The sequence below is a fragment of the Adiantum capillus-veneris genome, chromosome 28, assembly GCF_014529385.1.
Source record: "Adiantum capillus-veneris isolate H3 chromosome 28, ASM1452938v2, whole genome shotgun sequence".
Lineage (NCBI taxonomy): Eukaryota > Viridiplantae > Streptophyta > Polypodiopsida > Polypodiales > Pteridaceae > Adiantum > Adiantum capillus-veneris.
Genome location: NC_140958.1, coordinates 104,770,826 through 104,915,004, shown reverse-complemented (window position 1 = coordinate 104,915,004; position 144,179 = coordinate 104,770,826). Strand labels below are relative to the sequence as shown.

General features: G+C 45.3%; 1 protein-coding gene and 1 pseudogene across 6 annotated transcripts; one reads left to right on the top strand and one right to left on the bottom strand.

The window, feature by feature from the left end:
• Nucleotides 1–45,598: 45,598 nt before the first annotated feature.
• Nucleotides 45,599–138,232, top strand: LOC147421013 (uncharacterized). 6 transcript variants are annotated; one of them, XM_086503984.1, is made up of 17 exons: nt 45,601–45,942; nt 46,322–47,046; nt 47,130–47,225; nt 47,331–47,435; nt 107,191–107,849; nt 107,931–107,993; nt 108,082–108,349; nt 131,745–131,824; nt 131,901–132,010; nt 134,922–135,071; nt 135,150–135,375; nt 135,453–135,610; nt 135,687–135,776; nt 135,854–135,955; nt 136,059–136,207; nt 137,877–137,929; nt 138,004–138,232. In XM_086503984.1, the coding sequence occupies exons 2-17, from the start codon at nt 46,362–46,364 to the stop codon at nt 138,061–138,063; spliced, it is 3,054 nt and encodes a 1,017-aa protein (XP_086360110.1). In that variant the 5' UTR covers nt 45,601–45,942; nt 46,322–46,361; the 3' UTR covers nt 138,064–138,232. The 6 variants fall into 6 exon arrangements, with proteins under 6 accessions (XP_086360105.1, XP_086360109.1, XP_086360110.1 ...); XM_086503979.1 differs by having other exon boundaries at nt 45,599–45,942; nt 135,857–135,955; nt 137,877–138,070; XM_086503980.1 differs by having other exon boundaries at nt 45,604–45,942; nt 131,745–131,868; nt 131,966–132,010; nt 137,877–138,070.
• Nucleotides 73,024–75,115, bottom strand: LOC147421014 (uncharacterized; annotated as a pseudogene).
• Nucleotides 138,233–144,179: the final 5,947 nt, after the last annotated feature.

The following is a 144,179-nucleotide window of genomic DNA, read 5'->3' as shown; positions in this document are numbered from 1 at the left end:
GGGAATAAGCTTTCGCATCAACTAACCCAACAAGAACATCAAAAACGGAGCCAGTACCAGTAATGCGGCTGGAATAGGATGATATAAAAAATGTTATGGTAGGGGTAGAGGTAGAGCTTAATTTACTAGACGTAATTTAAGATGCTACACTCCTGGAAAGTATGAACACTTTGTAGCTCAATGTCTAGAATTGAAAGTGAAATGGTTGACAAAAAGGTGGCAAAGCTAGTTCCGTTGCGTTGATCACTAAGAGCATTGGTGTTGTCATTAAAGAATTATTAGATGAGCCAACCAGTCAAATGAAGCAAAGCCAAGAGACTCGCAAGTGGGAGAAACAAAGGGTTGTCCGAAAGGCTAAGGGAAAGGCCATGGAAGTGGATGAGTGGTATCCAAAACCAGTTAAAGGCTTTTGTGGATAGCTTCAAAAGTTTTGAATATGGAAATCTTAGCTTTTCAATCTGGTAAAAAGAGTGGTGAGGAGGCAACAATTGAGAAACCAGCAAAAGGATTTGAGCATCCTCAGAAAGAGGGATGGCAAGTCAAGGTGGACTTTGCCAAAGCTGATTTAAAGGATCTAGGCCCGATAAAAAATTCTTAGTAGCAACAATCTAAATATCCACAAAAGTATCCATTAGCTAGAAGACTCAGGAGGCTAGCAAAAGCCTGGCATTGTGAAAACAGTGTTCCAAGTATATGTCAAAGTATGTGAAAGATCCAAAAGCTAACTATTTACTCGATGATATCAAAAGGACGTTACCTAAAGCTTCCAATTTCATAAAATGCAAAGGAAGGCAGAGTCAAAATCAATGGAAATCAATCTATATGAAGTTAAGGATGACAAAGTATCGGTCATTCAGATTGACTACAAGGGAAAAATGTATTGGGAACCACTCTCATGTGTTATTCTAGATGGGGATGCTAGATTGAACATTTTGGGGAAGCACGTCAGACAAAAACTAGGGATTTAAGGGATGAAGTTTGCCCCTTTAGAATTAGGATGGAAGACCAAAGGATTGCCAAAGAAAATGGTATGATTGAGAACCTCCATATTACAGTCGGATATGAAAAGTTTAAAAGCAGTTTTTTGGTTCTAGATGTCCAACATGCATACATTATGCTCTTAGGATGGCCATGGCTAAGAAGTGTAGAATCCATACATGATTATGTAGACCCAGGGTTGACGATGCAAGGACCGAATAAAAGAATCCATATTAAAAGCAATAATACGAGAAGGTGGAGAAGAGCGATGCGCCCAAAGGAGTTATGGAAAAAGTATGGGACCAGGAAGATAGCACAAATTTTGACATTAATGAATATCTTTCCCTTAGAAAAAATAGACTTGAATGAAGTCCTTTTAGATCGACAGAGAGCAAAGGAACAAAAACAACAATATCTAAATAACTTTATCGACTCAAATTAGGGTTAAAGACATGTTAGTCTAGACCAAAGGTCTTCAGAAGAGGGAGGAAGCCAAACACTTGGGGAAATCGGACCAGATAGGACAAACATAAAAAATAGGCAGCAGATTGCACGAGCACTTGAATACAACAGGGTATCAGTTGGAGGAGATGAGGATTTAGCCAATACAGATACTCTTTACAATGCGTACTCAGCGGGTATTTGTACAAAAAAGGAAGTTGAATCCCTGGCCAAACAAAAAGGGGGTGGAATACCAAACCGGTTGTTACTAGATGATCAAGAAATAGAAGAATCAAAATTGAGTTAGATTCTAAGGTAATAAAGGCCAATAAGCATCTGAAATTGGAGATCAAAGAAAAATCCAAGAGACTATCTCAAAAATATCGAAATGTTTTTGCTTGGGAACAAATGGATGTGAAAGGTGTAAACCTAGAAGTTTTCCATCATTCAATACCAATGAAACTATATGCACAAACAATATGATTGCAGAGGTCCATGATGAACCCAACTTATGCGAAGAAGGTCAATGAAGAGATTGGCAATCTGCTAAAGGAAGATTTCACCCCACTGAAGTAGCAAAAAGCAATGACTGGTTATTCCCCATTATAAGAGAATGGAAAACTCAAGGTATGTGTCCACAAGCTAAATCTCAAATCCTTTTGGATTTGAACTTGGTTTGATAGGTCACATATCCTACAGTTGGACTACACTGCGGGTATCAGTTTGTCACCTGTTTTGCTCCCTTTTGACCCAAATTTGTTGGTTTTTTTCCAAAATTGGACTTGGGGATATGTTGCCTTGTGTATGCACTACAAATCTGGAAATTTTCAAGTCAAGCTGTCACTATGGGGTCATGGATCGTGATCCATATTTGGAGCCCAAATTGACTTTTCTTGGTACCATCAGAATCACATGTTTAGTAGGTCCTATGGTATCAAAAAATTTTGAAAATGGATCTCTGGATTGAAAATTTGGTCAGTTCTTGTACTTTGTTAGAGTACTTGGCAGTTTTGGCTTTTGGCTTGGTAGACTCCTTGTGATGTCCTCTAGCTATGGTACAAGTTTGGTCTCAAGCTGTGATAAGGGAACATGGATTGAGATCCATGTACCCTTGTGTCGGAAGGTATCGAAACTTGGCACACAACTTCCCCTTGCATTAGGAAAAATATGAACCCTCTACGGGCCCTTCGGGATTAAGGTTAATTAAAGGCCAGCCAATGAGAAGAGAGTGGTGGACACACTCTATGTCTTCAAAAATGTAGGGGGACAAAGTAGTCTTACACTTCTTAAATGGGCTCTTACCTAGTGAGAAGGTGGGGTGGGGTGTGGGGGGGGGGGGGGGGGGGGGGGGGGGGGGGGGGGGGGGGGGGGTTTGAAGGAGTACGAGCGAAAGTGCGACGCGAGAGAGAGTGCAAGAAGAAGAGCACGATGATATGTTGAACTCGCTCTGTTGTAATGTACAGAGCATAGTGAGTTCTTATTAGGTTTTTACAAAAGAATATGTGTACATACCTGGCGGCCCGCCCACTTACCTGGGCGACCACATTGGGCTTTATACCCCAAGAACCTCCCACTTAAAGTCCAATGTGGTACTTTAAGTATGAGAGAAGCTACTATACAAGCTAATATAGAAGAGATGTAGAGAAGTGATGTACTACCCTACACCTAACTGCTTGCGAAAATGTGCAAAGCTCTCTGAGGGAAGTCCTTTTGTAAGTAGATCAGCAGGATTTTCTGTGGTGTGAACTTTGACAAGCTGAATTTGCTTATCCTCTAGCATTGCCCTGATGAAATGATACTTCACATCCACATGCTTTGTCTTTGAGTGATAAACTGGATTGCGAGCCAATTGTATAGCACTCTGACTATCACAATATAACTTAGGCATCTCTTCTTTGATTCCCAAATCTGTTACTAGTCGATTAAGCCAAATTGATTCTTTGCATGCCTCTGATGCTGCAACATATTCAGCCTCTATAGTAGACTGAGTAACACAATCTTGTAATCTAGAACGCCATGATACTGCTCCACCAGCCAATGTAAAGACATACCCTGACGTAGACCTTCGGTTGTCTAAGTCACCTGCATAATCTGAGTCTGTAAAACCCTTTACACTTAGCTCCTGACTCCCATAGCATATACGCATACTCTTTGTAGCTTTCAGGTATCTCAATATTCCTTTCACTGCCTCCCAATGTTTCTTGCTTGGGTTTGACATGTATCGACTTACTACTACCACTGCAAATGCAATGTCTGGGCGAGTAGCAATCATTGCATACATCAAACTACCCATTGCAGACGCATATGGAATCTTATCCATTTCAACCTGTTCTTCCTCAGACACAGGACAATCTTGTTTGCTAAGTTTCACATATGGTGGCAATGGAACACTCAATGCCTTTCCCTTCTCCATATTGAAACGTTGAAAAACCTTGTCAATATACTTTGTTTGAGATAACCAAATCAACTTCTTTGATTTGTCTCTCTCAATGCGCATACCAAGTATATGACTTGCCTCACCCGTGTCTTTCATGTCAAACGATTTTGCCATCTTTGACTTCAAAGCTGAAATTTCTTCCAAGTGCTTGCTAGCAATCAACATGTCATCCACATACAAAATAAGGATCAGCCAACTGCCATCCTTAGCCTTCTTTGTATATAGATAGTGATCGAACTCACTACGTTTGTAGCCTTGAGAAAGCATAAACTTGTGGAACTTATGGTACCATGCCCTCGGTGATTGTTTTAAGCCATAAAGACTCTTTAACAACTGGCATACCAAATCTTCCTTGCCTTTCTCAACAAACCCTTCTGGATGCTGCATGTAAATTTCCACATCTAAATCACCATGCAAGAACGCTGTCTTGATATCCATTTGGTGCAACACCAAATCTAATATGGCAACCAATGCAAGAAAGCATCTCAATGTAGTCATCTTGACCACCGGAGAGAAGACTTCAGCAAAGTCAATGCCTTGTTCTTGCTTAAAGCCCTTGGCAACAAGCCTTGCTTTGTACTTTGGCTGACTATCATGAGCGGTGATCTTATACCTGTAAACCCATTTACAAGGTAGAGCCTTTTTGCCCTGTGGTAATTTAACTAGCTTCCATGTCTGGTTTTTATGCAGAGCTGTCATCTCTGACTGTCATCGAACCCTTGGATAGCTTCCACATGTTCTGTCCAAAAGTGGTGACGTAGCTAGCATCATCAAGCTCTTTGTAATTGCGAGAATATGTCTCACATTCTTCAGCGTGAAAGAAGAGCCATTCTGAAACTTCAATTGAACATCTCCAACACCTAAGATCTCACATGTCTGCCCATTGCCTAGCCGAACATGATCTTTAGTGGTCACATAAGAGGTAAACCACTCCTTGGTTGGAGACACATGAAGTGATGCCCCTGAGTCTATAATCCAATCACTCAGTGCATGTCCATCAGATGCTGTAAGAAGAGCTGAGTGCATTGTATTCTTCAAGAAGTAGATGTCTCCTAACACTAGACTGTCATCCTCTGCAACAATGTTTGTCACATTTATTTCTTGAATTTTCACTGAGGACTTGTTCTTATCACCATGGTCTTCAGCTTTCTCTTTGCCTTTTTCTGATTTCCATTCTCTGCAGTCTCTTTTCATGTGACCCTTCTTGCCACAATGGTAGCATTCTATGTCACTCTTGCCTTTAGCACTGCGAGACTTGCTACGAGACTGATTCCTCTTTCCACCTTTGTACTTTTCTTTGGTCCTTCCCTTGACAACTAAGGCTGTTTTTTTGCCTTTGTCCATTGTCTTTCTGTTGGTTTCTTCAGTATGCAGACTGCCTTCTACACCTGCTATGGTCAAACCATCTGGAGGTGCAGAATTACTCAAAGCTGTGCGAAAAGTGTCCCAACTTTCTGGCAATGTGATCAACAGGAACATAGCTCTAACAGGTTCATCAAACTTGACACCTTGAGCTGACAACTGACTGTAGATGGTGTTGAATTCATTCAGATGATTAGACATAGGTGTCCCTTCTTTCATCTTCAAGTCAACAAGCTTCTTAAGCCAGTATACCTGTGAAGCTGCACTCTGCTTCTCATAAAGATCACTCAGCTTTGTCCATGCTTCATATGCCGACATCTCGTCTAGTACATTGAAGTAAACGCTTTCTGCCAAAGTCAGCATAATGGTAGAAAGTGCCGATTCATCCATTTCGCTCCATTCATCTTCGTCCATATCTTGTGGTTTTATCCCCTTGAGCTTTATAGGTTTTATCTGCTTCTTTTGTACCAACACGTGCCAAATCTGCTTCTTCCACAATGGGAAATTGGTTCCATCCAGTTCTTGATATTGTAAAGAGCAGTGTCCTGTGATCCACCATAGCTACGCTTCACAGTAGTTTACTTTCTTGGGAAAAATTCGGCAAAGTTTCCCCTATAAACTGACCTCTGAACCAATATCAACCTGTCAAATGAACCAAGAAAGCTTCAGATTCTGCAAAAATTTTGGCAGAGTCTCCTTTGTAAAATGGCTCTGGTGTACTCAAAAAACACACCAAAAACAGCTCAAAAAACTACTATCTCTCTAACACTGTAAGCTGTGGGTAAACCTGTTTTGCACCTGTACTGTCTCTCACTGTCCTATCACTGTCATGCAAGCATAGACTGCGACAATGCCTCAATGGTAGTAAAGCAAAGATGCAATCCCAACTGTCTAACTCACATTCAATACATCCTAGCTGCCTATCTAAGGGTGCTCGAGGGATCGCTCCAAGACCTGTATCACCGAAAGGATCTCAACATTCGAGAATCCCCCAGCTCAATAAAACCTCACTCAACCCTCAACAAAAGCTGCAGTAAATCTGACAATACATAGACTTCCCACAAAGTCATATATCCACAAATTTTCCACTGTATGTTGTAACCGCTACGGCGGTTGTTTGTTGCGTGACTCACAGCCAACAAACCCTCAACAGACATACATCATCTCTGACAATACATCCCATGTGGAAGTACCTGCAATGTCAGGATGAAATCTGGAATATCAAGCAGCAAACACAAGCTACCTGATGAACTAGTGGATGTCGCCTACAGTCTGTGTGTAGATGCGCCCCTGTCGTATGTGACACGCCTCTAAGAACTGTGAGACGTCCTTCGATGTATAGACAACCACAAATCAGCACTCTGGAAGTGCCAATATCCTCAGCACCTGCAGTCGTAGGCCAAAACCCCAAATTTGCAGAGTCGGATATGCACCCGCCGAGACCACGTAGTCGAAAATGGCCTGCGCAGAACTTTGTCGAAGCCGAACGGTGGCCGAGATGACCTCAGAATGAAATTTTGAGAACTTGGGGCCGTGTTTTCGCCAATCGAATCTCACTCCAATTTGAACGGGTGACTCTGGCTACGTGTAAATGCTGCCCCGAGCCTCGATCTGAGATCTGATACCAGTTGAAGGAGTACGAGCGAAAGTGCGACGCGAGAGAGAGTGCGAGAAGAAGAGCACGATGATATGGTGAACTCGCTCTGTTGTAATGTACAGAGCATAGTGAGTTTTTATTAGGTTTTTACAAAAGAATATGTGTACATTCCTAGCGGCCCGCCCACTTACCTGGGTGACCACATTGGGCTTTATACCCCAACAGGGGGTGGGTGGGACATATGGAACCTCCAACTTCCCTCCTTTTTGATCCAGTTTTGAAAAAATACCAAAATTTTGAAATTTTTCAAAATTTTTAAAACTCAAATTTTATCTTCTTAAAACCCCCCTAAATATCTTTTATGGTCAAAAAAGCATTTTTTGACCTCAAAAAGTCAAAACGTGCACCCAAAAACCCTAAAATTTATTTTTAAAAAAAAACTTTTGAAAAATCTTTTTTTACTATCCAAAGCTCCCCCAAAAGTAGTCCTTAGGAAATAAGTTATTTCTCTAGAACCCCTTTTCCAACCCCTCCTTGGTTGCAACCATCACACTCATCCTCTACTCCAACACTGTCTCTCTCTACACCATCTCCATTGTTGCAGCAAGGAAGCTCCTCTCTCCTCCCCTACCACCTTACATTGCCACACCAAGAAAGGGTTATCCACCTTATCCTTCCATTTCCACACCAAGCAAGGGTTATCCACCTTCTCCTTCCATTGCCACAAGGGTTAACCACCTTCTCATATCACTTTATTCCACCTACATTGTAGCAACAAGCAAGGTCCTGCTCCTCCTCCTAATTTTCTTTGCTCAACCATGGCCAACTCTACTTCGCAAAGGCAGCCAAAGAATGAGATCACAGCACTTGCATGCCACAACACTAGAGGTGTAGATGATGAGTGGGTTCCACAAGAGTTCACCAAAGGTGCTTGGGTATACATGCAACCATCTTCTATTGGCCCTCATCGTGTGCGGAATCGTGCAAACTTGGATATTCATTGGAAAGGAAAGCTCCTTGGCTTCAAGAACCGCAAAGACAAGGGGACCATAGCCATTGTGCAACATGTTTTCTCAATGTCAACCATGCATTTGCAACAACCACCTCGATTTCCAACACATTGTAAGTACATGTTTTGAGAATACAAAGCTAGGTGTGAAATCACAGTGTAATGTTATTATGGATTCATACTTAAGATTTGTCATGCATTTATAGTCATATTTTCATCCACGTTGGTGGAGGAGCAGCCACTACATAGTCTCTCCGGCACATTCAATGCTATACATGCGGATATTGGAGCAACAATGTTCCCAGATCTTTGCCCAACCAAACTGGTTCAAAGAAGTATTTTCTTCTATTCTCACTCCTATATTGTCCCTACTTCTACACAAACGTTTGGAATGCTTGAACCCATCAAAGTAACTTCCTTATTAAGTATGGAGTGGTCGGTGCCAGATTTGTGGTCGGTAGCATCTTTCAAGCAAAAGATGATAATAGATGTCCAAAACTCTTTGAAATACTCTAAAGCTTCTAAGTCTGTGGGCTTGAGTTGGTGTTTGCCTATTCATTGTTTTGTGCACATTTTTAAAGAGTTTGGATTTGTGGAGACTCCCACAATGCTTGTATGTAAAGATGTGCATTATGAGGAATTAGGAAGGCTTTTAGAAGAGGACTGGGGTTTTGTGGAGGGCATGCACAACGGGGACCGGTACTTTTTGTAAGGTTGGAGCTTCAGGTATTGGAATGCGCTATTTGGAATCCCGCACCTCCTTGTACATACGATTTCACTATGATCGTTGGATGTGCAAGCTTGGAGTGTGGACTCCCTTACAGAGTGTAGACGGCACTATTGCAAGCTTTGACATTGCAGTGAAGATGCCCAACAATGCTTTGGAGGCAGTCCAAGTGAACAAGCATTGGACTCTAAGTAATGTGCGAGAACATTTGGTTATTATGGGTTTTGAGGCCCTTCAACAAGCACAATTTCGTTTACAAGGTCACAAGGTGAGAATCCTTCCACCACATTTTCAATACATCATGGTTTGTCGATCATTGGATGCTTATTGTAATGAAAATCCGCAGATTGGGAAGAGAATGGAAGACAAATTGAAGGCCGAGGAGGACTGGGGGATGGATGGAACTGTGCTATCAATCTTAGAACTTTGTAACTCTTGCAATTTTCAAAACGATCCCCGATGTAATCAACATGATTTGCTTCGGCAAATCATGCCTTTGAATATAATTTTTCGCATTGAGATGAGAAATAATTTTTTGGTGAAAGTGCCTTTTTTTTTAATGTCTTTAAAAAAGGGTCCATGATACAAAGGGGGCCACCTAACTAATTCACTATTTTCACTTTTGCAACTCTTGAGCTCCTCCACTCTCTATCTACACCCCAGGCTAGACATGGATGCTTCCACAGCCTCTGCATCTGCAGCCACATCCACCCCTTTGTCGCACTTCATCCTCTTCCTCGAGGACACTAAATACAAAGGGAAGTTGGACCTCCACACCTTTTTTACTCCTCTCCTTGACCTTGACTCCACAATTGCCCTTCACATGGATGCATTTGTCAATATTTTTGCGTTCATGGAGGAGTACATCATAAAATATTTTGTATCTATCCCCCCACATGCAGGGATCTGGGTGCCTTGCGATCTTTTGCGCTATATACACAAAGGTGATCGCCCATTCTCCAAGCGGTTGCAACGATTCCAAGAAATTGCAACCGATGCAGGCCATTACTTGGACGAGCAAGCCCCAGGGGTGTCAGCGCTCAAGAAGCGCAAGTTGGGGGTGGAGTATCTTTCTCGGCTCGCAACATTTATCTTCTTGGTGAGCGAGGAACCTGATTTGGAGGAGCTCCGCTTACCACACCTTCAGGTTGGATCCTTTATCAAGGACACCAAGGAGCAGTAGGTTATCCCCATGAAACTTGCAGTAGAAAGAAAGACACTCCGGCTCGAGTACCCCAGGGGTCTCGAGGAAGTGGTTGAAAAATCCATAGTTGTGGTTGGCCCTAGTGACACTCTAGTGCCACTACCACTGACGGATGTGGCTATCCCAGAGGTAGAAATCAGCCGCTTCTCCTCAGTGGTAGTGGATGGGGAGGAGTATGTGTTTCTGCATGATATGGAGAAAGCATTTGGCCCTCGCATGGATGAATGCTTGAGCGTGCTATGCAACAGCACCAAATGTCCCTTAGACAATACGCCAGATGCCCTAGAAAGCAAGCTCTTGCCAGTTGGGGACTCTGTTGCTGACACTATTGTAGTTGTATGTGCAGAGGTCCTGGCAGCAGAGCAGTTGCACGTGACTGAGGAAGAATTCCATGCCACGCAAGCCAAGGTTGAGGTTGCTAGGATGCCTATGCCATTATGCAACCTTCCATCTGATGATCCAAAGCTCGTATCTGGGGTGCATGGGAGCATTGACTTGGATGCAAAGGGCAACAGGGAGGAGGACGACAAGGAGCAGGAGGTAATCTGTATCCTAATTTTCATGTTACTATTTTATCCTTCATTGTAATTTTTCTCAACCTTCATCGGTTTATGATAGGATGTCGTGGAGCTTGATGATTTTGCTGGGGGGCGGGTGGCAAGCGAACAGGCTTTGGACCTCAAGCTTCCCTTGCGCATTACCTAGGACAACTCCCCCCTGGCGATGTGGCCATTATCCATAATGAATTTACTCCCCAAGCCCATTTTATGACTTGGTCGTTGAAAGCTTTGAGCAAGTTTTTGTGTTTGAGCACCATTGCTCAAATTGCACATCAAGTGTTCCTAGTGCGTAGATCCCTTGTATGCACAGCGTTTGGCACTGGCTTTCGTGGTAAAGTGCTTGCCCAGATAGGGATACATGCTTCCATTGGATCAACTGACCCAAAGGCCATAGCGCAGTCCCTCTATTGCCTTACGCGTAAAATAGGCGCTAGGAAATAGTCAAGAAAATTATGAACTCTTCAGATACATGATGTAAAATCACCGTTTTGGAAGTAATAAAAAATATTTGGAATTGTCTCTCTATCTTACAAATTCTTTTGAATGTGATTTGTCAATCTTGAAAATTGTTTCAATTGGTGATATGAAAATTGTTTTAACTGGTGACTTTGTAATTTCAAGTTCTGTATGTAATTTCAGTCAATTTCAGTAAATTTAGGTATTTTAAGTACCCTGGGGGGGTAGATAAGCCTACCAAGGAAAAAAAAAAGCCTGGCCACCACAAGGGCGCGCAAATGGCCCATCCATCAGTTTTGGATGGGCCATTTGCGCCCCCTTGTGGCCAGGCTTTTTTTTGCCCCTGGTAGGCTTATCTACCCCCTAGGATACTTACAAAGCACAAATTTATTGAAATCAATTGGTTTTGCATCATTAATTTAGATGCACCATTTTTATGGAAATTTTAGCATATGTTCACACTCAAGGACACTAGAAAAGGTGAAATCAATTATGAATTTAAGTTTCCAACACACTATCACGTGCTTTAGCTCTACCTAGTACACCCCTGCACCAAAAAGCCCAATTACATTGGACATTTAAAAAATCCAAATTAATGTTGCATAGACACTTGGTTTCACAATATGTTAACTTTTTTGATATCCTATGGGGAATTCAAAGGTTGAAATGGCCAAAAAAGGGTGGCCACAAGACTCCATCTAAAATAATGTTGCAAAACCAATTGCTTTTAGTAAATTTGTGCTTTTTAAGTACCCTGGGGGGTGGTTAAGCCTACCAGGGGCATAAAAAAGCCTGGCCACAAGGGCGTGCAAATGGCCCATCCAAAACTGATGGATGGGCCATTTGCGCGTCCTTGTGGCCATGCTTTTTTTTTTTTGCCCCTGGTAGGCTTATCTATCCCCCAGCGTACTTAAAATACCTAAATTTACTGAAATTAACTCAAATTACATACAGAACTTGAAATTACAAAATCATTTCATTACAAAGATAATAGACACAGTAGACACAACTTTTGATCATATTTTCATTGGAAAGTCAAATCATTACAAAGATAAGGGTGTGCAATACAAAAAGAGAGGTAACTTCGGCTAATGGTCGAAGTCTCGTAGCAACGTGCAAGCTGCATATCTTTTGGCTGTATTGTCACTTGCTTTGCATGAATGGCGCATAGGTTGGTATCTTCCAACACCGAAATAATGTGGGTCTCTGCAGCTTCTTGAATAGCCTCTAGCGCTATTGCTTGCATTCTATACTGATTTCCATAGCTTTGAAGCACCTCCTTCACTGTGCGAGCAAAGGGGGTGCGTCGAATCAAAAGCTCCGTAGTCTTCTGGTACTGGCGGATTTCTACAAATACACTTGCTATTTTTTGGCGCCGCTGCGGTTGTCTTGGGGGCACTTGCACATTTGTTGGCGGGCGGCGTTTAGGCTTCTTGAAAAAGTTAGACTTGCACCTGTTTACATGCTTAGGGGTTGGTTCTGCAGCCTCTTCTGATTCTTCCTCTTCCCTTGGCTGCTAATCTTGTTGTGTGGGGAGAGCTCCCTGGCCTCGAGGCAATGTCTTCCCCCCAACATCCACCCGGTGTGTGCGCGGTATTTCATCTCGCAGCCATGGTGGCTTACTCTCTGATTCAGTGTCTGTATGGACCACCCGAGTCCTGGATAGTCCTGATTGTGATTGGTGGCGCGACGGCTGCTCCCTATCAGACTCTGTTGTTTGCTGGCCCTGTTCTTCTCTCTAGCACTGGGCACGTTGCTTCATTCTTTTTCTAGGTGTTATATCTTGAGGAGGTGGAGATTCAACAGTCCTCGATGACTCTCGTGCGCTACCACCATGCCCACTGCCAGAAGAGTTCCTGGAACGGCCAGGTATTCGTGGCCGTTTTCTTGTGCCTTTAAGCCATGGCGGCTTCTCACATCCTTGCAGGGTGTTTTTGTTGGTAGGCGGATGCTCTTTCGCGGTTTGTTTGGTGCGCGCCATTTCGTTGGTAAGAGCTCACCTGTTCTTAAGAAATGAGTGGTTTATGAGAGCATGCAATATTTATAAGGGCCCATTTAAAAAGGGCCTTGTTCACACTAATTTTGAAAAAGAAAACTATTATTTTTTAAATAAACATGTCGCTAAGAGTTGGACCCTGCGTTCACGTTTAGTGACTCGCGCAATATCCACTTTGTCCTTGTCACACTCTGCATCGCTGCCATGCAGCATGCTTGGTGGGACCTTGCGACATTTGCCACTTGTTGCTATGCTCTTGGCGACTCCATTTCCGCACTTCAATAGCAATCTTGGATTGTCGCGCACGCTCCATTGTGAGCTTACGAGCAAATGTTGTTCGAAAAAACCAATTGAGCATCTCCTCCAAATAATTGGATTGCACCATTCCACCACCATGTCGAGTATTTTTGAAGTACACTCCCCTTGCTCGATAATGGGACTTCTCCATGCCTTGAGTGCTAAAAATTTCAAGCGATCCATACTTGTGCATAAAAAATGCACCATGCGCAAACAAGATATGCTACTCACATGAGTAAACAATCCAAATTATTTAATAAAAACAATCCCTTGTAATAAATACACCATGTAAAATGACTTACCATGTAATGTGTGATGTTATTTTCACCCCAAGAAAGGGTGAAGACCTTGGTAAAATCCGCAAGGCTTCTTGAAATGATTGGCGTTGTTCTTCTGTTGTGCTGTTAAGGCCCATAAGCTTGGCCATTTTATCAAAATGTGCCCAAACTTGCTTGCGCTTGTTTGCAAGCTCGCCATTTGAATCATTGTCAGTAGTAGCTTTGCATAACTCCTTCCAAAGCTCCCAAAGGTTACCTACCTGCTCGTTGGAGCTGTTTTGAGCATCATATTGACTTGGCTTTCCTTAGGAAACTTTCTTTAAAAAGTTTCTAGCTTTTTGTCCACTCATTGACACTTGTTGAGCAATTTCATGGGCCTCCCTTGTGTTCTTTGCAGCAACGATAGACCCATTTCCACCGTGACAGCCAATGGAATTCAAGAGTACCTCCACTCTTTTGATCACTTCCTAGGACTTTTCCAACGGTTTCATTGTGAAAGCATAGTCAATGTGGAGCTTCAGTAGCCTATAAAAAATGCACATGAACGCTTGTAATGTAAAAAAATGTACATTCGATAGAGGAAATGGAAAGATTGGATTCCAAGCGTGGTCCTTTTGATCACGGTCTAGGGCATTGAGCATGGGACATCTCAGAGTAGACGCTTCCCATTCTCTACCTTCATCTCCGACATCACGACAATCTAACCCTTGTTCTCCATGCCCTTGCCATGGAAGCATGGAACCGACCTTTGCAGTGCTCTTATGTGATTTTTGTCCATTAGGTTTGTACCCCTCAAGTGCAAAATGGATAAGGCATGAGAGAAGAAGCCCCTTGTTTGCAGCCAAGCAAACACTTTATGGTCTTCAAATCCCCACCTAAGTGCCACTCCACATCATAACTACCAAAACCCTCAATCTCCAACTTCTGACCTGCAATTTGGGAGTGTATTACTTCTGTGATGCATGGAGTTCTCTCAAAAATCCATGAAAGTACTCCATTGGTCTCTTTGGGCACCCAACCACCAAATGTCTTCCTCTGATTGCACGCTAAAAGATGGGGTGGGAGATGGCTCGGCTGAATCCCTTCGCTTGGTTTGCAGAAGGGCCTCATTCATTAGAGTGACACTTAGCCTCTCTAACCTTTGTCCTTTCACTATTTGACACTCATCCAGTTTCAGCACAAAAATGACTTTTGTGCCAAGTACTACAAAATAAATAGTGCCAAGACCTTAAACTTCAGAGTCTATGATAAGAACAATACCAAAGAAAAAAGTAAAGTGTGTCACCTTCTTCAGGTAACTCGTAAAATCTAAGCATGGCTTCTTGAAGCTTTCTAAGATCCACGAAAGTATTGTTCCACATTGTGTAAGGAAAGCCCTTCTCCGAAGGTCTTATGGATTGTTTCTTACCTTTTCCCCTTGTCTTTGTTGCACACGAAGCATAAAGGGAAGTTGGTATTGTGTCCTCAATGTGTAGGTATGTCCCAATGCGGGAGAACACATCTTCGTTTGTGGCCTTCTTTGCGAGCTTGACCTTGTGAGGAACGGGAAATAGGTTTTCCACAATGCCATGTTCTTTGAGGGCATCCTTTAGGAGTTGGAAAATAGCCTGATAGGCTTTGGTGCTGATTCCATACTCATCACAAGCTTGTTGCATGTCATCATCACTAACCACATTTCTTAATTTACGCATAAGGTCCTTGGTGACTGCATCCTTAATGTGCTTACCTCCAGGTGATTGTAAGATAGAAATCACATCCTGGGTATTGAGACAACTAGTGAGAAGGTTGACTCGATCATCTTGGATTGTTCCACCGAATGCCTCTTGGATGAAGTTTCTAGCAACAAATAAACATAAATGTTAGAAAATAGTGTGAAGTAAGAATGCATCATGCAAGTAAAGACCAAATCACCTTGTGGTTGTAACTCGTCGTTTGCGTGCTCCTCCCGAATGTGCAAGAGTTTCAATGGATGAATACGTGCGTTTGCGTTTGCTTGCACCAAGGGGTGTTTCTTTCAAGTATGTGATGGTGTTGGTAAGCTTCTGGATGTGGGACTCTTTTTCTTGCATTTGATGTTCAAGAGTTTTAACCACCCTCTCCGAAGAGACAACACTATCTTGTAATACCGTCGTCTTGAGGTGAAGAGCTTGATATTCGTGCATCCACATATGCAAAGAAGCACCTGCACCCATACACAACCGCTTGCAATAGCCTAACAAGTCTGCTTCTCCTCTCCCAAGAAATTGAAGAAATGTGAAAAGGCTATTAAACGATGGATGGAAGCGGCTTATAGGATCGTAAGGGTATAAATGGCCATCCACCCAAATTTCAACATTGGTCTCACAAGCGGTGCGACGTTCTTGTCATGACCTTTGATCACCCTCACTAGTGGTCTTTGGTGCAAATGTCGTGGGTAAGCAAATATGTATGCTTTTGGTGTGCAGAGTACGTGGTGGTGGAAGCAAACCATTTGTGATGTCCGTGAGCACCATGGAAGCTGTTGCGTGAGGAAGCAAAGGATGAAAAGTTAAAGGGGGAAGATAAGGAGGTTGAGGAAGATGGGAGGAGAGAAGGAGGGAGGGGGGGGGGGAGAGGAGGAGGAAGGTAGGGGCAGGGAGGGAGAGGAGAGGGAGAGAGGAGGGAGGAGGGAGGAGAGAACAAAATGTTTTTTACTTTTTGGGGGAAAAGATTTTTGAAAAAATGGATTTTCTAGGCTTCTGGGTTAAAAAATGGGTCAAAAAATGATTTTTGGATATGTATATATGTTGGGAGAGAGTTTTAAGTAAAAAACAAGTAAAAATGATTTTTTTTTAAAAAGTCAAATTTTGACTCTTAGTGACCCACGTTTTTGCTGATGCAGGCACACCCATATGCTTCCTTCACTTTAAAAAAAGCTAGAGAGAGAAAGTAACCCCTTAGGTCCACATCCTACATTTGTCTTTAAAAAAAGGCTAGAAAAGCCTACTCAAAACTACCTTCTTCAATGCCCTTGCCCCCTAAACCCCACACAACATTAGCCTTAATTCTTAAAAATTAGGATTCCTTACAAGGCCCATGCAAGGTTCATATTTCTCCTAATGGGTCCACTGATCCTTGCTATATGGTTTTTATATGATTTGGACATGTTTAGGTCAAGCAAAAGTCAACCCCTATGTCTGTTTTAGGGTTTTCACCTTAAACTGTTTTTTGCCCTTTGGACCCACTTTTTGAACTTTTTTGACAATGCTTATTTGGGGACTTTTGTTCACAATGGTCTCTGCTACAGACTGTAAAAGATTCTGTCTGAAAATTCCTCGGGGGGTCATGGATCGTGATCCATAATCTACCTCATTTAGACTTGGATCTTTGGTGTGCTGATAAATTATGATCTTTGTAGCCTGCTCATCCACAAATTTTTGAATTTGGATCTATTTTGCCCAACCAAAAGTGAATCCTTCAGTCTGTGTAGTGGTTTCGAGAATGTACTTTTTGTAACTTTTTTGCAAATGGTTCTTCTAGGAAAGTTGTTCCAAATGGTATCAACTATCCACTTGTCAATTTCCAGCCAAAGATCATGATGAGGGACATGGATCGTGATCCATGTTTGACCTTATTTTGACATGAAACTTGGTCAACTTATGGTCCATGTTATGGTGACACTCTTCCCCAAATCTTTTTGAATTTGAATCACTTTTGCCTAACCAAAAGCAAAAATTTATGTCTGCTTTGCGGCTTTTGGCTATCTGATAGAAGTTTGGTGTTTTGATCAACTTTTCTCAATTTTCTGCTATGGTCCATTTTGGCAAAGTTGTTCCACTAGTTATTAGGAATGCATTGGTCAAATATCAAGCCCAAATGTCAAAAGGTACATGGATTTGCGATCCATGTTTGGAAGCATTTTGTCATGAATTTTGTTCTACTGGTTCTCTAGTCCCTATAGAAGCCAAATCTCACCCCTTTTTTAACTTGGATCCCAAAAAGTTGAAAAACCCAAAATTTTGTGTCTACAATGCCTGTTTTGCTGTTTTTACCCTACCATCCAATTTTGATGTGATTTTTGAGTTTTTCTTTCAAGGAAACTTGATCATAGCAATATCCCACTAATGCACAATCTCATTGGTCACTTTTCTGCAAAATTGGTCTCTGGGGGTCGTGGATCACAATCCATGTTCCTCCATAGAATCTGGCCAAACTTTCCAAATTGTTGTTGGAGAGTATGTTGATGTCCTTGATCCACAACTTTTTGAATTGGATCACTTTTGAGGTCTCTACCATCAAAATTTCAGAGTTATGGTCATTTCGGCCAAAATATGGGTTTCACCCTTTTCTCCCTCAATCTTTTAGCCCAAATATAATGGTGTAGTTTCTACTTACCCTACTCCTAAGTACTAAAATGAAACATGAAACAAAAACAAACAAAACAATAAAAAATAAAGTTGTAATAGAAAACGATACAACACTCTGAAAGAATAGAAAAAATCAAAGAATAAAATGTTTTTGGTTATCTCACTCACAACCCTCTTTAACATCGAGAATAGATCTAGCAAGTCCTTGACTTCTAGACTCTATCAAGCACTTAACCCCGTGTCTAGCTGCTTCACTACTAAGATGTAAATGCAATTGAGAGATACATTTCTATGAAATAACACTCTAAATATGCACTAGGTCACTCACCATCAAAGGATCATTATCCCTGACAACAATGTTAGCGGGGCGTCGTGAGACGGACGTTTGTAGCATAGCTATTTGACACTAAAATAATTTCAATACTCAGGGAAGTGACTCGGATGGGGCATGGAGACCCTTTGAGGTTGTCAATCCCAAGAAGTGAACCTAACAAGCAAACACACCAACTCAACAAGCAAATCACCACTCAATGGTCAGGGAAATCTGGCTATGTCCTTTCTCATCGCTCTAGGTCATCACGCCATTTTGGCACTCAAATGGACTCAATATGCAACGAAACTTTAGGAGGAGGTCTAGAACACCTAGGGGCACTATCCTACCAAGAATGGTCGCAATCGAATAAGGTACCAAATCACAATCCACCATGAAAAAGGTCTTGAAAACTACAACAAAACATACCAAAAATGTTGCCCTATGGTCTAAGAACACTCTCCTATGGTCAAAACGTCAAAAAATAGTGATTGAAGCACTCAAATCTGCAATTAAGTCTCATTAATGTTTAGTCACAAGCCACAACAAAACTGACAATGCTTGCGCTTGAATGAAAGAGCAAAGTGAGAGAAACACAATGCAAGTTTCAAAATCGAAAACGGATTACCTAATCATTAAAAAAAGTTGATTACAAGTTGGAGCTCCGTAGTTGCTTGAGCGCACGTACAGTAGAGCACGTACAATAGAGCTCTTTCTTCTTCAAAAGATAAGTGTAGCAGGGCTACAGTGTCACTCTGTCACTGGCATGGGACAAGTAGTTAGTTGTAGTTGGGCTTGAGTTCACATAGTCGCTTGAGCGCACATACAATAGAGCTCTTTCTTCTTCAAAAGATAAGTGTAGCAGGGCTACATTGTCACTGTGTCACTCGCATGAGACAAGTAGTTAGTTGCAGTTTGGGCTTGATTTCACACTGGGTGGTCGCAGTGACACGTGGCAAGTGTTAGGGATGGTGGTCCAGTGGACACCGTGGCTAGATCACCACCACCACATTTAGGAGATAGGCTTAGCTGGATTGGGATATCTGCTAGCTATTGGTAGCTCTTAGGAGATACATATGAGTGGTTGGCTCTACTCGACGGGTGCAACATCATCTACTATTGTGTGGTCAGTCATCTAGAGTCTCTTATCACAGTTGTACACAACACGTCTGCACCATCCCTGCACAGGTGAGCCTCGACACCCCCACTGTACCTATGAGATGAGTGTGCTGCCGTGCCAGAGTCTGTATCGATTTCTTTGAGTTTATCGATGTTCATGTTGTTCATGATCTGCTGAGTCATACTGTAGTTGCTCTGTTGTTCTTTGTTTTTTGTGTTTCCATTTTGTGGAGTGAGATATCATGCACATTGCACTGAGCAGCACCCACTAAAGAGGGCACAACACATTATCTCCGCTGCAGGTGCTCTCATTTTTGGCATGCCCAGTGGGACCTCAACAGAAGTCTCACTCCATCAAAAGTCGAGTCGAGGAGCTACCTAGTTTCAACGTGGTTTGTTCCCACAATTCTAAGCTTGGTTTTGTTTGGTTTTCCCTCAACTTGCTTAGTTTTCAACTTGCTCGTCTAGACCTGCTTGTCTTGTCTCTCGTCCTGGTCTAGCAGTCTCTAGGCTGGGTCTAGCCCTCTCTCGTTCAAGTCTAGCAGTCTCGCTGGGTCTAGTCTCTCTGGTCCAAGTACACCCAAGTGGTCCAGCCACTCGCCTTGGTCTAGTCTCTCTCGTCTAGGTCCAGCGAAGTGGTATAATCTCTCTCTCACCTTGGTCTAGTGGCGATTGGACCAGTTTTCAGCAAGTTAAAGGTCTTCGTGCCCAAAGCTTAAGTGGGCTTTTGGTTACTGCATGACACATACAAGGCAATCAAAAGAGCGAAAAATCCCACTATTAAGTCCTCTGAAGTATTACCATAGGAAGCATCAACCTTTCGTGCCAAGTAGAAGTCCACTAGCTCCATTACCCATACCTTCCTGACCTTCCCCTGCAACTACCTCCAGTCCCTCAACCAGTTCTACACCTCCCCAGTCACCCCCATGAATAAACTTCTCATTCCTTGTGTTACAACAAGATCCAATGCAACAAGCTCTTGCACAGACAGCCATGGAGGAGTTCACAAGCGTTCTAGCTAAGGTGAATATTAATTTTTTGACTTTCAAGGGTCCCTCCACAGAGGATGCTGATGACCATGCCTGGAGGTTTGTTTCTCTCTGCAGAGGTCGTGGCCTCAACCGGGAAGATTCCTACTTAGTACTCTTCCCATCTACCGATGGCTTAGTAGAGAGCTGGTACATCCAGCTTGTAAAGAACCACTTTGCGACTTGGGCCACTTTACGACAAGAATTTTGTGAAGCTTTCAAACCTGGGGATTTTCAGGAGAAGGTCCTGGATGAGTTGGCAAACTTGATGCTCCAACCAAATGATACTTTTGCAAATCCCATGACCAGAACAAAGTGTTGGTGTCCAAGCCCAAGAAGTGGGTGGAGAAGGATCTTCCCAAAACTTCCCAGCAAAATCTCCGAGAGAGTCTCCGACCTGAAGCCACTCTAGAGGAGTTTGTCGTGGCTGCTACTAGGATAGAAGGAGCTAGGAAGTTGTTCACCAACTCCCCTCAGGTAGAGACCCCCTCATTTTTTTTGGAAAGTCCTTCTGATCCGTTAACTTCTTTACGCAAGGAACTGGAAGCCCTAAAGTTACAGCGAGCTCTTCAAGAGGAGAGGTCCTTCTCTCTTAGACAGGAGAAGCCTCCACATCACGAGGCATTGGAACAGATCAAGCATGAGCTAGAAGAGCTCAAGTCTCAGCAGGAGACTAAGGCTATGGTTTGGTGTAGCTCGTGTCGCTCTCCAGGGCACCCTCCACATGAATGCCCCCTTCAAGTTTAGTGCCACTTCTGTGAAAAGTCTAGACACGATGACAAGGATTGCTACTACCTCAAGGGATTGCGACAAATACAACAAAGTCTTGGTCCTACTCTTCAACAAGGGCCACCACTTGCATCCAACATGGTTTTCCCCTATGGCCATCCTAACCACATGCCACCTTTGTTGACAGCCCCTCCTATGCAAGGTATTGAGAGCACTTTTCCATCTCAAAGATTTTATCATACCCATGCTCCCTCATCACCTCAAAGATTCTATGCCTCCACCTCCAACTCCATGCATCAAGAGCAAGGACCACCTCGCCCTTCGACTCACCCATTGAACCAGCCCATTATGTGCTATAGATGCGGGGAATATGGTCATTACCAAAGCAAACGCCCCCTAATCGAAGGGTCCCCTCCCTACCATCATTGCCATGAAATGAAGGATCACTATAGTAAGGATTGGCCTAAACTTCATGCATCCACGGATTCAAACACAAGTCAAAGTCAGAATGAGTTTACCTTTCCCAAGCTCAATCTGATAACAAATAGCATCGTTCCTCAACCGCCCCCTTCTACCCATGTGGTTACCCCTTAAAATAAGTTGCAGTTGGTAGAGGAGCCAGCGGGTGCCCTCACTCAGGCCCAGAGAGCAGCTATCGATCTTAGCATTCCAAAACGTTCAACTCCCCCACACATTCTCCCAACAGTGGATACCCTGCCTTCAGCTGTTGACAAGCCATCACCCAGTGACAAGCAAGAATCCAAATCTTTGCTCTCCAATATTGATGAAGCCTTCTTGGAAGCAGTTTTTGATCTACAGAAGATCAAGGTACCAGAGAAACCACTGGTAGAAAAAGAAAAGCTTACAGCAGAGACAATCTTGACGAACACCTTCCAGGAAGTGTCTCTCTATGAGATGTTGCAGTTAGATGCGAGTTTTAGAAGTGACACCCTTGCTGTTATTCAGCCACTTTACCCCGGAGCAAGTCCTAGTGGCGGGCACCTCCCAGTGCGACCATCAGAGTCCTATATGATATCCCATCCCGCTGCTCCCCGCATCGATTATAGAAGCCCTCGTCTCACCGTGTCTGTCTTGGGGTGGAAATTCTTAGGAGTGATAGTGGATGGTGGATCTGGCATCAACCTGATGCCCGAGTTCACGATGTTAGCTCTAGGTCTACAGCCTACTCGCCTTGCTCCCTTCACATTTACATTGGCCGACCAGCGGACAGTCTACCCAGTGGGCATAGTGGACAATGTGCCTTTGCAGGTAGGAGACTTTACTTTTAACTTGGATTTTGTTGTGGTTTGTCTTCCCCAAGTTGAGGGCGGATTTCCCTTACTCATCGATAGACCATGGCTGCGACACACTAAAGCACTTCATGATTGGGGAAACGATGCCATGTGGATACATACTCCTAGCTCCCCGATGCAACCCATTCGCCTAGAAGGAGGCATGGATCTTGTTCTGCAACATAGTTCTTTGTCCCTAGAAACCAGCCTTGAATTGGAACAACCTACTCCACCTGACGGGTTAGATGAGGATCTGTTGAAGTGGTTGGATGCTACCAAATCTATGCCTTTTTATGGAGTCTCTATTCGCTCTTTGCCTGAAGGTACACCCCCTTCCAATGTTGCCACATTAACTAAATCTAGTGAGCCACCTAAGCTAGCTCAAAGGTTGAAGGTCACAGAAGCTACTCGCCGTGCGCCCTTGGTGGAAGCCTTTGGATTTGGTGAGCCTATGAAGAATCATAGAGGCGGGAAGAAATCTCCTCTACAGGAGTTCAAACCCCCTCAACATCAGCCCCATTAGTGTCTGCTTATCCGACTAGAACAAAGATCTCCTCTGTGTTTAGCGAACTCCCCTTCACAGAGCTTCCTCCAGATGGGATACAACAAAAAAAATGTTGAATTCCCCGCTCATGAATTCCCCGCTCATGAATTCCCCGCTCATGATATCTCTCTACTCCTTGATACTACTTTGGAGTGCCATCTCTAGCCACACCCCTCTACCCTACCCCCCTCACCCATCACTGCCCCTCTCTCCCTCCTCATCCCTACCACCCCCCTCCCTCTCCTCGCCCCCCATTACCCCCTCCCTCCTACTTGCCCCTACCCACCCGTCACTACCCCTACTCGCCCCTACCCACCCCATTCCCCCCACTCGTCCCTACCCTCTCTCCCCTCGCCCCTCTCCACCTATCACTTACCCTCGCCCCTACCCAGGCCCCTCGCCCCTACCCACCCCATCCCCCTCCACTCGCCCTTACTCTCTCTCCCCTAGCCCCTCTCCCTTACCCTCGTCCCTACCCACCCCCTCTCTCCTCCTTGCCCCTACCCACCCCCTCACACCCTCACTCGCCCCTACCCACCCTAGCTCCCCCTCTCACCCCTATCTAGCCCCCCCTCACCCCTACCCACCCTCCCTTCCCTCCCTGGCCCCTATTTAGTCCCCCCCTCGCCGTACCCACCCCTTCCCCTAGCCCCTCTCTAGACACCTCTTGGCCCTATCCCCTCACCCCTACCCACCCCTCCTCTACCTACCCCTTCCCCTCTAGAGTGAAGTAATAAGGCCCATGAATACAGAAGAAGGCCAGAATGAATTGCTGCGACGAGAATCATTCATGACCAAAAATTGCACAAAGGCGAAACCACAGCCACCACTTTGCTAAATAGAAGGCATAAAATTGTTGCAGAACTGGACCTGTCTGGTCAGCTTCCCATTGGTTTTAGGACTTCGTGTATTTCAAGATTGGCTACATTTACACTAGCTTTGTGGAGTTTGTTAATCTGGCAGTCTTCTATTTCTACTTTTTGGTCAGCTTACGTCATTGAGCCAGGGTCATTACTTCTTCAACATATCTTGCAAGTATCAACATTGCTTCATTGGTACTTCTTCCTGGGAACTCAAAGTCTTCTCTAAACATCACCTTCTTCAGTCAAAGTGTGCTGCTTTTTTTCTAGTGTTTCACTGTTCTCTCTAGTTTCACTATTCTATCTCACCAGGATGGTGAGTGGTCTTGTGGCGGGCAACCTGTAGCAAGGCTACAGTGTCACTATGTCACTGGCATGGGACAAGCAGTTAGTTGCAGTTGTGCTTGAGTTCACACTGGGAGGACTCTCGCTTGGGCAGTGACACTTGGCAAGTGTTACGGATGGTGGTCCAGTGGACACCGTTGCCAGATCACCACCACCTCAGTTGGGAGATAGGCTTAGTTGGATTGGGATATCTGCTAGCTATTGGTGGCCTTTAGGAGATACATATGAGTGGTTGGCTCCAGTGGACGGGTGCAACATCATCTACTTTTGTGTGGTCAGTCATCTAGAGTCTCTTATCAGAGTTGTGTACAACACGTATGCACCATCCTTGCCCACTGTACCTCTGAGATCTGCGCTGGAGTTGAGTGTGCTGCCATGCCATAGTCTGTATCTGTATCGGTTTCTTTGAGTTTGTAGATGATCGTGTTGTTCATGATCTGTTGAGTCATACTATTGTTGCTCTCTTGTTCTTGCTCTGTTGTTGTTTGTCTTCTGTGTTTCCATTTTGCGGAGTGAGATATCACGCACATTGCACTGAGCAGCACCCACTATAGAGGGCACGACACATTATCTCCGCTACAATAAGCCTACTTTCAAATTAAAGTTATTGACCTTTATACCTAGGGTAGTGGCCGATTCACATGGACCTTTACAAATATCATGATAGCATTACAACTTAGAGAATCAATCAGCTACTTTGGAATCAAGATTTACACAGAGTATCACTACACTAACTTGGAAAAATAATAGATACAAATGTGGTGTCCGACTACATGACTGATCAGGTGGACGTCCGTTATGTCAAACCTCTAACATTCTCCCCTTCCTAGCTCATGTCGTCACTTGACACGACCATGTGTAGCCTTGTCTAGAGTTTTCTTCAACTTTGTCTTGCAGGCTAGTCTTTTCCCCCTTCCTTAAGTGCTTCATATCTCATGTGGCATGGTTGATGCATGTGTTGGACTTCATTGTCGAGGCAATTTTGCATCTTGTTGCTCGTCCTTCTTTTTGTTGCCATTTTTTGCCGTAAAGATTTCTTTGTATGTGTCTGCCTTTGTCGTTGACTTGTAATATTTCACTAGCTTCAACACTGCGGAGCTCCTTATGTTTCGTTATTGAGAGCTCACTTGCTGAAGTTGTCATTGTTTGTCCATTTTCTGTGTATACCATTCTATGTTTTGCCCGTGTTTGTTGATGCTTTGTTGTTGTCCCATATTTTGATCGAGCTTTGTTCTTGCCCTTGAAGATAAGAGATGCTCTTGATAAGTATGTTGAGATCTGCAGCTCTTGCTCCAAGTCATTGTTGATTGATTTGAATAGCCATTTCCTTATTTTTTATGTAATAGGAATATATACAAGAAGATGATGTGTTTCTAGATTAGGGTCTAAACCCTCGACGACCAAAAGGAAAAGACTCGGTGGGAAAAAAGTGCCTTTGGTATGCACTCTTATTGGAGTTGAGCAGTTCCACTTCAAGTACCTGTCATGCAAGGTGAGTGCTTAGGAGAAACAAAGGAAGAGTGCCTATTGCAAGTGCTAATTATGGGCTTTGGAATGGACTATCGGAGACGCTATGCATTGGTATGTGCCCCCGAAGTAGGACAAAGGGAGTATCATCGAAGCCGAAACGTTGTGTAGACTATGTTGAGCCAAGCCGCTCCGGATGGGGGCTAGAGGAGAGCCAATGCCGCCCTCTTTCACTGTCTTTTGCTGTGTTGAGGTCAAAAAGCCGCTCTCTTTCACTGTCTTTTGCTGTGTTGAGGTCAAAAATCCGGGGGTGCCAGGGGATTTCCATCAAATCATATCCGCTTTGGAATGATCGACGAAAGAAAAGGCCGCTGGCGAGGCTACATCGACGGAGAGCCAAAAACACTCTACGTCAGAGTTGAGAAAAACTGGTCAATACCACTTTTGGTTGTTGTGGGCAGAAGTGATCGCCGGAATTGTAGCCGCCAATGCTCAAAGCCGAGGCCGAGCCGCTCAAAGAACACCAAAAATTGGAAAGAAAATGCCAAGAAAATGAGAAAATCTGGTCAATGCTTGAAGCCGATGCCTTATGCACGCCGGAGGAGATCCGCCTCTCTCTCCCTCCCTTGCTCTATGCCAAAGTCTTCGAAGGGTGACGGCTGATGTCAAGTGATGCTTATGCTTATTTGCCCATAGACACTGCCTGTGTGTGCACATGTGCACGCCGAGCGCTCTCTCTCTATCTCTTTCCCGCTTTCGCTCTCTCTCTGCCAACTTGCCTATTAATATGAGAATCGAATACGTGAATGTGTCCTTACACACACCCCCTTAAAGGAGAGAGAAGAAAAAAATTTATTTGTCGTTGTCTGTCGACTCTGGTGTGTGTGTGTGTGCATCACACACACACTTTCTCTCTCTTCTCAGTCTCTATCTCGACGCTCAATGTTGAATGCCTAGATTTCATATGCTCTTGAGCTATCGACTCTCCTAAGTGTAAACCAACGTGCTACAAGTTGTCTGATTTCCAGCTTTGAAGCTACAAGACATAGTATGTGTGTTGTAGCTCAACTACAAAGTCTCTGCTTGTGCTCAAGTTTGCCTTGTAGACTTTGTTCGTTCATTTGTTGCACTCCCCCTTGCTGCTCGATTCTGTAGAGCATTAATTTCCCCCAATTGGCTCAAATTTGGATGCCCAAATTTACTAGCACTGCTAGTCAATTTCTCTTCTCTACAAGCTTGCAGTTGAGCCAAACATCTCCAGCAGACTTGATTGCTACTTGCTGAAATCTTTCTCTTGTTGCCCCTTGTCTTTGGATTTCTTTGCTTTCTATGATGTTCTGCAATTTCCTTCTCACTCTTGCTCTTTCTACTTCACCCAAGCTCCTATTACTCCATACTTGTATGCTCCCAAGCTATGCAATTTCTATAGATCTGCCTAAAGCTCCATTCTCTCAAAGATTCCCTCTCCACAAGAGGGGTTACACACGTGATGGGGATGCCGAGGTCCAAGATCCATCGGATCTCTTGTGATCCGGTTTCGCCTTGCTAGATCTACCACTAGCGAGCTCAAGTTCAAGCTCCAAGCTTTTGTGTCTCATTGGTTAGCCTTCACATGACTAGACCGTCGAGCCGTAGCTTTGATAGAGTGCATGTGTACGGATACGTGCGTGCATGGTGCAAATGCGGTGTGGTGTGTGCGTGTGAAAAGTGGAGAGGGAGAGAGTAGACATTGTGTGGTTGGAGTATACTTCAGAATGAGCTACTCCTTATTGTTGTATATATGTACACACAATAATGTGAGTAGTGGGCGGGCACCCATAGCCTGTGCGGCTTGGCAAGGCACATGTATGCCTTTACCCCAATAAAACTCTCTTTCCCTCTTTGACCCTTCTCTTTCTTAGCTTGTTGCTCCATTTTCAAAGCCCTTTGCACCAAATCATTAAAGTTTTGGGTTGGTGATGGTACCTCTTGTTCTCTGTATTTCTTGATTTTAAACCCACTCAAGAACCATGCACACATTTGTTTCTATGATGGTGGCTCCTTCAATTTCCATATGAGCTCTTTTATCTTCTTAAGATAGTTCATAACAGATAGCTTTCCTTGCTCAATCTTATCCATATCACATAATATATCCTCATCCCCTCGGTTCTCATTATATTCCAACAAGAGAGATTTCTTCAGTTTGATGTATGTCCTCCGCTTACAAACTAAATAACGACATCACCATTGTCATGCAACATCTTTCACAGTTTGAGGAAAATACTCCACCAAGTCATCTTCACCTATATCCTTCATGCTATCTAGTATTGGACAATTACACTTCACAACTCTGCCATTCCACGGTGGACCTAGTTCAATATGAAACATGTTTTATCAATTGCTATAAGACTCTAGTGAGAGTTGTGGCAAGACCACTGGACATTGTCAAAGGCCTCCAAGATGAAAATCTAAAAATGCCCTAATGTTGCTAACAAACATACCTCTCATGGTAGGGGCAGAGAAGGAGTTCACAAGTCTCAAAACCAATATTGGCTAGCTAGTCCCTTATGTCAGAATCAGTCCTCAAATAGTGAGAGATGGTCGGGTCAACCATGTCCATGGGCATCTTACTTATAGTCATGCATCAATAATCTACAAAGAAATTCAAAGAACACTTATTAACTATGAACAATTTACAAAAACAAATATAGAATGTTGATGGTTAGACAAACCATTGATCTCTTTTTGCCAGTTTTTGAGAATATCAACACACTCAGCATCTAGAAAAATATAATCTTTTTTTCAAAGAAGGTCACCTCTAAGAAAGTAGCCACGATGAAGCATGTGGGATTGACACCTCTCAAAAATGAAGGGAGTTGAGATTCAATCTCCTTGAGTTCCTTTGTGTCCAGCTCCTCCTTGTCAACTTTGTTCTCACGTTTGTCTCTTGGTTTGAAATCTTCTAGTGTTCCCTTTACATCTCCTGCTTTGACATCTTCTCTAGGAACCTTCCTTGCAATTTTTTTGGTCCTTGCCATATCTAAAGATTGTACCTTAAAAAAAGAAATAATATAGCCATAGAGTCACGTTAGTTTCTCTTTCAAAATTAACACACTATTCTAAACCTCCTCTTCATTCACTTGAAAAGGACACAATTTCAAAAAAAATCATCAAAAATCAAGGTTGAAATAGTGTAGTTGCACGCATGTCCGACTACTCTATTTTTGCTTAAGGAGGATACCATTAAAGAGCTTATATATGCAATTTTTTATCGATCTTTGTTATTTTGTCAAGATTTTTGTGTAGCACATAAAGCTCAAAATATTGTTGAGAAAGCGTAAAGGTACGCATTTTTAGTAGATTTTTAGAAAAAAAACTTTTTTTTCAATGCAAATTTCAAGTGTACCGTTCCTACGCGAATATAATATCCACGGATGCCTTGTCGATGACTCAAAAATTGCATAGCAATGACACATCGTCATCATTAGATGCAATTTTTTTTTAAATATATCTTTGCTTTGCAATAATAGAACACTCGGACATGCCTCCGATCGTTCTATTTTCTCATAGCAATGACACAAGGTCTTTACATACCTTCAACGTATAGTTCTTGATATATTTCATCCCTATGCAAAAATAGAGCACCCGAACGTATATCTAGATGCTCTATTTTTGCATAGCAAGGATAAAATTTAGTGATTTTTTATTTTTTTTGCATATGTTATCCTTATGCAAAAGTAGAGCATCCAGACGCATGTCCAGGAGCTTTATTTTCACATAGCAATGACACAATCGTCACTGACATGCGTCCCAATGCTCTATTTTTGTGTAGGGAGACAACATAAGGCAATTTTTTTTAGAGAATCAACACGAACAAACTTTTTTACAAGTATAAGACCAATCTTTTTGTAGCGTGGATAGTGTGTCGTGCTCTCTACAGTGCGTGCTCCTCAGTGCAATGTGTGTGACATCTCACTCAAAACAAAATGGAAACAAGAGATAACAACAAATCAACACAGAACATATGAACTCGACTATCTCAAAGAAATCGACACAGACTCTAGTGTGGCAGCACACTCAGCTCCAGCCCAGGACTCACAGGTACAATGGGGGTGTCGAGGCTCATATATGCAGGGATGGTGCAGACGTGCCGTGTGTATAGACTCGCTACTCTAGACGACAATGCTGGACCATATATGAAGAAGATGATAATCCTGACCCAACAGCTACTACTCACATGTACAACCATAAAGACCCACCAACGGCTCATAAATGTCACTCATCCAAGTCTATCTCCAAACTGAGTGGTGGTGATGACCTAGCCACGATGTCCACTAGACCAATATCGTATCCCTGCCACGTGTGACTACCCAGCCTAGAGAGTCTGTCCAGTGTAAACAATACCAGACCAATTGTAATAACTGTGTGTCCTGTGAAAGTGACACTGTAGCTCTATACAGGTTGCCCGTTACAAGACCTCTCACCTCTCGGTGAGAGAAACAGCTGAAACTGCTAAAAGATCATAAGACTGCAAAATAAACCACTACTGCACTGCACTGCCACGGTGAAAAAAACTGCTATGCAGTCATCCAAGAGAAAGATTAGTCGCCACACCACCCAAAGCATCACTCTTTAAAGGTAGAGCCATCAATCAATGGTGGGACCCTGCTATATGTGGGCTCTCCTGTTCGTAACTGGGCCGCCTGGGAAGGGCCCAGCCACCTGTTGCTGTGGGCAGAGGGTAGCACCTGTCCTATAGTGTACTGAGGATGTCAAGTAACACAACCATGGCAGTGTGCACCAGCAATACCATCGTAGCAAGGAACATTTTACGTCTGAGGATACTGTTGATTGTAGTACTGAACTGGAGGTTGTGTGTAGAGTCCCATAAATTGCTGAGAAGGACTCGTTGCTGTATGCATTGGTGTACCTGTCCATATGGTGTCTTTTTCCCAATCATGAAGTGCCTTAGTATGCCGCAACCATGGTCTACCAATAAGCAAAGAAAATCCTCCCTCCACCCGGGGAAGACTGACGACCACAAAATTCAAGTTAAAGGTGAAGTCTTGTACCTTCAGAGGCACCTTGTCTACTATGCCCACCGGATAGACTGTCCTCTGGTCAGTCAATGTAACAGTGAACGGAGCGGGGCGGGTAGGCTGCAGACCTAAATCCAACATAGTAAACTCTAGCATTAGATCGATCCCAGATCCACCATCCACTATGATGCCTGAGAATTGATGCCCAAGAATACAGTGAGACAAGGACTTTTGTAGTTGGTGAGGGGAGCAACTGGATAAGAAATCATGTAAGGTTCTGAGGGATGTATAGGGAGGTGCCCACCACTAGGCCCTACATTCGGGTATAGAGACTGAATGACTAAGAGGGTGTCACTTTTGAGGGTTGCATCTAAGCAGAGCATCTCATAAAGGGACACTTGTTGAAAGGTGTTCTTCAAGATTGCTCCAGCTATGGGCTTAGCTCCTTTAATCTGGGCTTCCTCTGGAACTCTGACCTGTTCCAAGTTAGCAACTGCTTCTAAGAAGGCTCCATCAATGTTTGAAAGCATAAAGACTATCCTACTCTTAGCACCAATGACGGGCTCGTTAGTTTGGTCAGGTTGTGGAAGTGGAGATGGACGAGATGGACCTGTGGGCAAGCTGAGACCAAGAGCTGCTCTTTGCGCCCGAGTGAGTACACAAGGGGGCTCCCCCACTTGTTGTGGCCGAACTGTATGAGTAGCAGGTGATGGCTCAGGGGTGGTGTTCATTGCAATCAGATTGATCTTTGGGAATGCTAATTCTTGTTAGTTTTGATTTGGGCCTGAAGATGAGGATGCCCTTTGCTTGGGATAATCCTTACTGTAGTGGTCAGACTCCGAAAAATGTCAGCAAGGAGGAGACCTTTCAGGTAAAGGACACTTACTTTGGGAATGCCCATATTCTCCACATCTATAGCATAGGATGGGCCGATTAGACACACAAAATGGGAGAGGAGGTGGTCTCTGCTCTTGTTGCTGCATGGAGTTGGAGTCTGAGGTGTAGAAGCTTTGAAGTGTTGATGGAGCATAAGTATAAATTTTTGAGACGGAAACGTAGCAATCCTTGTCTTCATGCCCATACTTTTTGCATAAGTGGCAATAAGCCCAAAGGGGATAGTCCTGTGGAGGGTGTCCTAGAGAGTGACACAAGCTAAACCATACCATAGCTTTAGTCTCCTGCTAAGACCAAAGCTCTTCTAGATCTCTCTTGATTTGATCCAAAGCCTCATGATGTGGGGGCTTCTCTTGTCTAAGAGAGATTGATTTCTCCTCTTGAAGAGCGCGTTGTAGTTTTAGGGCTTCAAGTTCCCTACGTAAAGAAGTCAACGAATCAGAAGTATTTTCCAAAAACACTGAGGGGGTCTCTACCAACAGGGAGTTGGTGAACGGCTTCCTCGCTCCCTCTATCCTAGTAGCAGTAGCGACAAACTCCTCTAGAGTGGCGTCAGGTCGGAGACTTTATCGGAGTTTTTGCTGAGAAGTTTTGGGAAGAGCCTTCTCCACCCACTTCTTAACCATAAATTCACCTTGTTGCTGAGGAAGCTTTGCAACGAGAGACTTGGTTTTAGTCATGAGTTCTACAAAAGTCTCCTCTAGCTGGAGCACCATGTTGGCCAACTCATCCAGGACCATTTCCTGGTAGTGACCTAGCCTGAATGCTGCACAAAATTGTTGTCTTAAAGCTGCCCAAGTTGCAAAATGGTTCTCTGCAAACTGACTATACCACTTGTCTGCTAAGCCATCCAAGGTAGATGGAAAGATTACTAAATAAGCATCTTCTATATTAAGACCATGACCTCTACAGAGAGATACACACCTCCTTGCATGGTCGCCTGCATCTTCTGAGGAGAGTCCCTTGAAGGTAGGGAACTTGATGTTTACCTTGGCCAAAACACTGGTCAACGCATCCATGGACTCTTGCTCAGGAGCCCGTTGCTCAATAGCTTGTTGTAACAAAATGGGAGAGAGATTTACTGGGGAAGGTGACCTGGAAGATGTAGAACCGGATGCAGGAAGTGGAGGTATGGGTGATGAGGTTGGTGGACTTCTACTAGGTACCAAGGGTTGCCGTCTTCTGTTGTAGTACTTCAAAGGACCCAGTAGTGCGTTTTGACGCTCTAATGACCGCCTTGTGTCATGCGGTGACCACAGACCCAACCAAGCTTTGGGCAAGAAGACCTTTAATTGGTTGAACACAGGTCTAGACTCTACTAGACCAAGGCGAGTGACTAGACCACCTGGCTGGACCAGGGACGATAAAGGACTAGACCAGGACGAGAGCTGGTTGGACCAGGGCGAGAGAGGACCGGACGAGCAGGCTCACTGGGCAAGGCAAAGTAGGTGAGGCTAGGTAAAACCCATCTAGCTCCTTGATTTGCACCTCAACAGAGAGTGAGACTTTAGTTGAGGTCCCACCGGGCGTGCCAAAAAATGAGAGCACCTCTAGCGCGGATAGTGTATAGTGCTCTCTATAGTGGGTGCTCCTTAGTGCAATGTGTGTGACATCTCTCTCAAAACAGAATGGAAACACGGGAAACAATAGATAGTAGCAAATCAACACAGAACATATGAACTCGACTATCTCAAAGGAACCAATACAGACTCTGGCGTGGCAGCACACTCAACTCCAACCCAGGACTCACGAGTACAATGGGGGTGTCGAGGCTCAGATGTGCAGGGATGGTGCAGACTTGTTGTGTGTATAGACTCGCTACTCTTAACGACAATGATGGACCATATATGAAGAAGATGATAATCCTGACCCAACAACTACTACTCACATGTACAATCATGAAGAGCCACCAACGTCTCATAAATGTCAGCCATCCAGGTCTATCTCCAAACTGAGTGGTGGTGGTGACCTGGCCACGATGTCCACTAGACCACCATCGTATCCCTGCCATGTGTCATTGCCCAACCCAGAGAGTCCGTCTAGTGTGAACCAGACCGCACCATCTGTACTAACTGTGTGTCTTGTGAAAGTTACATTGTAGCCTGCTACACTTTTAAACAAGTATAAGATATTTTAAGGTGTTTTTTATTCTTCCTATTGCAGAAAAGGTGTCTGAGTTTGGAGGGTGTGGACATTGAAGAGGTTGAGGAGACAAGTGATGACAGGTTGATGGATCATGTTACCATATACATGTGGTAGTGATGTGTGTGAACACACTAGGACCGTCGGGGCATTTTTTCCCTCTTTAGGAGGTTTTTTCCCCCGTGCATTGTATATACGCCCATTACTCTAGGGCTATCTATTTTTCCATTGCACACTAAGTTATACAGTCTCTATTGTGTGCCTTGAGCTTCCTTCGTCCTTCTCCAAGCTGTGTGTGTTTCTCTGCAACCCTAATTCCAACAATTGGTATCACAGCAGGTCACGTCCTCCCGGGCTTAGTCGCCAGCTTCTCAGCACACGCCTGCTCACTTTCTCCGACTTCAGTGAGCTTTGGCAAGCATTCGTAGGTCAACAAATGTTTTAGGAGAGATCGAAGAGCTTGGTCTGCTCAGAATTTTGATTTGGGCTCATTTCGGACTCCTTTTCCACTACAGGCAGTACTGCACAGGCTATTTCGTCATTTTGTGCAAAATTTCTGTCAGTGCCGTTTTCTGCATAAGAGGTGCCTTATAGTCTTCTACTCTTTGTGCTATATAGCACAGGTTGTTCCCGCTCCGTTTCTCCTATTTTCGGGTAGTTTTCACATCAGGTGCAACATTTACCATGGCTGACAACAACAACACAGATGTGTTCAAGATGTTTGCTGCTGAGGACAGGTTGGATGCAGACAACTACCCTATGTGGGTTTATATGATGCAACATGTTCTTGTGTCAAAGGATGTCTGGAACATTGTGCAGGGCATTGATGTACGTCCTGGTTCTGAGGATGTAGGCAATGTTGAGGATGTTGCATGTCTTGCTGCAAGGATTGCAGCTGTTAGAGTTGTTTTGCCTACGGCAGAACAAGCTCGTTGGGATGCTAAGGATGCGCAGACTCATGCATTGATTGCGTTGTCAGTGAAGCGCACCATTGTTCCTCACATCCGTTCAACAAAATCTGCAAAACAGGCTTGGGATATTTTAGCGGGACTTTATGTAAGCCGCAATGCCAGGCTAAAATCTCTTTGCTGCGTAAAGAGCTGGAGTCGAAGATTATGCATGAGGAAGATGATATGGACACTTTCCTTGCTAGAGTCAAGGATATCAATGAGCAGCTTATTTCTACAGGTGAAGTCATTTCAAACAGTTCCCTTGTGCAGACTGTTCTTGATGCCTTACCAGATTCCTACCAGACTTTTGCTAGTACTTGGAGACTGATGACCCAAGGAAATCCTGAAGTTGTCAAGTTTGATGCATTATGCACATTGCTGTTGCAAGAGTCGCTTTCTAGAAAAAACAGGACTAGGCAGCGTGTAGTTGAACATGCATTTATTGCTTCTCAAAGAAAGGGTGGTAACATTCATGCAGCCACTTCTTATGGTTCTGCTGCGAGTGGCAAAAATTCTGTTCCTAATGCTTCTGCTGGCAGTACTTTGTCTGGCAATTCTGGTGATAAGGGCAAAAAGAAGATGCGTTGCAATTATTGTAAAGCCAATGATCACTTGATCAAGTCGTGTCCTAAGTTGAAGGCCAAAGAGGCTAAGAAGAAAGAGGGTGGTTCCATTGCAAATGCTGGTTCCACTACAAATGCAGCCATTGTTGAGTCTTCTGTGAAAGGAGACTGTGTTGCTGATGTTGATGCAGAATGGGCTTTTAGCGCAGAGTGCACTTACAATCCTGCTGTCCATGATGCATGCTTGTCAGTTGCTGCAGATTCACATGTGTGGTATTTCGACAGTGGTGCTACAAAGCACATTACCTCACATCGTGAATTGTTTACCTCTCTCGAGTCTGTCCCTCATGGGAATTCAGTCACTTGTGCCAAGAACGCCTCTTATCCAGTTCAGGGAGTTGGAAAAATTGTGCTCACTGCTGCTAATGGCAGTTCCTTCACACTTGTTGATGCACTTTATGTACCTGGGATCAAGAAGAATCTCTTGTCTGTATCCGCACTTGCTAGACTTGGACTTGTAGTCAAATTTGTGGATGACAGATGTACAGTTCATGATCTCAGTTTTGGTGATGAAATTGTTGCATCTGGGCTTTTGTGGCGTGGGCTGTATAAGCTCACTTTGTATGACAAGTGTGGACAAAATTTTGCAAATGCTGTTGCAGATTCAAGGGCTATTTCAGATGCAAAACTTTGGCATGCACGTTTTGGTCATCTGAATTTTGCCAGTTTGCTGCGTTTGCAGAAATCTGATATGGTTGCTTCTTTGCCACCTCTTGAAGCACCTGTCAAACATGTTTGTGAAGGTTGTATTTTGGGTAAGATGCAGCGTTCTAAATTTCCAAAGGATGGTTCAGTTCAGGCCGCATGCAGGTTGCAGCTTGTGCATAGTGATGTTTGTGGGCCGATGCAAACTCCGTCCTTGGGCAATTACCTGTACTTCGTAACTTTCATTGATGATTACTCCAGGCATGCATGGGTATTTCCGCTTAAAGCGAAGTCCGAAGTTTTTATGTGCTTCAAAAAATTTCTGGCTATGGTTGAAAATGTCTTGAAATGTACTATGGGCACCCTCCGTTCCGATCGAGGGGGGGAGTATATGTCTCATGAATTTAATGCATTTCTCGCTAGTCGTGGGATAAAACACCAATGTACAATGCCTTATACACCTCAGCAAAATGGTGTTGCTGAGAGGAAAAACAGGTCATTGACGGAAATGGCACGATGTATGGTCAAAAGTCAAGCTTTGCCGCATTCTTTTTGGCTTGAGGCCATCATGTGTACCACTTATGTACTTAACATGTGTCCTACGAAAGCTTTGCAATCTATTACTCCATATGAAGCATGACATGATAGAAAGCCTTCTATTGAGCACATGCGTGTTTTTGGCTGTTTGGCATATGCTTTGGTGCCACAAGTGCAGTGCAGAAAATTGGATGATAAGGCTGTCAAATGTATTTTTGTTGGCTATAGTGCTGAAAGCAAATGTTACAGGTTGTATCATCCGCAAACAAAACGTATTCTAGTTTCTCGGGATGTATTGTTTGTGGAAGATTCTGTTCAGCCCTTGCTGTCATGTACTAGAGACAATAATGTAAGCTCACAGGACATTTATGACACTTTGTTGCCTCTTTTCAGTGGTGGAAATACGAATGTAAGTTCCAATGAGGCAAATGTACAGCCTATGGGGGTTTCTAAAAATGTTTTAGATCAGCCTATTACTGATGCAGATGTACATGATGTACTTGATGAGGAAAGGGCTGAAAATGAGCAGGCTAGAGGTATGCCAAAATGGCTGGTGCACACTTTGCGTGACAGTAAATTGGATGCACCTTTGTCTAGTCGTACTCGTTCAGGCTCGCATGCATCTTATGCATCAGATTGTTATGCTTTGGTTGTGTCTAGTTTACATGATGTTGAGGAGCCTCTGTCTTTTGATGGAGCACAGAATTCAGAAAATTGGATGGCTGCCATGCAATCAGAATATGATGCACTTATAGAAAATGACACATGGACTTTATGTGATCTGCCTCCTGGCAAAAAGGCCATTGGTACAAAGTGGGTTTACAAGTTGAAACGCAAACCGGATGGTGAGATCGATCGCCATAAGGCTCGACTTGTTGCAAAGGGTTATGCACAGCAAAAAGGCATAGATTATGAAGAGACTTTTGCTCCCACTTGTCGTATGACTACTGTGCGTTTTCTATGTGCATTGGCAGCTCATTTTGGTTGGGATGTACATCAATCAGACATTGTTACTGCTTTCTTGAACGGTGATATATTTGAGGAAGTTTATGTAACGCAGCCTCGCGGTTTTGTCATAAAAGGACAAGAGGACAAAGTGTGCAAATGTAACAAGGCTTTGTATGGGTTGAAGCAATCTCCTCGTGCTTGATATGAGAAAGCTGACACTCATTTGGTCAAACAAGGCTTTCGTAACAGTCCAACAGAAAGCACATTGTATGTAAAGCGTGAGGGTGATGTACTTCTCATTGTGGTTCTTTATGTTGATGATTTGCTGATCACTGGACCAAATGAGAGACATATTGCTGAATTTAAGGCTAATTTGAATGCTACTTTCAAGATGAAAGATTTGGGGCTGTTGCATCACTACTTGGGTATACAGTTTAAGCAGTGTGATGGTGGTATTGCCTTGTGTCAGAAAAGTTACATAGAGACATTGCTATGTAAGTTTGGACTTGATTGCAAACCTATTGCCACTCCCATGGAAACAGGTTTTAAGTTGATTCTACATGATGCTTGTGATCCTGCTGATGTCACTCTTTATCAAACTGTTGTTGGCTACCTCATTTATGTATGCAACACGAGGCCGGATATTCAGTTTGCAGTCTCACAGGTTAGCAGATTGATGCATAGCCCAAGGTCTAAGCATTGGCAGGCTGTCAAGAGGATTTTCCGCTACCTTAGTGGCACTTCATATCTTGGCTTGTTTTATCCCAAGGGGGGATCATTGCCGCCAGACTTACATGCTTTTTCAGACTCAGATTGGGCTAGTTGTTTTGACACGAGAGTGTCCACAAGTGGTTTTTGTTTCATGCTTGGCAGTTCATGTATATGATGGTTGAGCAAGAAGCAACCTACTGTGGCCACTTCGAGTTGTGAGGCTGAGTACAAGGTAGTCTTCACAGCTACGGTTGAGTGTGTATGGCTCAGACGCCTTATGGATGATTTGGGTGTTGGACAGGACACTGCCAACACTATCTACACTGACAGTTAGAGCGCATTGGCACTTGGGAGGAACCCAGTTTTTCATGCTCGCACAAAGCAGATTGAGGTGCATTACCACTATGTCAGGGAGAGGCTCTCAGCAGGAGAGATTAGCTTGGCTTATGTGCCAACACATGACAACCTTGCAGATCTTTTCACAAAGGCATTGTCGCGTGAGAAGCTTGAAGCTTTCCGCAAAGCTTTGGGCTTACTCCCCTTTGTGGACTTATCCTGTCCTTAGGGCATGGCACTTCCCTTTACTCATGTGCCAGCTCTCGTTCACCGCATCACTCCAGGGGGGATTTGTTACCATATACATGTGGTAGTGATGTGTGTGAACACACTAGGACCGCCGGGGCATTTTTTCCCTCTTTAGGAGGTTTTTTCCCCCGTGCATTGTATATACGCCCATCACTCTAGGGCTATCTATCTTTCCATTTCACACTAAGTTATACAGTCTCTATTGTGTGCCTTGAGCTTCCTTCGTCTTCTCCAAGCTGTGTGTGTTTCTCTGCAACCCTAATTCCAACAACCCTAATTCCAACAGATCAACTATACCAAATCAAGCAATTGTCTAAGTTTGCCTATGTAAGAGAAATGTTCAATGTTTCCTTTCATCTGAAGAATTTTTTGGAAGGTTTTAGCAATGAAATTCTTGACTATGAGAAGGTTTTTGCTGACCTTACCAGGGAGCGCAAGGTTGACAACTTTGTACACTTTAATGATATTTTAAAGCAAGCAATTTAACACCAAACACAGGTTCCAAAAATTTGGCATTACTCCAAGATGATTGGAAGAAGTTCCATAACCCTTGTCAGTGGCATGGAAAGCATGGTTGCAAGCTTGTGATTGAAGACATTGCATTTTTGCTCTTTTTAACTCTTCTTCCAATAGAGGAAGGAGAGTCCAAGTCTCTGCAAATCACATCAGCTGTGAATATCCAAGATGTGGAGGAAATACCTTAAGATTTCAGGGAGAAAATGGAGAGGATTTAAAGCAAAGAGATGTTAGATGTTGCAAAGTTCAAGGCAAGGAACATCACCAAGGTGGAGGAGTCCATCCATATTGAAAGAGCTTGATCCCTTTTTGTGCATACATGACCCTACAAGATAAACAATAAAGAGTATATGCTGCTACATTATATACAAAATCTCTTTGACCTAAGAGAGGACTACTACCTTGCTATTTTGGTAGAGAGGACAGAGCATATAAAAACTTTGTGGACTAAAATACACCATGCCCACTGTCATTGCTTGATACAGAATCTGAAAAGTTTATATGATATGTCCCATGCTAGAGAGCATGCAAGGGCTTCCCACAAAGGACGAGTTTCAACATATTTTGAAAAGATTGAAGATTGAATACATGGGCAAAGAAGTTCTAAGGGAGACCAAAAAAGAATAAATTGAGCTTTTCCATTGACCTCTCAAAAGAGGACCTTTTTAAAGATAATGGAAACCCTAAGTTACAATGGTAAAATAGAATTTTTGCAAGCACATTATTTAGACAAGTGAAACTTCATTTTAAACCGATTTAAGGGTTTTTTTTTGTAGATATTAATATTGTTGATCTTGACAGGTTTCTAGGGAGAGGGAAGGGTTCTAGGCCTTAAAATTTGAAGAGGGATCAAAGTTTGGGCCATTACATTGGAAAGATCATCAAGGAGACAATAGCTATCTACCATAGGAAGCTTTCCCAATCACCCACTCTCCCCATGCTTGCACCACTGGCTCTAATAAGGGTGATAGGTTCACACCCAATATGACTTGGAGGGGACAAAATCATACTTCTTGAGAAGCAAGAAGCCACTAGATTTTTTGGACTTACTTCAAGATTTTTTGGCTCAAGAAGTGCATACTTTGGCACTATGGCCAGTTATGTCTTTACCTTTTCTGGTCACATAGGCAAGCAGTTGCAGGGTTACAAGAAGCAGAAATACTTGAAGTGGAGGGGAAAAAATGAAAATCCTGATGTTGGCTCAAGCATCCATAATTGATCCTTGTACTATACCCCATTTTCTTTCTTGCTTCTCTCTAGTGGTAAGCCATTGTAAAGACATTTCACTTGATATGACTTACTATATACATCCTTCCTTTTTTGTATACTCTTGTGTATAGCTATAGCAATATTAGGATTGTCTAATAATTTTTTAGTCTCTTGTGATCTTGTTCTATACCACACTTGTTTATAAAACCACTGGAATACTTCAAGCAAGCTATTAGCTTTTTGAGCTCCTCCACCATGCCTAGTTGGTTCTTGCCTGATAGTGGGACTTCTCCATACCTTGAGTAGACCAGATTGACAACCTTCCATATTTCTTTACAAACAAAGGAGTGTGATTATAAATAATGTGTTTCACCAAAAAAAGATAATTTCTGTAGCAATTTATGCAAGTATTGAAGAAAATTAGTAGAATCAAAATTCATAATTATTACCATGTAGTCTAAGAAGTACTCTGAGCTTCAAGCACTTGTCATAACTTTCTTGAACTTGTTCAACTCTTTCTTAAAGTTGGAGAGATCATTCTTTCCCAATTACTTTTATCATGGTAAGAAAAGACTGCATCCAAGGCTTCCCACACTTCTGTTTTCTTATTTCTTAGTCTGTCATCAACTCCATGGTCCTTCACAACATTGTGTAGAGCCTTGCATTTGTTGTAATGGACTTTAGATGAACCCCACCCAACTTTCCATGGAATCCTAAGGATATTCGAGCCTGCATCCCGCCAATAGAAGCTTTCTTAGGAACATTATTTCCACCAAATGACATCTTGGGGTCTGATTCAATCACAAAATTCCCCCCATGAAGTCCAATAGCAGACAATATGCTCTCAAAAATTTTTAATGTAGTCTTCACTGGCTGATAGAGGTTTTAGTTTCCATGCAAACCCTACGTAGAGATGCACAATCTTCTCAATGATTCTACGAAGTGCATGTAGTGTGTAGAGGTGGACATTTGAAAGGGGAATATCTAAAACAACTTGAAAGTTTAGATTCTTAGAGAGTCTGTCTGGGACTTTGTTCTAATTAGCAAGATTCAGCTCCTTTGATGTAGATATAGGGGCTTTTGGCATTGGCACCCCTTGACACATTGTACATACACTTTAGTGTCTTTAGGTCCCCCCCCATGTGCCATTCCACCTTGTACCTACCAAAGCTCTCAACATCTAGCTCCTCCCCATCCTGTTGAGCTTTGATTATTGTAAGAATACTAGTGTGGTGGAATACCCAATTCAACGCATTAAAATCTTCACTATCAACCTCAAAAGCACTTGGTTGTAGCAGTACAAAGTCACCCTGTGTAATCTATAGCCCCAAAACCTTTCAACAATTAGTGTAAGCTTGAGCATCCATTATACCACTCTTCTAGCACAAGGTACCCAATATTGAATCGAAAGCTTTTTAATGTAGGCTTTTTGTCAATGTCTAACGAAGCCATCGCAAGCCAAACGAGATATATTTCATTGTCACTTGGTTGTAGTATTACGAAGTTATCCTGTTGCACATCAATTATAGGGTCAAGTTCTCTTCTTGGTCTGTCTAGTTGAGGTCCATAAAAATGCTCATTTAACTCTTCCAAGCATAAGAACCTTTTTGTTCCTTGCATTAAATTCATCACAGTGCTTTGTAATTGATGATATTGTACCAGACATTTCATACAAGATTGCTTATGATATGATATTTCCAATCTCAAAAAAGGAGGAAGGAAAAATGGATTCAAGAAGGGATTGGATAAGGGAGGAAGGTGTGATTTAATTAAGGAACTCTTCCAATTGTTTGGTAAAAATGAACCTAAATGGGCTATCTCGCAATTGTCATAATCTCGCTCTGCTTCTCAGAATATTTATATAAAAGGAACTTAAGGTAGACTAAATTTGTAATCCTTTCCCAAACAAAATAAATAAAAATAAGAATTGAAAATTGTGTAAAGGCGTCGGTCCCACACGTGGCGGAGGAGATAGGATACTCGAGTCTTGGGACGAGGATAGGGATATGCTTGGAGAAGTATATGTGACTGGTTGAAAGATAATAGGATAATTTTAATAATACTAAAAGAAAAAGAAAGTAAAAAATTCTAAAAAGGAAGAAGGTAGGAACGACTTGATAAATGCACACTTGCAAGGGTATGCAACAATTTATATGCTGCTTTCAAATGCTTGAAATGTATTCTTGGTTCGATCCGTTTGGAATACTTTTTTCCTAGTATCATAGTACTACCTTGGAAATGTGCATTTACCAAACGGTTCAGTGGGAGGGTGGATTTCGGAGAGTTAATTTGTTGGCCAGAAAGTTGAACCCAAATTTATGTTGTCCACTAAGTTAAGAATGAGAAAAGGATTTTGATCCACGGAGTGGGAATCAAACTTGGGAATAAGGGATTCGTTGTTTCTATGTTCCACTTTCAGATTATGCATGTGGAAGGCAAGAAGAATGTTGTGGCTGATGCGTTATCAAGGAAGCCACAAATTTCAGCCGTGTCAATTCCTTATCATCATGAGTTAGATGACATGAAGGAACAATATGCTACTGATGAAGATTTTACAAGGATCTTTGAACAGTTGCAAGAGGGGCAACCTCATGAGCACTACCTCCTCAAAGATGGTTTTATGATGATGCATGGCAGACTTTGTGTCACTAGGCCATTGCGACATAAGGTCATGGAAGAGAGTCATGTCTCACCGTATGCAGGGCATCGTGGTATTGATGCGAGAGTTAAAGCGGTAGAGACATTCTTCTATTGGTTGTAGATAGTAAATAAACTCATCTTAGGCGAACTCATTGATGGCTGTGCTCGGTCATAACTGAAAAAAAAGCGTCAGTGACCTTGAACCAAGGTTAAATTAGAGAACTCTCACAAGTTGACCCTGGAAAGTAGAGTTCAAATTTAGTCTGATGGCTTCGATTTGAAAGTTGAGTCAATAAGGAAAGATATTTTGGGGTAAGGGTTCTATATGAGAAAAAGTGAATGTTATCACCCGCTTGAGTTGACATTGAAGAGCAGGAGAATTCTTGTCTTGGTGTCGGTCTCAAGCGGGAGGGATGTCAAGAATCGTGATGTATCCATTTGGAGGTGGTGTAATCGGCGATCCCTGGCATGGCCCTCACGTTGCTGCCATACAATCAGAAGAAAGAGGCCAAAGCTTGGGTTTAATCAAAGATAAAAAAAAGCTGAAGAATATAGAGAGTCTCAAGCGAGCAGGTGGAGGCTGCAACAAAAGAATCAAAATAGTGAGGTAAAATTGTTTTTTAAAAATCAAATTGATATCTGTCTTTCAAGTTGGTATCTTTGGGTGCTATAGTTTTTCTTTGTGTTTACGTCAGGTCCAATTCAACGAGAGTGTTCACAAGGAAACATAAGAGGTGCATCACAATCATTTTGTGAAGTGATTCCACCCGTTGTTGCTGGCAACTTACTAAATGAAAGAAGATTTAGGGTTGCTAAGCAGAAATGCATCAATGGATTTTTGCAAAGTTGTACTTTGGACAAAGTTGGGTCATTAGAGCAGGTTTTCGAAAGCTATTCAATCTCATCGTTAGAAACCTCAAGCAGTCAAGAGTGAAGGGGTCCTTGCTTCCAAAGCCATCAATTGTTCAACATTCCAGACTCATAATTAATTCCAAAGTCAAAGAGATGCTTGGAGAGCATTTCCACGTCAATGACATATATCCCGGTAAGAAGGAAGACCTCAAGTTTAACTCTTTCAACAATCTTTTCTTTGACTTGAGAACTTTGGAGAGGACAATGATAAAATTCTATAATGTTCAACATACTGAGGTGAATGGGAAAGCCATTTTTGTCATCATATTAGATGAGAGCGAAATTGTGAAGTTCTTTACCTTCTCTTTGCTTTTTTGATTAAGAGAATCCTTCAACTATAGTAGCAAATGGTTTTCAAGCTTAAGAATGTTCCTCTCTATTGCAAGGTTTTGTGTATATTCTAATAGCCCTTTCATACCATCTCCTACAAAGCTTACCAATGAAGAACAAGTGAAAAATGGTGGGGTGCCTTTGATGATGGAATCTATGGGATATAATCTACCATCTATCCATAGATCAATGTGTTTCTTTTGTTTTAATCTCAATGTTTCTATGGCAAAATAAAGAGTTTCACAAAGTCTATTTCTTTTTCGGAGAGGAGAATATTCATCTTCCAACTCGACATGGATTCATGAATCCTACTAAAAGATTCATTTTTTCATTAACGAAAAGATAAATGACCTCTTTTTTCTTCAAAAAACGCACAAATCACGTGCGAGTCGAAACAAATGTCCTTATGGACAATCAGAGTCTTTCGATCGCAGTCGAATCCATGACTGAGGTCACAGAGGTTAAGTACTCAACCAACCAAGCTAGCTCAAGATAAGTGACCTCTTAAGCTTTTGGGAGACGTTGTTAATAGGAGCCATTATGACCAATTAAAACACAATCTAAACTAACATAATATGATTGACAGGGAGCCTTTTACATGTGTCAAAATCTGCGACATGAAAACTAAACTCCAAAACTTAGAGAAGCTCTTGTGCACACGATAAAAAGGGAGAAGAAAAAGAAGAAGATTATTTTAATGTAGTATGGGGTACCCAATCCTAGGAAATGAAAAACAAAACCGAATCAAGCGAGATCCGGAGAACCAGAATCTCCGGATGATGCTCTCTGGTAGTGAGGGAAGCATGGTAGTGAGGGAAGCAGGAGGGAGGGGCCACGAGGGACTCGGGCGGACGCGGGGTTTCTCTTTTCCTCTCTCTCTCTCTCTCTCTCTCTCTCTCTCTCTCAACTTGTCTCTAGAAGGATCTCGTTCCCTCTCTGGCGTTGAGTCGGCACCGACTGCAAGGCGATGACTTCTCTCCCTCTTCTTATGTGCACCCCATTTCTCTCTCTGACTATTGCAAGAGATTTCTCTCCGTGTCTGTCTTCGGCACATGAGCAGACATCTCTCTCTCTCTCTCATGGGCGGAGGGACAGGGTGTTGTCTTTTTCTCTCTCATGAGAGAGCAAGTGTTGCTCGGGCGCAGGCCTTCTCTGTGTGCGCGCAGGAGGCAGGGCTGAGGGGAAGGCAACACTCTCTCTCTCTCTCTCTCTCGGGAGGTCATGCTATCTCTGCAGATGTATGGGCAGGTAAGGGGCCCGCGTGGACGAGACAGGGAGATCCTCGATGCACGAGCAGAGGGTGGGGGGAAAGCAGGGGAGGTGAGGGCGATGAGGGAAGCTTGCGGACGGGGGGGGGGGGGGGGGGGGGGGGGGGGGGGCAAGAATATTAGGGGGCATCTCTTTGATTTCTGGGTTTTATTTTTAGACGTCCCAGTAGCAACACATGAGGATACTATCCCAAGAGACCTTAAAAGACTATCCCACGAAGAGAGAGGCGACCGACCGTACTAGTGACTTAAATGCACGTTTGAATTGTAATGAATCATTTGTACGTGCACTAACTGCGGTTTCATGCAGGAAGTGGTGACGCATCACTTAGACGACGGCCTTCACATACACCAAACAAAACCACCCCCAGCGCCTCCAGCTGCTTAGGAGGTGATTGAAATTACACCTGACTGGTAATTTGGGAGAAGAGCACCCTCATCTCGCAGCTGGTTGAGAGCGAGAAGAAGCTCCCTGACCAACAGCTCACCATCGTAGTCCAGGTCTTTTTTCTCCTCTGAGAGAGAGAGAGAGAGAGCCGTGAAAAAGCCGGTTTCCAGTCACCTTCAATTGGTGACTGGCCGCGGACCAAGATAATGAGTGAGGGTCGTTGGCCCCCCAAAAAACCAGGTGATCAGCTGTGCCTATAAACCAGGTGACCACCCCCTTGGCAGTATCCGATGGCAACACTCCCATTTTGTTTTTAGCTAAAATAATTACAACCTTGAGGATATGTGTTGCAGCTCTCAAGTATCCATGAGCTACATTTCAGTGCATGTATAGAATATTTAATCAATATTTAGTCATTCAACCTTACCCCTCAAAATGGAAGGAGCATAGTCTTAACTTGGCCTTTTCAACCTAATCTACCTTAGTTAGACTCATTGTTCTTTCTAACAAAGTAAGGAAGTCTGTTTGATGTAATTTAGATTGCTTCGCTTTATATCCATGGTCCGATTCGATTGCTTCTATGACAATGAAGATTTGCAGTCAGCTTTACTCATGCTTTTCGTTGCTTTTTGTGTTGCCAACAGGAGGTAAATATGAGATTCTTCTTTTGAGGAAAGGGAGAAAATGAAGAAGTGCAATGATGGCTGCAGTTGTTCTAGGCAAAGTAGCAGTAGTGATGGTTATGCTAGCAAGAGCAATGGCTATGACAGCTGTTGTAGTTATTATGATACTCATCTCATAGCCAAGAGGCTGACGAAGCGTAATGGTTTGCACTGCACGCGCGTTTGCATCAGAGAGCAGGGGGTGCATGTTGATAATTCCACATCGATTTCGTGTACAGAAATGAATTGCCACCAGGGACTTCATCAATGCTGTACTAGCACCAAGAGAAAGCGTGCAAAGTACAGAGGGCATGCAAGACATTGTGACTGCTCACAAAACCATTTAAAGAGAAGCAGTTGCCTCCCAAAATATAATTGTGCAAGGCAAAAGATTTGCAAGCATCTGCAGTGTCTTGACTGCTCCTTGAAAGTGCATGATTCTCAGTATTATGATTTCTTAGGTTTGGATGATGCAAGGCAAGTGCAGGCTCAACATAAAGAAGAGCATGAAAACAAGATGACAAGGCAGTCCAATGTCTGTACCGATGAGTCCACTTCAATACGAAGAAGACTTCCCGATTTAAACTTGAGATGCCACCTTTTTAGTGAAGACAGATGTTTCTATGGCACACCCAAAATATCAGAGGATATTATGACAGAAAATGTTGCGATGACTAATGAGGTCCTTGTGACCACCTCGGCAAAGAGTAAGATGTCTCTTGTTGCTTATAATTGAACATTAACAAGTTTAGGTGCTCATTGTGTGATGTAAGGCTTTGTAAATTTCAAGGCACAGGTGCTATACAATCTTCTGGCAAAGCTCTGCAGTTTAATGCCATGTATGGAACCACTTTAACGAAATGCATGCGCGCAGAAATCATGGGAGGTGCAACGCCTTCCTTACATGAAGAATTTGAGAGATTCTTAGATGTTCTTTCTTGCTATAATGATCTTAAGCGAGAAGTAAAAGCCTTTGACTCGGACGTTGCAGTTGATGCCAGGGAAAGCGTGCTGGGGGCATCCAACCTGTCGACGACTCAGTCCTCCTTATTACAGGAGTCAATCGTCTCACTGGAAGCACCGACGAAGAGTGAAGGTCAGTTTACCTTGCGAGCTACCTCTTAGGATTGATTTTATTTTTAGTTTGGGGAGGCGGGGGAGGGGGGATTTTCGATTATTGAATGTTTGAATAGATGGCCTTTATGCAGATATCACAACAAATTCCTGCTCAGGATGAAGTTTGATTGTCTTTCTTTCTTGACATTAGTATCAGGATATAAAGAAATTGCTTGCTTCTCAAGTATTCCCTGCTGAGAAAAGTTCTTAAATAACTACAAGCCTCTATCAATTTAGTAGAGCAAGCTGTACGCTTTTTTAAATTTGGAGCCTAGAGTTGTCACTGGAGAGGAGCCATTCACTCATTCTTGTGTTTACAAAGAAAAAGACGAAGGAACTTAGCTAACAAGAAGTTGGTTTTCTTCACAAATTCTGGAAAAGTAATACATTTTAGGGTGTTCAAACAAGCAATCAAGGCATGCAGTTCACAATAAGAGGCAAAACAAATAACCTAGGACTTCACTGCACATAATATAACCTAGGACTTAACATGTGCAAAAATTTGACTTTCAAAACCTATGTTGGCCATAAGATGAGTTTACAAAGGCTTCCTTAAAACCTTTTGGGAGGTTTTAAGTAATCCTTTGTTACATCCTTCTTCTAGCCCATCAAGAAGCTGACTCCATTTCAAGTAATTCGGAACCTTGAAGTGACTGACTCAGCTCCCTCATTTGCTTCCGCTATCTCTTACAAGCCTGTTACATTATTGTTAAGCTTAATGGTACTAACTACTAGGTCTTGAAGCTGAGAATAGAGCTCCACTGTAAACAGCTCTAAGGCCATTCCCTCTAGTGGAGACCCCCTCTGATAGAGAGCTTGGAAACATGAAGAAAATTTGAGTGAGGCCATCCCCCCGAGGGTCCATGTTGAAAGGGCAAGCAAAGCACACTGAAATATGCCAGCCGAAGTGATTGATGGTGAATGCTCAGGATGAATGCTTAGTATGTACTCGAGGTGCCTTTTACTTTATGAGAGATGTGCAAAGACTAGAGAGAGAAGAGAGATTGATACTAAGAGTGAAGGTTCTATGTGTGTGTGAGAGAGAGAGAGAGAGGACTAACACCAGATGGGGCCCAAACCCCCTCCAAGGGCCCCCCTCTCTATCGCTGGAGATGTATTTGCTTTAGATTGCGCAAATGCTGATACAATGGTCCTAGATGCTGATCTTGCTATAGAGGCTTGGATCTGTGAGGCTAAAGGCTGAAAACTGAAAATGCCAGGACTGATTTGGCTTGGAGTTTCGATCTGACGATGAGACTAGGGCTGAAATCTGAAAATGCTGGCTGATCTGCTGTCTTGGGGCTGAAAACTGAAAACATTGGTACTCATGGCCAGGTCTGCCATGGTATTGCGAGGTTATGGCTGAAACTGAAATGCTGGTGCTGATGGGTGTGGTAGGCTGATCTGCTGCAAAAATGTCAGAGATGTTGAGGTTCTATGGGTACTTGGTGCTTATACCAAGGGTACTTACTTATGCTTGAGAAGTGACCCCTAGATATATGGAATTAAAGCTTGGTCGAGAATGCCAATAAAACCCACGATTTCTTGAAATGTCACTTATTAATGAGTTAATAAACTCACTTATAAGAGGTGCTTCACATGTAGATAAATACCGTAGCTGGGTACTAATGCAATTGTATGGGAACACTCCTGAGTACCTACACCTAGCAGACACTGGCTATGCTCATGCGCAGTCAGAGGGTATGCAACTAATCTAAAGTGCTTGGACATGCACGTCCTGCATACAAACTCACAAGGGTGCCAGACCACTTCCTAGGTTGTCCTTAACCCTAGAAATAGGAGTTACAGCTTGTCCACATGCACATAGGGTTAGATGTGCACATGAGATTCTTTCCTTTTTATGGTGAGGTACTGGTACTAAGCTGCATGGCTTCTGTGTAGTCCACCAACAACTCCGGGGAATCTGCGAAGAAATCTTTGTCGGCTAACTCTGCTGTGCGGGTGTCGTGATACTTGATCTTCAAAAAAGACTGCAGTGCTTGCTTCTTTGAGCCGTGTCAAAAGCGATGCAGGATAATGTGCTCCGGCTCCATGTCTTCAACTTTATCTACGATCTTGGGTTTGTCCTCTTCAAGAATCTCCTTTGGGGGGTGTCCTTGAAACAACTTCAACCAAAATTTTATAGACACATCTTTTAACTTTTTCATGATTGGAAATGGACTATGCTTTCTAACAGATTGTGGATGGAATGCAAATGAAAAATGTGATGAAGCGCCAAACTTTTCAACGAGTGCTTGACCAAAGTGATCTAAACTTGACTTTTCTACTTGAAACGATCGAGTTTGGCAAACCATGAAGAGAATATTAATGCTTGATGGACAATCGTGCTAATGCTTGTGCTATCTGTGTGCTGCCAAGGAATGAGCATACAAAACTTATTGTCATGAAAAACAATGGCGAAACATTGTGTATTCCTTGAATGCAAATTTTCTATCTTTTCTAAAGTGATGTTTGTGCTTTTGTGCTCCTTCGTGAGTAAATCATGTGCATTGTGCATTATAGATTTTGTATGAGAAGGTAACACACAAAGACAGTGACGAAAATATAAGAGATTGTCAAGAATGAGAGACTCGAAAAATGCATACTGACTTTTTATGCGAACAAAAGTTATTTCCTGAATGGGTACTGTGGTTCTGGACTTTAGAGCCAAGATCTGTCCTTCGTGATTGAATGTATCTGCAATTGGGTTAGCTTTTGCTAGGAACATAATGAATTAAACCTCCAAATTGCTCACAAGACTTGAACCATCTAGCTTGATGATCACTTGAAGGTGTACTTGGTACAAACTGGAGCCACTTGAGGGTTGGATGATCCTTATGAACGATTAAATCTCTATTATGAAAAAAATGCATGTCATGCTTAGGAGAAATGCGTGATGGAAGAGTGCGTGCTAGGAGAAAATCCGGAAACCGCAATGGGATCCATTGGAATAGCTTCTAAACATGCGCTTTTCACAAGAGAATCACTAATCACATCATGCATACTGCCAGGATCAAACAAGATCTATATACGTTGACCATTCACATGACCATAATGTAAAAGTTGACAATGCGGAAATTTAGAGCAACGGGAGGGAGAGAGACACTGTTGAACCAACCAACTGGGCAATGAATTAGTGATATACAATATACTAGCTTGGGCGCTATTAAGTACCCTCTCAACAAATTTCCCTACTTAATACTTTGACAAATAAGTAAAATAAATACTAAAAAGCCAAAAGAAATATTGGGATCACATTGGCTATTCACTTGAGATGCTATAAGTTTAACACTCTCTCTACAACTCATAGTGGACATATGTAAGAAGGTAAGTCAATGTAGAAGTTACCATGGACACCCCAACAACTGTACACTCCACTGGATACACCTCGGTTATGCTTCCACCAACTTGTTACTTGAGAAGAATGGCATCTTGAGCATTGGTTGCCTCATGAAAATTGAACATTAGACCACACTATTCCCATTTGTGAACTGTGAACACATCACACTTAAACATTCCTAGACAATGAACTTTTGGAACACATCTTGTCCATAATCCATAGTCACAAGAGACATGTCCCGAGGAGTGGGGATGGGTGACAGGGCTCAAATGAATTTTTAGTATAAAAAAGAGGACGGGACGGCAAGTGGGGACGGGAAGCCCAAAAATGGGCGTTCCCTGTGACTATGCCATAATCTAGCCAACAACAATGGATTTGGCGCTCACATCCATAGTGTTTGGTATACATCGCGTTGGTTCCTTGCCAAATGCATGTGCGTTGAACTCCGACCCCAAAGGTTTTAAACACCGATAACTACTCCAACACATGGGTCCAAATCATATGTAGGGAGCACCGTTTGCCTCTCTCTAGCAATGGCCACTTGACTACAAATTTGGCGTCGTGGACACCGTGGCCATTGCCACGTGTGCCATGCCGATCCCCTGAGTCGAATTCTCGCTATCTCTGCTAAGCTTGCCTTTGCCTTTGTCCTTTTGTGAGGTTTTGTATTTGCCTTTGGCTTTGCATTCCCAAGCTAAACAAAGCGTCTTCTCGCATTCGTAACAACGGCTCTCGGACCTTGAGGGTATTGAGGCAGCTAACTAAGCATTGGTCCTGCCATCCTCGTCTAGCTTGCCTTGGACTTTGTTCTTTTGTGAGATTCGATTCTTGCCTTGGGCATTACAATTCCGAGGCAAATGGGTTGCCAGATCTCTTGAGAACTTAGTACGTGCTGGGGTGACGAACTGTGTACTAGCCGATTCACTTTCCATAGCCATTTGTTGGTGTTGGTTATTCTAGGCCGAAGCTACGCGCAAAAGCCCGTTATCTTTGCCTTTGCCATTGCCTTCATGTGTCACAAGACGGGCACCACGTGCCAATAGAAAAGAACAGACTGAACAACTTTTAGCACTTCAATAACAACTGAACTGAAAGAGAGAGACGACACGCGACACGGAGTGACGGAGTTCCACCCCAGAGAGTATTGGCCCCAAACCTTGGCGCCCCTTTCGGTATTTCTTTATATTGCATCAACACACTACAAGCCGGTACTCCAGACTCTGCACCTTCTCCAGGAAGCATGCCAGAGAATAATCCCTAACCTCATATTTAAAGGCCCTTGGCCTAAAAAGCAATTACAGTGAAAAGCCTTTAAACTTAAAAGCATATGGTCCAAAAGCAAAGCCAAAAAGCTGCCAGCGTAATTTATGAAAATCCGTACAGCCTGCCACGTCATCATGCCAGTGCAATTTTCGAAAATCTGCCACGTTGCCCTTAGGATTAGGGTTAGGGTTTTTGCAGTTTTAGGGTTAGGGTTTCCAAAATTAGGGTTTCAGCAATTAGGGTTTTTGGTAGAAATTAGGGTTAGGGTTTTCTGCTCTCGGGCAACCACGTCATCACTTTGTGACACTTCTCCTGTTACTTGTTCTTCTTAGGATTTTGGCCCCTCGGCCGGCATTTGTAAGTTGGCTCCATTCTTTAGGCTTTGACACGTCAGCAGTTTGTTACATCTCCCCTTCTTGAAAGAGAGTAATCGTCCTCGATTACAGCATATCTGCAAACCAACTCAAGTTAGCTTTAAATTTTTTGAGGGACATTCCGAGGGACAATCAATTTGCTTTTTTTATTAAGGAGTTAGCTTCTCCTTTCTGCTCTTTTGATCAAGGAGTTAGCTTCTCCTTTCGGCTGTTTTGATCAAGGAGTTAGCTTCTCCTTCCTGCTATTTTGATCAAGGAGTTAGCTTCTCCTTTCGTCCAGATCGAAACTGTTGATATTCCGGCGTAGTAAAATTAGGCATCACACCCAGACCGTATTGATCTTCCACGGGTGTCTTGATGCACTAAAATTACATACCCAGGCAATCTCATCCAATTAGAAATATTCAGTAATTGACACATCACAATGCAACACAAATGCTTACATATGCATGTTACAAGACATAGAAACATAAAGCCGCCGATGAACACTCCTCCCACATAACCTAACAAGGTCCGGGCCGGGAGATATTCAACGACTCCCTCATCACTCCTCCCGCATAACCTAAAAAGGTCCGGGCCGGGAGATATAGAGGCCTTTTACAACCAAATGCCCCCCAGACCGAAGCCTGTGTCGTTTGGAGGTGTTGAGACTAACCATTGCTCAAACTTCTTAATACTCGTCCCGCATAACCATCCAGGTCCGGGCCGGGAGTCGCAACAACAATTATTTTACAAACATACAACCAAACGCTCCCCAGGCATCGGCCTGCGTCGTTCGGAGGTTTTCAAACATACAACGAAACGCTCACCAGGCATCGGCTTGCGTCGTTCCGAGGTTCAAACAGTACCAAAACAGTATTTCTCACTTCTCCACCTGGGAGTAAAATCACCAATCATTGAAACCAATATCAAACCATAGTCAAACAATTCAAATCAGCACCAAAACAGGTTCAAAACAGATACCATCCATTTCAAACAAATTCCAAACAGGATCACCAAACAAGATCAAACAGAACTCAAACTTATAAAGCAATCTCGACATCAGTCAAGCTCGAAAAGTCAACTGACTTTCCATCTTGAAACCTGCATCAAAAATTTGGCTAGGTTCCTTCCATGAGGTCGTAGCCGAGCACAGCATGGTCCATTAGCTCTTGGACAGACATTGTTTCTTTGGCGGCGATGGTAGTCCCAAGAGATAACAATCACAGCAAACCTCCAAGGTCATCTGCTCGTGAAGAGACATCTATTGAGAGATGTCGAGAAATTTCAAATTATAATCTGCTAGGGTTTCCATGGCAAGCATTTTAGGATAAGCCACTCTGCCAGAAGTTGCACTCCGAAGGAAGATGTCAGAAACCATATAACTTCGGGCAAAATTTTTCTTGAAAGCTTGCCAAGTACTTGGAGTATGCTGCTTGGTAGCTGTAGACATCAACACCTGCATGGCACTGCTTCTGAGAAAAACAGTGACTTGAAACAAATCTGGATCCTTCTCTTGCAAGTGATCTTAATTGGCTTATGCCCTGTAAGACATAAGTGGTGAAGACGGGGAGCGCGCCCGATGCGCGATGAAGTAAGGGTGGGAGTGGCTAATAAGTCCGGGTTGTAGGGCGAAGATAACTCAAATAAAATTCCAATAAGTCCGGTTTGGAGGGCGAAGATAACTCAATAAAATTCCAAAAAACTCTGTCTGCTCTTTTGTAGGACCGGTATGCTTGGGTTGGAGGGCGAATATAACTCAAATAAAATTCCAAAAAACTGTGTCTACTGTTTTGTAGGACCGGTATGCTTGGGTTGGAGGGCGAAGATAACTCAAATAGAATTCCAAAAAACTCTGTCTGCTCTTTTGTAGGACCGGTATGCTTTTAGAAAAGCACACGCCTGATGCTCTGATACCACTGTCACAAGACGGCACCACGTGCCAATAGAAAAGAACAGACTGAACAACTTTTAGCACTTCAATAACAGTTGAATTGAAAGAGAGAGACGACACGCGACACGGAGTGGCAGAATTCCACCCCAGAGAGTATTGGCCCCAAACCTTGGCGCCCCTTTCGGTATTTCTTTATATTGCATCAACACACTACAAGCCGGTACTCCAGACTCTACACCTTCTCCAGGAAGCATGCCAGAGAATGAGCCCTAACCTCATATTTAAAGGCCCTTGGCCTGAAAAGCAATTACAGTGAAAAGCCTTCAAACTTAAAAGCATCTGGTCCAAAAGCAAAGCCAAAAAGCTGCCAGCGTAATTTACGAAAATCCGTACAGCCTGCCACGTCATTATGCCAGTGCAATTTTTGGAAATCTGCCACGTTGCCCTTAGGGTTAGTGTTAGGGTTTTTGCAGTTTTAGGGTTAGGGTTTTTAGAATTAGGGTTTTCAGGTTTTAGGGTTAGGGTTTCCAAAATTAGGGTTTCAGCAATTAGGGTTTTTGGCAGAAATTAGGGTTAGGGTTTTCTGCTCTCGGGCAACCACGTCATCACTTTGTGACACTTCTTCTGTTACATGTTCTTCTTAGGGTTTTGGCCCCTCGGTTGACATCTGTAAGTTGGCTTCATTCTTTAGGCTTTGACACGTCAACAGTTTGTTACATCATGAGCTCTTCACGCCATGCATTTCAAAATGACAAGGGCTTGTCGAAGATGGAGATAGGACCAACATTAGGAAAATCATTAACCCTCTAAGGGCCCTTTAGGATTAAGGTTAAGTAGGACTTGTAGATTCTGGCCAAGGGGCACACAAGACATTAAGATAAGGCAAGACAAACTCACACACACTCAAAAACCCAATCGCGTGGAGATTTGATGACATGGCAGCAGCTGTATAGACGTCCGTGATTTGTGACGATGACAGTGCCATGTGGCAGCCTGTATGGACTTCTGTGTTTTACACTACTGGTTGATGATGTGGCAAGCCATACGGATTTTCCTAAAATGGTGCTGGCTATTTTTTTGAAGATCAGATGCTTTTAGGCTTGTAGCTTTTCATGTAACTGCTTTTGAGAGGTGAAGGGCCTTTCAATAGAAGGGTGGGCTCTCTTCTCTGGCTACCTTGCAAGGTCCGAAGCACAGCACAGTAGAGCCGCGCCGACTCTTGTATATTGAGTTCAAGCAATATAAAGAAATACCGAAAAGGGCGACATGGTTTGGGGCGAGTGCTCTCTTGGGGTGGTACTCCGCCACTCCCAGTCTCGTGTGTCGTGCACTCTCTCTCTCTCTCTCTTAGTTCAAGTGTTTTCAAGTGTGTAAAGTTATCTTGTCTGTTCTTTTCTGTTGGCACGTGGTGCCCTCCCGTTACACCCTAGGGATCACCTAACATTGATAAGTGTGGATGGCATAATTGGTGCTTACTCTAGTGTCACAAATTAATGATGTGTCAAGTCACCGAAGATCCTAGCCAACTTGTAGATTCCGACCGAGGGGCCTAAACCCTAGAAGTAGAAGAAGAATTAGAAGTTCTCACCAACTTACAGATCCTCGTCGAGTGGGGCAAATAATAAAAGTTTTACCCACTTATGGGACCCCGTCCGATGGGGCCTAAATAAAGCAGACCCACACACTCACATAGTCAACTCGCTTAGTTACTTGAGGACGTGGCATAATTTTGATTTTTGTGTTGACCTGTTGATGTCGCAAATTGTACGGATAGCTCCTCATTTTGCGTTGCAGGCTATTGATGTGGAAACTGTACGGATTTGCGTTGGCAGCTTTTAGACCAAATGCTTTTGAGTGTGATGCTTTTGGATTGCCAAGGGCCTTTAAATACGAACACAAAGCTCATTGTTTTGCATGCTTCTGCGTGAAAATGCAGACAATGCTGCCGTCGTTGTACTGAGTTGAAGCAATATAAAGAAATAATGAAAGGGGCACCAGGGTTTGGGGCTAGTGCTCTCTTGGGATGAAACTCCGCCACTCCGTGTCTCATGTGTTGTGCATCTCTTCTAGCTGTTTTGAAGTGCTTAAAGTTTGTTCTCTCTCTTCTATTCCGTTGGCACGTGGTTCCGTCCCATTACAATGGTATCAGAGCTTTAGTTGTGTGCTTTGCTGAAACATACCGGTCCTCCCAAAGAGCAGACAAAGCAAGATGCGCTTCCAGATTTCATAGGAAATTTTTTCCCCTCTGCGGGAGAGAGAGAGATTCAAGAAAAGCTTTATAGTTTTTGCAACAATTTGACACCATCTATGCCATGGGGATTTACTCAATAGAATCACCGTTTTTCTTAGAGGCAGTATCATCCAGTGGTGGATGTCTATAGCTACTGAGCTGCACATGTAACAAACTTGGACACCCCAAGTCGAGATTCTGCCACGACACAGCAGAGATTCACCTCAATTTAATTGACAGAACAAAAGAGAGACGACACGGCCCGACGTAGTACCCTGCCAAGAGGTATTGGCCCCAAAGACTGGCGCCTCTTTCGATATTTATTTTCATATTGATCTGTGTGCAAAGTACAATTTAGCCCACGGGTGCTCACACTCAGTCTCTGCGTCCAGATGCCCTGCAGAGTGAGGCTCTTGGGCTTATTTATTCTTACAAGGGATGCCCAAAAGGAGAGCCCCAAAAAGTTAAACTCAAAAGCAAAACTGCCCAAAAGCTGGAAATGTAATTTACGAAAAATCCGTACGGCCTGTCATCACAATTTGCGGAGATCCGTACAGTCAGCGCGAAAAGCGGGTTTCCGTACAATCACAACGTCAGCTTGTGAGTGCATAAAGCAGGAGTCCGTACATTGCCACGTCAGCAGTCATCGCATTTTTCGGGAATCTGCCATGTCAGCAGTTGTGTGTTTATGTTTGAGGGCTTGCCACGTCACCAGTTTGTGACATAATTCCCTCTTGAAAGAAATGTAATCGCCCTCGATTACAAATGCAAAACAGACAGAGGCCATAACTGTCTTAGTAGACACTGATTGTTAGTACGGACGCACTAGACATGACACATCTAGCACTTGTACAAAACGACAGTCACATCACCCAATATCACAGGACATCATTTGACATCACAGGACATCTCATGACAAATCACAAACAAATTCATTCCAAATCTCAGACCATGACCATCGCAACGTATTTAGTAATCGCATCGAGATCCATTCCGGACCTCACGTATGCCCGATCAACTAATCCTTATTGCAATCATGTCTATAAGATTTATGAGACCGAAATGCTGTAGTCATTTCGTCTTTCAACTCCTCCACTCAAACAAGTCAAGTACAAATCAATCATATTCATTTTCGGGAATTCCTGTCATAAAGTCATATAGCAGATTACTACTCAGCCCATTAGTATCCCTAAAACCCAAAGGGGACGTCAGTGACTCTATTCAAAATTGGGGTAATCCGTTGACAAAGGAGCGGAGTGACTCCCCTCTTGTGCAAATTCGCTGCACTAGATTCACCCTCGCTGAATTCAGGGTTCTATCGGAGTAGACTATGCTAAACCGAATGCTTCAAGGTAAAGTTCCAAAATCTGAGGAGTATGTGCTAGGTCCTCCTCCTCCATCCACTTCGCATCCAATGCAGGATAGTTCTTGAATTTAACCAAGAACCGGCTAATCACTTTACCTTTTATCCTTTTGTCTTTGTGTGCCAAAATCTGTTCTGGAACGAGTATCTTCTCGCTTTCCTCCACTTCGGGTTGCTCATCAGGCTCCCCATCATCGGGCACATCACCTTTAAAAGGCTTCAATAGACTCGCATGAAATGCATTGTGAATCTTCCAAGTATCAGGCAGCTTCAATCTAAAGGAGACACCATTTATCTTTTCTTTTATCTAGAAAGGGCCATAATACCGCATGCTAAGCTTTGGAAAAAGCCGCTCCTTTCCCTTTTTCTTTCTTAGGCGTGCCTTCTCAAAACGTAAGAGCACCCAATCGTCCTCCTTTAATTTCAAATCTCATCGATGTCGATTTGCTGCCTTTTTATGTCGTTCTTGAGATTTCGCTAAAGCCTCCCGGACCTTGGCAAATGCAGTGTCCAAGTCCCTCATGTACTGGTTGACTTCAAAAATCTTATCTTTAGTGCTAAGGAAGGGTGGAACCTTTGGAGCACCTTCAATGATCTTGAATGGCGCCTTCCCTGTCGAAGAGTAAATCGTGTTATTGTAGGCAAATTTCAGCAACGGAATTTTTTTTCCCCATTGAGTCTTGTGATCTAGAATGTAAGACTTCAATAAATCCAGTACAACTAAATTTGCAATCTCAGATTGCCCATCTGTCTGCGGGTGGAATGATGATGAAAACTGCAACCGCGTGCCAATGTTCTCCCAAATAGCCCTCCAAAACAAACTCGTGAATCGGGGATCTTTGTCGGAGACTATTATCTCAAGCATGCAATGTAATCAAAAAATCTGTGCAATGAACAATCTCGCTAAATGGTCTGGATTGACTGTTTTTTTCACTGGAATGAAGTGAGCTTGCTTGCTAAATTTGTCAATAACAGTCCAAATACCATCGTGCCCACTCTGTGTCTTTGGGAGATCAATGATGAAATCCATTGCAATACTTTCCGAGAGGCGGGTGGGAATGGGTAAAGGTTGTAACAATCCCTGTGCCTTATGCCTGTCAAACTTGACCTTCTGGCATACTAAACAACTGCGTACAAAGTCGTCCACATCTTTCTTGCGTCTCGGCCAAAAGAAGTAATGCTCCACACCTTTCAAGGTGGTGTCGATGCCGCAATGACCCGTAAAAGGTGGACAATGGCACTCAGTCAGAACCTTTTCCCTCAATAGCTGTGTGACGCACAACATCGTTTTCTTCATCAAGTAGCCATCCCGTATGGAATATCCCGCTACTACCTCCCCATTCTGTATTTGAGTGAATACATCGGAAAAATCCAGAGCTGTGGCGTATTGATCAACCATGTCCTCGAAGCTTCTATGATGAATCACGGAAATGGCCGAGACTAGCGGCTTCCGAGACAAAGCATCTGCCACCAAGTTTTTCTATCCCTGAACATGGACAATCTGGAAGTGAAACTGTGACAAGATGTTAGCCCACCGCATCTGCTTTTTTGAAAGCTGCTTCTGTGACGAGAAGTAGCGTAAACTCTGATGATCAGTGAAGACCGTGAAATCGGCTCCGAGTAGGTAATGTCGCCACTGAGTGGATCACTGCCAAAAGATCTTTCTCATAAATCTGTGCTGTCAATTCTGGCCTTGAAAACAATCTGCTTTCATAGGTAATCACATGGCCTTCTTGCATTAAGACCGCTCCCAGACTACGACCACAAGCATCACAATATACTTCAAATGACTTTTGCAAGTCCGACAAAGTCAACATTGTTCCAGTAGTTAGTTTTTCTTTAAGTGTCTGAAAGGTAGTCACATCTGTCGGTCCCCACGAGAAAGGGACTCCTTTTTGTGTCAATATGTGCAAAGGGGAAGCTACCTCTGCAAACTTTTGAATGAACCGCGGTAGTAAGAACACAAGCCCCAGAAGCTTCTAACTTCATGAACATTATTCAAATCAAGCCAATCACGTGTAGTTTCAATCTTGGCCGAGTCCATCTGTACTCTTGTTGCTGAGACGATGTGTCCCAAAAAGTGTATCTCCGGCAATAAAAATTCACTCTTTTTGGCCTTGATAACTAACTTGTGATCCCGCAATGCCTGAAAGACCTGTAGCAGATGGTGTCTATGTTTTGCTTCATCCTTGGAGAAGACTATAATGCCATCAAAGAAAGTGTCGACAAATGATCTATACTCTTGGAAAATCCTATCCATCGTTCAGTTGAAAGTTGCTGGAGCATTGGTAAAGCCAAAAGGCATCACCAAAAATTCATATAAACCGAAGCTTGTCCGAAAGGCTCTCTTGTAGACATCTCACGAAGCGATTATGATATGATGATATCCGCTTTTTCAAATCAATCCTGCTGAAACAAGAGGATCCCTGAAGTCGGTCAAGAATATCATCGATCCTTGGAATCGAAAATCTGTTTTTGATAGTGATTTTATTGAGAGCTCTGTAATCAATGCACATTCTCCAAGATCCGTCTTTCTTTAATACTGACAACACCGGAGAGCAGTAGGGTGAAGTACTCGGCTGGATGAGACCCTTTTCAAGGTCTTTCACTTGGTTCATGATCTCTTCATTCTGCGCTCGGCTAACACAGTAAGTTGGCCGGTTCAGTGGTGTGCTTCCAGGAATCAGATCAATGGTGTGATCCTCAGGACGAGATGGGGGTAACTCGCCTGGCAGGCCCTCAGAGAAACAACCAACATGTGTGTGGAGAAAATCTTGGCGTTCTTTGGCAAGCTCAGACATGATCGTTCTGTGTTCATCATTTAACTCTTTCAAGTAGATCGAATAAACAAAGAGACTGGATTTCATTAATTTGGAAATGGCCGAAGCCGATACAATAGGGACGGACTTGCCCTTCAGTTTTACATCCAGTACAATTGTTCGGCCCTTTTCATTCGTCAAGGTTGCTTTCTTTGCCTGATAATCGACCACGGCATTGTTCTTATGGTACCAAGGGACTCCTAGGAGGACGTCACAACCTTCCAAAGACATGTTGTAGAAGGCCTTGTGCCCTAAATACCCCCGACAATGCAACCGAAGTTTGCCAATGACATGTGTAATGGATATATCCCATCTGGGTGCCGCTAGAACTGCCTCTGCTGGTGGCCTTATCCTATTGGGTGTAATCTCGAACCGCGCTGCGAATTCAGGTGAAATGAAGTTGGTCTTGGCTCCTCCATCGAAGAAAATCAGGGCTCCTTGATCTTTCATGTCACAAATTGGTGACGTGGCTGGAGTACACACACACACACCCACCCTACTGCTGAAAACAGCCCGCTGAAAATGCAGATGAGGTAGGCAGCATACAGACTGGCGCACGAATTCCGGTTGACTGATGACATGGCATGCCTGTACGGACCCGGAAAATCCGGCGCAAAACATGGAATGATGACGTGGCTGGCTGTACGGAAAGGCAGATTTTGCGTGGGCAGCTTTTGGCTCGCTGGCTGCTTTATTCTACGCAATATAGCAAGTGAGAGAGAGAGCTTTTATTTTAAGGGCTCGCTTTATTTTTGCCAAGCAATGGCTTGAGATAGAGAGAGAAAAAAGATAACTTGATTTATAAAAGGCTTTTTATTCACAGCTTTTGGGGCTCTGCTTTTGACATCCCTTGTAAACCTATTTAATAGTGGCTTGGGCTCTCACTTCTCAGAGCATTTGGACGCAGAGTCTGAGAATGAGTCCCGACCACTCCCTTGTACTTTGAGTTGCAGATTAATACAAAAAGAAATACCGAAAGGGGCACCAGTCTTTGGGGCCAATATCTCTAGGCACGGAACTCCGCCGGGCTAGTGTCGAATCAATTGTTGAACTGTGAACTGTTTTGAAGTGAATTCTTGTGGTGTCGCGGTAGAAGCTTGACTTGGAGTGTCCAAGTCTGTTATAGTGGTATCAGAGCGCGGTCGATTTCTCTTCTACCGGGAAATCTGATCCTTTTTACGCAGCACTTATGGCTTCAGACAGAGATCAGTTGACTTCCTCTGCATCCGGAGATGCAGGAAGAGATCACGAAGAGGATTCACGCGAGAGAGTAGGGCCCGCCTCAGCCTACTCCGGTGGAGCGATTGATCGACGACGTAGGAAAGATGATGTTAAATTTTGTGAAGGACCCGAAATTTGCAAAATTTATGACCCAGACCTCCTTCGACGAGGTGTATGCACAGTGGTAGCAAACCACAGAACCACCCCCCAAACCGGCACTCAAGAAACCTCCTACTCCAAAGATGTTTAGTGAGCAAGAGCTAGAAGAGGTGGTTGATGCACGGATTTCTCAGCTTTTTGATGGGCTGAACAACACTAAAAAGCACGACAAAAAGTAGAAGAAAGGAACTGACTTCCCGGGTTATTTGGGTCGTCAATCTACTTTTGCCTCGGCAAGAAAGTAGAAGAAGCTTGTGCAGTTTGAAGGATTACCTAGTTCTTCTTCTTCTTCTTCTTCTTCGAGTTCTTCTAGCTCTTCCGATTAGAGCGAAGAAGACAGAAAAGGCAAAAAGCGAAGCAAAAAGCAACGCTTCAGAAAGAGCAAGAAAAAGGTAAAGAAGTCTAAATCTCGCCCGATTTCGAACAGTTCTACAGAGGACTCGTCTTCGAATAGTTCGGACTCCGATGACAACAAATTTTATGCAAGGAAGAAGAATTTCTACAAAGCCAACCAGTATGACTTTCTTGAAGATAAAAGTAAGAAACTGCGAGAGTTTAAAGAAGGTGGACAGTCAATTAAATTTGACACATTTTCTGGTTTTCGAGATGCTTCAAAGGCTTTGGCCTTCATATAGCAATTTGATATAGATTTCTCTGGAGGGCGTTACTCAGAGCACTCCAAGATTCAGAGGGCTACTTCCACGCTTCTATTGAACAAGAAAGCGCGAGTTAAATGGTTGAAATTTAGAAGGCTTTTTATTTCTTCCTGGTTGACTTGGGAGTACAAACGTGACATACGAACTGATCGGAACCATCTTCCGATGACCAAGAGAGATTCATTGGACGCATATTGCGAGAGATTCTGGAGCTCTTTTCTACCAGCCACTTCATTTAAGAAGATCTCGTTCGAAGAACAGATTCAGCGGTTTACCTTGGGACTTCCTACAGAGATCCGGAGATTACTGCTTAGAGCAAAAGTCAGATTCCATTCAGGAACTGATGAGTCATGCGAAACGGTGTTTTCCCATTCATTCAGGCACCTTGACCTACCACACAGATGAGATCATGACGCAGAGAACCGAACAGACTTCTAAGAATGAAAGTAGAAAGAAGAAGAGTAACCCAGAACAGAAAGAAAAGGATGCACGTCCGAGCTCACACTTCGAGAGAGAGCTCTCTACATCAAAGAGGGGAAGTGCTTTGGATGCGGGAAAACTGGGCATATCTTTGCGAAGTGCCCTAAAAAGGCACCGAATGAACAGGATGAAGAAAGGTCAGAAAGTTCGAAAGTAGCTCTGAGGAACGTGGCAGAAAAGGCAGATGAAAACAGAACTAGCACCACATTGCGTGGGGCCCGAACCGAATCAAATAAATAAAAGTACAAAAATTTGCCGCTTTTAGGGCAAAGTGAAAGAACAGAAAGCCCTCATTTTCTTTGATGGAGGAGCCAAGGCCAACTTATTTTCACTTGAATTGGCGGTTCGATTTGGAATTACGCCCGATAGGCTGAGGCCATAGGCGGAGGTAGTTCTAGCGGCACCCGGACGGGATGTTGCCATTACACCGATCATTGGCAAACTTCGTTTGCAATGTCAGGGGTGTTTAGGGCACGAGGATTTCTATGTAATTCCCTTGGGAGGTTGTGACGTCCTACACGAAATCCCTTGGTACCACAAGAACAACGCCGTGGTTGACTACCGGGCCGAGAAAGCGACTTTGACAAATGAAGGGCACGGACATTGTACTTGATAAAATTCAGTTTCTTTACTTTTTGTAAAGGACTGAATGATGATAGAAGGTTGAATTTGTTTTGAATTTAAAAAAGAACGCCAAGATTTTCTCCACACTTATGCCGATTGCTTTTGAGAGGGCCTGCCAGGCGAGTTGCCACCAGCTTGTCCTGAGGATCATACCATTGATCTGATACCTGGAAATACACCACCGAACTGGCCACCTTACTGTGTGAGCCGATTCTAGAGATACACTGTTTGGGACACATTGTCTCAGCAGCAGGACTGTAGATGGACCCGGCCAAGATAGAGACTATCCGTGATTGGCCCGATTTGAAGAATGTCCATGAAGTTGGAAGCTTCTTGGGCTTATGTTCTTACTACCGGCGGCTCATCAGAAAGTTTGCAAAGGTTGCTTATCCCTTTGCATATCTTGACACAGAAAGGAGTCCCTTTCACGTGGGGACCCACGAAAGTGACTGCCTTTCAGACATTGAAAGAGAAATTGACTACAAGACCGGTTTTGACTTTGCCGGACTTGCAGAAGTCATTTGAAGTATATTGTGATGCTTGTGGTCATAGTCTGGGTGCGGTCTTAATGCAAGAAGGCCATGTTATTGCTTACGAGAGCCGATTGTTCTCAAGGCCGGAATTGACAACACAGATTTATGAGAAAGAGCTTTTGGCGGTTATCCATGCTCTTACTCAGTGGCGACATTACCTACTCGGAGCGGATTTTATTGTCTTCATAGACCATCAGAGTTTACGCTACTTCTTGTCACAAAAGCAGCTATCGGAAAAACAGATGCGGTGGGCAAACATCTGGTCACACTTTTACTTCCGGATGTCCATGTGCAAGGACATAAGAAATGGGTGGCAGATACTTTGTCTCGGAAGCCGTTGGTTCTAGCTGTTTCTGCGATACATCATAGAAGCTTCGAGGATATGGTCGGTCAGTACGCCACAGATACAGATTTATGCAGATGTAATCCAATTGAATACAGAATGGGGGGACAGTAGCGGGAGATCCATTCGGGATGGCTACTTGATGAGGAAAAACCAAGTTGTGCGTTACACAGCCGTTGAGGGAAAAGGTTTTAACCGAATGCCACTGTCCACCTTTTACGTGTCACCGCGGAATTGTTACCACCTTGAATGGTGTGGAGAGATACTTTTGGCCGAGACTCAAAAAGGACGTGGACGATTTTGTACGCAGTTGCTTGGTATCAGCGTTAGGATTTGACATGCATCCCACAATTTCAATGGACACTCAGATCCAAGGATTGCCAATTCATATGAAATGGCAAATTTTTTCAATGCCATTCCAAATACAATTTTCATTATTCACAACCATTCCAACAACTTTTGATATCTATAATCCAACCAAAATAAACCTTCTATACTAATAGATAATGGGGAAGGGAATTCCGGCTCCCCCCCCCCCCCCCCCCCCCTGCCACGTGGCAAAAGGAGGTTCATCCGGCCACAGCTACGGTAGTGTCGCTTGCACCTGAGTGCGCTCAGTGAGAGAGAAACATTGTCTGGGCCCTGCGCGGAGAGAGAGAGAGAGAGAGAGAGAGAGAGAGAGAGAGAGAGAGAGAGAGAGAGAGAGAGAGAGAGAGAGAGAGAGAGAGAGAGAGAGAGAGAGAGAGAGAGAGAGAGAGCGGCGGAGCCGCCGGCTGCACTAGTGTAAATAAGAGCCGTGGAAAAAACGTACATGTCTATAATCGCAAATAAAATCTAGTTGTATACATTGAAAGATATACATAACTTTGTGGACCAAGTGAACATTGCCATGAATTCACCACCAAATAACAATGGAAAAGATACACTATAATAGAGCACAGGGCTGCGTAGGCTATTCAAACAAGAGGCAACTTGGGCGAAAAGGATGCACTTTGCCTTGACGCTTGCGAGAACTCGGGAGCAGAGTTGCACGCAGGCGGAGTCCTTAGTCGACGCTCACGCGATGTGCAAGTGAAGCAAAAACGTTGAGCAGGCAAAAAGTTTAGGCCTCGGCTCGTTCAAGAGTCACTGGTCAGGGACAGGTACAATTTTTATTATCCTATGATGAGAACCAGGTTACAGGGTCCAAGGATTTGGGTTCAAACTTCAAACTTCAAAAACCAAGTTTCCCACTTGGAATTTGGGTATAGTCACTAGTCACTCCGACTTCGGACTCACCATGCTAAAATTCATAATATAAATTTTACTAAATATATATTGAATTTCTATGAAAAATTTGTAAAACTTGTTTTGGACGGGCAACGCAAGAGAATGCCTGTAAGTAGACATTCTATATTGAATGTCACGTGTTCGCATGGACGGGCAATTTTTTGCCTTGCCATTTTGCTGTCATCCGTGACGTTTTCTTGCCTTTCGTGTGACACTTTCGACGCCCCTTGATTGGTGGATGATCGTCAAATCCTCTCGTTGCTTGGTATGCCAGAAGGTCAAGTTTTGATAGGCATAAAGCACAGGGATTCTTATAGCCTTTACCCATACCCACCCGCCCCTGGAAAAGTATTGCAATGGATTTCATTTTTTGATCTCCCGAAAACACAGTGTGGGTACGATTGTTTATTGCCCAGATCTTTAGATTACATGGCATACATGAGACGATTGTCTCCGACAAGGACCCCAGGTTCATGAGTTTGTTTTGGACGGCTATTTGGGAGAACATTGGCACGCGGTTGCAGTTCTCGTCATCATTCCACCTGGAGACTGACGGGCAATCAGAGATTGCTAATTCAGTGGTACTGGATTTATTGAAGTCTTACATCTCGGATTAGAAGACTACATGGGAAAGGTTTTTACTTTGGTGGAATATGCCTACAGAAACATGATTAACTCTTTGAAGGGGAAGGTGCCATTTGAGATTATTGACTTGGCTACGAAGGTTTCACCCTTCCTTAGCACGAAAGATAAGATTTTTCTTTGAAGCCGACCAGTTCACGAGGGACTTGGACTTGGTCCGGAAGGCTTTGGAGAAATCTTGGAAAAAGGCAGCAGATCGCCATCGTCGTGATTTGAAGTTGAAGGAGAACGATTGGGTGCTCTTACAATTTGAGAAGGCACGCCTGAGAAGAAAAAGGGAAAGGAGAGGCTTTTTCCAAAGCTTAGTATGCGATACTACGGACCATTCCAGATCTCCGAAAAGATAAATGATATCTCCTTTAGATTGAAGCTGCCCGAAACTTGGAGAATTCACAATGTTTTTCATGTCTCTTGAAGCATTTTGAAGGCGATGTGCCCGATGATGGGGAGCCTGATCAGCAACCCGAAGTGGAAGAAAACGAGCAGATACTCATTTCAGAACAGAGATTGGCACAGAAAGATAGAAAGATAAAAGGTAAAGCGATAAGATGGTTCTTGGTTTAATTCAAGACCTACTCCGCATTGGATGCGAAGTGAATGGAGGAGGAGGACCTGGCAGATACTCCTCGAATTGTGAATCTTTACTTTGAAGCTTTTGGTTTAGCAGTCTATTCCAAATGGAGCCCCGAATTCAGCTTGGCCGGATATATGGTGCAGCGGGTATGCAAAAGAGGGGAGTTACTCCGCTCCTTTGTCAATAGATGCCTCGATTTTTGATACTAAAGTCACTGATGTCTCTTTGAGTTTCAGGGATACTGGGAGCTGACATTATTCTGCTGTAATGACTTTATGAAGTGGAATCTCCGAACATGATATTGACTTGTTCTTGACTTGTTTAAGTGTAGGAACTGATAGACGAAATGAGTGCAGCATTTTGGTCTGAATGATCTCGTTTGAATGATCTCGATAGACATGGTTGCAATAGGGATTAGCCAATCGGGCATCTATGAGGTCCTGAGTGGATCTAGATACGATTGCTAATTGCATTGCCGATAAATCATGGTTTCAGATCTGAATGAATTTTGAATGTGATTTGTCATGTGATGTCTTGTGATGTCAAGTGATGTCCTGTGATGTCGGGTGATGTGACTGTCGATTGGTACATGTGCTAGATGTGTGTTCCTAGTGCGTCGGTACTAACAGTCAGTGTCTGCTAAGACAGTTTATGGCTTCTGTCTGTTTTGCAGGCATAATCGAGGGCGATAACAATGCTTTCAAGAGGGGGGTATGTCACAAACTGGTGACATGGCTGCAATACACACACACACCCACACCCACGCTATTGCCGAAAACAGCCCACTAAAAATGCAGACGTGGCAGGCAGTGTACGGACTGGCCCGTGAATTCCGGTTGACTGATGACGTGGCATGCCTGTACGGACCTGGAAAATCCGGCGCAAAACGAGGAATGATGACGTGGCTGGCTGTACAAAAAGGCAGATTTTGTGTGGGCAGCTTTTGGCTCGCCGGTTGATTTATTCTACGCAATGTAGCAAGTGAGAGAGAGAGAGCTTTTATTTTGAGGGCTTGCTTTATTTTTGCCAAGCAATGGCTTGAGAGAGAGAGAAAAAAGATAACTTTATTTTTAAAAGGCTTTTTATTCACAGCTTTTGGGGCTCTGCTTTTGGCATCCCTTGTAAACCTATTTAATAGTGGCTTAGGCTCTCACTTCTCAGAGAATCTGGACGTAGAGTCTGAGAGTGAGTCCCGACCACTCCCTTGTACTTTGAGTTGCAGATTCAATACAAAAAGAAATACCGAAAGGGGCGCCAGTCTTTGGGGCCAATATCTCTAGGCACGGAACTTCGCCGGGCCAGTGTCGAATCAATTGTGAACTGTGAACTGTTTTGACTTGTGGTGTCGCGGTATAATCTTGACTTGGAGTGTTTAAGTCTGTTACATTCCAAACTCGGCAAAGTTCTGTACTTTCATCAATCAGGCTTGGGCCAGTATCCATGCAATCTATGCAATTTGGTACCAGTCCTGCTTTCATCTTGCCTTTTCTGCCGCGTCCTCTCTTGCTCTCGAACACTCTGGCCTGTCTTCAGTCGGTCCTTGCGCTGCCTTTTTAGGGCACTTTGCGGAGATGTGCCCTTGTTCCCCGCAACCAAAACACTTCCTCTCTCTCTCTGATATAGTTAGCTCTTTCTCGAAGAGTCAGTCGGGGTCGTGCATCCTTATCCTTCTTTTTTTGGGAACTCTTTTCCTTTCTACTTTCGTTGTTGGAGGTTTGTTGAGTTCTTTGAGTCAAGATCTCTTCAGTGGGGTAAGTCAAATTTCCGGAATGTATCGAGAAACCCGGTTTCGCATGACCCATTAATTTTTGAATAGAATTTGACTTTTGTTCAAGGCATAGTCTCGGATCTCTGTAGGGAGTCTGCAGCAAAACCGCTCAATCTGTTTCTTAAAAGAGACCTTCTTAAATGAAGAGGTTGGTAGAAAAGAGTCCCAAAACCTCTCGCAATAAGCGTCCAAAGAATCTCCCTTGGTCATCCGAAGATGGTTCCAAGCGGTTTGTATATCCCGTTCGTACTCCTGGGTCAGCCAAGAAGAAATAAAGAGACTTTTGAATTTCAACCACTTGATTGGAGCTTCTTTCCTCAAAAGAAGAGTGGACCACCATGTTCGAGCATTTCCTTTGAGAAAAGATGCTGCCCTCCTAATCTTGGAGTGCTCTGAGTGCCCTCCAGAGAAGGCTATGTCAAACTGTTGGATGAAGGCCAAAGCCCTCGGAGCATCTTGGAACCCTGAAAAGGATTCAAATTTTATCGACTGTCCACCTTCTTTAAATTCTTTTGCTTTCTTGCTCGTCTCGAGGAAGTCATATTGGTTGGCTCTGTAGAAGTGCTTCTTCTTTGTATAAAACATATGATCATCGGAGTCCGAACTGTCAGAGGATGACTCCTACATAGAGCTATCAGAAACTGGGCGAAATCTGGGTTTCTTTTCCTTTTTCTTGCCCTTTTCGAAGCTTTGCTTTTTGCTTGGCTTTTTGCCCTTTCTTTCCTCCTCGCTCGAGTCAAAAGATCTAGAAGAACTGTTAGAAGAAGAAGAACTGGGTAGTCCTTCAAAGCGTATACGCTTCTTCTGCTTTCTTGCCGATGCAAAAGAAGATTGACGGCCCAAATAACTAGGGTAGTCAGTCCCCTTCTTGCATTTTTTCACTTGCTTTTTGGATTGATTTTTCGCGTCCAGAAGCTGATTGATCTGAGTCTGAACCACCTCTTGAAGTTCTTGTTCTGTAAACATCCGCGGAGAAGAAGGTTTCTTGATTGCCGGTTTGATTGGTGGTTTGGTGGCTTTCTACCACTGAGTGTGCACTTCAACAATGGATTGCAGAGACAAAAATTTTGCAAAGTGAGGTCTTTCGAAAATTTGATCATCTACTTTGTGCACTCGTCAACTTGCTGTCGACGTTTCATCCCTTGAAGTTCGTACTAAGTAGACCGAGGTGGCCTGTACTCTTCCTCTGTGAAATCATTAAAATCTTTTGCATGATCTCCTCCTGCACCAGCAGATGCAGAAGAAGTCGACTGATTCTTGTCGGTATCCATAAGTGTGGCGAAAATAGGGATCGAATTTCCCGGTATAAGAGGAATCGGCCGTGCTCTGATACCACTGTAACAAACTTGGACACCCCAAGTCGAGATTCTACCGCGACACAGCTAAGATTCATTTCAATTTAATTGACAGAACAAAAGAGAGATGACACGGCCCGGCATAGTTTCGTGCAAAGAAGTATTGGCCCCAAAGACTGGCGCCCCTTTCGGTTTTTTTTTTTTCGGAGAAAAAGATCCTTCTATTAGTTAATGAAATTGCCCATAGGGCCACAACCACCTCTATAAGAGAGGGCTACAACAATCATGATGGGGAGACTCTCCCAATGAAAAAATAGCATATGTACAATGAGGCTAAATCAAGAGATGGGAGGAGGGAAAAGCCACACAGGTGGACGGTAGTGCCATTTGAGCACACCTTGGACCATGGTGAAAAAAGGCCCAGGATGCCAGAGTCGAAGGAAAGCCTCTCTGCGCTCCAGCATGCGGTCGGAGCTGCCTTGGAGTCTCTCGAATTGTCCTCTGAGAGTATGGATCGGCTCTAGACAAAGATCCCGAACAGTCTCTGCTGGTGGTATAGGGCGAGCCTTGAAGATGCGGAAGCAGCTGGCCCGCCAGATGAACTAGAGTGTCAGGCCACGGATGAGCTCCCAACACTCCTCTCTCTCACTGCACCACTCCTGTGGAGTAAGCTCTGTAGTAGCAGGATGGAGTGTAGGTCGACCCTCCTGCATAACTATCATCCTGCTGGTGGAGGATAGCTCAAACTAAAGTGCCGGTCCCGTGAGAGTGGACCAAGGAGATGCCCCCCAAGTGTACTGCTGAGGTGTGGAAAGAGCTGGCATCAGCCGAAGAACACGAAGCCACACCTGCTGTGCCAAAGGACAGTCCTAAAGACAGTGACGCTGACTCTCCACAAGATGGTCACGAGCTGCACATGTGGCCGAGAGACCACTATGTACAAGCCAGCTTCCAACTGCTGTAGCTCGGTGTGCAACCAGCCACTGGAACAAAGTGACTCAGCTCGGCTGTTTGGAGTCCCACAACCTCTCCCAAAAGGTTGCCAAGAACTGAGCTGTGAGAGCCTTCTCCTGCCAATGAGGTGCTGCACCAGGACGAGCCTCTCTGTGTGCTGCCAGTATGTGACGTCCCAGTTGAACAGTGTACTGAAAGAAAGGGACACCTGGATGGTTTGCTGAGGAGAAAGCGTCCCTCCAAAGCCACTCTCCAGGATCCCATTGTACTCGTGCCAGTGGACAACTCTCCCAAGCCCACAGTCTTCAGTGGCTAGTCTCAAGAGTTGCTGGGTTGGGATCTATGACACAAGTCCCCCCACAGATGCCCACCACTCGGACTCTCTGAAAACAACATTCTGCCACCCGTGGGGCCTCTACTGCAACTCGGTGTAAGCGTCCCTCACCTTGTAGCTCGAAAAACAGGGAGGTTATAGTCTCTGAGCAAGCCCGAATTGAGATGAGAACCTCCAGTCGCGTGAAGGCCCCCATCTATTTGGGCACTGTTGACTCAAGAGGTATGAGCCACTCAGTAGTACTGCCTTTGAGATGTTCCGACACATGCTTTGCACCCCTCTCATGCCCTGTAGCTGAATGCCCTGAAGCTCCTCTGACAAGCCTGAAAACTGTAGCCAGTAAGCTAAAGTGCGTGCTGGACCCTTTGCCATGAGACCCCAGGAAACATGAGGCCGACTACCAACCAAGTGTCCTCTCCGAGTGCTAACCATGGGGTCTCAAACAAGAAACTGTCTCATTCGCTCCTTTGTGCAAGTAGGTTGATGCTGCTCCACGCCTCTCCATAGTTGCTCCCAAGATCGGAGCAGAATCACAGCGAAGCGGTCCTCCAGTCTCATGGTCAAGCCAACTCTGCGCATCTCTGTGAAAATCCATCTAGTCGAGGGTCACCAGGGGCCTGCAGCCTGAGGCACCCTAGCACTAAGCCGCTGAAGAAAGAACTCCTTCCAGGGCTCCTCTCCTAGAAGAAGTCCTCTGACGATAAACTTTCCAAGAAGGGCTCTGCTCTACGGTGCTGGGTCTACGATCCCCAATCCTCCTTGAGAACAAGGAAGAATGATGACCTACCATGCCACTTTGGCCCGAGCTATATGAGTGTCACGTCTTGACCAAAGGAAGTTCCTGATCAGCCTCTCTACTTGGCTGATACAAGAACTCGAAAAGATCCAAGAAGAAGTGATGTACCACATAGTAGCCAACAACACCTGGTTGGCCACTACAACTCTGCCTGCCAGAGAAAGTCGTGCGGAGCTCCAATGTAACAACTTGCTCCTAATGGATAGGAGGAGGGGTGCAATCTGCTGCTCGGGAGACGAGTCCAAACCAACCTGACAGCCCAAGTATTGAATTGTAGTCATAGTCACATGGGGACGGGGACCGGTCTCAGGCACTGGGACGTGGCAAAACAGGGAACGGGGGACGCGATAGGGGACGCGCTCTAATAAACATTGATTCTTTGCAAATTTAATACCGAGACAACAATGAATACTAAGAGCACAAGATTGCAAAGAAAAAGTGGGTTTTGCACTTATATTACATAATACCAAAATATAACAAAGGCCTTGTGTGCGGCGTGCACGACACCGTTGGTGTGGTGATCAATCATCCTCGCCAAAGTGCAAAACATAATGATGTATAAGTGAAGAGTGGATAAGTAGAGTTTAGCATATATGGGAGTCAAAAAGGGAAGGACTCGAGTCAAGAGTCAAGACTCAAGATTCAAGAGGTCTAGACTCTACATGTTGGCCCATGGTGCCAACTGAATGACAACTGGCTCTGCATAGTCCATTTGCTCCAAAAAATCATCCTCAAGTGGTGTTGTCTCAATCTCTCCCTCTGCATCTATCTGTGTCTCTGGGATAGGATCATCCTTTGCAAGTGCCTACTCCGCGAAATCATCACTTTGGTCTGACTTGGAAAGCATCTTCAAATTTGATGAGACATATATGAGATCATTGGCTCTCTGCACATCAAGACGATTCCTCTTCTTTGAGGCAACATGAGCACACACACTCCAAAGTTGCTCTAAGCAACTCGTAGTGCATGCTTGGCTAAGAATGCGAATAGCCAAATCCTGTAAACCGCCCAATCCCGCCCCAAACTCCTCTCACCAAAGAGCACTCTCCATCTCAAAGCGAGATGCTTGTGCATCAGGCATGTGACAAATTTCTCCCTTTCCATTCCTGTAGACATTGATTTACCTCCGAATCTCGGTCCTTTCCTTTGGGTCGGGCACAAGGCGCGCAAGGATGGTTTGCCAACCATTCATCACCTCTTTGTCCTTCCATTGGTTCCCTTGTTGGAATTGTGGATCAACTACATAAGCGGCCGCATGAAGAGGAGAATGGTAGGCAATCCACCTTGACACACACAATTCTTGGATCTCCTCGTACCTAGGTTATCAAGATTCAAACCAAGTTACAAACTCACGAGAGTAAACTTTTAAAGCATAGGAAAAACTTAAAAGTGACTTGTGCGACGTGAATACCTATCGAGGTCGGTCACAAGTTTTTCAAGAGAGGCAATCATGGTGTCCATGGCCTCATATATCTTGCCGATGCAAGGTTTCATGGAATCCAACACCCGCAGGAGGTGGATGATAGGCTTCACCATTTTGGAGATTGTCTTTACTTTCTCCCACGATTCGGGCATGTCGGCCCGTGCTCGGCATGCCACTCCATCGACACTTTTTGACTCGGGCATTGCCAAGAACTTATCACTAATGAAGAGTCCCCTCAATGCCTCACTACATACACTCAAGCGATGGAGCATAATGAAGTTGAAGGCGAATCGAGTCTCCGAGTATTTGAGAAGAGCTAGCTTTGACCTCTTTGAAAATTCAGGCCTCACCTATTTAGAAAAATCAAGTTTCAAAATACAAAACGAGAATTGGCCTTCCATATTGACATTAGATATGAATTGAAATGAGATTGGTTAACACTTAATGGTTACCTTTTGATGATTATTGACAAAAGTCACCATTGTATTCGCATGCTCAATGACGGGAGAAATCCATTCCAAGGCGCCTATATCTCTGAGAAGATTGTTGAGGCAATGAGCCATGCAATATGTGACCGTGGTTTTTGGATAAAGGGATTCGATGATGGCTCCGGCGGCACGATTGCTATTTTCTCCGTCGGTGACGATGGCAATGACATCATGCTTTCCTACCTTCTCAATGGTAAGCGCCCACTCCGATGCAAGCACTTGCGCACTCTTCCCAGTCCCTGATGCATCATGGGAGTCAATGAAATACATCTCCCCCCGAGAATATGCCACACGCCATGAATGAAGCGGCGACAGGTATCACTCAACCAATCCCCCATTCTTCTTCCATGAAGCCCTTGTGGATGCACATGCCGCCTTCACCATTATTTTCTCCCTGTCAAGAAGAGTGGTGCGCAAGCTCTCCGAAGAGGGAGGGACATATGTGGGTCCAAACTCTCCGATCTTCCGTGCCATTTCTTTAAAACATGGAGACCTTTTGTGTAAAAAAAAAAGTGTACATGAGTGATATACATTGTACAAACTAAAATTAAAGCTTAAGCCTTATAAGTTAAAGTCTATAGAGCTTAACGTGCTGCATTGAAAGCAATATGGTCGTGGTAGAAACTTCTTGCTACGGCGACATCTACCTCCTCTTTCAAGGCCGGTTTCCAACTATCTCCAAGAGGTGCTTGCCGCTTGGGTGGACGAGAATGAGGGAAAGATGACGATGAAGGGTTGGTAGAGAGTGGAGGTGGGCAGTCGCCGTCGGTGCCGGTTGATGCACAAAATGATTCCGAAGAAGGGGATGCCGATTCTTGGATGAAAGCCGTCGTGGCCATCTCCCTTGGATTCACCGTGCGACGCTTGGTACGATTCTTCTTGGCTTCTTTGATATCCTCAAGAGTCTTCTCAAGGTTTAGGAGCTTTTGCTTCTCCTCTTCCGAGGCGGTTTGCGGGCAAAATTGAACTTGATGCCCTTTTTCGTAAAGGAAGTGGACGCGTATCTTCCTCACGGAACCATTGCGCTCGTAGCCACAACGGCGGCACTTCCATGGCTTGCTTCCACCTCCAACACCAGACTTGGGAGCAATCACCTCATTCCACCATGTCCATGTGAAGTCGGCGGAGGAAGGGGATTGAGGAGAGCCACGGCAAGGCCGGAGGAAGGAGAGGGAGGAGGGCTTAGAGAAGCTTCGGATCCATCTTGAGATGCCGTAGATGATAGATATTAGAGAAAGCTCGGAGAGAAGGAGAAAGGGCTACTAGGTAGTAGGTAGGCTTCAAAGTTTAAGCCTTAAGGGCCAAGTCTCAAGCCTTCAAGCTCGGAGAGAGAGAGAGAGAGAGAGAGAGAGAGAGAGAGAGAGAGAGAGAGATAGGTGGCCCATGTGGCATGGATGATGGCCCGCCGTCCATGGGACTCGAGTCTCGGGAGCACTTAGAAGTTAGAAGGGTAGGCTTGCCAAGGCCTTCCCTTGTGTGCCCTTAAATAGCAAACTATTTCTCCTAGAAGGCCCCAAGATATTGAGATTGCAGTAGCACGATTAAAAGATGCAAGGTTGAAGAATAAGGACAGATTTAATAAAAGGCTGAGGCTTAGACCTAGAGCTATTGAGGAAGGAGATTGGGTGTTGGTATATGACAGTAGTCTTGACAACCAACATTCAACAATAAGAAAGCTTTCGAAAAGATGGTTTGGTCCTTATGTGGTTAAGCACGTACACTGGAATGCAACTTATACCTTGCATGAGTTGGATGGCACAGAAATGAAAATTCCCATTGCATGTAAAAGAATCAAGCTCTTCAAAAGAAGAGGCGATATAGATCCCTTTGTTTCACAAGAAAGTCAAAATGAAGGCTTTGATGAACATGTTATGGATGAGGATGAAGAAAGGAAGTGATGACTAAATTGATATGTATGTTGATTTAAATGAAGACTGAACCTGCAAAAGATATGTGTGGCACATGCCGGAGGATGTACAGGTTTAGAGGGGGTGGATGTCATGCCGTGGCACGTGCATAATGTGAAACTAAAATATCTACCTCACTCTTAATGCTTTTGTTATGTGGGACCGAATTTCATAATGTACATAGTGTGATATATGTGAAAATAGATGCCACAATGTCACATAAATATATGCCTATTCTTCTTTAGAAATGTACAGATGTGTACAGATGTCAAGTATTTCGAAGTGGCACGCTCGTTTTGCCTAGAAAATACAATGCGGGTGATCTCGGCCAAAAATAGTGGGTTTAATGCGCGGGCGTAAGAGATGCATCTAGAGTGATTTCCAAGTGGTAAAATGAGGTTCAAGATGAAATTTAAGCCTAATGGGATTTCTCCATAAATGAATGGATTTTTCCCAGCTCGTTTGGGCTTTTTACGGACAAAAAAGGGTATTTTTGGGCTAAAAATGACAAAAAATGGTCAAATATGGCTCAAAATGTCACATCACTCACATTGCCATGACTATGAGGAGTGAAGGAACATTTTAGATGAAAAAGATCAGCACTTTGAGCTCCTTCGTGAAGGGATACAAAGCATGCATCTATGGTCTGCTAGTGCAGTCCCATCTTGTTCCAACCTTGTATTCGAGGCTGTGAGGCCACCAATTAGGGTTTCCCCTCTTCAAATACTTACTTGGGAATGTCTAATGAAGTTCTGAAGCTTCCATGAAATGGCTAGGACAGAGAATTAAAGCGTTTGTTTAGGGTTTTTATCAGGGCGAAAGAGCACTGCAAGTGTTCAATTGGCAGCAAGGCTACACCAAATCATCACATACGCAAGAGTTTTGAGTTGATCTTGGCTCTTTTTCAAAGTAAAGCTTTCATGGCTGGAGTTTTGTTCTTTTTGAGTGTGTTTTTAGCTTCAAATGTTCTATGACTTGCTTGATTTTGCTGTGAACTCTCACAGTCAGAGGCCCGACGCTTTCCTAGCCGCACTCCGCACTTCTTGACAACGTATGCATGTTATAAAACACAATGAATAGTGCCGCTGAGCACTCCCTCAAGAGAGATGGTCCGCGGTATGAAGCTACTCAACGACTAGCTCGTCACTCCCCCTGCAAATAACCTAAAAGGTCTGAGCCATGAGAACAGAGGACTGGTATAACCAAAGCTCCTCAAACCTCAGCCTGAATTGTTCATAGGTTTTTTAGCGTACAACGAAACGCTGCCCAGACATCCCGTTTGCGTCGTTCTAAGGTTTTCTAGCATACAATGAAACGCTCCCCAAACATCCCGTCTATATCGTTCCAAGGTTCAGACATTATCAAACAGTATTTCTCGAGAGTAAATCACCAAGCATTGAGATCATTATTAAAAACAAAGTCAAATAATTCAAATCGGCACCAAGACAAGTTTAAAACAGATTGAATCCATTTCAAGTAACTTTCAAAAAATACTTTCTCAGACAAGTTCAAAAGTATCTAAATACAAAACAACTAGAAAATTCATTCAGGTTTTTATTCGAACAGTCGAACTCTGAGGATGACTGGCTTGTCTTTTTGCATCATTGTAATGAGAGGGTTCTGGATCTAGAGGGTCGCGTCATTCTTGTCGTGCCAAGGCATGCCCAAGAGAACGTCGCAATTGACTAACTTCATGATGTGGTAATTGGCTTTTCCATGGTATACTTGTATGCTCATTGGAAGTGCACCGATGCGAGCGACCACCTTTTGGGTTTGATCGTGGCTAACTCTGCTTCAATTTCTCGTCCCACTACATCATAAGCAAAGTTCATCCGCTTCAGGAATTCTAGATGGAGGCAGGTCTCTGTAGCTTCGAGGTCAAAGAAGATCAGGTCTTTCAAGCCATTGACTTTGCCATATCCTCTGCACAATTCATTTGAACTCTCCAAATTTATGCCATAAATATCAAGTACTAGTCTAATAGCAGGTCTAGCTCTCTTAGCCAAAGGTGGCCCTGTGGATCTTTTTGCGGTCGGAGCGGAAGGTTGCTCTGAAGAAGTCCAAGCTCTTTGAGGACAGGTATTGTTGGTTTGAAAACATTCGAAACATTGACCTTCTTGCAATAGGGTTGCTCGTTGACGTTGTGTAAGACGAGGCCGTTGAGGTTGAGTTTCATGAGACTCCCGAGGATTTTTTCGTTGTTGCCGAGAGTTTTGGTTATTGGTCGGAGTTGCTTATGTAGTAAAATCCAGCTTTCCTTTCATCAGTTTGTAGCCGATTGTTCCATGGTCCATAGCTCTTGCATGGACAAACAATACTCCTGTAACGGTGATGGCAGTCCAATGGTGTATCGCTCGCACTAGTCCTCCAAGGGAATGAACTTAAAGAAAGACACCGGAAGATAGACGTCGAGAAACTGTTGGTTATAGTCGTTCATGGTCTCTGTAGCAAGCATTTTCAAGTTGCCCCATTTTGATAAGATCTGGACTTCAAAGAGAGAAGTCATATAATTGTGTGTAAAAATTGTCTTGAAAGCTTGCCATGTCCTTGGAGCATGCAACTGTATCGCGATTGAACTCCACCACTGCATAGCATTATCTTTAAGAATTCTCGCTGCTTGAGAAATCTTGGATTCTTTGTATAGTTCCCCCAAAGTATAGATATTGTCGAATTGCTCTAGGAACTGCAATACTTTCTTCCGATCTTTCACTCCAAGAAAGGTGAAATTTTTTACTGTCGTGCCGTTATCTTTGAAATCCTTCGGTTAATTAGACACATTCCCCGGGTACGGATAATAAGGATATCCATATGGGCTCCAACCGTTGTATCTTGGTGGCGGTGGCGGTGGTGGTGGGGAGGTGGTGGCATCACCAGTGGCAAAGGCGATGGCACTAGATTAGGGTCAAAAGGATGCACCATATTCCTGAAGACTCCCCCGATCAGAACAGATGGTTGAGAAGATTGCCGGTTAGACTCTCTCCCACTTTCTGGTGCCGGACGAGGGGGTACCACCTGGGTCATCAGATGGGGTAGCATGTAGTTCGAAAACTGTTGGAAACTCTGCAGCATCGAAAGATTTTGCTAAGGAGGCCACGAAAGTATGTCACGAAGCTCATTGAGAAGAAAGTGCAGGTACTTTGCCGAATCCATGAATGTTTTTGTGCTCTGTCTGTTTTGAGCAGGACCGGTATGCTTTCAGCTAAGTACACGGCTGGAGCTTTGATACCATTGTAATGGGAGGGCACCACGTGCCAACGAAAAAGAACAGACGAGACAACTTTAAGCACTCCAAAACAACCGAGCTGAGAGAGATAGAGAGAGAGAGTGCACGACACACGAGATGGGGAAGTTTCCACTCCAAGAGATCATTCCCTAGCGCCCCTTTCGGTATTGCTTGAACTCAATATACAAGAGTCGACGCGGCTCTGCTCTTTTCTGGTCCCATCCTTGTAAGGTGGCCAAAGAAGAGAGCCACCCTTCTATTTAAAGGCCCTTGGCCTCTCAAAAGTAGTTACATGAAAAGCTACAAGCCTAAAAGCATCTGATCTTCAAAAAAACAACCAGCTGTTACAAATGGATGATGTGGCAGTGCTCGGATACACACACACACACACACACACACACACACACACACACACACACACACACACACACACACACACACACACACACATTGACGTGGCTGACAATACGGATTTTCGCGTTTGGTGCTCACAACACTTGACGTGGCAGGCTGTACAGAAATCCCACTTTTTACGTTGGCAGCAACTGACGTGGCAGGACTGTCCAGACCCTCCGCTTTTTACGCTGGCTGGCTGTATGGATTTTCGCAGCTTACGCTGACTGCTTATCTGGGTAGATTTTTAGCCAAAGAGGCTTTTGGAGCCATTGCTTTTAAGTTTAATGCTTTTGAGGCTTTGCTTTTAGCAACCCTTGTAATCTTTATGATGAACCCAAGGGGCTCACTCTGCAAGGCATCTGGACGCAAAGTCTGAGAGCGAGCATCCGCGGGCTATTGTACTTTGCTCAAAGATTAAAATAAAAGAAATACGGAAAGGGGCGCCAGTCTTTGGGGCCAGTATCTCTTGGCACGGAACTACACCGGGCCGAGTCGAGGCTCATTTTAATTTGTGGAATGTTTTGAAGTGAATCTCTGCTATATCGCAGTAGAATCTTGACTTGGGGTGTCCAAGTTTGTTAGAGTGGTATCAGGGAACGGTCGATTTCTCTTCTACCGCGAAATCCTATCCCTTTTCTCGTGACACTTATGGATTCCGAAAAGAAACATTCTACCTCTTTTGCAACCGCTGAGGCACGAGGAGACAATGCAAAAGATTTAAACGACTTAACAGAAGATGAGGACGGGCCACCTCGGCCTACACAGTATGAAATTTTGGAGATGCAACGTCGACAACAGGTTGACGAGTGCACACAATAGATGGTTCAATTTGCTAAAGATCTCGAGTTTGCAAAATTTTTGTCTCAGCAATCCATGGGTGAAGTGCCAACCCAGAACAGTCAGCTTTTAGACATGAAGAGTCAATCAAAAAAGCAATTGAAGAAGCGCAAGAAGGCCCTAGTTACTTGGGCCGTCAATCTTCTTTTGCATTTGCAAGAAAGCAGAAGAATCGTGTGCGTTTTTAAGGACTGCCCAGTTCTTATTTTTCCTCTTCTTCTGACAGTTCTTCTAGCTCTTCCGACTCGAGCGAGGACTAAAAAGGTCAAAAAGCGAAGACAAAAACCAAAGCTTCGGAAAGAGCAAGAAAAAGGCTAAGAAACTCAGATTCTGACCAGTTTCTGATAGCTCTATGGAGGAGTCATGCTCTGACAGTTCGGACTCCGATGACCACATGTTTTATGCGAAGAAGAATCCCTTCTACATAGCCAACCAATACGACTTCCTCGAAGACAAGAGCAAGAAGACAAAGGAATTTAAAGGTGGAGAGTCGATAAAATTTGAATCCTTTTCTGGATTCCAAGATGCTCCGAGGGCTTTGGCCTTCATCCAATAGTTTGACATAGCCTTCTCTGGAGGGCATTACTCAAAGCACTCCAAGATCAGGAGGCTGCATCTTTTCTAAAGGGAAATGCTCGAACATGGTGGTCCACTCTTCTTCTGAGGAAAGAAGCTCCGGTCAAGTGGTTGAAATTCAAACGGCTCTTTATTTCTCCTTGGCTGACCCTGGAGTACGAACGGGATGTACGAACTGCTTGGAACCATCTTTGGATGACCAAGGGAGATTCTTTGGACGCTTAATGCGAGAGGTTTTGAGACTCTTTTCTACCAACCTCTTCATTTAAGAAGGTCACCTTTAAGGAACAGTTTGGGCGGTTTTGCTTTGGAATCCCTACAGAGATCCGAGATTACTGCCTTGAACAAAAGTCGGATTCTATTCAAGAATTAAGGGTCATGCAAAACAGGGTTTCTCGATACATTCGGGGAATTTGACTTACCGCACTGATGAAATCTTGACTCAAAGGACCAGGCGGACCTCTAACAATGAAAGTAGAAATCAAGAGAGTTCCCAGGAGAAGAGGATACATGACCCCGATTGACACTTCGAGAAAGGGCTAACTATCTCAAAGAGGGGAAGTGTTTTGGTTGTGGGGAACAAGGGTACATCTCTGCAAAGTGCCCCAAAAAGGCACAGCAAGGACAAACTGAAGACAGGCCAGAGAGTTCTAGAGCAGAGGAACGTGGAAGAAAAGGCAAGATGAAAGCTGGACTAGTACCCGATTGCATGGGAACTGACCCAAGCTAGATAGATGAAAGTACAGAACTTTCCCGAGCTTGGGGCAAAGTGAAAGATCAAGAGGCCCTTATATTTTTCGATGGAGGAGCCAAGGCCAACTTCATTTCACTTGAATTTGTAGCGCGGCTAGAGATTACGCCTGACAGGATGGGGCCACCAACAGAGGAAATTCTAGCGGCACTCGGATGGGATGTAGCCATTACGCCTATCATTGGCAAACTTTGTTTGCATTGTCAGGGATATTTAGGGCACGAGGACTTTTACATCATGCCTTTGAAAGATGTGACAACCTCCTAGGAATCCCTTGGTACCATAAGAAAAATGCCATGGTCGACTATCGGGCCATGAAAGCGACTTTGACAAATGAAAAGGGTAGAAAAATTGTACTTGATGTAAGACTCAAGGGAAAGTCCGTCCCTATTGTATCGGCTTTAGCCATTTCCAAATAAATGAAATCCAGTCTTTTTGTTTACTTGATCTATTTGAAAGAGTTGAATGATGAACACTGAACGAACATGTTTGAACTTGACAAAGAACGCCAAGATTTTCTCCACACACATGCTGGGCCTGCCAGGCGAGTTACCCCCATCTCGTCTTTGAGGATCATACTATTGATCTGATTTTTGGAAGCACACCACCGAACCGGCCACCTTACCGTGTTAGCCAAGCCTAGAATGAAGAGATTATGAACTAGGTGAAAGACCTTGAAAAGGGTCTTATCCAACCGAGTACTTCACTCTACTGCTCTCCGATTTTGTTGGTATTAAAGAAAGACGGATCTTGGAGAATGTGCATTGATTATAGAGCTCTCAATAAAATCACTATCAAGAACAGATTTTCTATTCCATGGATCGATGATATTCTTGATTGACTTCAGGGATTCTCTTGTTTCAGTAGGTTTGATTTGAAAAGCGGATATCATCAGATCAGAAAATCGCTCTGGGAGATGTCTACAAGACAGCCTTTCGGACAAGCTTTGGTTTATATGAATTTTTGGTGATGCCTTTTGGACTTACCAATGCTTCAGTGACTTTCAACAGAATGATGGATAGGATTTTCCGAGAGCATTGATCTTTTGTCGGCACTTTCTTTGATGATATTATAGTTTTCTCCAAGGATGAAGCAGAACATCGACACCATCTGCTACAAGTCTTTCAGGCATTGCGTAATCACAGATTAGTTATTAGTGCGAAAAAGCATAAATTTTTCTTGCCGGAAATACACTTTTTGGGACACATCCTCTCAGCAGAAGGTGTACAGATGGACCCGGCCAAGATTGAGAGTATACGCGATTGGCAATATTTGAAGAATGTTCATGAAGTTAGAAGCTTCTTGGGCTTGTGTTCCTACTACCAGCGGTGCATTCAGAAGTTTGCAGAGGTAGCTTCCCCTTTGCACATATTGACTCTGAAAGGAGTCCTTTCTCGTGGGGACTGACAGAGGTGACTGCCTTTCAGACAATTAAAGAAAACCTGACTACTGGATCAGTGTTGGCTTTGCCAGACTTGCAAAAGTCATTCGAAGTATATTGTGATGCTTATGGTCGTAGTCTGGGAGCGGTCTTAATGCAAGAAGACCATGGGATTGCCTATGAAAGCCAATTGTTTTCAAGGCCAGAATTGACAACACAAATTTATGAGAAAGAGCTATTGGCAGTGATCCATGCTCTTACACAGTGGCGACATTATCTACTTAGTACTTGGAGCTGATTTCACGGTCTTTACTGATCATGAGAGTTTACGCTACTTCTTGTCAGAGAAGCAGCTTTCAAAAAAGCAGATGCGGTGGCTAACAACTTGTCAGAGTTTCACTTCCAAATTGTCCATGTGCAGTGACATAAAAACTTGGTGGCAGATGCATTGTCTCAGAAGCCCTTAGTCTTGGCTATTTCCACGATACATCATAGAAGCTTCCAGGATATCCTTGATCAGTACACCACCGATCCTGATTTTTCCGATGTATTCACTTGAATACAGAATGGGGAGGTAGTAGTGGGATATTCCATACGGGATGGCTACTTGATGAAGAAAAAGATGTTGTGCGTCACACAACCGTTGAGAGGGAAAAGGTTTTGATTGAGTGCCATTGTCCACCTTTTACGGGTCACCACGGCATTGAGACCACCTTGAAAGGTGTGGAGCATTATTTCTTTTGGCCAAGACTCAAGAAGGATGTGGACGACTTTGTTCGAAGTTGTTTAGTAGGCCAGAAGGTCAAGTTGGACAGGTATAAGGCACAAGGATTACTATAGCCTTTACCCATTCCCACTTGCCCCTGGGAAAGTATTGCAATGGATTTCATCTTTAATCTTCCGAAGACACAGAGTGGGCACGATGGTATTTGGATTGTTATTGACAATTTTAGCAAGCAAGCTCACTTCATTCTAGTGAAGAAAACATTCCAGTGAAGAAAACAGTCAAGCTGGACCATTTAGCGAGATTGTTCATTGCATAGATTTTTCGATTACATGGCATGCCTGAGATAATAGTCTTCGACAAAGATCCCCGATTCACGAGTTTGTTTTGGAGGGCTATTTGGGAGAACATTGGCATGCGGTTGCAGTTCTCGTCATCATTCCACCGGCAGACAGATGGGCAATCTGAGATCGCAAATTTAGTTGTTCTGGATTTATTGAAGTCTTACATCTTTGATTTGAAGACTCAATGAATTTTTTTTTTGCCTTTGGTGGAATTTGCCTATAATAACATGGTTCACTCTTCCACGGGAAAGGCGCCATTTGAGATAATTGAAGGTGCTTAGAAGGTTCCACCCTTTCTTAGCACTAAAGACAAGATTTTTGAAGCAGGCCAATACACGAGGGACTTGGATACTGCTTTTGCCATGGTCCACGAGGCTTTAGAGAAGTCTCAAGAACGACATAAGAAGGCAGCAGATCGACATTGATGAGATTTGAAACTAAAGGAAGACGATTGGGTGCTCTTACGTTTTGAGAAGGCACACCTAAGAAAACGAAAGGGAAAGGAGCGGGTTTTTCCAATGCTTAGCATGAGGTATTATGGCCCTTTCCAGATAAAAGAAAAGATAAATGATGTCTCCTTTCGACCCAAGCTGCCCGATAATTGGAAGATTCACAATGCATTTTATGTGAGTCTATTGAAGTCTTTTAAAGGTGATGTGTCAATTGATGGGAAGCCTGATGAGCAACTCGAAGTGGAGGAAAGCGAGGAGATACTCAGTTTAGAACAGATTTTGGCACACAAGGAAAGGAAGATGAAAGGTAAAGTGATTCGGTGGTTCTTGGTCAAATTCAAGAACTATACCGCATTGGATACGAAGTGGATGGAGGAGGAGGACCTAGCAGATACTCCTCAAATTTTGAAACTTTATCTTGAAGCATTCGGTTTAGCATAGTCTACTCCGATAGAACACCAAATTCAGCGAGGGTGAATCTAGTGCAGGAGTTTGCACAAGAGGGGAGTCACTCCGCTCCTTTGTCAACAGATTACCCCGATTTTTGAATAAGGTCACTGATGTCCCCTTTGGGTTTCAGGGATACTAATAGGCTGACCAGTATTTTGTTGTATGACTTTATGACACGGAATTCCTGAAAATGAATATGATTGATTTGTACTCTCTCACTTGATTTGTTTGAGTGCAGGAACTGAAAGACAAAATGATTGCAGCATTTCGGTCTAATAAATCTCTATAGACATGATCACAATAAGGATTAGTTAATCGGGCATCACTGAGGTCCGGATTGGACCTAGATGCGATTATTGAGAGGGTCGTCCTGCTGCAGCACTTCATTGGTAAGAGGAGGGTCTCATAGCTGAGTTCTTATCAGGTTTTTGGGAGCGGTTGTGAGATAGCAGGCAGTCGAGGCGAGTTACTATGTTCCAGTGGCTAGTTGCACACAAAGCTACAGCAATTGGGAGATGGCTAGTACACAGCGGCTTTTCGGTAGCCTGTGCAGCTTGTGGCCAACCTTTGGAGAGTCAGTGTCACTGTCTGTGGGACTGCCCCATGGCACAACAAGTTTAGCTTCGGGTTCTTTGGCTTATGCCAACTCTTTCCACAACTTGACAATACACTTGGGGTGCTGCAACCTGGTCCACTCTCATGGGCCCTGCGCTCCATTTTGAGTTGGCTTCCACCAACATGATGATTGTGATCCGGGGGTCGACCTACACTCCAGCTTGCCACAGAGCTCATCTCCTAGGTGTGTTGGGAGCTCGTTTGTGACTTGGCACATTGGTTCAGTTGGCGGGCCCGCTGCTTCCGCATCTTTGAGGCTTGCCCTGTCCCACTGGCAGAGCCTCTCCTGAAACCTGCCTGTCCTGTTGCCCGTACACCCTCTCTCTCTCTTTGACCACCTACTCAACTCCTGCTCAAGGATGGATGCGTACAACCGTGCCAATGTGTGTCCAATCATGATAGTGCGGTAGTTCCCACGCTCCATAGGGTCCCTTGACTTGAAGATAGGTGTGATTGTAACAAACTCGTATCAATAGGCCCTCACACATGGCACGTTTGGACATCACTGCTAGAAGCTCTACAAGAAGATCCCTGGCATGTATAAAATGCTATGCTACTAGGCCATCATGATCGTATGCTCTCCTGTTCCTCATCCCGTCAATGGCCTTCTTTATCATCTCGACAGTAAAGAAAGTACATGTGTGTGGGCATGGCTCTAGCGGATCCGGAAGAGGTGGCTGCTCCGAGATTGTGTATAGAGATGATGCATATTGACCCCATACCTCCGTAGAAGTGATGATTGGTGGGGGAGAATGCCCATGGAAGAGTCGCCATGCCTCGCCTGAGTCCTAGCTCAAAAATTGCTAGTAGAAATACTGTTGTAATCGAGCTAGAAACGCCCTCTTCTTCCGTTGCACCAAGCGCTGAGAAGCATTCCGTGATTGCCTATGAGTGATGACTCCTAGCAGCACCTCCCTCGGCTCTCGTCTCTCTGCACTCATGGTATGCTCCTAGAACGACTCCTTATTGGATGAGATTTTTTAAAGAAGCCAATGACCCAGGATATCAAGAGTTCCAATTTGGAATGACTCCTTATTGGATGAGATTTTTTTGAGAAGCCAACGACCTACGATATCAAGAGTTCCAATCTGGAATGAGAAAACTGATTGTCCTTCGGATTGTCCCTCAAAAAATTTTGAACTAACTTGAGTTGTTTTATGCTGTAATCGTGGACGATTACTTTCTTTCAAGAAGGGGGGATGCCACAAACTGCTGAAGTATGAAGCCACCTAAGAATGGAGCCAACCTGCATATCCCGGTTGAGGAGCCCTAAAGGCATTAAAACTAGAGCGGGACCAACACACACACAAAGCGCAGAAGCTAATGACGTGGCAGACTGTACGGAAGACCCGCAAATTACGCTGGACTGTTAACGTGGCAACCTGTATAGAATTTTCAAATTTTGCGTTGACATGATGACGTGGCAACTGTACGGATTTCCGCGTTTTACTTTGACAGATGCTGATGTGGCAGTGTACGGAATTCCTTGTTTTGTGATGGCAGCTTTCGAGCAAGATGCTTTTGAACCAGATGCTTTTGAGTTTGGAGCTTTTCAGGCAACTGCTTTTCATAGGCCAAGGGCCTTTAAATATGTGCCATGGGCTAATTCTCTGGTACGCTCCCGCGTGGAGGTGTAGAGTCTGGAGTACTCGCGTTGTACTGAGTTCAAGCAATATAAAGAAATGCCGAAAGGGGCGCCAAGGTTTGGGGCTAGTGCTCTCTTGGGGTGGAATTCCGCCACTCCCCGTCTCGTTTGTCGTGCATCTCTTTCAGTTCAATTGTTATTGAAGTGCTAAAAGTGTGTTCAGTTTGTTCTTTTCCATTTGCACGTGGTACCCGTCCCCGTGACACAGTACCCTCAATACAAGCACAAAGTACCCGAAGTGCCTCCGCATCTCTAGCATATTTTCACTAGATCAGCCTAGAGCACCTCATCAGCACCAGCGTTTTAAATTTCAGCCATAACCTCGCCCTACGGAGGCATATGCGGCCATTAGTACAAGGGTTTTCAGTTTTCAGTCCAAGACAGCAGATCAGCCAGCGTTTTCAGAGATCAGCCCTAGCCTCATTGTCAAATCGCAGCCCCAAGTCAAATCAGCCCTAGCGTTTTCAGTTTTCAGCCTCTATTCTCTTAGATCCAAGCATCTATAGCAAGATCCCATCAGCATCTCAGTATCTAGAACCATTGTATCAACAATTGTGCAATCTAAAGCAAATACCTCTCTAGCAATAGAGAGGGAGTTCCTTGGAGGGGGGTTTGGGATCCCATCTGGTGCTAGTCTTCTCTCTCGCTATCACTCACAGAACCTTTACTCACAGTATCATTCTCTCTCTAGTCTTTGCACATCTCTCATGAAGTAAAAGGAACCTTGAGTACACACTAAGCATTCATCCTAAGCATTCACCATCAGTCATTTCCGTTGCACATTACATTGATATTAGAGCTCTTTGGTAGTGTATGATATCATCACGCAAGAAAAGAATCTAAAAAACCTCTCAGAATTATTTTATCAAAAAATCTTTGTGTCGTTGCCATGGACTTATTAGCCACTACCACCCTTAGTCCATCACGCATCAGGCATGCTTTCGCCTTCGTCGTTGTCTTAAGGGCCATTAAGCCATAAAAAACCATTAAAAGAAAAAATACTTGTTTGAGATTGCATGTAACCCAAGACCACTTGGGCGTGTCAATCTCTCTAATCCATGTTTTTTATGAGTGGCAAGTAACCCAAAAAACAAGGGCTTGTCCAGCCTCCCCTCGTTCCTCTTTTCCACTCATCGAGAGTGGATCTTTCACATTGCAGCAAGCTAATCGATGTGAGGTGGGAAAAAGCAACCTTGGTGTGAATGCAAGGCCGCCAAGGGGTGCACCCGCAGGAAGGAGTTGAGCTTGGATAAGAGAAAAGCCTTCTTCAAGGCAGACTGCAAGTAGTACCAAGTACCAAGAACCCCAAGTACCCCAAGCACCAAGAACCCTGAGTACCCCAAGTACCAAAGAACCACAAGTGCCCCAAGTACCGTAAGTACGCAATGCATGGTCATTACCATAAGCAAGATGGATACTTTGCATGAAGGTAATGAGAGTGGAATTGGAGGAAAAGAAGTCTCTACTCCAGGAGGACCATTTCCGGACCGTCCTCCATCCCCATCTACGCCATAGATTGCACCAAATACTATGGAGGCTTTGGTAATGTCTATGATGGAGATGATGCTACAACAAGAGGCTCAGTAGGCCTTCATGGAAAGGGAACGAGAAGCTCAACGTATAGCGATTGAAGAAAAGAGAACAGCTATGGAGCTAGAGCATGAGGTATTGCGAGACCAACGCATGCAAGACTTGGTCCTGCATGTGCTCTCCTTGAAGAGAGCTCCACTCAAGGAGGTCGGCTAGTCATCACGTATACTAGGTAGAGACGACGACTCCAAGAATTTAGTCACTAAAAAGTTGACTTTCAATAAGCATGATGGTAAGATGGATGCTTGCATGATTTATTCTTGGTTGCATCAATTTAACGCTTAACAAGAAAAATGGTAACAATAAAATTTTGACTATTGCTGTGTATCCATCATGTGATGCCATTAATTGGTATCAAGCCTGACAAGAGGCACAGTTGGCTGAGCCTCTTGAGCATGCCGCAGATGGCAAACTACTCCCTTACAATTGGGCCGGCTAGCTCAAGATTCGTTTTATGCCACTGTAGTACCTTGATCGGTTGAAAGAGGATTGGCGAGGCCTTAAGCAAAATGGAACTCCCATTATGTCTTTTTCTAACTGTATTTTGCAGATTGGTGTTCAATTGCGTAAGTTTGATGAGGATTGTAAGGAGACTTTCCTCTTTGATTTGGACGAATACATCAAATACAATGTAGAAGTCCTAGACCCTACTTACTACAATGCAGCCGTCAAAAATCGCTCTTAAGCAAGAAATGAAGCACAACAAAGGTAAGCCGAAGGAGTACAAGTCAAGTACCTCGTAGAACCCTCTGAACCAACAGAATCAACAAAATGGTAAGAACAATGGTAAGAACCACAGTATCTCTCCTTCTCAATCTTTCACTACACCTAGAGCACAGAACTCTTCACCTAATAGTGACGATAAAGGAAAGGACCTAAGTTGATACCTAATGAAAAATTTGCTAAAGAAATAGTAAGAGGTTGGTTAAGTCTTGAAGAACGAGCCGAGTATGGAAAAGAAGGAAGATGTCTTAATTGTCACACTAAAGTATCTCATGCCTAGTGGTTTAAGTCTCAACCAAGAAGGACGAGGAAAAGTAGTATCCCATAGCATGCATAAACAATTGCGATTAGCAGCGCGTGTACGAGGCGAGACCAATACTTTGCCTAAAGATTGCATTGCTGCATGCAACAAAGGCCAAAGCATGGTTGGGCAATCAACAACTTTTGCCCAAATTGGACATTCTTCTTTTAGGATTTTTGTGAATTCACTCAAAGGACGCCATGGACAATATGAACTAATTGACCCCAAAAAACAATGGCACTTCATTCAGCGCATATTGATGTGTATCTGTAGTCTTGGACAAAACCCCTTTGGCCCATCGAAGATTTCCTGTACTGTGTCTGATTGCAAAAGAGTGTTCAACCAATGCCACTTTGCCTGTGCAACTTTGCCTGTGTATAAGAAGATAGCACCTTTCTCATGAAAAGCGGTTAAAACTTGCAAAGTCAAATCCATATCAATAGAAGCTTCAATAACATCCTCATCGCTTATATTACTTGCATGCCCTTCATTTTTCTGCAGTATTCATTCATAAGGGAATCTGCTGATGATTCCAATCCACAGATTCCCATTGGCATGTCCAGAAGGTCCTTCTGGTTGTGTAACCATGGCTTCATCAGTTGCATTAACTTCAGAGCATTTGGGTTCTTTAGGCACGGTTCCCTGTTTACATCTGAGTCCCCGTTCTTCTACATCTACATCAGGGCCCAAAGCAGCCACCGTCTCCTAAATGAACTTAGCATTCAGTGTCAACATGTCTACCATAAAACAGCCTGTTTCGTGTGGAATTTACCCTCAAAACAGCAGTCGTGTCTTCAGAAGTCTCATACAATCTGACATAACCCTAAAAACAGCGTTGTTTATGGTTCCAAAACCCTAAAAACAGTCCTGCAATAGGTGACGAAACCCTAAATAACAGCAGCTGAACCTCAGAACTGCCCATTACAGTGTCCGAGAACCAAAATACCAGCTCTTTACACACTGACGAAACCCTAAAAATAGCCCTGTAGAAGATGACCTCTAGCAATTTAGGAGAGTACAGCAGAAGCCAGGATATGCCAGTTATGTCATATAGAGCCAGAGACAGAGTTCCATCACATTTGTCATTTTTTTTTTCCGAGAAAAAGATCCTTCTATTAGTTATTGAAAACTGCCCATAGGGCTACATCCACCTCTGCAAGAGAGGGCTACAACAAGCATGATGGGGAGACTCTCCCAATGAAAAAACAGCATATATACAATGAAGCTAAATCAAGAGATGGGAGGAGGGAAGAGCCACACAGGTGGACAGTAGTGCCATTTGAGCACCCCCTGGACAATGGTGTAAAACGGCCCAGGGCGCCAGAGTCGAAGGAAAGCCTCGCGGCGCTCCCGCATGCGGTCGGAGCTGCCCTGTAGTCCCTCAAGCTGTCCTCTAAGAGTATGGATCAGCTCTAGCCAAAAGTCACGAACAATCTCTACTGGTGGCACAGGGCGAGCCTCAAAGATGCGGAAACAGCGGGACCGCCAGATGAACCAGAGAGCTAAGCCACTGATGAGCTCCCAACACTCCTCTCTCTCACTGCACCACTCCTGTGGAGTAAGCTCTGTATCCTGCTGGTGGAAGATAGCTCAAACTGAAGTGCCGGGCCCGTGAGGGTGGACCAAGCCGCTGCCCCCCAAGTGTACTGTCAAGCTGTGGAGAGAGCAGGCATCAGCCGAAGAACTCGTAGCCACACCTGCTGGGCCGAAGGACAGTCCCAAAGACAGTGACGTTGACTCTCCACCAACTGGTCACAGGCTGCACATGCGGCCGATAGACCACTATGCAGAAGCCAACTCCCTACTGTTGTGGCTCTGTGTGCAACCAGCCACTGGAACAAAGTGACGCGCCTCGGTTGTCTGGAGTCCCACAGCCTCTGCCAAAAAGCTGCCAAGAACTCGACTGTGAGGCCCTCCTCCTGCCAATGACGTGCTGCAGCGGGGCGAGCCTCTCTCTGTGCTGGAAGTATGTGACGTCCAAGCCGAACAATGTACTGAAAGAAGGGGACTCGTGGGCGGTCTGCAGAAGAGAAAGGGTCCCTCCATAGCCACTCACCAGGATCCCACTGTACTCGCGCCAGTGGACAACACTCCCAAGCCCATAGCCTCCAGTGTCCAGTCTCAAGAGCTGCTGGGTTAGGGTCTATGACGCAAGTCCTCCCACAGATGCCCACAACTCGGATCCTCTGGAAACAGCACTCTACTACCTGCGGGGCCTCTACTGCAACTCGCTGTAATCGTCCCCCACCCTGAAGCTCGAAGAACAGGGCTAGGACAGTCTCTGAGCAGGCCCTGACTGAAATGAGAACCTCCAGTCGTGTGAAGGCTCCCATCCACCGGGGTGCTACTGGCTCGAGAGGCGTGAGCCACTCAATTGGAACTGACTCTGAGATGTCTTGACACATGCTCTGCACCCCTCTCATGCCCTGTAGCTGGACACCCTGCACCTCCTCTGACAAACCTGTGAACTCAAGCTAGTCACCTAGAGAGCGCGCTGAACCTGCTACCATGGGACCCCAAGAAACATTAGGCCAACTCCCAACCAAGTGGCCTCTCTGAGTGCTAACCATGGGGTTCCAGACGAGGGGCTGCCGTAGGCGCTCCTCCGTGCACGTCGGCTGTCTCTGCTCTAGGCCACGCCGTAAGAGATCCCAAGATCCAAGTAGACTCACAGTGAATCGGTCCTCTAGTCTCCTGCCCAAACCAACTCGGCACAACTCTGTAAAGATCCATCTGGTCGAAGGTTGCGAAGGGCCTCCTGATTGAGGCACCTTGGCACGAAGTCTCTACAGCAAGAACTCCTTCCAAGGCTCCTCACTTGGAAGAAGTCCTCTGACGACGAACTTCCCAAGAAGGGCTCTACTTTGCTGTGCTGGATCAATGATCCCAAGCCCTCCCTGAGAACAAGGAAGTGTGATGACCGACCAAGCGACCTTGGCTCGGGCAATCTGAGTGTCACGACCTGACCAAAGGTAGTTCCTGATCAGCCTCTCTACCTGGCTGATACAAGAACTCGAGAAGATCCAGCAAGAAGTGATATACGACATAGTCGCCAACAACACCTGGTTGGAAACTACTACTCTACGAGCCAGCAAAAGTCGTGTTGAGCTCCAATGTAACAGCTTTCTCCTGATGGACAGGAGAAGAGGAGCAATCTGCTGCTCAGGGGACAAGTCCAAACCAACCTAAGAACCCAAGTACCGAACTGCAGTCCCTGGGGGAATCCACCTGAAACCCTTTCCTGCCATCCAATCTGACACAGGAGCACTGCCAATCGAGAAAGCCACTGTCTTTCTCCAGTTGATCAATGCGCCCGATGCACAACAGAAGGTCTCCAAAGCCTGCTCACATCTGTGCAGATTGGCCTCTTGGCCCTCTAATAACAAGGCTGAGTCGTCGGCAAACTCAGCGTCCAATAGCTCATCTCCCCGAATAGGGAGTGCTAAGCCCCGCAGACCAACCTGCTGTGACACCAAAAATCTGCTCATCGCCTCCGCATAGAACAGAAAGAGAAAGGGGGCAAGAGGACAACCCTGTCGGACCGAACGTGTGAGCATGAAGCGCTCTCCTCTACCTCCTGCCAAAAGCACCTGACTGTGAGCCTGTCTGTACAAAGTTGACACCCCTCTGATCCAAGCATCTGAGAAGCCCATCCTGCGAAGAGTGCCCTCTAGAAAGTCCCAGTCAACTCTGTCGTATGCCTTCTCAAAATCGAGAAGGAGAATCACAAGGTCCTCCCCACGGAGCCGTGCCAGGGCAGAAGCCTCCCAGAAAGTGAAGATGTTGTCAAGGATACTACGTTCTTTGACAAAACCTGTCTGAGTCCCATGTATAAGGCTCTCCAAAAGTGGCTGAATCCTCAAACTTAGAGCCTTGGCAAGAATTTTGTAGGCTGAGTTGAGGATGCTGATGGGGCGCCACTGTCGAATCTCATCCAAGGAGCCACCCTCCTTTGGAATGAGGTAAATCAGACCCTCACTCATGCTATCCGGCATTACACCTATGTGCAGAATGTACTGAAAGGCAGTACAAAGATCTGGGCCAAGCAGGTCCCAGTACTCCAATAAGAAACTGGGAGTCAGCCCATCCTCACCTGGACAGCTACCACGAGGTAGGGCCCTAAGAGCCGTGTGTAGCTCCTCAAGCTGAAGAGGCATCTCTAGCCTCTGGCGCATCTCCTCAGTCACAAGACAAGGCATCTGTGCCCAAACCTGCTCTCTGCATGCATCCTGCCGCTCTGACTAGGGCTCAGCCGACAGTAACTCACGGTAAAAGTCAGTAGCAACTGCACGCATATCCTCGGGCTCACGAACAACTGACCCATCGGGTCTCCTCAACTGATTGACCTTGGCATGCGAGCGCCGAGGTCCCACTGTCTCAAAAAAAGCACCTGTCACTCTGTCACCCACCTGAGTCCACTGAGATGCCTGTCGGTGAAAGGCAAACTCATGACGCCTCTCCTCCGTGCAAGCAAGCTCGTGTCGAGCCTGATGTAACTGCTCCTCCAACCATGGACTGTCAGGATGCTGCTCCTGCATCCTCTGTAGTGAAGCAATGCCTCGTCTGAGACGCTGCTCCTCCTCTCTCGCTACAGCCCGGCGAGCCAGAGACTCCTGGAGAAAAAAGTGGCTAAGCTGAGCTAGGCCTAAGGGCACTATGTCTGCTGGTAGAGCCTGGCTGTCCATGCCCTCTGTCCAAAGAGCCTCTACCCTCTCTCTGAGTGCTGAGTCCAACAAGACCCGCTCTGGGATGCAAAGCATCGTGCTCCCACTCCGCTGCTTGTCTGCCACTGTGAGGATCACTGGTGCATGGTCCGAAAAGGATGTCCCTGCCAGAATGCCCACTGATCCCCCCAAGTCACTGAAGTGGTCACCAGTGTAGAAGCGATCTATCTGCGATAGATTCACTCCACCCACTCTGCGGTCCGACCTAGAGAAGACAAGACTCTCTGGAGGCCTCACAAAGCCAGAGTGCTGCCATGTATCCGAGACCCTCAAAGTCATACACAACCTCTCCCAAGCTGCTAACTCGACTCCATGCACAGTAGCATGGCGGCCTCCAATCCTGTCAGAAGGGTCCTCCAACAAGTTGAAGTCCCCTCCTACACACCAATGGTCGGCCTGCGGCAAGGACTCAACAATCTGTGACCAAAAATCTGCACGAGCACTCGCCACATTGGGCGCATAGATGTTCAGGAAGCCCACAAGGCCACCCTGAACCTGCATAGTAATCCACTGAGCCCTGCCTTGGCACAATAATCCCTCTGCCCACAATGGCCTGCTGCAATGAATCCGCAATAGTCATACATACCCCACCCTGGATCCCTCCAGGTCCAAAAGCAGCTGACCAAAAGGTATCATATCGTCCACGCAAAATCTGACCACATCGCCAAATGCAGCTCTCAGACAGATGGTGCTCGTGTAGCATAAGGAGATCAATCTCTCCTCCCACAAGGCAACGCTGAAGCTCCTGTTGCAACTGGCCCTGCTGTCGCTGAAACTGGGGCCCACCTAGTCCCTGCACGTTCCACGAGACGATCCTCATGGGGAGCGAGAGAGAAGAGATGTTGCCGCAGCAGCAAGACGGGCTATCTTCGAGGCTGGCTTGGATGGGGAGTAATCCGCATCCGAGCGTCCTCTAGATAGGCGAGACTGTAGTGAGTGCCTAGTCCAATCCCAAGCAGAGCGAGCCATACGTGAAGCAACCTCCTCTGTCCAGGAGTCCTCATAAATGTACACAAAGCAGGGAAAACACTGCATATCAGCAAAAAAGTACACCACAATGTGCCTACATCCTGCTGAGTCTGAGGGTGTCGCCGCAAACTTGGCGAGTGGCCACAACGTCTGCAGTAGATCTGTAACTCCAAGTTCTCCCATGTGGTGAGAGAACTCGAGAACCTGTGTATGCAACCATCCCACCACTGAGTCGAGGGACCACTCTGTCTCGAGCCTACCATAGAGGGGGAAGGAGAAACCAACTGTTGAGTCCAAGGCCTTATATCCCCCTAGCGGTGAGGAACAAAGCATGGACCCTAAAGTAGGTTGCCTCGTGTTCTGCTGCGGAGTCGCCGAGAAAGCAAGTGAACCCGTAGTCGAAGAAATCCCAGCGGCGTCGGAGGTCAATGCTCGTCAGACCACGAGGGATAGCTGCAAGGGAAGATGTCTGAATTTGCAGAGGGGGCCACAAGAAGGGCTGACCCTCTCTCTCTAGGCGACTCGTGGCAAAGGCGCTGCCGAGAGATCTCCTAGCCACCGGCGAGGGACCAGTCTCTCGAGTCGACTGTGGAACTGGAGCAGGAGGGGGGGGAGAAGGAGCTGGAGGGGGCGGGGGGGAGGAAAAGCGGGGAGGGGCGAAAGAGGAAGAAGGGCGAGGTTGTGAGTGGACGGGAGCAGAGGGCGGGGGGGGGGGGGGGGGGTGAGGAGGAGGAGGGGAACTCTGAAGGGGGGACGACTGGCGAGGGTGAAGCGGAGGTGGAGGCTGGCGCAGGGGGCTCCTCCTTCTCAAGAGGACCAAAGCGGTTCCCCGTGGGAACCCACTGCTGCTGAGTAGGCACTCGAGGGCCACTCTGAGTGTCAGGCTGTCGCTTTGGCCCCTGGCGTCGACGGCCACGGGCCTGCTGCCACCCCTCCTCCGCTCGAGCCCCAGGCTCGGAGGGTGACTCTGAATCTGTGCGCTGTGCCGCTGGCTGTGGCTGCGGCCCAGCCTTGGCAGGCTGAGGTTGAGGCTGAGGCTGAGGTGCAGGTCGTGGCCTCCTCCGTGGGCAGGCCTTCGCTAGGTGGCCCATCTGTCTGCAAATGAAGCACTGGCTTGGAAGACCCGAGTACTCCACACTCTGTCTAAACGAACCTTCACTCACCTGAGGCAGAAGAATGACCTTCGGGAGCGTGTGGGTATCTCTGACCAAAACTCGAACTGAGGGCATGCCAGCTGCCTTGGCAGCTACTGATGCTGCTGTACGAGGTGTCTCTAGGACAGTCCCGATGGCGGAGCCAATCCTGGAGAGAAGTGGTAGGTACTCCCTCCGTAAACCCGGAAAGCAGACTGAGATGGGGATGTCTGCCTCCTCTACTAGCTCATCCGAAGTCGGGTCAAAACCATGACGCTAATGTCGAAAGTGGGCGCGTGATGCTCGTATGGCCAGTGGACTCATAGCTATGACCTTGGAAGCCATCTCGGAGGTCTCGAACTCAATCTGGTAGTACCCCTGTCCGAGAATTTGGACATCCAAGATCTTGCCCAGCTCTGCGAGAAGGCGGGCCTGGAGAAGGTCACGCAGGTCTCCTCTGCTAGGTCGGGTGCCGAGAATCTTGCAAATGACCGAGGTCGCCTGCAGACGCTCTACCTCTACGGCTAGGCTCGCTTGCTCTGTCGGCAAAAGAGCAAGTCGAATGGTGGGCTCAGCGGAATCGGGCGAGGGGGCTTCGGAGGAGTCCCTCTGGGGCGGAGCATGAGCCTCCATAAGTGTCTGCTGCTCTGAAGGAGAAGAGCGGGCGTGAAGGCCAACGCTTGAAAGCTCAGCAAGGAGAAACCAAATGAAAATCCTCTCCCAAACAATTTAAACGAGGCCTTCGGAGGAGGGGGGGGAGGGGGGGCGTGAGGATATGGGGCTGAAGCGGCGAGGGCACCGGGCAGCGAACAAGAGGGGTGGCAGCGGGCGGGGCTGCGCTCTGGCTGGGCTGCGTGCAGGCTGGGTGCAAGCACAGTAGCGCGCGCGGACAGACAACGCGCAACGGGGGTAGCGCGAGGGCGAAGGCGGAGGGGGGGGCTATGGCGCAGGAGAGCAGGCGCAGGCGGGGGGGGAGGGGAACGCGCAGGAGCAGCAGCAAGCCCAAGAAATCGTCACAAAATATCACATTTGTCATTGTCGGGTATACTCTGAGATACGAGGCCGCTTTCACTGTCTATTTGGAGAGGGCTTTGGACTGTTGGCTAGAGTGATGAGATATCAGGATCCGAGATGCCTCGGATTGTTTTTGCTAGAGCTGCGCAGACACAGGGAAAGTCTCTTGAGGAGACCAGGTAGTGGGAGACATTCACAGAGGGAGATCACTGACTTCTTTAGAGCAGGGACTCAACAACCGGATGAGCATGCTTCGCAGCAGACTTCAGAGACCACTTCTACCAAAAGTATATTAGTGGACAGAGCCACTGAGCTCGGGAGAGCTAGACGCCCACGTCTACGAGGTGATCACGACATGGACGAAGGCTCCACTAGAGAATCAGGACTATTCGAGCACGACATGGGAGACGCCCAATACGATTATTTACAGAGGCGGACATTGACGAAGCTCTTCAGCTTTCGATGCTATACTTTCTCGATCAACGCCCAATGTCGGGCATCCTCGGGCATGGATGACGATGATGATGATTTTCAGGCTGACGATTTGAGTCTTTTAGTTTTAGTCTTTCACTTTACTTCATTTTATTTTATTTTCTTTTTTCCGAGAAAAAGATCCTTCTATTAGTTAATGAAAATTGCCCATATGGCTACAACCACCTCTGCAAGAGAGGGCTACAACAAGCATGATGGGGAGACTCTCCCAATGAAAAAACAGCATATATACAATGACGCTAAATCAAGAGATGGGAGGAGGGAAGAGCCACACAGGTGGACAGTAGTGCCATCTGAGCACCCCCTGGACAATGGTGTAAAACGGCCCAGGGCGCCAGAGTCGAAGGAAAGCCTCGCGGCGCTCCCGCATGCGGTCGGAGCTGCCCTGTAGTCCCTCAAGCTGTCCTCTGAGAGTATGGATCAGCTCTAGCCAAAAGTCACGAACAATCTCTACTGGTGGCACAGGGCGAGCCTCAAAGATGCGGAAACAGCGGGCCCGCCAGATGAACCAGAGAGCTAGGCCACTGATGAGCTCCTAACACTCCTCTCTCTCACCGCACCACTCCTATGGAGTAAGCTCTGTACAAGGCTGGAGTGTAGGTCGCCTCCCTTGCATCACTATCATCCTGCTGGTGGAAGATAGCTCAAACTGAAGTTCCGGGCCCGTGAGGGTGGACCAAGCCGCTGCCCCCCAAGTGTACTGTCGAGTTGTGGAGAGAGCAGGCATCAGCCGAAGAACTCATAGCCACACCTGCTAGGCCAAGGGACAGTCCCAAAGACAGTGACGCTGACTCTCCACCAAATGGTCACAAGCTGCACGTGGCCGAGAGACCACTATGCAGTAGCCAGCTCCCTACTGCTGTGGCTCTATGTGCGACCAGCCACTGAAACAGGGTGACTCGCCGCGGCTGTCTGGAGTCCCACAACCTCTCCCAAAAGTCTACCAAGAACTCGACTGTGAGACCCGCCTCCTGCCAATGACGTGCTGTAGCGGGGAGGGCCTCTCTCTGTGTTGCTAGTATATGACGTCCCAATCGAACAGTGTACTGAAAGAACGGGACTCCTGGGTGGTCTGCAGAAGAGAAGGGGTCCCTCCATAGCCACTCACTAGGATCCCACTATACTCGTGCCAGCGGACAACACTCCCAAGCCCATAGCCTCCAGTGTCCTGTCTCAAGAACTGCTGGGTCAGGGTCTATGACGCAGGTCCTCCCACAGATGCCCACTACTCGGATCCTCTGAAAACAGCACTCTGCTACCTGAGGGGCCTCTATTGCAACTCGCTGTAGTCGTCCCCCACCTTGAAGCTCGAAGAACAGGGCTAAGACAGACTCTGAGCAGGCCATGACTGAAATGAGAACCTCCAGTCGTGTGAAGGCTCCCATCCACTTGGGTCCTACTAGCTCGAGAGGCGTGAGCCACTCAGCTGGAACTGACTCTGAGATGTCCTGACACATGCTTTGCACCCCTCTCATGCCCTATAGCTGGAAACCCTACACCTTTGACAAACCTGTGAACTCTAGCCAGTCACCTAGAGAGCGCGCTGGACCTGCTACCATGGGACCCCAAGAAACATGAGGCCGACTACCAACCAAGTGTCCTCTCTGAGTGCTAACCATGGGGTTCCAGACGAGGGGCTGCCGTAGGCGCTCCTCCGTGCACGTCGGCTGTCTTTGCTCTAGGCCACACCGTAAGAGCTCCCAAGATCGAAGCAAACTCACAACGAAGCGGTCCTCCAGTCTCCTGCTCAAACCAACTCGGCGCAACTCTGTAAAGATCCATCTGGTCGAAGGTTGCGAAGGGCCTCCTGACTGAGGCACCCTGGCACGAAGCCTCTGCAGCAAGAACTCCTTCCAGGGCTCCTCTCCTGGAAGAAGTCCTCTGACTATGAACTTCCCAAGAAGGGCTCTGCTTTGCTATGCTGGATCAATGATCCCAAGCCCTCCCTGAGAACAAGGAAGTGTGATGACCGACCAAGCGACCTTGGCTCGGGCAATCTGAGTGTCACGACCTGACCAAAGGTAGTTCTTGATCAGCCTCTCTACCTGGCTGATACAAGAACTCGAGAAGATCCACCAAGAAGTGATATACGACATAGTCGCCAACAACACCTGGCTGGAAACTACTACAATACCAGCTAGCGAAAGTCGTGTGAGCTCCAATGTAACAGCTTTCTCCTGATGGACAGGAGAAGAGGAGCAATCTGTTGCTCCGGGGACAAGTCCAAACCAACCTAAGAACCCAAGTACCGAACTGCAGTCCCTGGGGGAATCCACCTGAAACCCTTTCCTGCCATCCAATCTGACACAGGAGCACTGCCAATCGAGAAAGCCACTGTCTTTCTCCAGTTGATCAGTGCGCCCGATGCACAATAGAAGGTCTCCAAAGCCTGCTCACATCTGTGCAGATTGGCCTCTTGGCCCTCTAATAACAAGGCTGAGTCGTCGGCAAACTCAGCGTCCAGTAGCTCATCTGCCCGAATAGGGAGTGCTAAGCCCCGCAGACCAACCTGCTGTGACACCAAAAATCTGCTCATCGCCTCCGCATAGAACAGAAAGAGAAAGGGGGGGACAATCCTGTCTGACCGGGCGTGTGAGCATGAAGCGCTCACCTCTACCTCCTGCCAAAAGCACCTGACTGTGAGCCTGTCTGTACAAAGTTGACACCCCTCTGATCCAAGCATCTAAGAAGCCCATCCTGTGTAGAGTGCCCTCTAGAAAGTCCCAGTCAACTCTGTCGTATGCCTTCTCAAAATCGAGAAGAAGAATCACAAGGTCCTCCCCACGGAGCCGTGCCAGGGCAGAAGCCTCCCAGAAAGTGAAGATGTTGTCAAGGATACTGCGTTCCTTGGCAACACCTGTCTAAGTTCCATGTATAAGGCTCGAGAGGCGTGAGCCACTCAATTGGAACTGACTCTGAGATGTCTTGACACATGCTCTGCACCCCTCTCATGCCCTATAGCTGGACACCCTGCACCTCCTCTGACAAACCTGTGAACTCAAGCTAGTCACCTAGAGAGCGCGCTGAACCTGCTACCATGGGACCCCAAGAAACATTAGGCCAACTCCCAACCAAGTGGCCTCTCTGAGTGCTAACCATGGGGTTCCAGACGAGGGGCTGCCATAGGCGCTCCTCCGTGCACGTCGGCTGTCTCTGCTCTAGGCCACGCCGTAAGAGATCCCAAGATCCAAGTAGACTCACAGTGAATCGGTCCTCTAGTCTCCTGCCCAAACCAACTCGGCACAACTCTGTAAAGATCCATCTGGTCGAAGGTTGCGAAGGGCCTCCTGACTGAGGCACCTTGGCACGAAGTCTCTGCAGCAAGAACTCCTTCCAAGGCTCCTCACTTGGAAGAAGTCCTCTGACGACGAACTTCCCAAGAAGGGCTCTACTTTGCTGTGCTGGATCAATGATCCCAAGCCCTCCCTGAGAACAAGGAAGTGTGATGACCGACCAAGCGACCTTGGCTCGGGCAATCTGAGTGTCACGACCTGACCAAAGGTAGTTCCTGATCAGCCTCTCTACCTGGCTGATACAAGAACTCGAGAAGATCCAGCAAGAAGTGATATACGACATAGTCGCCAACAACACCTGGTTAGGAACTACTACTCTTTGAGCCAGCAAAAGTCGTGTTGAGCTCCAATGTAACAGCTTTCTCCTGATGGACAGGAGAAGAGGAGCAATCTGCTGCTCGGGGGACAAGTCCAAACCAACCTAAGAACCCAAGTACCGAACTGCAGTCCCCGGGGGAATCCACCTGAAACCCTTTCCTGCCATCCAATCTGACACAGGAGCACTGCCAATCGAGAAAGCCACTGTCTTTCTCCAGTTGATCAATGCGCCCGATGCACAACAGAAGGTCTCCAAAGCCTGCTCACATCTGTGCAGATTGGCCTCTTGGCCCTCTAATAACAAGGCTGAGTCGTCGGCAAACTCAGCGTCCAGTAGCTCATCTCCCCGAATAGGGAGTGCTAAGCCCCGCAGACCAACCTGCTGTGACACCAAAAATCTGCTCATCGCCTCCGCATAGAACAGAAAGAGAAAGGGGGCAAGAGGACAACCCTGTCGGACCGAACGTGTGAGCATGAAGCGCTCTCCTCTACCTCCTGCCAAAAGCACCTGACTGTGAGCCTGTCTGTACAAAGTTGACACCCCTCTGATCCAAGCATCTGAGAAGCCCATCCTGCGAAGAGTGCCCTCTAGAAAGTCCCAGTCAACTCTGTCGTATGCCTTCTCAAAATCGAGAAGGAGAATCACAAGGTCCTCCCCACGGAGCCGTGCCAGGGCAGAAGCCTCCCAGAAAGTGAAGATGTTGTCAAGGATACTGCGTTCCTTGGCAACACCTGTCTAAGTTCCATGTATAAGGCTCTCCAAAAGAGACTAAATCTTCAAACTCAGAGCCTTGGCAAGAATTTTGTAGGCTGAGTTGGGGATGGTGATGGGGTGCCACTGTCGAATCTCATCCAAGGAGCCACCCTCCTTTGGAATGAGGTAAATCAGGCCCTCACTCATGCTATCAGGCATCACTCCTGTGTGCAAAATGTACTGAAAGGCACTACAAAGATCTGGGCCAAGCAGGTCCCAATACTCCAAGAAAAAGCTGGGAGTCAGCCCATCCTCACCTGGACAGCTACCACGAGGGAGGGCCCTAAGAGCCGTGTGCAGCTCCTCAAGATCAAGTGGCATCTCTAGACTCTGGCGCATCTCCTCTGTCACAAGACAAGGCATCTGTGCCCAAACCTGCTCTCTGCATGCATCCTGCCGCTCTGACTGGGGCTCAGCCGACAGTAACTCACGGTAAAAGTCAGTAGCAACTGCACGCATATCCTCGGGCTCACAAGCAATTGACCCATTGGGTCTCCTCAACTGATTGACCTTGGCATGCGAGTGCCGAGGTCCCACTGTCTCAAAAAAATCATCTGTCACTCTGTCACCCATCTGAGTCCACTTAGATGCCTGTCGGTGAAAGGCAAACTCATGACGCCTCTCCTCTGTGCTAGCAAGCTCCTGTTGAGCCTGCTGTAACTGATCCTCCAACCGTGGACTATCTGGATGCTGCTCCTGCATCCTCTGTAGTGAAGCAATGCCTCGTCTGAGATGCTGCTCCTCCTCTCTCGTTGCAGCCCGGCGAGCCAGAGACTCCTGGAGAAAAAAGTGGCTAAGCTGAGCTAGGCCTAAGCCCACTCTGTCTGTAGGTGGAACTTGGCTGTCCATGCCCTCTGTCCAGAGAGCCTCTACCCTCTCTCTGAGTGTTGAGTTCAACAAGACCGACTCTGGGATGCGAAGCATCGTGCTCCCACTCCTCTGCCTGTCTGCCACTGTGAGGATTACTGGTGCATGGTCCGAGAAGGATGTCCCTGCCAGGATGCCCACTGATCCCTGCAAGTCACTGAAGTGGTTACTAGTGTAGAAGCGATCTATCCGCGATAGATTCACTCTTCCCACTCTGCGGTCCGATCTAGAGAAGGAAAGACTGGCTGGAGGCCTCACAAAGCCAGAGTGCTGCCATGTATCCGAGACCCTCAAAGTCATACACAACCTCTCCCAAGCTGCTAACTCGACTCCATGCACAGTAGCATGGCTGCCTCCAATCCTGTCAGAAGGGTCCTCCAACATGTTGAAGTCCCCTCCTACACAACAATGGTCGGCTTGCTTCAAGGACTCAACAATCTGTGACCAAAACTCTGCACGAGCACTCGCCACATTGGGCGCATAGATGTTCAGGAAGCCCACAAGGCCACCCTGAACCTGCATAGTAATCCACTGAGCCCTGCCTGGCACAATAATCCCTCTGCCCACAATGGCTTGCTGCAATGAATCCGCAATAGTCATACATACCCCACCCTGGATGCCTCCAGGTCCAAAAGCAGCTGACCAAAAGGTATCATATCGTCTACGCAAAATCTGACCACATCGCCGAATGCGGCTCTGACTCAGATGGTGCTCCTGAAGCATAAGGAGATCAATCTCTCCTCCCACAAGGCAACGCTGAAGCTCCTGACGCAATCGGCCCCGCTGGCGCTGAAATTGGGGCCCACCTAGTCCCTGCACGTTCCAAGAGACGATCCTCATGGGGAGCGAGAGAGAATAGATGTTGCCGCAGCAGCAAGACGGGCTATCTTCGAGGCTGGCTTGGATGGGGAGTAATCCGCATCCGAGCGTCCTCTAGATAGGCGAGACTGTAGTGAGTGCCTAGTCCAATCCCAAGCAGAGCGAGCCATACGTGAAGCAACCTCCTCTGTCCAGGAGTCCTCATAAATGTACACAAAGCAGGGAAAACACTGCATATCAGCAAAAAAGTACACCACAATGTGCCTACATCCTGCTGAGTCTGAGGGTGTCGCCGCAAACTTGGCGAGTGGCCACAACGTCTGCAGTAGATCTGTAACTCCAAGTTCTCCCATGTGGTGAGAGAACTCGAGAACCTGTGTATGCAACCATCCCACCACTGAGTCGAGGGACCACTCTGTCTCGAGCCTACCATAGAGGGGGAAGGAGAAACCAACTGTTGAGTCCAAGGCCTTATATCCCCCTAGCGGTGAGGAACAAAGCATGGACCCTAAAGTAGGTTGCCTCGTGTTCTGCTGCGGAGTCGCCGAGAAAGCAAGTGAACCCGTAGTCGAAGAAATCCCAGCGGCGTCGGAGGTCAATGCTCGTCAGACCACGAGGGATAGCTGCAAGGGAAGATGTCTGAATTTGCAGAGGGGTTGCAAGAAGGGCTGACCCTCTCTCGCTAGGCGACTCGTGGCAAAGGCGCTGCCAAGAGATCTCCTAGCCGTCGGAGAGGGACCAGTCTCCTGAGTCGATTGTGGAACTGGAGCAGGAGGGGAGGGAGAAGGAGCTGGGGGGAGCGGAGGAGAAGAGGAGCGAGGTGGGTCGACAGAGGTAGAGGGGCGAGGTGGAGAGGCGACCGGAGAAGAGGGCGGGGGGGAGGATGAGGAGGAGGAGGGGAACTCTAAAGGGGGAGCGGCCGTCGAGGGTGAAGCGGAGGTGGAGGCTGGCGTAGGGGACTCCTCCTGCTCAAGAGGACCAAAGCGGTTCCCCGTGGGAACCCACTGCTGCTGAGTAGGCACCTGAGGGCCACCTTGAGTGCCAGGCTGCCGCTATGGCCCCTGGCGTCGTCGGCCACGGGTCTGCTGCCATCCCTCCTCCGTTGGAGCCTCAGGCTCGGAGGGTGGCTCTGAATCTGTGCGCTGTACCGCTGACTGTTGCTGCGGCCCAGCCTTGGCAAGCTGGGGCTGAGGCTGAGGTGCAGGTCGTGGCCTCCTCCGTGGACAGGCCTTCGCTAGGTGGCCCATCTGTCGGAAAATGAAGCATTGGTTCGGGAGGCCCGAGTACTCCACACTCTGTCTAAACCAACCCCCACTCACCCGAGGCAGAAGGATGACCGTCGGGAGCGTGTGGGTATCTCTGACCAAAACTCGAACTGAGGGGATGCCAGCCGCCTTGGTAGCAATGATGCTGCCGTACGAGGTGTCTCCAGGACAGTCTCGATGGTGGAGCCAATCCTGGAGAGAAGTGATAGGTACTCCCTCCGTAAACCCGGAAAGCAGATTGAGATGGGGATGTTTGCCTCCTCTACTAGAACATCCGAAGTCGGGTCAAAACCATGTCGCCACTGTCGAAAGTGGGCGCGTGATGCTCGGATGGCCAGTGGACTCATAGCTATGACCTTGGACGCAATCTCTGAGGTCTCGAACTCGATCTGATAGTACCCCCGTCCGAGAATCTGGACATCTAAGATCTTGCCCACCTCTGCGAGAAGGCGGGCCTGGAGAAGGTCTCGCAACTCTCCTCTGCTAGGTCGGGTGCCGAGAATCTTGCAGATGACCGAAGTTGCCTGCAATCGTTCTACCTTTGCGGCAAGGCTCGCTTGCTCTGTCGGCGAGAGAGCAAGTCGAATGGTGGGATCAGCGGGGTCGGGCGAGGGGGCTTCTGGCGAGTCCCTCTGTGGCGAAGCTGGAGCCTCCATCTGTGTCGACTGCTGTGACCTAAGAAGAGGGCGACGGGTGGACGTTGCAATCAGGCGCAGGAGACACTGCCCCAAAAAATGAAGCAGTGCCGAGGAGGCCGAAATGCAGGGGATGACGGGGAGAAACCGAGGCGGGCGGGAGGACGTGCCGGGGGGGGCGGGTTGGGGAGGGAGGAGGCGTTGGCGGCAGCAGGAGGAGGGGGTGACGGGGGCGGCAGCGCGGGGCAGGCAGCGGGTGGGCTGGAGGGGGCGGCTCAGGCTGGCAGGCAGCACGGGGGTGGGCAGCGAGGCAGAAGGGCAAGGGGGGGAGGCAGCGGGCTGAGGTGGGGGGCGAAGCGATGGCGTGCGCAGGTGAAGCAGCAGCAGCGAGCGGCAGTTTTTCAAGGAGACATCATTTATCTTTTTGTGTTTTACTACTTCATTTTATTTTTGTACCCAGACATTGGATTAGATCCACAAGGATTGTATCAGTTTGGTCCCATAGGTCATTTTGGCCTTTTGAAGACGTTTAATATAACATTTTATTTCATTTCATTTCTCCTCTTCTCCTCTCTCTCCCCCGTGTTCCCTTGTCACCACGCCTTCCGTTGCACTTTGACATATACATGCACCCGTATGCTCACATATAGGCAGCCAACCATAAGGTAAGTACTATCTCATCTTGATGTCTTTAAGGGTATTGTTTTATTGAGCAGGAGAAAAAGCAATTGCAAGTGCAACTGAGATGGAAATACATAGCAACAGTAAAGAGCTTCATTCATTGAAAGCTTCAACCAAAACCACGGACAAGCCAAGGATCTTCAATATAGAAGACGCAAACATACAAAACAAGGAGAACATCTGGCAGTCTAGTGCAGGGCACAAAACACGGAAGAAGCAGGCAGTCTGTAAAATATCTCTTACAGAATTGAAGTATGACGCGGATAGGGTGTTTGAGCAAGCAAAAGATGATGGTTCCATTGCTAAGCTGAATGACTTTGATGGGATGGTCAGTAGCCAAAACATAGCCCTTGCAGGTATTGAAAAGATGGCCACAAGAACTGTTTTAAAACAGAATGCCTTCAGGGGGTTTGGTAACCGTGAAACTACAGCACCTCTAGGAGGGAAAGAAATACTTACTGAAGCTGGCTTGTTGAAAATGCAAGTGACCTTTGGACCTCAACGATGGGATCCTCACATCATCTGTGCTTTATGTCATCATGGCCCATCCTTGTCATTAGGAGAATGGTACTCTGGCTGTTGTGGATCACGTCTACAGAACTGCAAATGCAGAGTCATAACAGCAATCGCTGGAGGTGATGAGGACTCATTCCATGGCAAGGTTCATAAAATGTGTGCACTGTGGTCAATCAAGGTAGTGAAGATTATTTTCACTGGCTTTATTTATGAGCATCATTTGTTGTCCGAGGCACAAACAAATCTTTTTTTCCTTTAGGTTGCCAACAAGAATGGGTGCATTGAAGGGCTTTCCAATATTGTCAAACGTGGAAGATTGTCTGTACTATTCTTATACCTCCCTTTTGTACATAAGGTGCTCGTCTATCTATGTTCTGTCATAATGTAGGGCGGCATCCTGTCTTATGTAGAAATGTGCTAGGTGCCAAAAGGAAGGAGCCACTCTAGGCTGTCATGCAGCAACATGTACCCAGGTTTTCCATTATCCTTGTGCCTACATGCTTTCCAGCAAGCTTCGCTGTCGAATGTGGTGTGGGCCCCGTTTCCACATTGCTTGTCGTGAACATCAACAAGACACTCACTTGGGAGCGGCTTCATCTATCTCCAATAAAGTTTTGAAAAAGGCACAGAAATTGGCAGTTGCAAATGCATCGACATGCTCCGAGACTGAAGAACTTGGTAAGAATGTATTACTGTGGCATTTATACAGATGTAAGCTGCCTCGATGTTTTTTTTTCGATTTCTTTGCGTTTGTGCTGCTTGTTGCTAGTTCTAATCAAAATTCTATGAGAAGGCATTTTTCCATCTACTTCAAAGTAATTAAGGTTGTGTAAACTTTTTTTCCCTCCCACAAGAAAAAGATCCTTCCATTAGTTAAGAAAAACTGCCCAGCGGGCTACAAACTGCCCCGACAAGAGGGGGCTACATCAGAATGTGAGGAGACTCTCCCAGTCAAACGGTGAGATATGTACAATGATGGCTAAATCAAGATATGGGAGGAGGAAGCAACCACATAGGTGGGCGGTAATGCCATCTAGGAGCCCCATGGACCATGGTGTAGAAAGGCCCTGGTCGCGAGAGTTGTAGGAATGCCTCGCGGTGCTCCCGCATATGATCAGAGCTGCCCTGAAGCCTCTCAAACTGTCCTCTGAGTGTATGGATCAGCTCAAGCCAGATGTCTCGTACAATCTCCGCGGGTGGGATGGGATGGGCCTCAAAAATGCAGAAGTATTGGGCTCTCCAAATGAACCAAAGTGTCAGATGAGCTCCCAACAAAACTCTCTATTGCTGCTCCACTCCTGAGGTGTAAGCTCTGTGGCAGGCTGGAGTGTAGGCCGACCGTCCTGTATCACAATCATCCTGCTAGCTGAAGACAACTCGAAACGAAGTGTGGACTAGGCTGCAGCACACAAAGTGTACTGTCTAGCTCTTGACAAGGCAGATATAAGCCGTAGAATGCGAAGCCAAACCTGTTGTGCCATGGGACACTCCCACAGACAATGCTGCTGTGACTCAAGTGGATGGTCATAGGCGGCATAGCCCGACGGATGGCCATTGTAGACCAACCAGCTCCCAATTGCGGTGGCTTGATGGGCAACTAGCCATTGGAACATGGTTGACTCTCTTCGGTTGTCTGCTGTCCCACAAATGCCCCCAAAAGTTTGTCAAAAACTGAGCCGTGAGATCTTGCTCTTGCCATTGATCTATAGTAGCAGGATGGGCCTCCCTTTGTGCGGCCAGCATGTGATGTCCTAGTCGTGCTGTGTATTGAAAGAAGGGGATCCTTGGGTGATCAGCTTAAGCAAAAGGATCATGCCAAAACCACTCCCCGTGGGTCCCATGTGCCAGAGAGCAACTCTCCCAAGCCGATAGCCGCCAATGTCCAGTCTGAAGATTTGATGGGTGGGGATCAAGCACAAAGGTCCATCCTTTGAAGCCCACAACTTGAATCTCCTGGAAGCAGCACTCTGCTACCTTTGGTGCCTCACTCTGTGGAGGCGACCCTCTCACTGAAGCTCGAACATGCAAAGGTTTGAGTCTGAACAAGCCCTAACTACGATGAGGACCTCAAGGCGAGTGAAAGCCCACATCCAGCTGGGAGCCTCTACCTCGAGAAGAGTGTGTCACTCTGCTTCTCGAGTGTTGCCACTCTGCTGGGATAGCCTTGACAAGATCCTGACACATGCTTTGCTCTCCTCTCATGCCACACAACTAGATGCTCTGAATCTGCTCGTGCGGGCTAGACCCTCTGCCATGGGACCCAAGATACATGGGGTCTGAAACAAACTTGGACACCCAAGTTTGAATCTGGCACGACATACAAGAGAATACTTAAAATCACTTATCACAGTTAGAGAGAGAGAGAGAGAGAGAGAGAGAGAGAGAGAGAGAGAGAGAGAGAGAGAGAAATGAAATGAAATGAAATGTTATATTAACGTCTTCAAAAGGCCAAAATGACCTATGAGACCAATCAGTTACAAAATAGTGAATCTAATACCATGTCTGGGTACTTATCACAGTTAGAGAGAGAGACGATACGGCCTGGCGTACTTCCCTGCCCAAAGGTATTGGCCCAAAGTCTGGCACCCCTTTTTGTATTATTTTTATATTAATGCTTGAGCAAAGTACAATGTGTGAGGGTCCTCTTTGCTCAGTGCTCCCAAGCCAATCTGAGAGAGGGAGAGACCCTGGCAATCAATTTATAGGCCCATGGCCTTTCAAAAGCAGTTACATGAAAAGCTACAGGTTCCAAAAGCATCAGGCCTCAAAAGCTGGCGCTAGGGTAGCTTCCGTAAATTGCAAAAATCCGTACGGATGCCATGTGAGCTATCAACACGATTCGCGGGGCTGTCCGTACAGCTTGCCACGTCAGCAAATACTTCGCGATCTTCTTTTTTTTAAACAGCTTGTGTCCCCAAGGGCCCCATCCAACTTATAAACTTTAGATCTGCCCGTTTCCAAATGGGTCTCGTTCGGGTGGGCATGCCACATTTTGTGACATACCCCCCTCTTGAAAGAATTGTAATCGTCCTCGATTACGCCTGCAAAAATCAAACATAAGATAGAAGCCAGTTCAGTAGACATTGACTCTAAGCATTGACGCACTAGACAACACAAATCCAACACTTGCACAAAGACGACAATCATTGAACATTCAAATCACATTCAAAACATATCATACATTGAGATATCGGATCATGATCTAACGGCAACGTGTTTAGCAATCACATCTAGATCTATCCCAGCTCACCACAGATGTCTCGATTGACTAATCCTTATTGCTATCGGGCTTCTTGGTCTCGCACTTTGCCCCATGCTCTGCAAAGTTCAATGCTTTCGTCCATTTGGTCCACACACAGTCTCGTACTTGTCCTGCTTTCATCTTTCCTTTTCTTCCGCGCTCTTTGGCTTCTCTGGAACTCTCTGGATTTTCTTCCAGTTGTCATGTGGGTGCCTTGTGCAGGCAACGTGTTGAGACATGTCCATGTTCTCCACATTTAAAGCACTTCCCCGTTTTGAGATACTCAGATCGTTGTCCCCGTGTCAGTTGGGGACGTGTGTCTTTCTTTTTTTGAAACTTCTTTGTTCTTTTGTTACCATTATTTGAATTTTGTCCGGTCCCTGTTGTTAAAAGTTGATCGGTTGGATACGTAATAGTACCTGAATGCATCGCAAACCCTTGCTTAGCATGTCCCATCAGTTGTTGTATGGACTCCGACTCCTGCAATAAGCACTAATCTCGTATCTGTTTGGGTAGACCACAACAAAATCGCTCGATTTTTTTCTTAAAGGTGATCTTTTTAAAAGAAGAGGCCGCTAGAAAGGTATCCGAAAATCTCTGGCAGTAGATATCCAAAGTATCTTCCTTGGTCATCCAAAGATGATTTTAAGGAGCGATCACATCTCGCTCGTACTCCTAAGTGAGCTAAGAGGAAGCGAACTGCAGCCAATTCGTTGGTGCTTTCTTTCGTAACAATAGAGTGGACCACCAAGTCTGTGCATTTCCCTTCAGATAGGATGATGCCCTCCTGACCTTGGAGTGCTCTGAATAGCTCCCTCCTGAATAAGCTATGTCGAGCTGTTGAATAAAATAAGGGCCTTGTGGGTATCACGAAAGCCTGAAAAAGTATCAAACTTTAGTGCTTGTCCACCCTCCTTGAAATATTTGGTTTCTTGCGGGAAAATCATATTGGTTGGCACTGTAGAAGTGCTTCCTCTTAGAGTAAAACATACTCTCATCGGAGTCCGAGCTCTCAGAAGAGGATGAGTCCTCCTCATAACTGTTTGAAGATTTCCGAGGAAACGTGCAAAGCGTACGCGCTTCTTTGTCTTTCGTGCATTTGCAAAAGTAGACTTGTGACCCAAGAGCCAGGGTAGTCTGTTGCTTGACTCTGTCTCTTCCGTTTCTTCTTGGTCCTCATGAGTTGGTTAACTCGTCTTTCTACCACTTCATCAAGCTCATCTTCCGTATACACCCGCGGAGCAGGTGTTTTCTTCAAGGCTGGATTTAGGGGTGAGTCGATTGCCGTACGTGTTGCTAAATGGACTATGTTCTTTTTTTTTCCGAGAAAAAGATCCTTCTATTAGTTAATAACACTGCCCATAGGGCTACAACCACCTCTGCTAGAGAGGGATACATCAACCATAAGGGGAGATCCTTCCAATGAAAAACAACATATGTACAATGAGGGCTAAAGCAAGAGATGGGAGGAGGAAAATCCACACAACTGGATGGTAGTGCCATCTGGGCTCACCCCGGACCATGGTGAAGAAAGGCCCAGGGCGCCAAAGTCGAAGGAACGCATGGTCGGAGCTGCCTTGAAGTCTCTCGAACTGTCCCCTGAGAGTATGGCACATGACGGGATCCCACTACCTCAAAGAATGACCCAGTCACTCTGTCACCCACCTGGGTCCGTTGAGATGTCTGTCAATGGAAAGCAAACTCGTGACGCCTCTCCTCTATGTTGGCAAGCTCTTGGCGAGCCTGCTGCAACTGCTCCTCCAACCAAGGACTGTTTGGATGCTGCTCCTTCATCCTCTGCAAGGAAGCAACGGCCCGACGGAGACGCTGCTCCTCCATCCTTGTTGCAGCCAGGCAGGGCCATAGACTCCTGGAGAAAAAAATGACTAAGTTGAGCAAGTCCAAAGGCCACTCTATCATCAGGAGAGTCCTGCGTGTCCAAGCCCTTTGTCCAGAGAGCCATCACTCGCTCTCTGAGCTCTGAGTCCAAGAAGATCTTCTCAGGGATGCGTAGCATCGTGCTCTCCATCCTCTGTCTATCTGTCATCGTGAGGATCATTGGTGCATGGTCCAAAAAAGATGTCCCAGCCAAGATGCAAACTGACCCACCCAAGTCACAGTTGTGGTCACTAGCGTAGAAGCGATCTATTCGAGATAGATTCATTCCTCCCACTCTACAGTCCGAGCGAGAGAAGGCCAAGCTGTCTGGGGGCCTCACAAAGCCAGAGTGCTGCCAAACATTTTAAACCGTCAAAGTCATACATAGCCTTTCCCAGGCTACCAACTCTGCTCTGTGCACAATAGCATGGCTATCACCAATCCTGTCTGAGGGGTCCTCCAACATGTTGAAGTCACCCCCAATGCACCATTGCTTTGCATGCGGCAGAGACTACACAATGTGAGACCAAAACTCTGCACGTGCACTTGCCACATTGAGCGCATAGATGTAGGCAGCCCTGAACCTGCATAGTAATCCATTGAGCCCTGCCAGGCGCAATAATACCTCTGCCCACAATGGCCTACCGCCAAGAGTCCGCAGTAGTCATACATACCCCTCCCTGGATACCACCAGGTCTAAGTGCAGTTGACCAAAATGTCTCAAATCGCCCATGCAAAAGCTGACCACATCATCTAATGTGGCTCTCACAAAGATGATGCTCCTGCAGCATAGGAATATCAGTCTCTCCGCCCACAAGGCATCACTGAAGCTCCTGATGCAATCGACCCCGTTGACACTGAAACTAGGGCCCACCTAATCCCTACACATTCTATGAGACAATCCTCATGGGGAACGAGAGAGAACTGATGCTGCAGCAGCAGCTAACCGCGCTATCTTCCAAGCTGGCTTGGATGGAGAGTAATCCGCATCCCAGCGTCCCCGAGATAGGCATGATTATAAAGATTGTCTAGCCCATGCCCAAGAAGAGCGTGCCGTGCGTAGGGCAACCTCCTTTGTCCAAGAGTCCTCATGTATGTATACATAGCATGGTGGGCTCTGCGTGTTAGCAAAAAAGTGCACCACAATGTGTCTACATCCTTTCGAGTCTGGAGATGTCACTGAGAACTTGGCCAGCGGCCACAAAGTCTGTACCAGGTCTGTAACCTCTAGGTTTCCCATGTGGTGAGAGAACTCGAGGGCCTATGCCTGCAACCACTCCATCATTGAGTCCAAAGTCCACTCAGACTGGTCCCTGCCACATAGGGGAAAAGAGAAGCCAACCGTTGAGTCCAAGGCCTCTATCCCCCTAGCCGCAAGGAACAGTACATGAACTCTAAAAGAAGCTGCCTCAAATTCTGGTGAAGGGTCGTCGAGAAACCGTGTGAAGTCGTAAGCAAAGAAATCCCACCAGTGACGAATGTCGAAACTCGTCAGTCCCCGAGAAACTGTTGCAAAGGGGGAGGTTTGCATCAGAAGGGGGGTCTGCAAGAAGGGCTGTCCCTCCCTCGCCAAGAGACTTGTGGCAAAAGCGCTACCAAGATATCTCCTAGCAGCCGAGAAAGGTCCTACCCCATGGGTCGGCTACGGGGTAGGAATGGGGGGAGATGTGGAAGTAGGGGGCTAGTGGGAGATGGAGGAGTGGGGCGGCGGGATGCGGCAGAAGAAGAGGGGCCAGGCGGGGAGGGGCGAAGGAGAACTCGGGGGGAGGAGGGGCTGTAGAAGGTGAGGCTGAGGTGGAGGGTGGAGCTGGGACCTCGTCCTCGTGAAGATTGTCGAAACGGTTTTCTGTGGAAACCCACTGCTACTGACCTGGAGCCTGGCGACCACCCGCGAGGAATCTATGTTTGCATTGCATCCGTGCTTGAGAATTGCATCCGGGGACGCCAGGCATGTGCCTATGTAGCATCTATTTTCAGCTCACTCGATTTTATTGAGTTTTGTCCAGGTTCACACTTCTTTTGAAAAGTGACCGGCCGCCCACTTAAAATAGTGTAAGACCCTTCAAAAAAAAAAACAGTAGCGATCTCTGTACGGCTGCAAAAAACAGCCAGCGCTGGACTTTCTCTCTCCTCTCTCTAGTTGCCAGTGCTAGCCTCCACTCTCTCTCCTCTCTCTAACTTCTGGCCGCCAGCCCTCTCTCTCTCTCTCTCTCTCTCTCTCTCTCTCTCTCTCTCTCTCTCTCTCTCTCTCTCTCTCTCTCTTTCTGCTATTCTTGGTCGGATTCGGACCGGCTATTTCTACCGGTCCTCAGAGCCTATAAAACAACACTCGCCCCACTCTTAGACAGACAGATGTGCTAGCGCTAGAGGAAGAAGACCTTGCCGCGTCGGAGAAGTCGACGTACGGAGGCGTCTATTTAGTACTTTGAGTGACAGTTGAAGCTTGTGAATACGCTCTACGAGTTGTTGCTTTTGTGTTTGTGCTTTTTGCAGGTACTCCATCGCGCAAGAGCAAGGAGGCTTCAGCCTATGCTCAGGGATTCTGGAAACAGAATCCGAAACAATCTGAGGAGTTTTATACTCTGGACGCAGACGGAATTGAGAGCTCGCCTCTCGGAATTTCCCGCACGGGGAGGAATCGACCATCGACTTTGAGATTTAGAAAGGAGGGGTTTCTCCGGTTCTTGTGCTTGTAAAAAGATAAAGATTCTCTTTAAGGGAGGGGACCAGCCCATCTTTTGGTCCCAAATACTGTGTCAATCTTCTTCCCTGACTCTTTTAGTTGAAAGACTATATATTTTCAGCTTGTTGATTATTCGTGTGCGCTCCCATTTGTGACAGTATGCCAGCAAGAATGAACTTTGTCGATTGGGTGCTTGGTAAAAAATTTCGCATACTGGGGTTCTTTTGAATACTCGAGCATCTGTCGAGCACAGGCGTCAACCTGTTGTTGACACTACATCTCCATTCGATCATATTCCGTAGGTGGGAATGGTCCATATTCTTCTCTCGAGTCCTCAGAAATTGGGTGTCCTCCATTCGAATCTTCTGTGCTTTCACCCGAACCTGATTGGTCAGGTGCAATCGTTTGCTCCTTTGCGGGATTCGGTGACTGAATCCATGTGTGTTGCGGTAGAAGGGATCGGATTCTCGGTAGAAGGAAAATCTACTGAGCTCTCATACCCCAGTGAAACAGACTTGGACATCGCAAGTCAAGAATCTTGCATGACACACAAGAGAATACTTAAAATCACTTATCACAGTCAGAGAGAGAGACGATCCGGCCCAGCGTAGTTCCGTGCCCAGAGGTATTGGCCCAAAGTCTGGCGTCCCTTTTGGTATTTATTTTTATATTAACGCTTGAGCAAAGTACAATGTTCGAGGGTCCTCTCTGCTCGATGCTCCCAAGCCAATCTAAGAGAGGGAGAGACCCTGGCAATCAATTTATAGGCCCATGGTCTTTCAAAAGAAAAGCTACAGGTACCAAAAGCAATCAATTTATGGGCCCATGGCCTTTCAAAAGAAAAGCTACAGGTTCCAAAAGCATCAGGTCCCAAAAGCTGGCACTAGGGAAGCTTCCATATTTTTGGGAAAATCCGTATGAATGCCACGTTAGCTGTCACCGCGATTCGCGGGGCTGTCTGTACAGCCTGCCACGTAAGCAAATACTTCACGATCTTCTCTTTTTTTTACAGCTTGTGTCCCCAAAGGCCCCATCAAACGGGACCCTATAAGTTGGAACAACTTATAGACTTTAGATTTGTCTGTCTCCAAATGGGTCTCGTCCCGGTGGACATGCCACGCCATCATTTTGTGACAGGGTCCACTACCAACCATGTGACCTCGTTGAGTACTGACCAACGGGTTCCATGTAAGAGGCTGGCTCAAGCACTCCTCAATGCATGTGGGCTGATGTTTCTCAAGTCCCCTCAGCTACTCCCAAGACCGAAGCAAGTTCAAAGCCAACCGGTCCTCCCATCTCGTGCTCAGGCCCATTCTGTGCATCTCCGTGAAAATCCATTGAGTGGACTGGCTCTAAGGGCTGCCCATGTGTGGAACTCGGCTGCGAATCCGGCGAAGCAAAAGCTCCTTCCAGGGCTCCTCACCTAGAAGAAGACCTCTGACAATGAGCTTCCCATGGAGGGTTCTACTCTACCGTGATGGATCTATGATTCCCAACCCTCCTTGAGAGCAAGGTAAGATAATGGCTTGCCAAGAAACCTTGGCCCAAGCTGACTGGTTGTCTCTGCTTGTCCACGGAAAGTTCCTGATTAACCTCTCCAGCTGCCTAATGCAAGAACTCCAGAAAGTCCAGTAAGAAGTGATGTACTGTCACAAAGTGATGACATGGCTGCCCGAGAGCATTCTAAAAACCCTAACCCTAGCTGCTGCTGAAAACCCTAATTCTGGAAACACTAACCCTAAAACCTGCAAAAAATAAAATCTGCCAGAAACCCTAACCCTAACCCTAATGGCAGCAGGGCAGAACCCGGAAATGAGGAGATGTGATGACGTGGCACTGTACGGCAGGATTCCGCTTTTTACAGCACCAATCACGGCAGATTTCCGGAAATTGCGGTAGTTTTGCTTTTTGCTCTACGCAATTATGAGAGAGAGAGAGAGAGAGAGAGAGAGAGAGAGAGAGAGAGAGAGAGAGAGAGAGAAAGGAACTTTGATTTATTTTTCTGAAGCTCAAGAGAGCTTGCGAGAGAAAGAGCCTTTGCTTTTATTTTTAGGCTTTTGATTTGAAGCTTTTCGGGGCACTGCTTTTGGGACCCCTTGTAAATAACTAAGTGATTTGGGCTCCCACTTCGCAGAGCATTTGGACGCAGAGTCTGAGAGTGAAACTCAACCACTCTTGTACTTTGAACACTGATTAATACAAAAAGAAATATCGAGAGGGGTGCCAATCTTTGGGACCAATATCTCTAGGCACGGAACTCCGTCGGGCCAGTGCAAATCTATGTGAACTGTGAACTGTTTTGAAGTGGTTATTTGGTGCTGTCGTGATTGATTCTTGACTTGGAGTGTCCAAGTCTGTTACAATGGTATCAGAGCACGGCCGATTTCTCTTCTACGATAAATCCGATCCCAATTTTTTTTCTCCGGCACCTATGGCTTCACGCAAGGATCAGTTGACTCCCTCTGCATCCGGAGATGCGGGAAGGGATCACAACGAAGATTCCGGCAGAGAGTACGGCCCGTCGGCCTACTCAGGCGGATCAACGAGAGATGAAGCGTTGTCAATTGATCGGCGATGCAACAAAGATGATGCTCAGTTTTGCGAAGGACCCAAAATTGGCAAAATATACGAGCGAGGATTCTTTTCAGGAAGTGCACGGGCAGTGGTAGAAAACCACAACACCACCCCCGAAACTCGCTCTCAAGAAACCTTCTGCTCACAAGACATATTCAGAGAAGGAATTAGAAAAGGTGGTTGATGCATGGATTGCTTAGCTTTTTGACGTGCAGAACAAAGCTAAAAAGCACGGCAAAAAGCAGAAGAAGACACTGACGTCCCGGGTTATTTGGGTCGTCAGTCGACATTTAATAAGGCAAGGAAACAGAAGAAGCGTGTTCGATTTGAAGGAGTATCTAGTTCTTCTTCTTCTGACAGTTCTTCTAGCTCTTCAGATTCGAGCGAAGAACACAGAAAAGGCAAAAAGCGAAGCAAGAAACAACGCTTCGGAAAGGGCAAGAAAAAGGCAAAGAAGTCTAAATCTCGCCCAGTGAGTGACAGTTCTACAGAGGACTCGTCTACAGACAGTTCAGACTCTGACGATGGCAACTTTTATGCGAACAAGAAGAATTTTTATAAAGCCAACCAGTATGACTTTTTGGAAGATAAAAGCAAGAAAGTCCGAGAGTTTAAGGAAGGTAGACAGTCAATTAAATTTGACACGTTTTCAGGATATAAAGATGCTTCGAAGGCTTTGTCTTTTATATAGTAGTTTGACATGGCTTTCGTGGGAGGACGCTACTCAGAGCACTCCAAGATTCGGAGAGTTGCCTCTTATTTTTAAGGGGAATCCTCGAACTTGGTGGTCCACACTTCTTTTAAACAAGACTGCGCCAGTTAAATGGGTGAAATTTAAGAAGCTTTTTATTTCTTTCTTGGCTGACTCAAGAGTATAAATGTGATATACGAGCTGCTTGGAACCATCTTCGGATGACCAAGAGAGATACATTGGATGCTTATTGTGAGAGATTTTGGAGCTCTTTTCTACCCGCCTCTTCATTCAAGAAGATCTCGTTCAGAGAACAGATTGAGCTGTTTACCTTGGGTCTACCTACAAAGATCCGAGATCACTGCTTGGAAGAGAAGTCAGCTTCTATTCAGGAGTTGATAAGTCATACGAAGCGGGGTTTTGCCATTCACTGTGGCAGTTTGACCTACCCCACCGATAAGGTCACGACACAATTGGCGGCACGGCTCGAGATCACTCCCAATCGGATGGGACCACTTGCGAAGGCTGTTCTAGCGGCACCCGGCAGGGACGTAGCCATTACACCTGTCATTGGCAAACTTCGGTTGCATTGTCAGGGGTATTTGGGGCATGAGGACTTTTTCATAATGCCTTTGGAAGGTTGTGATGTTCTCTTGGGGATTCCTTGGTACCACAAGAACAACGCCGTGGTCGATTATCGGACGAGGAAAGCGACATTGACTACAGAGAAGGGTAGAACCATTGTACTTGACATTAAACTTAAGGGCGAGTCCGTCCCTATTGTATCAGCTTCGGCCATTTCTAAATTAATGAAATCCAGTCTGTTTGTGTACTCGATCTTTATGAAAGAATTGAGCGATAAGGATAGGACAAATATGTCTAAACTTGATAAAGAACGCCAAGGTTTTCTTCACTCTCACGCCGATTGCTTCTCAGAGGGCCTACCAGGCGAGTTACCACCTGCTCGTCCTGAAGATCATACCATTGATCTGATACCTGGAAGCACACAACCGAATCGGCCACCTTACCGTGTGAGCCGAGCACAGAATGAAGAGATTATGAACCAAGTGAAAGACCTCTTGGAAAAAGGTCTTGTCCAGCCTAGTACTTCACTGTATTGCTCTCCAGTGTTGTTGGTTTTGAAGAAAGACGGATCTTGGAGAATGTGTATCGATTATAGAGCTCTCAACAAAATCACCATTAAGAACAGATTTCCGATTCCTAGGATCGATGATATACTCGACAGATTACAGGGATCCTCGTGCTTTAGCAGGATTGATTTGAAAAGTGGATATCATCAGATCTAATCGCGCCGGGAGACGTCTACAAGACAGCTTTTCGGACGACTTTTGGGTTATTTGAGTTTTTGGTGATGCCTTTCGGCTTAACCAAATTTAAATGAAGTCATACCTGTTGTCACCTTTCTCTTACCTTGAAAGATGTTCTGGAAAATCACAATGTAGAATCCAATTTTTGGTCCCAACCCTTCTAATTTTTTTGAACAATCTTCTTCAAAATCCTGGCCAAAGTCTTATTGGTACTCTTAGCTTGCCTGAGGATGTTAAGTAGTTGACTTCTTATGCATCATCGTATGAGCTTTTGTCAAGTCAAAAATTACCTCATTGAGAAAATGGAATGCTCCTGCGACATTTAACCGGATGATGGGCAGGATTTTTCGAGAGTACAGGCTATTTGTTGGCACTTTCTTTGATGATATCATTGTTTTCTCCAAGAATGAGACAGAACACAGAGATCATCTGCTTCAGGTCTTTCAGGCATTACGAGATCTCAAGTTAGTGATAAATGCAAAGAAAAGTGAATTTTTCCTACCACGAGATACACTTTTTAGGACACATTGTCTCAGCAGGGGAGTGCAAATGGATCCGGCCAAGATAGAGACTATCCGTGATTGGCCCGATTTGAAGAATGTCCATGAAGTTAGAAGCTTCTTGGGACTGTGTTCGTACTACAGGCGGTTCATTCGAAAGTTTGCAGAGGTTGCTTCCCCTTTGCATATCTTGACACAGAAAGGAGTCCCTTTCTCGTGGGGACCCACAAAGGTTACTGCCTTTCAAACATTGAAAGAGAAATTGACTACGGGACCAGTTTTGACTTTGTCGGACTTGAAGAAGTCATTTGAAGTATATTGTGATGCTTGTGGTCGTAGTCTGGGTGTGGTCTTAATGCAAGAAGGCCATGTCATTGCTTATAAGAGCCGATTGTTCTCAAGGCCGGAAATGACAACACAGAGTTATGAGAAAGAGCTTTTGGCGGTTATCCATGCTCTTACTCAATGGCGGCATTACCCACTCGGAGCGGATTTTACTGTCTTTACAAACCATCAGAGTTTACGCCACTTCTTGTCACAGAAGCAGCTTTTGGAAAAGCAGAGGCGGTGGGCGAACATCTTGTCACAGTTTCAGTTCCAGATTGTCCATGTGCAGGGACAGAAGAATGTGGTGGGAGATGCTTTGTCTCAAAAGCCGTTGGTTCTGTCTATTTCCGCGATACATCATAGGAGCTTCGAGGATATGGTCGACCAGTATGCCACAGATACAGATTTTGCAGACGTTTTCACACGGAGACGGGATGGGGAGATAGTAGCGGGATATTCCATTCGGGATGGCTACTTGATGAGAAAAACCGTGTTGTGCGTTACATAGCCGTTGAGGGAAAAAGGTTATGACTGAATGCCACTGTCCACCTTTTACGGGTCACCGCGGCATTCCTACCACCATGAAAGGGGTAGAGAGATACTTCTTTTGGCTGAGACTCAAAAAGAATGTGGAAGAATTTGTGCGCAGTTGCTTAGTATGCTAGAAGGTCAAGTTTGACAGGCATAAAGCACAGGGATTGTTACAGCATTTGCCCATACCCACCCGTCCCTGGGAAAGTATTGCAATGGATTTCATTTTTGATCTCCCGAGAACAGAGAGTGGTCACGATGGTATCTGGACTGTTATTGACAGATTTAGCAAATAGGCTCATTTCATTCCAGTGAAGAAAACAGTCAAGCCGGATCACTTAGCGAGACTGTTTGTGGCCCAGATCTTCAGATTACATGGCATGCCTTAGACGATTGTCTCCGACAGGGACCCCAGATTTACGAGTTTGTTTTGGAAGGCAATTTGGGAGAACATTGGCACGCGATTGTAGTTCTCGTCATCTTTCCACCCGCAGACTGACAGGCAATCTGAGATTGCCAATTCAGTGGTTCTAGATTTATCGAAGTCTTATATCTCGGATCAAAAGACTCTATGGGAAAAGTACTTGCCTTTGGTGGAATTTGCCTACAATAACACGATACAGTCTTCGACGGGGAAGGCGCCATTTGAGATTGTTGAAGGTGCTACGAAGGTTCCACCCTTCCTAAGCACGAAAGATAAGATTTTTGAAGCAGATGAATATACGTGAGACTTAGATACGGCTTTTGCCAAGGTTCGCGAGACTTCGCAGAAATCTCAAGAACGACAGAAAAAGGCAGCGGATCGCCATCGTCATGACTTGAAATTGAAGGAGGATGATTGGGTGCTCTTACGTTTTGAGAAGGCACGTCTTAAAAGGAAAAAGGGAAAGAAGAGTCTTTTTCCAAAGCTTAGTATGCGATACTACGGACCTTTCCAGATCTCTGAAAAGATAAATGATGTCTCCTTCCGACTGAAATTGCGTGATACTTGGATAATTCACAATGCATTTCATGTGAATCTTTTGAAACCTTTCAAAGATGATGTGCCTGATGATGGGGAGCCTGATGAGCAATCCGAAGTGGAAGAAAACGAGGAGATCCTTGTTCCTGAACAGATTTTGGCACATAAGGATATGAAGAATAAAGGTAAAGTCCGAAGGCGGTTCTTGGTTAAGTTCAAGAACTATCCTGCATTGGATGCGAAGTGGATGGAGGAGGAGGACCTAGCAGATACTCCTCAGATTGTGAAACTTTACCTCGAGGCTTTTGGTTTAGCATAGTCTACTCCAAATGGAACCCAGAATTCAGCTTGGCCGGAGATCTGGTGCAGTGGGATGCACAAGAGGGGAGTTACTCTGTTCCTTTGTCAACAGATGCCTCGATTTTGATACTAGAGTCACTTATGTCTCTTTGAGCTTCAGGGATACTGAGAGTAGACAGTATTCTGTTGTATGACTTTATGAAATGGGATTCCTGAATATGATACTGATTTGTTCTTGACTTCTTTTTAAGTGTAGGAACTGATAGACGAAATGACTGCAGCATTTTGTTCTAATTGATCTCGAATAGACATGGTTGCAATAGGGGTTAGTCAATCGGACATCGATGAGGTCCCGATTGGATCTAGATGCAATTGCTAGCTACACTGCCGATAAATCATGGTCTAAGATCGGAATGAATGTTGAATGTCATGTGATGTCCTGTGATGTCGTGTGATGTCATTGTCGATTAGTACATGTGCTAGATGTGTGTTCCTAGTACGTAGGTACTAACATTCAGTGTCTGCTAAGACGGTTTATGGCCTCTGTCTGTTTTGCAGGCGTAATCGCTTTCAAGAGGGGGGTATGTCACAAAGTGATGACGTGGTTGCCCGAAAGCATTCTAGAAACCCTAACCCTAGCTGTTGCTGAAAACCCTAATTCTGGAAACCGTAACCCTAAAACCTACAAACCCTAAAATTTGCCAAAAACCCTAACCCTAACCCTAATGGTAGCAGGGTAGAACCCGGAAAATGTGGAGATGTGATGACAAGGCACCGTACGGCAAGAATCTGCTTTTTACGGGCCAATCACGGCAGATTTTCGGAAATTGCGGCAGTTTTTCTTTTTGCTCTACGCAATTATCAAAGAGAGAGAGAGAGAGAAAAAGGAACTTTGCTTTATTTTTCTGAAGCTCAAGAGAGCTTGTGAGAGAAAGAGCCTTTGCTTTTTCTTTTAGGCTTTTGATTTGAAGCTTTTTGGGGGCACTGCTTTTGGGATCCCTTGTAAATAACTAAGTGATTTGGGCTCCCACTCTGCAGAGCATCTGGACGCAGAGTCTGAGAGTGAGACCCAACCACTCTTGTACTTTGAACACTGATTAATACAAAAAGAAATACCGAAAGGGGCGCTAGTCTTTGGGGCCAATATCTCTAGGCACGAAACTCCGCCGGGCTAGTGCAAATCTATTGTGAACTGTGAACTGTTTTGAAGTGGTTATTTGGTGCTGTCGTGATTGATTCTTGACTTGGAGTGTCCAAGTCTGTTACATGTACCACATGGTGGCCAAGAGCACTTAAAGGTTTTGTTATACAATGGTGAAGTTCAATCGCGACACAACCACATGCTCCAAGGACCTGGCAAGCTTTCAAGACAGTTTTTGCACGTAGTTACATGACTTCTATGTTTGAAGTACGGATTTTGGCAGAGTGGGGCAACTTGAAAATGCTTGCCACCGAAATGATGGACGAATATAACGAAAGGTTTGTCGACGTGTACCTTCCGGTGTCCTTTAAATCTGTATTGTCTATCCAAGCAAGTCTCTACCATGCAAGAACTTATGGACCATGCCGCGGTCGGCTACAAACTGATGAAGGGAAAGCTAGAGTTTACCACAGAAGAATCTCTGGCCACTAACCACAACTCTTGGCAACAACGAACAAATTCTCGAGAGTCTCGTGAAAATCAACCGCAAAGACCTCATTTGATGCCTCAACAACGAGACACCTTACTACAAGAAGGCCGATGCTTTGGATGCTTTCAAACAGGGCATAATCATTCTAGTTGTCCCAAACCCACTGATAGATCAGAGGAGCCGACGCCCGCACCAACGGTCGACCGAACCCCAACACCACCTCCTGCTAAGAGAGCTAGACCCGCTATTGGACTAGTTCCTGATATTTATGGCATACACCTTGAGAGTACAAATGAATTGTGTTGAGCATATGGCAAAGTCAATGGCTTCAAAGCCCTTATTTTCTTTGACCGCGGAGCTGCAAAGAACTCCGTCCATCCATAATTCTTAAAGCAGATGCACATAGATTATGATGCAAAGGGTGGAGAAATTGAAGCTGAGCTAGCTACGGGGCAAACTCAAAAAGTGGTACCACTCATTGGTGCTCTTCCAGTGACTATTCAAGATTATCATGGAAAAGCTGATTTCCACATCATGAAGTTGGGCAATTGCGACGTTCTCTTGGGCATGCCTTGGCACGACAAGAATGGTTCAACTCTCTAGGTTCGGAACCGAACCATCACCATGATGTAGAAGGACAAGCCAGTCGTCCTCAAAGTTTGGTTGTCCGAACAAAACCCCGAATGAACTCTCTACTTGTTTTTCTTTATAGCTAGAAAGTATTGTTTGAAAATTTGTTTGAAATGGATGGTATCTGTTTTGAACTTGTCTTGGTGCTGATTTGAATTGTTTGACTCTGGTTTTAATACTGGTTTCAATGATTGGTGATTTTACTCCCGGTGGAGTAGTGAGAAATGATGTTTGAGAATGCTTGTTCATACTCATGGCCCGGACCCTTGTGGTTATTTGCGGGGGAGTATTGAATGATTGAAAAGTGTTCTTGTGACTCTCGGCCCAGACCTGGATGGTTATGCGGGAGGATTATTAAGAAGTCTGAGGAGTGGCTACTGTCAGCACCTCCAAACGACGCAAGTTTCGGTCTGGGGGGTGTTTGGTTGTAAAACACCTCTTTATCTCTCGGCCTGGACCTTTTTAGGTTATGCGGGACTCCAGTAAGTATAGTCCGAGACAACTCTGATCCTGGTATCTCATGACTCTAGAAAGTGGCCCAAAACCCTCTCTAAATAGACAGTGAAAGCCGCCTTGTATTTCATAATATGCTGGGCAATGACATATGTAATGTAGCTCTGTCTCTGGCTCTATCTCTTGCTCTATCTGGCACACCTGAAAAATCCTAAACTCAGCGGGTACTACTCTAAATCTGCCCGTTCTCGATCTCTAGCTGATGTGAGGATGTGCGTATCTGACCAATAGCACATCGTATCCCGTGGGATAGATGAGTGTCCATGTATCCTGGTCTGATCACAAAACCATCCTTCGTGAGTTGGAGAAGATGCTCTCTATAGAAAGTCATCTTCATACCTAGCTCATGTGTAGGTTGTATCCATGTTCTCTTCGTATCCAGTTGAATCAAGTCCTGTCTGATGAGCTTGGTAATCTCTGCCCTAGTGAGGGAGATGGAGGGTGCATCCAAAGAGTATTGAAATGGGGGTAGCCGATCCATACTAAAGCCATGTAACTGAAACTAAGATGCCATCTCTGCATACCAACATGATCTATCTCCTTGCAATGCCAGCTATCGCGAAGACTCTAGTGCTAATCGAGTATATCTGTCTCTAAAATGCTATGCATAAATGAAACTGATCGAGTGAGTGCCTCCACTGCCAATGGAGGGGCAGGGAGCTCCGCCCTAATAATGTCATGTGGTACTGAGGCCTTGGCCCTAATCATCCGAGAAATCATAGACACCAAGGGCTTCTCCATACATCTCCATCCATCAGTATTGCCAGCTCTGCTATGTGATCAACTGAGGGGCCCCATATCTCCACTTTCTACAGCATGGCCGAAGTGACCAAAGTGTCAAAGAGCCAAAGCTTTGTCCGAGGTTCCTGGAACCGAACTTGCGAACATATCCTCTCAAGTCTCCCCAATGTTGCATAGGCTTTGGTCAATCGTGTATCTGCTGCACGTCTCAGGGAAAATATTGGACCACTGAAAACCACCCCAAGATAAATGTATGTATCTGCATACTCCACACTCTCTCGACCATATGTAAAAGTGGGGGCAGACCTCCTTACCCACTGCGCCCGTGTTAAACACCATTATCTTGGTCTTACCAAGGTTCACAAACAATCCATTGTCCCGTGCAAATACATGCAATGCATCCAAATGACGTTGCATCCCCTCTGGAGAATGTGAGATCAGCACAATATCATCAGCATATAATAGCAGCGGAATCCATGTCCCTGCAAGCTGAGCACCTCTATCACCCTCTACCTGTACATAATCTGAAAACTCATCTACATATACCCCAAAGAGAGTCGGAGATAGGGGACAACCCTACTTCACCCCAATGGTGGAGTGAACCATGTCGGACATGCCCTGAGTAGTGCGTACCTGTCATACCACTGTCCTGTATAAAGCTAAGATCCCCCAGATAAGCTCTATGGGTACCCCCATGTCTTGCAATCTGCGTATGAGTCTGGCTCGTGGCACTGTATCAAAGGCTTTGCGGAAATCCACAAAGCTACAATATATCCTCCTGCCATGTTGTCTACTCTCCTCAGTAATGGCTTTGAGTGTCAAAATCTGGTCAAGAGTGGAGAAACCTCCTCTAAAACCTGCCTGTCCTGCTGCCTGTATGCCCTCTCTCATTGCCCATCCACTTAGCTCATGCTCAAGAATTGATGCATATAGCCTGTCCAGAGTGTGACCAACCATGATGGTTCGGTAATTCCCGGGAAGCATAGGATCTCCCGACTTGAAGATAGGCACAATAGTGGACATACTCCAAGTCTCAGGAAACCCTCGTACATGGCTCTATTAAACATCATAGCAAGAGGCTCTGCAATCATATCTCGGGCATGGATAAAGTGCTTTGCTACCAGACCATCATGATCCTATGCTCTTCCTGTCTTCATCTTGTCAATGGCTTTCCTTACCCTCTCAACATTAAAGAAAGTACATGTTTTTGGGCATGCCTCTGGAGGGTCAGGTAAAGCTGGCTTCCCCGATGCTGTATAGAGAGATGTAGCATATTCCCCCCATGTTTCTGTGGAAGTAATGGTTGGCGGTGGAGAGAGCTCATTGAAAAGCCTCCATGCCTCACTAGAGTCCTGACTCATAAACAATTGATACAGATCACGCTCTAATTGAGATAGGTAAGCCCTCTTCTTTCGTCGCACTAGGCGGAGAAAAATAATCCGTGATTGTCTATGTGTAGTTGTACCCATGAGCACCTCTCTCTGTAATCTGATCCTCGTCTCTCTGCACTCCTCATCATACCAACTATTCTGAGGCCTTCCAGATCGTCTCACTTTAGGCTGGTTGTGGGGATATGCCTCTGATGCTACATCATGTAGCGTCTATGTCATAATATGGGTGAGCTCATCTAGTGGTCGTCCTGGCTCCTAAGTGCATAGCTGCTTGTATATCTCATCAGTGTACAGGTGATCCGTCTCCCTCGTGAAGGTATACCGAGTATTATTGGATGCCTCTCCCAATGGAGTTGGGTTGAGCTGGAACGATAGAGTGAAAGACAAGATAGCATGATCGACAGCTACCCCAACCGGCCTAGTTCCCACCACGAAATCCTGAAAGGAAGGAATGAGTCCTGGCGGAGCCATAACATAATCCACTGTACTAGCGCCATGCCGATGTGGAAGGCATGTGCAGTCCCCATATCAATCAAGTATCTGCCACACTCAGTGTGCTCCTCATCCTGTGATAATCTAGACAGGCCCATTTCTGTAATATCAAGCTCCCGCATCAACTCCTCCGAGGTATCATAGAATATTGTCTGGTGATGGGCAGTCATAGCATTGAAATCCTTCAAGATAATAATGTCGCCATCTCTGGAAAACTCCCATATATCATCATCTAAAATAGAGAAGGGGGACTGTCCTCTAGGTGATGCATATACTGACGTACTAGGAGGGAAATAGCAAATAGTGATGTAGAGATATCTGCCATTCTTTGCCTTTAGCCTCATCCAGATGTACCTAGCGTGCTCATCCCTCTGAGCTATATGTATCAGAGATTGTAGCTCCTCTCTGAATGAGACTGCCTCTGCGCTCTGATCGAGTCTCCTGTCTGCAAGTTGTCTCCCATCTGTACCTGCTCACATGAGGCATGGACTGCCCCGGGGCTTGATGCGTCTCAGAGTAGAAAATGATGTCTCTCCCTGTGAAACTATCCTCAAAGGCCCCTACATCAAGGTGCAGAGATCCATTACAATTCCATGTAGCCACTCTGAGTGTGGTCCCACAGGTCTCGCACTCTCATGCTGGACGCTTCTCCAGAATAACCACTCGTCCATCCCTGTAGACGGCCACTTTCCCCTTCTCAAGCTGTCATTATCTCGGGCATAACTTCTTTCATATGAGCAAGCTGCGTGAGTGTGAGGTCATCTCCCAGAAATATGCCCGTTGTCTTTAGTGTAGGACGCTTCTTCAAGAAGTCCTTCTTTGCCTCCATGGATGGGAAGCGCATGATTAGAGCTCTTTCCTTTGAAGTCTCCCCATTTCCTTGTGTCTTCTTCCCTACCCTCCATGCCTTTATATGAGTAGCCTCACTGCCCATCATGCGGAGAAGTTCTTTGACTTCCCCTTCCACATCATCTCGGTCTTTTAGACCGGTTATTTGTATGTGTAGAGCTCTAGTCTTCCTTCGTTGCTCTTCTTCTAAAGTCATGTTGATGATTGTAGGAGTGGGGATAGATGTGGTTTCTTTCCCTTTCCCTTTTTTAGTGACTTCTATCCATTTCTTAGCCTCATCCGCCTTTTTCTGTGTCTTCGTGATTACATATGTAACAGACTTGGACACTCCCAAGTAGAGAATCTAACGCGACACCACAAGAAATCACTTCAAACAATTCACAGTTTAGAATTGATTCGACACTGGCATGGGGGAGTTCCGTGCCTAGAGGTTGGCCCCAAAGATAGGCGCCCCTTTCGGTATTTCTTTTTGTATTAATCTGTTGCAAAAGTACAAGTGAGTGGGAGACTCTGCGTCCAGATGCTCTGCGAAGTGAGAGCCCAAACTACCAATACATAGATTTACAAGGGATGTTAAAAGCAAAGCCTAAAAGCTTCAAAAATCAAAAGCAGGTTCTTTCTCTCTCAAGCTCTCTTGAGCCAAAGCAAAAGCAAAGGAGCTCTCTCTCTCTCTCTCTCTCCAATTTGCGTAGAAAAAATAAAGCAAAAGCTGCCGCAAGCTGCCTTGCTTTTCTGCTGTCGCAAATTCCGCCACAAAATGCAGGCGTCCGTACAGCCTGCCATGTGTCAGCCAGTCCGCTTTTTCCGTGGAGTGCCGTACAATTTGCCACGTCAGCATTGTAGGGCTGTCCGTGCCGGCCTGCCACGTCATCATTTCTACAAGGGGGTCCTTGCCAGAGGGGGTGTGTGTGTAGTGGGCAGCCACGTCACCGAGTTGTGACAACATCCACCCACGAAGACGTCTTTGCCCCATTTTGTTTCTCTTCCTCTTTGATCATCTGAACCTGTTCGTTGATGACCTTGATTTCCTTGATCACCGAGGGCTGGAACTTACCTTCCTCTAGTCCGTTGCTTGCTCTATCAGCAAGCTCTCGCTTGAGGGCTGAGACCTCTTCTTTGAGTGGTTGTGAATCTGCCTTAAGTGCTTGTATCTCTACGTGCAGATCCTTTCTCTTTTTTCCATTGCATGCCTTCGTTGAGGAACATTTGAAGAAGGTTTGCCTTCTCCTTCCACCAACCTTCCATCTCTGCTTTCCACTCCATCTCCCTTTCCACTTGTGTTATCCGCTTGTTTGTAAGCATGAAGGTTGCCTTCGTACGGACTTGCAAACGGGTGAAGCGCTCATGACCTCCATCATAACGGCCCCTGTTTTCTATTCCTGTGACTGTGACTGGTCAAACAAACGTAATGAACAGAGAAGTAAATGCATGATAGAAAGGATTCTGGCTTTGACAAGAGGTTGGCATGGACCACCTTTCTAGAGAGAGAGAGTCTGTGACTAGCCAAACAGACGCAATGATCAATTGCATCTATGACCTCGATGCAAAAATACTAACCCTAAAACTCGTCACAAATACGGTTCAAGGTCTCGTTGATTGACGGACCTCTTGCCGACCCTGGCCATCGTCAGCAGCGGAGGTCCTAGGCTGAGAGTCAGCCAAGGTAGGACCCCGTTGCTGATGTATCTGAGACTAAGTGAGTCTCGATCTGACGTGCTGGGTTGGGTCTCTCACGAGGACGAGCTTTCACCAGATGCCCCATCTGACCGTAGATCATACATTGGCTGGGTAAGTGCGAGTATGCAACTCTTTGTCTGATCCAACCAGTGCCCACCTTCAAAAGAAGAATCTCAATGGGGAGGGCTTGGGGGTCATAAACCAAAGCTTGAATCATCTGTATACCTGGGGCAGCTGTCCCAGGGGGTCTCAATGAAAGTCCCAATCAAACCCCTATCCAAGGAAAGTACTCTTGGCGTAAGCGAGGGAAGCAGAGTGACACTGGCAACTTTACCTCCCTGGAAGTCCCATTGATTGCAGGCTCTAAACAATCGTCCGAAGTAAGCCCTCGAGGCTCCTAGAGCCACCGGGCTCATCTGAAGTACCTTGCCACCATGTATGGCCCCTCAAACTCTATCTGGTAGTTGCCTCAACCAAGAATTTGCACATCGATAAGCTTGCTTGACCTCAGCTAAGAGGCGGGCTGGCACCAAATCTTGAATCTCCCGATGACTAGGGCGGGTGCGAGTAATCCTGCAAGTGACGGAGATCCTAGTCCCTCTATGGCATAGCTGAGGACTCCATCACTGTTTGCTGCTGAGATCGAGGACGAAAGAGCATGGGAGTGACTGAAGCTGCACAGGGGAGCAAAAGCAAGTGCGCACAGGTCCGGCTATGGTCTTCTTTCCATTGCCATCCATCTGTTAACTATCTCTTTTCACTCTTTAAATTATGGTTACTGCAAAGAAAGCAGTTGTAATAATTTGATGAGACTGTTAAAGTGACCCATTGATCAATGCAGAAAATCCGTGTAACCTTTGCAAAATATACGCTCAAGGGGGTTTTAAGGTGTCCTTTCCAAAGTTATAGGAGCTGTAATGAATATTACACCGGAAGCTTTAGAGCTCAAGGGGGTTTTAAGGTGTCCTTTCCAAAGTTATAGGCGCTGTAATGAATATTACACCGGAAGCTTTAGAAATCGCAAGGCCATGTTCTGCATCCCTAGATTTTGTTCCACATTTGCAACTAATTTCTGTTTTATTTTTACCTCATGATTATAAGTTAGTAATCGAATTTCACTTTTGTGCATAACCAGCTGCTGAGCCCAAGAATGAGTACAAAAACATCGTGGACACAACACTTGAAATTTCAAGTGATAGTGATGATGTGCCTAAGGTATTTGCGGGAATGTTCTGTTCAGTGGTCCAAGCTTCAGCCAGGTTGTCCTTTGACATCTCATATCTTTATGCAGATAAATTCCAAAGCTTCTGGACCTTCTAGCACTGACATTTTACACTCTTTGAATGAACAATTTAGCTGCAATGGAAACCTGCCAATGAATGAAGAGATTGCACACCCAAGGTACTCTCTTCTTTTCTTGGAGAGAACAAAATTATGAAACGTGCACACATAAAACCAGCAGCATAATATACCTATGTCAGATAGAAACTGCTATGGAGGTGCATGCTACCTGCTACTACTTGTTATTAGAAGGCTAGAATACACCAATATTTTGAGCTTCTTTGCTGGTTTCCCTTTGGCAGGGAGGATTGTAGTGGCCAACCTGTTGTTGCTTCTAGCAACAATCCTCTACATTTTTTCTTACTGGATTTATCAATCTCTTGTATATTCCAGATCAATTGGATTATCACAAACTTTTTATGGTTTGGTAGAGATGGGCAGCGGCCAGTTCAGGGCCAGCTCTTGGCTATGAACGATGTAGGACAGCCTAGCTATAAGGTTCTAGGCGAGACGACCTTAGCAGTACCCTATGTTTGACTTCAGGTCCCAGGATAGAGACCTTAGATAGGAACTGATCGGGCCTCTAGTTCGTGTGGAGGGCTTGGCAATTTTGAGTCTTTGAGAGGTGACCTGAGCCCACTGCAGAGATGATTCACAAATTCTAAGAGGGCAGTATGCCAGCATTAGGTGAAGCTCAGATAGGGCTGAGAAATGGTGCCAGGCATTTCTTAGTCTATGGCAGCGAAGACCTTTATTCACGGTGGAGCACAGTCCTTACTGGCACTATAGGCCATCATTTCTCTCTAACCCCCTCTCATTCTATAATCTAGCTATTGTACATTCTTTGCCACTCGACTTGGGAGGTCGCCCCTCTTTGCACAATTTACCCTCATGCAGAGTTGTAATAAGGATTCTTTTTGCGTGAAGCAAGGTTGAAAGATGCCAATGATGAACCAACAAAATTCTGACTCTCTCCTGGAGGAAGAGAGCGGGCGACAAAAGAAATATGAGGCAAAAATTAAGGGACAAAGGCAAGTAGGGGGTGCCAGTTGGAGAAAATTTGAAAAATCATTCATTGTTTGACATGGAAAAGGGAAGAAAGGGTTTAAAAAATGGTTGTATAAGTTGAAGTAAAAAGGGAAGGAAGGGTGACAAGGGGGGCACATCACATGAAGGACATTTGCCTGTCTTGCCCTTTTCATCTCTCTCTCTCTCTCTCTCTCTCTCTCTCTCTCTCCCCCCCCCCCCCCCTCTCCTTGTGATGTTTGTAGGGGCCTCTTTCTCTCTCCCTCTCTCGGCTGTTGTCGCAAAGGCCGCTTGGCTCTCTCTCGCTCTCTTCTATCTCTTGACCTGTTGTCACAGAGACTGCTCGACTCTCTCTCTCTCTCTCTCTCTCTCTCTCTCTCGCGCGCGCGCGCGTGCATGTAAGACCTATGCAAGAGAGAATTCTCTCTCATAAGGCATGGGGCTTATTGTTGTAGGTTGCCTCAGGAGAGCTCAACCTCCTTCAGCTCTATCGCACGACATCGCTGCTTGGCTCAGACTCCTTGGTCTTTGTCGCATTGGCCTTGGGCATCAGCTTTGAGCCTCTGGGGTTGTTTGGGCATCTTACCAATAATCGAATTTAATTAACATCGACCCAGTAGAAAGGGAAGGATGGTGAGAAACCAAAAGGGTGGGCAAGGGTAAGGAGTAGCCATGAGTCCAAGCGTGACACTTGTTTGCACGAAGGTCCCTATTCAATCTCTAACCACCAAGGACATGACGGTGTTTTTTCTTTTATGGATAGCGATTGCATGAAAGTTTGTAGCATTTGACTGAGTGGGCATAGCCTTGAACGGGTCATGAAGGTTGGGGACTGCGATATCCTATTGCAAAATAATAATATTTTACGGGCAATTTGGAAATGGGGGATGAGGAGGTACGGCTGCTGATTGTGGTGCAAGAATGAAGATGCTTACTTTTAATCATTCAGCTGGCCTTGTATTTGCTAATTTAGTTTGTTACGATTCCAAGCCCTGAGTGAGTTTTCTCATGATTTCTTTCTCTTGATTGTACTGTAATCAATCTGTAGTGTTTCCAGTGCGCTAGCCTCTAGTCTCTCTTGACTCTCTAACTCAATTTGGTAGCCTGGCCCTCTATCATCTTTGTCTACCCCTCCTGCCACCTATCCTTGTTCCCTACTGTTGGCAATCTCTTATTTCCCCTCCATTTCCCATCATGCGCGAAATCTGGTACAAAACTTCAAAAATCTCAACAGCCTCACGCTATGGAGAAGAAGGGGCTGTGGAGTCTGCAAGATCAACTTTTGTACATCCTCATTTATGGATAGCCAGAAGATGAAAACAAAATTAATCCTAGTAAAGTAGCCTCGATCATCTCGCTAGAGATGATAGCCAACGAGGCTTATAGTCTCTGCTCCTGTGATGACATGGAGGCAGAAGGGGGCTGTTTCCGAAAGAAAGCACCTGAGAGAGAGGAGGAGGGATAAAAGGGGTGGATGACTGAGTTTGAATGGAAAGGAAGCTCAGGGGCTGCAGTCAGCTGCTACATCTGGGCTGCTCTCTAAACAGTAAGTGATGGGTGGCACCACATGTCATTTTTGTTTTGCATTAAAGGAGCTGTAGAATTCCATCAACGTACATTCTTGGGAATTCGGTTTTTAGGAATATGGTCAACACTGCTTCTGGTGGGTAGAGCTGTTTCCATAATGCCTATATGCTGCAGTATCGTTTTTCACGAACAGAAATATTGTCCAACAGAAAGGCTTTAGAAGCCTTTCTGTTTTTCACACAAAAGCATATGACCATCTTGATGAGCTAAAGAATGCAGTTAGCCAACCAGGAAACCAACATCGGTGGCATAACAAAGGATTAGGTGTTGACTTTTAATCATTCCAAGACATTATGAATGTCATTTGCAAGTCGAATGAGGTGTACCTGATTTAGGACCTTAGAGAACAGCAATGAGCATCAAGTTTTCTCTGTTTTCAATAGGACTTGGGCTCATATTAGGTGTTGTATCTTGCTAGTTATGGAAGCACAGGCAAAGCCTTTTACATCTTTGGAGACAACATTGTATGTGACGACATATCAGGTGGGTCTGAAGGCCTGCCGATTCCCTGCACCAATGATGTAGACACAGCTACCATCACCCATTTCATATATACAGTAAGAAGCAGGTTAGCTGTTTGACATCATAGAGTTAGCATTCAATGATGTATCTTCCTTGATCTCACTTTTCTCAACATTCTACGCAGGTATCTCGGTAGAGCAAAGCGCATCCTGAACTCCTTGCTTTCAAATAAGGAAAATTTGGCCTTGCCTTGCAAGGGGTGCAATCTTGATGAAATTGATGATCCACACGCAAGAGTATCTTCTCATGTATTTCTAAATAATGGTGAACGTGATTGTGATGCACGGATCGATTGGCAAGGCCAACCAATGTTTGGGCGCCTTCCATACGACCGATATGGAAGAAATGAGGTAAAATTTTCTGTCTGTACATAATTGTTCTGTGTATTTGAATGAGTGCAGAATGATGGTTTCTTCTGATAAATCAGGTTGGGGATGAGGTGGACATAGTAGAGTGCAGCTTTAGGTGTCCTTGTGGCTTGACATGTCTCAATAGAGAATTGCAAAAGGGTTTGAAGGTTCACTTGGAGATCTTTCGAACTGAAACTCATGAATGGGCATTGCGAACAACAGAAGCGCTTCCAAGGTGAGCAACCATAAAATCTCGTAGATATGCATTTTATCAAGCCAGATTTGTGACAAAGGCACCTTTATTCTTGCAGGGGAAGATTTGTTGCAGAATTTGCAGGGGAGATTCTAACCCATGGTGAGGCACATAAACGCAGAGGAGAATGTAACGTGTCTGACCTAAGGTAGTCGCGGTAGCTTGTCAAAGCACATTTTTCTGCATAAATGGGCGATCATTACTTATGCGTCCTGTGGGTTTCAGAAGCTGTTCTGCCGTTCATGGGCATCTTGATGAGTACATTGGAGATCTTCTTGTCGTTGACTGGTACAGGATGTCAAATATTGCACAGTTTATGCGAAAAAGGTTAGTTTGTTCACTCTTGTGGCCTTGTCGCTCGTAGCTTGTCCTGATTTAAAGGCTTGATTTCAGCTTCCACTCGACATTAAAGTTTGACATGTTTGTGCAGCTCTAAAGGAAATCTAAAAATGCACAGGGTTTATGCTGAGATTGAAGATCCCCGTTTTTATCGCATAGGCTTATATGCTTCCCGCAACATTGAGATAGGAGAGGAACTTTCATATGAGGGAACAGAATGCTTCACCTGCAAATACGCATGTATGAATAATTCCTAAGCCATGAGAGGTTATGTTTGGTTGCATGCTTTCTTGATAGAGCTTATAGTCACATACTCCTACTAGATTGCAAGACACCCAGGTAAACGCATAGAATGCATAACAATGCATGCACACTTTTTTATTTTCTAGAACCTGGATCCTAAGGTCATCTTGATAAAGTGAGAAGCCCAGAAAAGGGAGAATGGTGCCACAAATGACCCCAGAGTTTAGATAATTTTCAGGGTGGTTGCCTTCGTGACACCCTCATGTAGCCACTAGCAGGTAAACATGGCTAATCAGCTTTTGATTAATCAAAACTGATAAATTACACAGGCTGCCTCTAAAAAAGAAGCAGCCGGTCACCTTCATCTGCCCACATCATTGGATAGGCACGGGACATAAATAAGCATTGTTCCCACCCAAGAAATATGCAGAGTGAAGTTATAACTTCTCTCTGTTGACCATCTAGACTTACTATTCATAGAAAACCTCAATTCTCAATTCCTTTATATTTATTGCAGGAATGTCTACCAGAGACAAGAGCGTAGAAAATGATATAGAGTCTTTGCAATGGGTCGCAATGGGTCGCAATGTGTCGAATTGCCATTTTTCTTTTTGTTCTTCTCTGCCTTGCAGGTGAAAACCTCCCTTTTGCTGTTAGTTAGCAGTCCACATCGAAGGCTTGTTAGTGGTCCACATCCCTTCCATCTACATGATCCATGATGGAGACAAAATTAATCATCTTTACAGGTTTATTACCGAAGATACGAGATAGTGGGAAGGAAGAGGCTATACCAGGGATATAGCAGCTTATTTACCCACATCAGATTTTAATACCAAATTGACTTTCTTATCTACCCATCAGATATAATAACAACAATACTACAAGCACTGTCCATACTTTATAAGGGGGCCTATAGTCTGTACCACCTTTCATCTCCTCTTTGCATGGGAAATTAAACACCTGTCCAGCTGTATCCCCCAGTGCTTGTCCCACTCTTTGTTTTCACTGCTGAGAATTAGACCATGTCCTGAATAACTTTTGTAATGCAAGGCATTCAAAAGCTCTACGACAATCAGAGTCCCCTGGTAATTTCGCGACAAATGTATGTCAAGTAGGCCAGCTACATCATCACATGCAATATTCACAATTCTGCAGTCAATTGCATTTAATGTAAGAGAGCCTGATATGTGTACAGCAGTTTTGGCCTAAATGCGGGTACTATGTTGTCCATGGCTGCCCAATGTCTTGACCATAGAATACCACTAACCAGTGGTAGCGCATGCACTTTGAGAGAGACAAAACAGTCTCTTCATTTGCTGTGGTCTTCTCCTTGATGCCAAAAATGGCATTCTTCCTTTTATGCTGTACTATCCACAACTACAGTGAGGTAGTTAGTAATGGTAACCTTACATTGAAAATGTACCTTCATTTTGGCCTCTCTAATCTCCACTCTCTTGTACTGATGCTGTACTCTCCCTTTTTTTTCTATGTTTACATATAAGCAGGTATCTGTATCTATCCATTTCTTAGAAGTTAAGTAATACCTTGGGGCCTAGCTACACATCAGGACATCAAAGCTCATAGCATAAATATGATCTTGCTTGCCTTTGTAAACCTTTTTTTGTGAAGAATTTGTGCTGATGAAGCTAACGATATTCTTTTCCAGCAATTAACTTTCCATTTTCGGAACTAAGGAATGGGGACATGATGACAAACTTGGTAAAGTGATAAAGATGCGCTTGCCAGCACGCACTGTTCTCATTGTGATGGAAGGCATTGGAGGTTTTTTGCAGAGGGAAAAGAGGCCATACCTTGCTTTAATCCAACTTGAGGAGCAGAAACATTTGAGCTAGAAAATTGAATCATTGATGTCCCAATACACATCAATGAATTTTTTTTGGCCAAGTTTGGAGGCAAGATAACATTGTGGATAGCATTGAGCAGGAAGGTTTTGATTGATGACTTCCACTTGATGCAATGTATGTAATTTATCTCTTCACAAAGTTTAGTACAAATTTCATACATGCGGTACATATTGCCGGCTCTTTGTCACTTTCCCAAATGTCCTTTAAGGTGGCCTAGGGATTGGTGGATGTGATCGATTGAGGTCTTGCAACTCAAAGGTACATACACTAAGCACTTAGCTCACTTTATCTGAGCAAGTACTCTTCTCATGAGTACAAGGGTAGTCACTTTTCAATACGTGTACCATATCATGTGAGTTACTTGGAGAGGATTATATATATTCCAATTACACATTTAGTGTAAACATAGTATGTGTATAGGATGTATACTAAGGATAAAGGGGGAGGGAATTCCGGTTCCCCCTCCTTGCCATGCGTTAGAACTTGCTTCAACCGGCGGGTGTGGCTTGCAGCTCCGGGAGCACAGTGACGGAGAGAGAGAGAGAGAGAGAGAGAGAGAGAGAGAGAGAGAGAGAGAGGCGGCGAAGCTGCCAGCTATACTAGTATTATTAATAATCTCTTGAATGCATTTGATATAGGGAGCTTTTGATCAATGGTGGTTCTTGGTCAAGAGGCTTGTTGGGTGAAAGCATAGGTTGATGGTACAAAAAGTAGTGTCCTTGACACTTCTTGTGATTCACTTATGGATGGTGTTTGGGTACACTTTTTATGGATCTTCTTGCAAAGAACTATTTTTACAAACATTAAAAAAAAAACTATTTTAACAGATGTTTGATTTGGTCTTTGGGTGACCTTTTTTTTTTCACCGGTTCACGTCAATTGCATTGTAGTTGATCTCTCTCTCTCTCTCTCTCTCTCTCTCTCTCTCTCTCTCTCTCTCTCTCAGAGTTGCCCCGTCTGCTACAAGATACGAGGCCGCTTCCATTGCTTGTTCAGAGAGGGATTTGGGCCACTCTCCACAGTCATGCGGTACAAGGATCAAAGATGCCTGGTTTTTTTTTTGCTCGAGCTGCGCAGACGCAGAGAGAGCTTGACAAGAGGATAGGCTAGGCAGTCTCAGAGACAGATCATAGCCTTCTTTAGAGCAGACACTGGACACTCGGAGGAGCTACCACCACAGCAGAGTTTGTCGCCTTGCACCAGAGGCACACTGATTGATCGAGCGATCGAGATGGGGAGATCCAGACGCCCACGATTGCGGAGGACTACACAACATCGACGGAGGCTGCATCAGAGGATCCGGATCACTTTGGCCCACATGCACGATGCCCGGTCACACTACTAACCATGGAGGAGATTGATGAGATCCGCCAGCGACCGATGTTGGATCTCTTGTGATCTCTCTTGTGATTTAGCTATCCCAACTAGCTGCTTAGTTCACACCTGGCAGTTTAGGATTCCATAGCATAGTATTTTCATTTTGTCCTTTTGTTACTTTTGTTACTCTGACTTTGTATCAGATCCACCACATTGTAACTTTTTGGTCTCATAGGTCACTTTGGCCTTTTGAAGATGTTAATATAACATTTCATTTCTCTATACATGTTGTGAAGGGTTTTACCTCTCTAAAGTCCCTTCTTTACATAGTGGTATTTGTAGCGGACAGTGAGGCACATTGGTGGGGACAATTTGCAAGAGAGCATCAAAATGAAGATGTTGTAGCAAGAGATTGGGCATCAACAGTGGTTCACTCACAACTCTTAGCATGGATGTCAACCCATGACTACAAGTGTTAATCATTTGGAGAGAAATTTTTTCCCAGCGAAAGCCTCCACATAAACCTCACATTGGATGGCAATCCAAGGGTTTGAAAATAGGGATTATGCACCAGGAGCATTATCTATATGATTTTTCGCTCGGAATGTAACTGACAATCGTGATGCCAGAAATTGGATAGCAGTCTCCAACAATTTCCACATGAATGTTAAAAGAGGGTATTGTGCACTATTAGCAAGCTTCGAGTTATTTGGAAGGAGAGATTGGTCACTAGGAGCAATCCCCTCATGGCCATAGAAAGCACCAAATCACAATTCGCCAAGAAGCCACACATAGGATGCGGCAATATTGGGTTATGATAAAAGGAGCGAATTGTAGAAGGAAAAGAGAATATAAACCATCATGTTTTTCATCAAAAGAAGACATGAATAAGGTTTGCAAAACAATGATGAAGTGTTTGCACAAGAAGCTACAATGAGCATGAATTGTGAAGCGAAAAAAAACCTTTCGATTGCTTCTACAATAGTCAGCTTTTGGATTTCAATACCATGGATGTGGAAAGTCTATATTGTCCAACATTCAAGGCACAATCACTAAAGCCAAAACATCTCTATTTGAAGAGGAGCCAAAGCTTAAAAGAACTCTATGCATGATGATGATCAATAGCGAAGGGGATCTATCAGCAATTATGAGACGGTGAGGCTTAGAGGGTTGGCTAATTTAAAGAGCTTTCCTCGCAAGTAAGCCAAATCTTGTTTAGGAATTCTTCAATCTTAGCTTCTTTTAATCATAAATTGACTGTTGCAAATAGCACTTGGCTTAGAGGGATTTTATACATGCAGAACTTGGCTTTGGAGGGGTCTTATACATACAGCACTTGGCTAACCATAAATACTAATGTTCTGCCATGGAAATTACTTGCCAGGCATCAATGTATAATATGAAGTGGGAGTAAGGTAGGTGGAAGATCAAAACACTTCAAGTAGAAGCGAGCTTTTTGAAAAAAATAAGTACCTCATATACATAGCATGCTCAAACACCTCAAGATTTAATAAGATCGTTTATACTAGATATATAAAATATAAGTAGAACTACCGTAGTCATGGGATTGGCACTAAAAAAATAGCATGGTTTACGCATAATTAGTTTAAAAGTACTCTAATAGCACCTATGTCTGAAGATAGTTTGAAACCACCTTGGCAAACACATAAATACTAAATATAAGTACTTTAGAACCACCAATATGTACTCATAGGTCTCCTAAGGTACTTGCATGTATCGAGAGTATCTTTTTACTAGTCGGAAGCTTGCATGACTCTAAAGAAGTACTTTAGAGCTAAGAGTACTTATGAGTCTACAGTGGTGGTTTTGTTCAAAGTACACCATTGTAAACTCTTATGTACTCTTAAGGTACTCTTGGATCACTAATGCATACTGAAAGGTAGTTTAAAATCACTATTATAGAATCATAATTACTATTAAGGTGTTCATGGACCACCAATGTATATTCAAATGTAGTTTAAACCACCATTGTAAACACATAGGTACTATATATAGGTATTGTACAACCACCAATGTATATTCATAGGCTCTCTTGAGGTACTTGGAAGCATCAAAAGTATCTTGACATTGGGAAAAAGTAAGCACGAGAACATATAAATAAGCATGAAAAAGTAAGCAACCACAATACAAACTCTAAACATGTAAGTACTTCATAGGTATATTTTCAAGTACTCATTAAAATATCAATTTTGAGGGATTAGGTACTTTGGACATAGCTAAAAGCCATCACAGTGTTGGGCATTCAAGCCCGGGTTCAGTTTGTGGTGTTAGCCTGTGGAAACATACTCTTATGAAGCATGCAGGAAAGGATAGTTGAGCTTCAGTTTTCCTAGAAAGCAACTTTATATATGTAGCAAGTCTTTTAATACAATACAATATAGCGTGTGTTGAATCTCTCTCTCTCTCTCTCTCTCTCTCTCTCTCTCTCTCGTTTGTTCTTCAAACTCTCTGCACTTCTGCGCACTCCAAGGAACCATGGCTTCTTGCCGGTGGCATTCATCTAGCTTCTCCCATAATTGGTATCAGAGCCTTAGGGCGCTCGTTGCAACAGATCATCTGCATCATCCTACACAAGCTCCACGCTTGAAATTAGAGAGGCGACTACAGGCGGGCATAACCTCTGGGGCACTCTTTGGCAGTTGCAGTAGCATCTCAAAACGATGTCTGACTCGGTGGCACATTTGCAATAGAAGGCGCAGGTGAGCAATGCTTGTCGGAGAAAATAGTGTTTGAAAACGCTCATTGTGGCGGTTGCAGCAAGGCACGCTCACTGTGGTGGTGTAGACGGGCATTTCAAAACGCTGTAGAAATCGGATGCCGATGGAGCTGTTTGCTACAGGATCGCAAAACGTTGCTCCTGTTTTGTTGTGGTGACAAGGGCTCTATAACACAGGCAAATTTGCAAGTTTGGCGGCCATTAGATGCAGCTTCTCAAAAAGCCTACAGTTGAGCTAGTTAATGAGTAACGATGTCTATGACGAAGCTGGCGGCGAGTGATCTTGTTGGCCGTTTTTTTACTAGCATTTCAAAATGCTATTGCATTACAGAGGTTGGCAATCTGGCTGCATGTGTGATGTTTGCTTGATAGAAGAGGCCCCAAAAAAGTGTGGAGGTGTTGTTTACACGCACACTAGCATCAATACATTGGTTGAGATGGTGTTATGTTCAAATCCAAATGATTATGTGTTTCATAAGTTGTCTTGCTTGAAGGGAGAATGTGATCAATGTAATAAGAGAAAAAATTGAAAATTCAATCCAAATTTTGGTGAAGGTATTTGAAGATGTTGCCTTGACCCATAGGAAGTCAAGAAGTGTATTTCTTGGTGAAGCAAATGGGATGCAAGGATTTTGCGTCGTTCCTTCAAAAGCATCTAAGTACTTACATCAAACACAATTTTATTGTTAGGTGGCAATCTCAAAGAGTTCAAAGACTGTATACAAAGGTTTCCTAGAGACATTGTAGTCTCTGTTATAAACTTCGCTAAAGATTACTTTTTTAAGAAGAAAAATGAAAACCAATCAATGCATTGGTCCTCTTCACGAGTCACAATTTTGGTGCACATCACTTATGTTTGAAACAAAGATGCCAAAGTGTTAAAATATTTACATTTTTACATTTGTGATGACAAAGATCATGACGTGTTGTTTGTACAACATTGCCTGCAAATACATAGTATGTGGCTACAAGAGCAAGAATTCAACTTCTTGAAGCGGCATTGGGTTTGGTCATATGGATGTGCTGCCCAATTCAAGGCATCTAGACCCTTTCTCTTAGCGTCAAGGTATGCATAATTTTTTAAAATTTTGAAACATGCCCAATCTTTGAGATGGGTGATAATTCATGTACTACTCTTTGACAATCCAGATGCTGAGTTTCTTTGCATTATGCCATGTCAAAGGAGAGCATGATGGGGTTGGTGAAATTATCAAAAGGGCTTCAAAACATGAGCAATTGAAGCATGATGCTTGGCACATGAAACATGCAAAGGATGTCGTTAGATTCTTGAAATATAAATTTCATAGGAAAAATACCCAGTTGAGGGTGAGTCGTATTTTTTGGGAGGTCGAAGGGACTGATATGCTTAGGGAGAGGAAATGGAACTACAAGCAAGCAAAAGGCCCACACTCATTGCGTTGTGTGAATGGATACTCCAAGAATGACAAGTTTGTGCTTTGGTACAGAGATCTCTCATGTTTTTTCTCATTTTGTATATTGCAGGATTGGAGACGATGCCTTAAAAATACACATGTCAACAATTGGGAGTACATCACCATTGAACCCTTGGATGGTAATGATGAACAAAGTGATCAATCAATGAAGGATAATATTTGCTTATGTGCAGTGTACATCAGGATGCAATAAGTAATGCTCTACATGTAAGTGATACCTTTGCCACGAATGTCAATGAAAAGGCGGTTGACTTCTACATGTTGAAGCTCTCAAAGGAGAAATACAAAATAACACGAGCTCTAAGGGATTCTCTCGATAATTGTGTCTGTGAAAAGTCCTATTTGGTTGGGGCTACTACTGGTCACCAAAAGTGCTATTGGCATCAAATTTAGTTTGATCCATTAGCATGCATTTAGAACCCTTGCATGGTGAGCCACATAAGTTCAGGTTATCTCCGGTGGTTTATGAAAATGTATACAACAGCATGTTGATGGTGATGTAAGTTACAAAGTTGGTCTTTGTATCTTCTGAGCTATATATACATTCTACCTTGAGCCTATACATGGCCATTCTCCAAAGCTTGTAAATGTCTATC

Coding starts and splice junctions, on each gene's coding strand:
- LOC147421013 (XM_086503984.1), top strand. CDS start 46,362: ATGAAGAAGTGCAATGATGGCTGCAGTTGTTCTAGGCAAAGTAGCAGT. Junction 107,850..107,930: donor GTGCACTGTGGTCAATCAAG/GTAGTGAAGATT, acceptor TTTTTCCTTTAG/GTTGCCAACAAGAATGGGTG. Junction 107,994..108,081: donor TCAAACGTGGAAGATTGTCT/GTACTATTCTTA, acceptor TGTCTTATGTAG/AAATGTGCTAGGTGCCAAAA.